Source organism: Canis lupus, chromosome 1 (genome assembly GCF_011100685.1).
Source record: "Canis lupus familiaris isolate Mischka breed German Shepherd chromosome 1, alternate assembly UU_Cfam_GSD_1.0, whole genome shotgun sequence".
Classification (NCBI taxonomy): domain Eukaryota; kingdom Metazoa; phylum Chordata; class Mammalia; order Carnivora; family Canidae; genus Canis; species Canis lupus.
This window is the reverse complement of record NC_049222.1, coordinates 73,133,783-73,277,961: the sequence shown is the minus strand read 5'-3', so window position 1 is coordinate 73,277,961 and position 144,179 is coordinate 73,133,783. Positions and strand designations below refer to the sequence as shown.

The 144,179-nt window shown below is 41.3% G+C and overlaps 2 long non-coding RNA genes across 6 annotated transcripts; both read right to left on the bottom strand.

The window, feature by feature from the left end:
- Nucleotides 1–16,343: 16,343 nt before the first annotated feature.
- On the bottom strand, nt 16,344–20,299 carry LOC119866716. Its single transcript, XR_005353144.1, has 3 exons — nt 20,068–20,299; nt 18,248–18,411; nt 16,344–17,782 (listed from the first exon to the last, which is right to left on the bottom strand). It is a non-coding gene; the product is annotated as an uncharacterized LOC119866716 (long non-coding RNA).
- Nucleotides 20,300–25,951: 5,652 nt separating this feature from the next.
- Nucleotides 25,952–66,975, bottom strand: LOC106559361. Of its 5 annotated transcripts, none has more exons than XR_005354018.1 (6): nt 66,680–66,975; nt 63,578–63,904; nt 55,121–55,222; nt 51,259–51,410; nt 34,847–35,389; nt 25,952–31,704 (listed from the first exon to the last, which is right to left on the bottom strand). It is a non-coding gene; the product is annotated as an uncharacterized LOC106559361 (long non-coding RNA). The 5 variants fall into 5 exon arrangements; XR_005354017.1 differs by having other exon boundaries at nt 51,269–51,410; nt 66,680–66,974; XR_005354022.1 differs by having other exon boundaries at nt 35,269–35,389; nt 51,269–51,410; nt 66,680–66,971.
- Between the last annotated feature and the right edge of the window lie 77,204 nt (nt 66,976–144,179).

Here is a 144,179-nt window from a genome sequence, read left to right as displayed (position 1 = left end):
TCACCCAGTAAATGCAAAAACAGTAACTCTGGGGAGTATGGTGGGCAGGGATATCAAGAGGAACTCTGCTAAGCCTAAGAACCTGCAGATTTGGGGAGTGGCAGGAAAAATAGAGCTTAACCCTCTTCCCCCTTTAACCCTTTGGAACTACAAAAACAGATTTCAAACACTGGAGCTAGAGATGGCACAAGAAACCCTTCATTCTGGAAACCATGCTGCCTCAATGACGAGAAAAGTATTAGGGACATCAAGCCAATACCTGGGGAATAGCCTGAGCAAAGAGTGATGGATCCCCAGAAGCAAAAGGAGGAATGAAGTGTCCCTCCTCCTTGACAAAACTCTCTTTTACTTTATTTTTAAATTTACTTTTAATTAATTAATTAATTTTAATTAATTTTTTATTGTTACCTTGTTCTCTAGCAGAACTGTGTTCCATCCAGTGAATATACGTTCTGCTAGCCACTTAACAAACTCAAGCTGTGGTTTAGAGCTGATAAATAATTATGTTAATTAACAGGTTGGAGGAAAAATATGATGTTATTCTTGTGGAATGCTCTGAGAAGCTGGAAACACTTAACTGCAAAAAAACGACATGTGGCGAAATAACCAATAATTTGCTGAAAAAAACTCACATCTGGTTTGCTGGCTCAAAGCAGGGGTTAATAGTTGTTTGAGGGCAGCCAGTGGTGGAGAGGGGTCCCAGGATAAACAGCCAAGGCTTCACGGCAGGAAATATGCTTGTTCATGTAGCACAAGCATTTACGTTGGCTTCTAACCAGGATGAAACGTAAAAGGAATTGTTCAGTGTGCCTCTTTCTTTCTTCTCTTTATAACCTAAAGTTCAAGAATATCTTGCTCTTATTTATACATTTGAAGATGTAAAGAGTTATTATAATTTTTAACAATAATTAAAAATTTATTTCCTCCAAATTTCCAAAAGGATGCAGCAAATGTGGTGAAAAATAGGAAAGTGAGTTTGCATTATACACACATCATTATTTACTATCACAACACAGAGGCTGATTTGATAAATACTGATCAATCATCCTCTTCATGCAAGCCAAAGATATAAGCATTATAACTAATACACAGGTGAGTAATCTGTGGTCCCAGAGCTCAAGGGGGAAAGAGCTCAGTAGAAAGAGTAAGACAAATATACAATATGTGCATAGTTACAAATCCCTGTGCCATATGTGTCATTAGAGAGAAAGAAGTAAAGTGCTATAAGAGGGTCAGAGGAAGGAAATTTCATGTAGAATTGGATGAGTCCACGAATGTCTCCTGTCAACAGTGGTATTTCAACTGAGGCATAAACAAGGATCCGAATTGCAACAGATGTTAATAAAGGCAGAATAGCATTGGAATGGAGCAAACCAGTACATCCATCCGATTCAAAGGTAGAGGCAGGGGACAGTGAGTAAACCCATTTGGCTAGAATGTAGGATCAGTGTAAAGAGTTAGGGGCAGTTACACAGAGAAAAGCCATAATCAGAGATGCCCATTGAAATACTGACCTGGCAGTGGCCCTGTGTATGACAAAGTGGAACCAAGCAAATCTGAGGACCATGACGGGGTTCACAGAGATAATCTCATGATGGTCCAGGAAATTATTACAGAGGCACGGTAGGTTGACTGGATTCACTAGATATCACCATGTAACGTGATGACTGACTGATGGGTCATGAAGGCCAAGGTAGGGGGAAGTTGGAGCTATTTTTCTAGACTCCATCTGTGGAGAGCAGCTTGAATTTCTAGGTCACTAGGAAGATATACCAGCAAGTCATTACAATTAGGATGTATGACTAGGATGTATTGTACAATTAGGATATAAATTGTATATCCTAGAAAGGGGGTACATTTAAGGGTCAAGAGAAGGAAGAGCCGTCATTACAAGGAAAGAATGAGAAGTAGCATCCTTGTATCCATGAGGCCTTCTCATTATGATCTTCATAATGTATCTCTGAAGTAGATTTTATAACCCAACTTTAACAAACAGGAAAACCTTAAAGTGTCATGAACCCCACTCAGTGCCATGCACAAGTTGGTTACAGAGTTGTGGCCCTGACAGTGTCACAGATCACCCTTGGGAGCAGAATCCAGGTCACAGACTCCAAAGAGGACAGCTTCCATAGGAAGCAGAGATGATGACAGGTACCAAATGCCACAGAGGGTTCAAAGAATAGAGGCAGGGACACTCCACTGATTCAGAAACGTACAGATGGCCTTTCAGAAAGCAATACCAGAAGAGCAGTGGAAGCAGAAATCACACTATGAGTTTTTCTAAACAGGTTGGATCAAGGAAAGCTTCTGGGAAGAGAAAGGCAGGATGGTGCAAGATGATTTTTAAAAGTCATGCAGGTTGTCAGAGGTGGGGAGAAGACACTGGAAACTAGAAGGTTATAGGCAACTTGAAGGAAAAATCCTCCCCAGAGGGAATGAAAAGATAAAACAGAACCACACTTCATGAATGAGGAAAGAGGAACTCTATTCCAAGGCAATCCACGAAAACCAAAAATGGCAAAGTTATACACATCAAAAAGAGAAAAATTAGAATTAGAGGTATTATTTTTAATCACCAAACTTGTAACATTTAAAAAAAAATAAAGGTGCTTGATGTTGCATTATTTTTTGTCTTTTGATGTGTGTAAGGGCCAAATAAGCCTTACAGAGCATAAGGGTCACTGTCCAGAGAGCTTGGTGGCCTCCATGGTGGTTAATGGAACACGGTGGGTGTTCCAAAGAAGGAAAAAATATCAACTCTCTCCCTTACTTGGCAGGTTCTTCTGAGGAAGTCAGCATGAAAAACCATCTGCTGTGCAAAATGCTGTTACAGAACATGGAACAAGAAATGGATGACATGCTCTCTGGGTGGCAAAAAGTTCTCTTAGTTTTAAAGGCAAGAGAAACATAAAGGTATGCTGTCTGTACAAATAATAGTCCCAGGTGACAGATACTGCCCTTAAAATAAAATAAACCAATGGAAGCTTCTAATTTTAAATAAAAATTGAAGAGCGTTGTTATGATTCACTGATGGAATCTTCTGATACTCCAATCCAAAGTATCTGTAAAGATGCATCCAATGAAAGAAGAAACTGTCTCACATTGAAACAGATACAGGCCACCAACCTAGAGAAGATTTCTATTACTTCCAGAACTATGGACTAGTGGGTGACTCATGCGTGGCCACCTGAAACAGACTACCCCTGACACTTGAAAAGAGAGCCTGAGACTCCGTGTGTTCCTTATTGTCAGCCCTTTTGTTGAAGGATGAGAACTTCAAGCAACTTGAGAACTCTCCTTCTGTTGCAGGAGTATCATTTTTTAAAAAAAGATTTTATTTATGTATTTGAGAGAGAGAAAGCTTGAGCATGAGTGGTGAGGGAGAGGCAGAAACAGACTCCCTGCTGAGCAGGGCACCCTATGCATGTCTTGATCCCAGGACCTTGGGATCATGACCTGAGCCGAAGGCAGATGCTTAACTGACAGAGCCACCCAGATGCCCAAGAGGTATCTTTTTCTTTTTAGATGCTTCTTTTCTCATCCTATATCTGCCTTTCTCATCAAAACAAGTGCAATTCCTAACCCCAAGACAGCCTGGCATGATGGTGGCTATGGCACAGTGCCTCCCAGGAGCTATGGGCCTATGAAGTAAAACACCAATAAAACAGACTAAGTCACAGGACATTCTGAAGAAGGGAGCTCTGTTGTGTACTTGAGCATTCCCATTTGTCAGAGAGGGGAGAGAACTCAGTTTGGCAGAACCTAACTGGGTGGCATATCGGTTGGGCCAGGAGATGCAGGTGAGAGAACATTCCCCTTAACCTGTGAATGAACAGTAAGTGGGAGCTGTGCAAGTCAACACCTCACCAACAGTGCCTGGGCCAGACCACCTTCCCTTCTTCCTAAGGTAGGAAATGGGCCAAAGGGAAGGATGGCAAATACCACAAAGCAAAGGAATTGGAATGGCTTCTAGTAGACCTCAGAAGAGCAAACATGTCCACATCCAGTGACTACAATAAAATAAGGTATTATTTTGGTTTTAAAAATTGGCAAGGAATTTTAATAAAATATTTAAAGGTGATGAGACTTTTAGAAGAGTCCATGACAAAGACATTCTCATGCACCATCAATGAAACATAAGTTGCTAGCAACTTTCAGGAAATGATCCAGGCTTACTGTCCTTCATCATTGTCACAATCTTGCTTAAACAATCAGAGGGCCTAAAATAGAAGAATGGTTAAATATTTTTATAAACGTAGCTGTAAAATTGTCTACCATAAGAATGTGCTTTGATTTATTTAATGACATGGGGAAATGGTTATGATATAACTACATTTAAAAAGCAGAATACAAACTTTTTTCATTACAATCTGACACAAATTTTTTAAAAACAAACCAAAAGCAAGTATGGCAGTAAAAAAAAATTGGAGAGGTTGTGAAAAAAAAAATGGGAGAACTCCATCTAAATGTTAACAGTGGTTGCAACTGAACATAGATTGGCTTAAGGATTATCAGCAAAGCATGGTCTGATATATTTTTGTAATAAGATACATAGATTGATAAAGAACTATGGTGCATGGTCTTATAGAGGCACCCAGAGAGGGCAGCTAGCAATGGATGTAGAGGGGATGTGTACATCTAACAGTCACACCAGCCCGGTGACAAAATTATTGGAAAATAAAGTATGTCAGAGGTAACTCTTTTCCCCATAACCAAGCCCCTAGAAACATTTAAAAATGCCAACGACCAAGGAGGCAAACTCATGCTTGACCGATATCTAGTGAATCAGTTGTGGAACAGTTTTATTAACAAAAGTCTTATAGGAAAATGATCTCATTCCAAATGATGCTCATGGACCCAAACTCTGCAGTAAGGGAAAACTACCACAACAGACAGACTTTATGGAGCTATAAGTGAACCAGTGGCACCTATGCTAGCAAAGCATATGAGATTTAAAAAAACAAACAAACAAAAACAAAAACTCCAGAGTCTGACTCAGACATCTTCCCATCCCATGCTGAAGGTGTCCTTAGACAAGTCATCAACCTTTCTAGGGTCAGGGTTCTCATCTATGAATCTATGAAATGGAGATAATAAGATTGCACAGCTCCCCTCACAGAATTATTATAAATAACAAAAGTCAAAATGCATATGAACACAGTATTCAGCAAAAAAAGTCACACTGCATTATGCTGGTAGTGACAACCGCTATACTATCTCCCAGCAATTGCACTAGATGTATATGTGTCTCTAAAATGAAGAATTTGAAAGATGATTTTTCCAAGTGAGGTTATTTTCTGAAAAACTTGACTAAAGTATGTTTTATTTATAATGCTGGTGTTGCCATTTTTCGCTTTGTTAGAACACTCAAAATATTTTTCATATTTGGACTTGATATTTGAAACATACTTTCCAAAGATAATAGCCAACTGTGGGAGTATCCACAAAATGTTGAAATCAGCATGTTTGGGAATGTATTTGGTCAGCGTTATGTGGAAGGAGAACTTCAGTTTCCTAAAATGGTTTGTTATGGACGTGCATACTTATATGTGTGCACACATACATACATGTATACCCACTGACGAATGTGCATATCACAATGAGGAACAGGGAGGATAATTCAATAAGCTGTGAAAAAGAATGGTGGCAGTGACACCCAGATTCACATCCCCTCCTGTTGATCTCTACAGGATCAGGCCAACTCTTGTAGATGTAGTTGCCCATGAGTGATTAGTTGAGGGTGCTTAAATTTATTTATAGGAGAAAAAACAAACAAACAAACAAACATGTAAGGCAACAAATAATTGATTCAAGCTGCACAAAATACAAACTGCATGTGGATAAGGAAATAACAAGCTCAAAATATGTTTAATTTTTGTAGCAGAGAAAAATAACAGATCTACCAAGAGGAAACTAGTTAAAGTTCATCCATAAAATCTAGAGAATTCTATTGGGCCATTTCGACATATGATGAGGATCTGTATTTAGATACTGAAAGATATACATGAGCTAATGCAGAGTGAAAAAAAGAAGTTGATATTTATTTAATATATACTATAATACAACTTTTATGACTATAATCTATTACATATTATTCAATATATGTACTGTCTTAGAAAAAAAATCCAAGAGGATGTACCCTAAAATACTAATGCTTGTTATTTCAAAGTGACCCAAATTAAGATGTTTTAACTTTTTAAAGCTTTTTTGGAAGGGTAGATGTTTTAGCTATTTTGCTGTAATTGTTGGAATACTTTTTAACAGTTCATATATTTTTTTAAGATTTTATTTATTTATTCATGAGAGATACACAGAGAGAGGCAGAGACACAGGCAGAGAGAGAAGCAGACTTCCTGCAGGGAGCCCGATGTGGGACTCGATCCCAGGACCCCAGGATCATGACCTGAGCTGAAGGCAGATGTTCAACCACTGACCCACCCAGACATCTATTTGAATATATTATTTTAACAACCATAAGCACATAAAAATTTTTTTTATTTTTACAAAAAGTAGGAAAACATATTGCCACCAAAAATTGCTTAAACCTAAGTGATTAAGAATTAGAAGTGGTTACTGAGAATAGGAAGGGATTAACAATTGGCCTTATCCCTGCCCATCATGAGTTCAAGTAACGTGTTGGTATCCCCATCCCTTACCTTAACCTTTGACTTTAAAAAGTTTCAGAGCTTGGGGCACCTGGGTATACTGATATTATACCAGCTAGTCAGGAAAGCCCAGGGGGAAAAGTGTTGGCCTTGACAACACTTTTTAAAGCCACAAATAAAGGTAAAGCTTGAGTGGAAAGCCAAGTCATTATTTCTACAGAATTAAAATCACTGTGGGTGAGGATATTGAGCCAACTAAAGTTGATTTATAGGAGATTTAAATCAGGACCTCTAATAGAACTAGTTTGACAAACCTATTACACCGCCTACAAGAGGTAAACAAAGATTTCATGTCAGAATAGTATTAACTATGATTTTTGTGAATAGAATGAAACCTTTTCCTTATTGTAATCCTTCCTTTAAGATAGCAACCATAGAGATCTATTACGGAATTAAAATTAATTCATATTTTTTCATTTTTGTACGTAGCCAACGACTCCTTTAAAATCCCCCTGGGCAGTTAGGTATTACTTTCTAATATAAAGTCAGCAAAGTAAGGAAGTGTTATGAATTCCAAGAAGCATTCTCTTTTGTACCACTATTTCTCTATGCCTGAGTTATGGCGATCCATGAAGAGGCTTCATTGGAAACCACAGGTTTGTGTGGTTGGAGCTAGTGTAGGTTTATAGCATAAAAGGTGTGCAGTTAGAACAATGCAAAAGGGGGGGAAAAAGCTTTTTTGCTTTCTGGGGAGAAATGGGAGACGGGAGACTTTAGATCTGGCATTTAATGCTTCTTGGTGAAAAAACACATTATTTCTTTCATCAGACCAACCAAAAAATTAGTACTGTTCAAGTCCTCCTGGGCTCTAAAAAAAATCTGAATACGTTTGCTTTTCTTCTCTGATGACACTGCTTAGTTTTTATGAGAGTGTGTTTTAAAGGGAGCTGAATATCTGTAGAGACCCTGGGATCTTTGCTGTGTGATCCGGGGGGAACTGGGAAAAGGTGGAAGGTCATGGCTGGAGGCAGTTTTGCTCCATTTGTTTTCATAATTGCCCAGAATGTTAGGAACTCTCAAGACTTAGACAAGGTGCCTGCCAGCTTTGAAAACTAAGTCTCCCTCCTTACCAGTGGCTCCCGATAGCCCCAGCCCTATTTCTTTTATAGGTAAGTTGTATTATTTCTCACCTTTTGAAATGCATCTTTACAAGACAGCCAGATGGATGGATCCAGCAAAGCCCAGCTACTGTGGATTGCCAATGCTTTTCACAATAAAAATGATGTTTCTCTCCGAGGGCTTTTATATCTGGGCTCTACATTAGGAATCTCTGGGTCTTTGAAACTGCTACTGGTACCTTACTTCTCAACTGAGAGAGGATACATATAGTGTTGACAAGGTCTCTGGAATGGAGACCTCTGGAGCTTGTACTCATTCTGGCCAGCCCACAGCACGGACTGGACTGAATTGAACAGTATCTCTCTATAAATCATATCTACCCAGGACCGTAGGATGTGACACTATTTGGAAATAGGATCTTTGCAGTTGTAATTAGTTAAAAATGAGGTTATGCTGCATCAGGGTGAGCCCTAATCTAATAATTTATCAGAAGGTCATGTGGAAACACAGATACTACAGAAGAGAACACCATATGAAGAAGAAGGCAGAGATGGGAGCAATGTGTCTACTAGTCAAGGAATGCGAAGGGTTGCTGTCAAATAGCAGAAACTAGAAGAGACAAATGGAACTGATTCTCCCTCAGAGCTTCCAGGAAGAACCAACCCTTCCCACAACTTGCTGTCAGACTTCTAGTCTCCAGAACCGTGAGAGAATAAACTTCTATTGCTCTATGCCCCCAAGTTTGTGATAATTCATTACAGCAGCCCTGGGAAATTAATACATGAGTAGCTGGAGACAATGTTCTTAAGAAATTCATAGGAATAAGATAGAACCCTTCAAAGACAGATATATCTGAAGCTTTCAAATTAGGCCTTAAGAGGATATTAAATAGATTCCTTGGGTCCTGTCAAAGTCAGATAATTTTATGTTCTTCCTCAAATAGGAACCTCACTATGAAAGGGATAATCAGAAGATAACTCTTCTATTCCCTGCTGCAGACAAGATGGCCCAGTGTGCCACAACATTAACAGCTTTGGGAAGGAACATTTATTCTGGGCATACAACCCTTGGAATAAAAAAAAAAAAATATGTTTGTGAATTTTAATGCATAACATTGTATTACAAAAACTATTAAAATAAAGATAGAAAATATTCCACAAAATCCAAAAATTATTACAGTATTACTTCCTTGAAATTTACTGTCTCATACCACCAGTCAAAAAGCTAAAAAAAAAAACAAAAAAATGACCCTTCCAGAAGTATTCAGTGTGACCTTTAAAAGCTATTACTTAAACTTAAAATACAGTTTAGCTCTATAAATCACCTACATTTCCTCTATTCAGGCACTAATTCTGGGTTAATGATAAGTGAGCTTGTGTTTCTAGCATAGACACTGACTATATATATATATATATATATATATATACACACACACACACACACACACACACACACTTTCAGATGTGAACACACTGATGTCTGGACAGCAAGATAACCACTGACTGCTTACGTTCATCTGTGTTCCAAAGTACATTAAATACTGAAAAACTTCATGGTATAAAACACTCAGAAATTCTATATAAAATAGAAAAAAAACACTTTAAAAAGGTATATGTGATTATATTCCTAAATAAAATAAAGGACCAAAAACTAAGAGTAAGATGAAAAGACAAGTGATAAGTGGAAACTAGTACATTGGTTACCCTCAGGTAGCCTCAGGTAAGACCTTGGTTTTTTTTGTTGTTGTTGTTGCTGTTGTTTTTAAGACCAAGAGTCAAGGATTTGGACCTGCCTGAATCAAAGACTCAGAACTGAGACGCTGGACTATATACTCTTTGAGTATATATATATACTATTTGAGCTGGGACTCAAAGAACCATACTTTGAGGGAAAAGGGGGATTAAAAAAAAAGAGCAAACCAGAAAAGTTGTCCTTCTTCCACTCTTGTTCAGGAGAAAAAGTCTTTTATAGGAATTTTTACACTACCACCAAGTCTAGGAAACTCTAAACCTGAAAATGAACCTGAAAAAGGGTCATCTTGGGTGCTGGCCAGGAGACTTAAAATTTAGAACACACAAGATTCCCACAAAACATGAATTCAATCCAAACATAAGAAACAGAGGCAGAATAAACATGAATCACACCATCAGAAAACACCAGATTCAGACTGCTTAGATTTTCAGGTCTCTAGAATTTTTAAAAACCAACTAAAAATATGTTTAAAATAACTAACATGAAATGATGGCATAAATATAAGAAAACAACTAGATTGAATACTATTATGAAATCAACTTGAAATCAAATCAGATAGAACTTATTGAAAGAAACGTAGAGTCTTAGACATTGAAAAGTCAGTGGACAAGAGATGAATGGATAAACAAACTGGTATCTTCCATGCAGTGGAATACTATTCAGTAGGGAAAAGAACAAACTATTGATATAAGTTACAACATAAATGAAGCCCAGAAACATTATACTAAGTAAAAGAAACCAACCACAGAGGCCACATACTATATGATTCCATTTATCTACAAGAGGCAAATCTGTAGATACATTTAGATTGGTGGATTTCCTAGGGCTGTGGGAATAGTGATTAACTCTAAATGGTCATGAGCCATTTTATGGGGAGATAGAAATGTTCTGAGAGCAGATTATGATGATGGTTGCACAACTAGGTAAATTTGCTAAAAGTCATTGACCTGTAAAGTCCTTAAAATGGTTGAATTCATGTATACAAATTATATGTTTATATTATAGCTCAATAAACTTGTTTTAAAAAATCTCAGTGGGAAGTTTGGATTAGATACTGTCAAAATTGGAATACAGATCCAAAGATATGGCACAAAGCACAGAAAAGAAAGACATGGAAAATATGATGGAGGCAAAGAATGTTGGACAGACGTACAAGAAGGTCTGATCTATATCTAGTCAGAGTTCCAAAAAGAGAGACAATCAAGAAGCAAAGAAAAAAGAGGTGAAAATATTTTCAAAGAAATGAAGGCTGAGAATAATTGAAAGGCATAAATCATAAGCTAAGTAAATAAAAAGAAACCTACACATAGATACATCGAGGTAAAGCTACAGAATCACTGGCAAAGAGAGGTTCTTAAAAGCAGTGAAAGACTTTTATAGTGGCAAAGGAGAGGAAGCAATTTCTGTCAAAGCAGATGTCACCAAAAAGGTAGGATTTAGCCTGAGCCAGGAAAGAAGGAAAGAAGGTTAAGGTTTAGATGGATGGATTAAAGGAAGGGAGGACATTCTGGCCACAGGTGTGGGAAGGAAATCCTCAGTGAAGAGATGGTGGCTAGGCTTCAAGTCCATGGAAAGAATGGTCTAGCTGAAACAATAATGTAGGAAACCGGCAGAAGACACGTTTAGGGAGGCGCGGTGGAGCTAGGTCAGGGTGCCCACTGAGAAGCTCTCTGAAGACTTGGACCTAGAAATGCACCGCAAGGAAACACGTTTCTCTGGTTGACTCATGACATCCACTTTCTCATCAAGGAGACCCTTGTTTTCGTAGCAATCAGAGAAAGTCTATGACTCCGAAACTGGAAAAGCAGTGTTCTAAAAACCGTAGTGCCTTTTCCATCGGAACCCCATGGAGTCCTGAAGTCCAAGTTCAACCTGAACCCGGCCAACACAGGAGACTCCAGGTTATAGCTGGGATACACCCGTGCTCATCAGGTGAATGAGGGGGACAGCCTCAGCCTTCCTGGTATATTTTCTCTAAACTCCTACTAATTTAATGGCCTGGGAAAAGGGTGAGTCATAAAGGTGGAAAAATATTTTGGCTGCAGCTTTAGTGAAAGGTGAAATGCGTTAACCTTGCAATGAGTCATCATCACCTCAGGCAGCTTAAAAGCAGAAGAAGAAGAAGGAGAAGAAGGAAAAAAAAAAAAAACCTTAACCAGCACGGTTTCAGATCTCTGAGAGTGTGTCTGACAGAGTGTCAGGGTTTGGTAACTTCTTGTCTGGTGTGCGTGTAGCCTGGTGTGAGATTAGTTTCTCCAGAAGAGAGTCTAAAATGCCCCACCCCCTAAACCTCAGCAGGAGCCAGCTGCAGCCCACCTGCTTCCGTGGGGCCAGTTTCACTCCACCGTGAAGGAAGTACTAGCCGCGAGTGTCAATGGAGGCCCAAACATGGACATATTTTAAAAATCAGACCTAGCCAATTAAATTCTAAAAAAGTTACATTGGCAATAAAATTATGTGGAATTTATTTCTCTGAACTGTGACTGCCAGCTCGTTCTAAGTACACCCTAACAACTCATTAGGCTTAAATATGAACAAAATTAACCATTCCTCCATTGTACAGTTTAAGAAAAATAATCACAAATCCTTTACCTGATTAGAAAAAGTGAAAACTACCTGAATATCATGTGCAGGCATCTGTTCTTGTCAAATGTTTACAAAGGAATTAACAGTCTCTGATTGACCATTGGTTGTTGGAAAAGGTTTGAAGTCCTTTGAAGCTGTATCAGTCAATAAATGCTTGTTTACTTACATCAGCATTAGGGGAAGAGCCGCGCATCGGTAAAGGCAGGCAGCAAGTACTGCACAGCCCTGGGTTTGGTGAGACACTAGCCCCTTAATAGCATGTGACCTTGGCCGGGTTACTTAGCTTTGCTGAACCTTGGGTTTCTCATAAGTAAAATAAGGGAATAGCATCTACTGCAGGGTGGGTACGAGCACAAACCGAGATGAGAGATACAGCATTTCTTCGTACTCAGTGATGCCAGGTTTCTTCTCTCTTCCCTCTCTAAAGCATTATCCCTCAAGAAACAAGCAGTTGGGCAGCTGAGTTAATTCAAGACTGCAGAAGCAGTCAGTAGAAATTGGGTGGGCAGAGGAAAAACGGGAGGCTGTTCTTGACAACAGGAAAAGCATGGGCTATTTTGAGGGAAGAAGGAGAGACAGTAGAATGAACATGTAGCTGAAGGAGCTGCTGCCTCTCCAGCTGCAATGGAAAGTCGGGTGTGGCTGGAGAAAGGAAGTCTTCGGGCATCACACTGAAGCATTTGGACTTTATGCTCTAAAGATCAAAATCTGCAAAAGGTTTTGGAGCTGGGAAAAATTTGTCTGACGCTGATGACTTGATTCTGTTCATCTCATGCTCTGTTGCCATGACTCAGTGGGACCTTTTCACCAGAACCAAGGAAGCTTCAGTACTTTCTAGAACTGCCTTCTCACTTCCCAGTGCTTGAGTCTGGTAGAGCCCATGACACATCACAACTCTATTTCACAGATAAGGAAAGTAAGACCCCTGGAGGCTATGTGACTTGCCATTGCATCAAGAACTTGAAACCTGTGTTTTCTGACCCTAAACTTCGTGCTTGCCCTATTACATGTCACTGAGACTATGAAAATTCTATGAAAATGTAATAAAATAATTAAAAAGGAGGAATGAAAAGGATGAAAATGTTAGGAAGCATACACCCTACAATGTCTGTACACCACAGGATGAAAGAAAGTTTTGGGATCATTATGTCTCCATCGTTCAATTCTCTGCCTTAAAACTTCTGTCCTAAACTGTTACTATTTGGGATCTAATTCTTGGAGATAACTAACATATCTTTAAAGAGAAGATTTCAGTAGCTTCGATTTGGTAACACAAACACACCTCTATCGAAGTGAATGGAGCATTTTAGCAAAGAAATTTCTCTACTTAGAGGACCAGCCCTGATTATTAGGGTGTTAGGACATGACTGGAAAACCATGTCAAGTACTTAAAAACTGCACTGAAATTCACAGTCCAGCAAATAGGAGCCTTGGAATGTCTGACTTGGCCAGAGCTCAGATGCCTTAACAATACAGTCAGTATTGACTGTAACAATACAGTCAGATTGCTTTGGACAGTCTTCCCAAAAGATTAGCCCACAAAGAGGGGCTTGGAGGACTTTCTGTTAAAGGACCTGGGCTTTGAGCTTCACCAATTACCTCACTCTAAACCCAAAGAGAACCCTGACAGTCAACTCCTCCTTTGGATCATTCTTCATCACCATCAAAAGAGCCTTCAAACTGCACTCATTTTCCTCCCTCCCAAGCTACACATTAATGCTTCTCAACTAATGTTGAACAGAAGCAAAACCAAAAAATGAAAACCTCTCCACCCCTGACTAATTTGGCATCAAATTCCTGTATCATCCTTAAAAATTTAGGATTAGGGGATCCCTGGGTGGCGCAGCGGTTTGGCGCCTGCCTTTGGCCCAGGGCGCGATCCTGGAGACCCGGGATCAAATCCCACATCAGGCTCCTGGTGCATGGAGCCTGCTTCTCCCTCTGCCTATGTCTCTGCCTCTCTCTCTCTCTTTCTGTGACTATCATAAATTTAAAAAAAATTTTTTAAATTAGGATTAGTTATAGGTTGCCAAATGAAATGCCAACCAAGTAACATAGCCATGCTATTGATTAGAAATGGCAAAGTCCTCACCCCTGAACTACAGGTAGGAAAAGAGTCTCTTTCATTTTTTAGAGTAATAAAAATATATTAAAAAGTATCTGCCTTACAACTTATGGTGTATTCAGATCAGCATTTGAGGGTGAGTAACATAGATTTTCAGAGTACCTCAAAAAATTGTATATTATTATTATTTCTCTCCTTGAATTTTTTCCATTTCCTGCCTTCCTATAGGAAAAAAAAATGTTCTTGAGTCAAACGGTGATAGAAAAATATCCAGAGAGATAAAGCTTAAGAGAAAACTGAACATATATGACAATGATACATCTACCTTAAACGTATTTTGAAACATAACAGATTTAAAAATAACAAAAGTGCTATCAATGATATTTAACAAGTTTTAGCCTGTTCAGTGCTTTTGTAATTATGGATTGTTTTCAAACCTTTCTTGTGAGATGGGTCAAAGATAGTCTCCTACAAGTGAACACTGTCATTTCACTCTGGGCTTAGTGTAATACCTAAGGAATTTTCTCAAACAGGGATTATTCTCCCTATAGATTCGTGAGCAGAGAGTATGTGCTGTCATTCTCCACTTCTCACCCCTTCCCATGAGCTATTCTCAGCCTTTCTCTCTGGTGGCTCAACATCTGGGCTCCCCTGCCAGGGGCATGCCTCTGACTGGGTTCTGCTTGGGTTCAGCCAACAGGGGTACTGCTGGTAGCAGGTAGGAAAAGAGGAGGGGGTTAGAGTATTTCTTCTCTGTTTCCTCCCTGTTTGGTGCTATATCTTTGGCAATATCTGCATTTCTCCATGACTATTGTCCCCACGAGAGTAGCCATCTTCTTCAGGCTTCCAGCTCTTAGGGGGCTCCAATGGCACTGTTTCCCCCAGGCTCCAGCAGTCCTGAGGGAGATGGTAATGACTTCCTGCTGTTATACATCTTTACATGTCTGGACATCTCTTGCTCATGTCTAGTCTCTCTTCTCTGCAAAGAGTGCCTTCCTGAAGTCGCTTTACCTGGACCATCCGGGTAGACTTGTATTTCCTGCTGACACCATGGCATAACGAGTGCCCTAGTTCATGCCTTTGAATGAAAAAACTATATACAAAAGCAACTCAACATCTGAAGTCCCTTTTCCACGGGACTTCATCACATGTACTGAAATACTTCTATGTGGAAGTGCTCTTGATTGTTAAAAGCACCCTGTACATTCTGCTCTTGAGCATGAGGGTTGGTCTGTGGTCAATCCACTGAGCACATGGTCAGTTTTGAGTGGCACAAGTTGATATTTGGTGAAACATCATCTTTTTTTCATAATAATAAGTCTCTTAGCACAAGGCTTTTAAACTAGAAATGCTTAGTTTACAATGTTGTCCTTCATCCATTTATTTACCAATGTTTATTAAGTATATTTAGCAATATAGTAATTACCAAATATGGGCCAGACATGCCATTAGATGAGAGGTGAAGAAAATCAAAGCCCCGATGCTTGTGGAGCTTACAGAGCAGGGGTAGAGACAGACTTCAGGCAAGTGCTCACGCAGATACTCATGATGATACATCTGTGACATGCAAAGAAAGATCATAGTGTTAAGAGCACGTGGAGGTAGGGAGGTCTGACCTGGAGAGCAAAAGGCCCAGAAAGTTTCCCTGAGGCAGAGACTCGGAAGTTGCTGAAGGCATAAAGGATGGGAAGGAAGGCAAGAAAGAAAAAATGGAAGAGTATTGACGGCAGAGAAAGTCAGGTGAAGCAAAGGATGTTGAAGGATGTCAAGGAAAAGGAGCCTAAGTGGTGAGCTCATCTTGAATTGTTCAACACGCGACTCAAAAAGCACTAAAGGGCTTTGATTAGAGTTGATTGTGTTTATGAAGGGCGATAAATCTACAAAGTGCTTTGAGTAAAAGACACTATGCCCAGAAAGCTGCTACAGTTAGAGTGAGGTTTGTCTCTCTCTTCCTGTCACCCTCTCAAGGAGCTTCAATGGTGTCACAAGACAGAAGTGATCATTCCTGGATAAAATATTCAATGCTCCTTTCTTTATAGTGCTACATGATTATCTTGCTTAACTGGCAAAGTTGCTTTACTTATTCCAAACAATTTCATTAGTGACAAATAACTATGACAATTAGGGATAAGAGAAATACTAAGACTTTGGTAATCTCTGCATGTTAAAAGACACCAGAAAAGCAAGAAACAAACTCATATACAAAAAAGGGGTGTTCACATTTTAATTTTAAACCTGTCAATTTCAGACATGTTGATGGAACTATAAGTTTACATCTCTATGATACTGAGTACACAGGATAATTGTACAATTCTATAATAAAATATGTATCTCTATTATTTATGCACTAATATACTTTATTCTGAATGAAGAACAAAATAATACAGGCTAATAATATTAGCTTACACTATTTTTTGTGTGTAGCTTACACTATTTTAGAAAATTAATACTATTTTTGATATTTGGAAGTTTCCATTTAGAATATAAAATCTTAAAGTATACAGAAACATTCCTATAAATATTTCAGGGTGAAATACTATAAGAGAGGCATATTCCACAGACCCTGCTTTCAGAAGAATCTGTCATCATTGAAAGTATTCAAAGTACTACATAGAATATGATCATTTTAGCAGTGCTTTTCCTAGTTTTTGCTGAAGCCAAATGTCTTTGGCTCAATCTTAGATGCAATGAGCAACTCTCAAAGCTTAAAGTTTGTGACACATGGCACAGTAGAGTAAAAGGACCCTTTTAATTGCCTTTCCAGTTTGCAAATTGTTTTTAAATACATTACTTTTTGAAACTGGATATTATAAGGTCTGCTTTTTCTTTCAGGGCCCGTGATTTTGAACTGCTCATTTCATTTCCATCAGTAGTATGTCATGCTGTACATTTCAGGCAGTATTATGGAACCCATTTCATCATGCATGCTTAGCAAGGTATAGAGAAGGATCTAGAATGAGATGGAGATCTCATTTCTCCCAGCCACACAGGCTATAAACTGCAGCCAGTTAAAAGTCTGTCATGCTCCAGCTACAGTTTGAGTTATTCATTATTTTCATTTCTCAAACCTACTGCCTGAAAGAAGGCTCGAAACTAATTGCAACTTTCTTTTTTCGATAAAAACAACTTGATTGCAAATCTGACTTAATAGATGCGTCTTTTGCTGCGAGATGGGACTCACGGGAAAGGCAATGTGAATGCAAGCATCTCTGCTCGAAGTGCGCTTCTGCTTCTGGTTCCAGCCTGCTGACACCTCCACAGAGGGAGGTCATTCAACCTGTAGGAGCCCCAGGCCTCCCTCCTCCTCAGCTTGTCTTAATTCTGCTTGTTTCTTGTCTGTCACCTAAAGCTCAGAGACACAGAATAGTATTGTATGTCTTTGCTGAGGCTGCCATTGAAAAGTATCACAAAGTGCGTGGCTTAAACACCAGAAATGTAGCGTCTCCCAGTTCTGGAGGCTCAGTCTGAGAGAGGAGTGTCAGCAGGGTTGCTTCCTTCTTGGCCTATGAGAAGAATCTGCCCCATGCCTCTCCCCTAGGTTCTGCTCGTTAGCTGGCAATCTTCATCATTCCTCGGTTTGCAAGGCATCACCCCATCTTTGCCTTTATTTCACATGGCATTCCCCTTGTGTGCCGTGTCTGAGTCCAAATGTCCCCTTTTTTATAAGAATATAAGTAATGTTGAATTAGAGGCCCACCCTCCTCCAGGATGACCTCATCTTAACCTCATTATTTTTCTAATAATCGCATACCCAAATAAGGGCTAAGACTTCCACATGCAAATATTCAGAGGACACAATCAACTCATAACAGGTATCCTATGTATTCTAGGGGAACATAAGTTGCAGGTTAACATATAATAAATATCCTGGAATAATAATACTAAGCAATTGACCATGGTTACTTCTGCAAATGATAGTGAGGTAGACCAGGGTGGGAGTGGAAGTCAGAAGAAATTTAGATTCACCTTCATTTTTTACAAAGAAAGGTACAAAGATTCATCTTTACAAAGATTCATCTTCATTTTTTACAAAGAAAGGTAGATTGCCTGAGCAAGTAAAAGTTAACATAAATAAATTAAGATTTTGTAGTGACTCCCAGTAGAAGTAGACTCCTATTACCTGCCACGGTATGCTCTGGAAACTTGTGAAGGGGTTTCTTGGCTGTTGCAAGGATTTGGGGTGCTTCTGGCAGTGAGTGGGAACAGATTGGGGATGCCAATTGTCCTACAATGCTGGAGTCGTGAAGAGTTGTCCTGTGTCCTGAATCATTTTCAAATGTCCTGCTAAACATTTACATATAAAAACAAAATAACTTTTTGGTATCATTTTAATAGACGGCTGAATTTTCCAAGAACGCAACCTTGGCATCAGGGTGGGGGTGGGGGGGCGGAGACTGTACTTTGTTGGGTTCAGAAATTTGCCTGAGCCTTCACCTTACTGGAAAATATGTCCCTCACAGCAGCATCACTCTCAGTATCTGAACCACTTCTAGAACACGCATAGAGTGGATTGCACTCACAGTTGTCACATTCCTGACGATTCTTCACGTGGGTATAGTCACTGACCACTTACTTCTGTCTTCATGTACTGAAGTGTGTATTAAGCTAGTACAAATTTCTTTAACTGTATTTTCCCTTCACATCAACCTTTGAGCCTTATGTGAATTTTCAAAACGTGTTCAGATAGATTACATTATTTATGAATTTCATTTCAGGGTGCTAAAGGAGATGTTACAGAAGATTTCTTATGAAAAGGGAACATTTGTTCTCATCATACTGTGCATTGCCAGGAATCATTGACAGTCCAGGGAGAAATGCAGAATACTTAAACTAAGGCTTTGAAAATGGTGGAGAGGCAATGCATTCAGGAGATATTTCAAAAGAAAGTCAAAAGGATGGCACTTGTGTACCATATTAGATAGAGAAAGATCGAGAAAGAAGGGACTGTCAAAAAATGCTTTCTAACTTGGGCTACCAGGTGGGTGATTTAAAAGTGCTGATACAAAGAGGAGGGTGGTGGATTCACCATGGGACTGCACCTCAAGGCACCTGGGGGCAAGAGGGAGAGGTCCATGGATATTAAATGGCCCACGTCTGGGTTTACTGACCAGGGGATGCCTGTACAACCAGGATTGCTGGAATCTAGGAAATGGAAAATGTGCGGAGTAAGAAGGGAAAAAACTCAGAGCAACCTGATGACACACCTCCAGAGGACATGTACAACTGAAGAAAGCCATGAAGGAGACTTCATTTTTAACCTTATCTCCCCACTGAGTTTGAAGCATCTCAAGATAAAAAGCAGTAAACACAATCGAATAACAACAGAACACAAATTCTGTGACTTATATCACTTTGGTATTCTTCCCATTGCCTAGTGCAGCACTCAGTACCCTTTGTCTTTGTCATGGCCCCTTCCTTTCCCAGAACATTCAGGAAGCAGATGGAACATTTCTACTGTGATTGGGCTCCCCACAGATGTCACAGATGCCATCTTGATCTGTGGGACACTTTCTCCCCCAGCTCACTGAATGTCTCAAGGCTCTGAGTTCTCTGACAGGTGGAGAGGAGACCCTCTTTACCTGACCATGGTCATGGCTCTGCTAAGGGGTGGATATTACACTCAGAAAATCCATTTTCCACACAGAGAGTGACTTGTCTCTTGTGAGGCAGCCTGTCTTCCTGCCCCCCAATACTGGACAAAACCATAACTAAATTTAACAGCAGAGGAAGTATCATTCCCAAATGCTGCAGCCAGCCCAAATCCAGAAGAAAAGCCACTGATTGTCCTCCTGAAGCCCGAGTTCCACACCCAGGGACACTCCCTCTTCTGGCAGTGACACTGCAACCTCAGAGGGCACTCCCTCTGGCTCTAACCCACGTTCCACTTGCCTGCCAGGACACACGACATGGGACAGGAGATCTGTCACCAAGAGCACATACCTGTGGTCACATAAACACATAAACACTTTCACTAGCAGCCACGTTCTCAGGCTCTGGCCAGGAGAGGCAGCCAACAGCCAGACAGGAGAGGCTCAGCTGAACGCTGACTACTACTCGCCATCCACCGTTCCCCCTGGCAGGAAATGGGTTCCAGATGTGTCCTCAGCTGAGCCCGTAATGGGGTCTGACTGTCATAAATGGGCCTGCTAGCCTGGGTCTCCAGCCTTTATCAATCTCCCTGGACTGTACTGAGCAAAGGGGGAGGAAGGGAAAGGAAATGTAGAAATACTCTGTTGCTGGGTACAATTTCAGCAGAAAGATGACAATGTGTTTTGAGTTTCCAGGTCCTGTTTTTGTTTTCTCTTTTGGAGATAACGTGTGTGTGTGTGTGTGTGTGTGTGTGTATGTACACACATGCGTGCTTAAAGGGGGAAAGAAACAAAGGAAATGGGGGAAGGGAAGAAAAGATCCTATTTCAGTTACAAAAAAGGTTTTGTGCACTTTAGACAAACTAAAATAACATTGTAATCCCATATCAACCCAGGAAGTGCAATAAACATAAAGATCAATACTCTACCCTCATTTCATCTTTGCTGTAAGTAGATATTTCAGAAATTGTGCACCTAACTCAAGATTACTAGAGATATTTATTAACAAGTATCTAATAACCTTCATTCTAAATTTCCATATTTCATAGAAATGTGTATCCTTAGACTCTCTATACATTGATAGCATAATTTCTTCTTTGTTCAAAAGGATAATGGCTTAAAAATCTCACTTGAGAATAGAATTTAGGCAGTCTGAAGTCAAGATAGCCTGAAAACAGTAAACAATAAATAACTTCCGGAGTTCTCCATAGACAGTTTAGACAGTTGTAGCTCGGTGCTCTACCCAAACAGCCCAGAATTGATCATTCTCCAGAATTATCCTAAGATAAGCATGTGGCTCTAGATCAGTCCCTCCAACAAGTAGCAGTTGAAGAACACGTACGCCCTGAGAGAGGCTACATTGGTGATTTGTTCGGGGCCACTGTGTACCTGGTGAATTTAAGAGTCACTGAGTGATGTTGAATGAGATACTTAACTCCTCTGGTTCTGTTTCTTCATCTGTAAAGTGAGAGATTAGACTATAGTCCATGGCAGCTCAGAGTTTGAGTTTAATTTTTAAAAGCCTCATATTTTTAAAGCAAGATTAAAACTTATCATACAGTTTATAGGGTTTGGCCCTACCATAGTTTATAATCCTAAAGATAGTGATGTTTTTTATAGAATCAGACTCCAGGCTTGCAATACCTAGCCAAATGCATGACATACTCAAAAGAAAAAGAGCCTTTTGTCCTGGAAGAGTAAGATACATCTAATGAAACAGACAGTAAGAACTATTCCAGACAGTCCCATTCACATTCTGCAGGTCAGTGGTATCTACTGAGAATCCCTCATGATTTTAACGAAAAGGGGAGTCAGTGTTCCCCGTGTCAAAGAAAAGAGATGTGCTCATAGCTCCCAATTATTCATTTCACTCTAGACACAAAGCTTCTTCCTTAAGGCTGAAGTTAATTTTAAATTTGCTTTGCACACTGGTCAACCAAAAGATTTTGTATGTGCTAGCCTCTTCCTGTAAGTTTAGAGAAGAATTTTATCATTGCTTTAAAAGCTATGATCTAATTTATCTAAACAGTGAAATCAAAGCATACTGAAAATTCAGCCATTAGTCAAATGTAAAATCATCTTTTTTAAAAACAATTCTTTTAAATGAAGAGTAAAATATAAATTCATTTCTGATTCTAAGAAATTGAAATAATATAGATGCAAATATTTACCCTAAAAACAGTACCTCCATTCCCAGTTCTTTTACTACCATGTGATGCATTTCTGTGAATTTAGCATGTATCCACTCAATTTATTCTACTTACATATGAAACTATAGTAATAAATATTTTTGTTTCAAATCAGTATTGTTTATATAAATAGAATAATTCTTTACTTTGTGGACATTTTTAATTGGCTAAAGTCTTTAGGTAGTTTCATAAGTGTTAAGTATGGATTTCTTGCATTTAAAAAACTGCTGCATAATATTCCATAGGATGGATTATGAAATTATTACCCCATTAGTGGAAATTCAAGGTTCCTTTTTTTAAAAAACTATTCCATAAAATACCACCAGGGAATAGATTTGTACATGCCTCCCTCATACACATGTGGCTTTCTCTTGATCAGATACCAATAAGTGAGATTTTTGGCTCAAAAGATACATTCAAGTTTAGAAGGTTTGGCAAAGTACCTTGCAAAAAGGCAATAGAAACTTAAATCCTGACCAGCAATATCATTTAGAGGGAGAGGTACCTTCCCCCATCAATATATAATACCTTCCCCCTTATCAATATATAATTTTATCTAATTTTGAAGTATGTTCTATTCTAACAGGTAAAAGATAAAAGCTCATTTTAATTTGCATTTCCTTCCTTAGTTGCTAGTAAAGTTGTACATTTAAATATATGTTTATTGGTAGTTCACATTTCTTCTTCTATGAATTGCCTATTCATACCTTTTGCTCCTTTTTTTATTATTATTATTTATGATAGTCACAGAGAGAGAGAAAGAGAGAGAGAGAGAGAGAGAGAGAGAGAGAAGGATCCCTGCTCCTTTTTTTTATAATCAGTTGATTACCTTCCCATCTAAATATAGTCATTCTTTATAAATTCTTTACACACGAAAGCTATTTTCTCCTCATTTGTACAGTTATTTGGCTTTGTCTATGGGTATTTGATGAAAGAAAGTTTTCCTTTCTTTTTCTTCTTTAAGCATCCCTCAAACATGTATCCAGATGTGTAGAAGCATTTGCATAATTAGCATTCTATAGGTACTCTTTTAAGTGCAATGCATTTTGTCCTTTGTTTTGTGTGTCTCAGTTCTATCTCTCTTTACTGTTTGACCCACATTAATTTCCTGCCCTGACTCCTGCCAATTCAGCTATGTGGAAGAAAAAAGAAAGACGTGGAGAGAATGGAAAAAATATATAGGGAAAAAAATACAGCAGACAAATACTACTAACTAAAAGAAAGTTGCTATAGTTATGTTAACTAGCAGACAACATACACTTTATTTTTTTTTAAAGATTTTATTTATTTATTCATGAGAGACACAGAGAGGGAGAGAGAGAGGCAGAGACACAGGCAGAGGGAGAAGCAGGCTCCATGCAAGGAGCCCGACGTGGGACTCGATCCCGGGACTCCAGGATCACGCCCTGGGCCATAGGCAGGCACTAAACCGCTGAGCCACCCAGGGATCCCGGAACAACATACACTTTAATCAACAAACATTATTAGGAATAAAGATTGTCACCACATAATGATAACTGATTTAATTCACCGATTAGGTGTTCTACATAGATCAATGGAACAGAATAGAGAATCCAGAAGTGGACCCTCAACTTTATGGTCAACTAATATTTGACAAAGAAGAAAAGACTATCCATTGGAAAAAAGTCTCTTCAATAAATGGTGCTGGGAAAATTGGACATCCACATGCAGAAGAATGAAACTAGACCACTCTCTTGCACCATACACAAAGATAAACTCAAAATGGATGAAAGACCTAAATGTGAGACAAGATTCCATCAAAATCCTAGAGGAGAACACAGGCAATACCCTTTTTTGAACTTGGCCACAGTAACTTCTTGCAAGATACATCCATGAAGGCAAAAGAAACAAAAGCAAAAATGAACTATTGGGACTTCATCAAGATAAGTTTTTGCACAGGAAAGATACAGTCAACAAAACTAAAAGACAACCTACAGAATGGGAGAAGATATTTGCAAATGACATATCAGATAAAGGGTTAGTATCCAAGATCTATAAAGAACTTATTAAACTCAACAGCCAAGAAACAAACAATCCAATCATGAAATGGGAAAAAGACATGAACAGAAATCTCACAGAGGAAGACATAGACATGGCCAACAAGCACATGAGAAGATGCTCCGCATCACTGGCCATCAGGGAAATAGAAATAAAAACCACAATGAGATACCACCTCACACCAGTGAGAATGAGGAAAATTAACAAGGCAGGAAACCACAAATGTTGGAGAGGATGCGGAGAAAGGGGAACCCTCTTGCACTGTTGGTGGGAATGTGAACTGGTGCAGCCACTCTGGAAAACTGTGTGGAGGTTCCTCAAACAGTTAAAAATAGACCTGCCCTACGACCCAGCAATTGCACTGTTGGGGATTTACCCCAAAGATACAGATGCAATGAAATGCCGGGACACCTGCACCCTGATGTTTCTAGCAGCAATGTCCACGATAGCCAAACTGTGGAAGGAGCCTCGGTGTCCATCAAAAGATGAATGGATAAATAAGATGTGGTTTATGTATACAATGGAATATTACTCAGCCATTAGAAACGACAAATACCCACCATTTTCTCCGACATGGATGGAACTAGAGAGTATTATACTGAGTGAAATAAGTCAATCGGAGAAGGACAAGCATTATATGGTCTCATTCATTTAGAGAATATAAAAAATAGTGAAAGGAATAAAGGGGAAAGGAGAAAAAATGAGTATGAAATATCAGAAAGGGAGACAGAACATGAGAGTCTCCTAACTCTGGGAAATGAACTAGGGGTGGTGGAAGGGGAGGTTGGTAGGGGTGGGGATGACTGGGTGACAGGCACTGAGGGGGGCACTTGATGGGATGAGCACTGGATGTTATTCTATATGTTGGCAAATTGAACACCAATAAAAAATAAATTTATGAAAAAAAAAGGTGTTCTAAACTTGTATGCACCCAATAACAGAGTCTTACAATACACAGAGCAAAGTTTTACTAGATTAAAAGGAAAAAAATGCTTTCTCTCGAGTTATATTTTCCTTCTTTTTCCTGGTAGCACAGAGTTTGCACAGCAGCAGCAAAGTAGAATGATGACAAGATTTGAGATATATATGTGAAAAAAAGCAAGTCTCTGAAATGTATTCTATAAATAGCATAAATCATATCCATATTTCTTGAGAGACAGTATCAATCAAAGGGATCAAACAAGATCATTTTGTTTATGGCAGACTAAAAGAATCAAAGTAAATTTAGAGAGAAGATGCTTGAAGGAACTATGAAGCTAAGCTTTCAAGGAAAATTCCTGAAAAAAAATTCTTCTAGGTTTGGCAGTTTGTGTATTTTGCATTTTAATTACAAAGTACAGTGTTTCAACACTTGGTTAGGGAATCATTCATAATTGGGACCTTCCTGACCACAGTCAGCAAACCTTCCTTCACCTCCAAGAGGTTTAGGAAATCAAAACAGAGCCTATCTGCCAGAGAGCTGTGGTCCTCATCAAATAAAACAGCCCCAGGACTGGCACAGTGGTGCACTTGTGCTTGAGAGATGACCTCGACCAGATGCTGAGACTAAAATATCTCTCAAGACTGGTTGAAAAGTGGGTAAATTCATAGTACAGAAACTGGCCTGTGTGAAAACCCTTCACTTGGAGCCAGTCTGAATGTGGCTTGTGGAAAGAAGAGAGGTTTAATTTCTATTTCTTTCCATCCCACATCATAAACACAAAAATTGCTGTTGAATATTCAGCCCATGGCTCTAGTACCTTTTTCATTCTGAAATGTGTGTGTGTGGGAGGAGAATATATATATATATCTCCTAAGGAGATAACTTTAGGAGTGTGTGTGTGTGTGTGTGTGTATATATATATATATATATATATATATATATATATATATATATTAGGTATATATACCTATACCTATATTTACCTATATTTTTAGGTATATATATATATATATATATATATATATATATATACCTAAAAATTACTCTGTACAAATATTTCTGTAAGAGGGAAAGGATCACACACATTGGAAATAAGAGTTGTGAGTTTATTTGCAAATGCTTTTATTAAAAAATGTTAATCATGTACAAAAGGAAAGTTTTCAAAATAAAATTTTGCTATTAATACTGCCATCCCACAAAATGGAAGTTCTAATAATTCCTCATTAGGTTGTTTTTCACTGCACCACTATCAAAGTTTCACAAACCTGAATGAAACACATGATAATTAAAAGAAAAGCCAGTAAAAATTGGAGAAAAGAAAGGGATAGTAAGTATACAAAGATTACAAGGCCAGAAGTCAAAGAATTTCATTCTAAGAGCTCAGGTGACCATAGAAGGGTATAGTCACACAAATTTTTAGGCATACTCATTTAGATTTTTATTAAGAGTCTTCTTTCTAGAGCATTCTAGAAAATTTCTAATCTTTCTTAATGCCTTGAGTTCACTTAAAATATCATTAAGACATCTTGAGATCTTCACTTGTGAGAAATTATGCATTAAATATCACAAAGAACAAGAAAGTAGACTTTGGAAAGGAAAACTTGCACTCCAGAAAATCATTACTTGATGCGGAGAAGAATATGCAGAAATGAGTATCAGGGCATTTGGCTGTTTGCCCAAGCTTGTCCCAGTGTGGGGACTTCTCATACTTCCCTGGGCCTTGGTGAACCTTCACTATTCTATTAGAATAATGCAGCTTGTACAGTTTTCTAGATGATCTCCATGACTCTTTCAAATATAAAACACTATGATTCTCTTGAGTTCTCATCACTCTTGACTACCTCTCTTCTCCTGAAGTTTGGGGTCAACTCACCCCAGAGAAGATCAGTCTTAAACACATACACACACATATAAAAATTTCATAATGCATGGCAAGTGACATAGTAAACACTTGTCTTGGGAGCCCCAGAGAGATATTTTCAATTAAGTATAATTGATATGCAATATTATCTTAGTTTCAGGTATTATATTATACAATATTATATTGACATACAATATTATAATAATCAACATAGTAATTCCAATATTTATATACATTACACCTGGTAAATGTAGTCACCATCAGCCACCATACAAAGTTATTACAATATTATTGATCCTATTCCCTGGACTGTACTCTTCATCCCATGATTGATTTATTTCATAACTGCAATTTTGTACCACAGATAATATGATGGTGTGGTTTACAAAATTTATTTCAAAAATGCCAAGTACTTTACAAAATTCATATCGAAATAGGGAAAAGGATGTGGCCTAATAAACAGAAAGGTACGGGTTGATAAAGGATGCCCATCAAAGGATGAAGCAACATATAATTTAGCAATTCAGACATGATTGAAAAAGGAAACTGGTCATTATTTGATGGGCACAAAATTGCTATTTCCCAAGGTCCTGAATATTCCAAATTTATTGTTTCTTACCTGTTCTCTATAGCACTTGCCATATTCCTACATTGGGGTGAATTATAATGGTTTGTTGGAAGAAGGTAAGTGCACACATACATACATACAGTTAAACAGAAATGCCTACTGTGTGATTTTACAAATGATAAAGGAGATTAAAAACCAGGGTCACTCATAATTCTAAACCCTAGAATTATGCTCTTGGAAAAATATTATTAGAAAAAATGATATGACTAATAGAGAGTAGGTCATTTAAAGCACTCAAAAGGGCAGAAAACAGGTGAATATTTGGACAAAAATGTCCATTTTCCCCTCTATTTTGTCATGCTTCATAATTTATTTATAATGTTTGGCTCAAGCAAGAGTTTGTGTTGAAACAAACCATAATTTTCTTTTAGATCAGTGTTTCTGAACTTTTATTTTTCATCATCACTGCCTAAGAAGACTTTTCCGACTCTTTTTTCCCTAATCACTCTCCAGTAAAATTATAACACCACAGATAGACTGTGTATTTGTTTACGCATATGTATATAAGTCCTTTACAGATTTTGAGTAAGATTTTCTCACCCCCTCTAAGAAACTAATTTTCACCCCTTTTGGAGATGATATTGCCCCCTTGAGAATGCATGTTTTATATTGTGGTAAAATAGGAATGCCATATAAGCTGCTGAAAGATGGCAAGATATAGATACCAATGCAGCCCTCACTTACTGAACAGTTACAGATCAGAAGAAAACATAAGAATATTTAAGCATGGCTTTCCACATGATCTCCTACTACACATTCTTACTAAAATAAATAAAAATCATAAATTCCAGATTCTGAAGCAAATCAGCAAAAGAAAACATTAAGAAAAAAAAAACAGAAAATAGAAGTGGTATTAGAGGATGAGTCCCAGAAATTCTTGGGAATCACTTTCTGAAAAAAAGATAGAGAAAGGAAAAATAGGAGGAAAAATAAAGAAGGCAGAAAATGAAAATATCATAATATCTTTGGCAGTTTTATTTACCTCAAGATTTTTAGAAGCCAACTTTTATATATGGACTTTTACATAAGGCTCCTGGAAAAAGAGGATAGAGCCCCAGTGATGGAGTCCATTCTGTGACCCATCAGTCAGTGGAAATGACATGGCAAGAAAGGAGTGCTCATATCTGGAGGAAATTGAGAGCAGATAGGGAAATAGAGACTATGAACATTCAAGAGAGATCTTTGCATTTTTACACTTAACCCTCTGCACATTTCAATGGTTGGGATGCATGAGAGAACAATAGCTCAAGAGCAATTTAAATTTTACTTGTTCATATGCAAAAATAGCACAAAACCCAAGACACTTCCAGGGATATTTCATAATTTATGTAAACATTCTAAAACAAACTTTTGAACATTAATTAAAATAATAGATGAGAACATGCATTGGCATCCTAAAATCCAAAAGAAATTCAAGGCAGGGCTGTTTACAATGATCCTGAGGTTGACCATTCTCTTCGTCCTCTTCTCCTTTCTATTTAATGACCTCTTCTTTTCTGTCACCTTTGCTGGCATGGCTCCATCTTCTGTACTCTAAAAAGGCAGCTGCTAAGGTCAATTTTTATCTTCCTGTCTCTGCTCTCTTCCATGGCAAGCCCCTGAATTCTCAGTTTATCAGCTATCATGTCTAGGCAAACCTCTCCCTAAACCATCTTTCTGGCCTTACAGAGTTTCCTGATCACCAAACATAATTGTCAACTGCCTACTAGATGTGGATTTCCTCTCAACACCCCAAAATCAAGATGAACAAAATAAAGATCATCATCATAAAACCTCCTGCTTCCTTATTTCTATTAAATAAATGTCATAGAAATGTATGATAGGTATGCCTCTTGTCCTCACCCATGTGCTCACTTGGTTATCAAGACAATTCATTCCACCTGCTGATGTTGCTCACAGCGGTTTCCTACACTAGCAGAACTTACATGTCCCACCCAGACTTTCACAATTGCATTAGCACTGGTATGCTCTAATCCCTCTCTTGGATAAATTCTATGTGCTCTTTTCAAAATCATCCTCATATCTGGCCATACCACAAAATAATTTAAATAGTTATACATTTCTAACCACTTTCAGCCAATATTGAAGCTTTCTCTCCTTTTCTTCCACACTATTGTCCCTCTAAATTCCTATTGTCCCTTGTAAGTACCAGATGGGCCCAACTAGTAGCTATCCGTTAGCATACCCTACCTCTTTCCTCAGCATCTTGTTGAAATGATTCCCTCTGTTTAACATGTTCTTCTCTTTTCTTTCAACCTCACCCAACAAAGTCTGACTTTCTGTCAAAACTAAGATAAAATTCACCTACATGTTAATGATTTTCCTGAATTTCTGCTCTGGACTTCAGAGCACAATGTCATTGTGCTTTGTCGCATTCTACATTCTATCTTTATTGATAATACAAAGCCATAGGATGTGAATATATTTGTACGTATCATCATTTTTCCTTCTTGTGCCCAAAGCGGACATCGTTAATCAACTGCAACACTCTTTCTCATTAAATCCAGACAAGGGGGATCCCTGGGTGGCGCAGCGGTTTGGCACCTGCCTTTGGCCCAGAGCGCGATCCTGGAGACCCGGGATCGAATCCCACGTCGGGCTCCCCGTGCATGAAGCCTGCTTCTCCCTCTGCCTGTCTCTGCCGCTCTCTCTCTCTCTCTCTCTCTCTGTGACTATCATAAATAAATAAAAATTAAAAAAAAAAATCCTGACAAGGTCTCAGACTCCATCTCAGCACCACATGTCAGGCAACCACTCATTAAAGTTGATACATGAACACAAGACCTGGATTATAGTAAATACCCAATAAACATTAGTTATTATCATTATTATTATTCTCTAGCATAATACTCATCACAGAAAGTAGAAGATGATCGAAGATTATTGGTTAAATGAACTGCTACTAAAATGTCAACTTGTTTACATTCTTCATCTTTGTTACTTAAATGAAGAAGACGGAAAACTTGAATTCCTTTCAAGACAGAGTTTTTCTGTCATACTGAAGAAAACTATGCTATTTCCCAAAGTAAAATGCCATAATTCCTTTCTCTAATACATGTATTGATCCCTAATTAATGCTATAAACACTCCAATTCAGAATGAGTGCCAATGTCATCAGCTCCAGGGAAATTTGAGGAAATTATTTCATCATTGAATCTTCAGGATGGCTGATGTTGTTGAGCTAGCCATGCAGCTGCATTCCAATGGAAAATCTGGGTCCTGTTTAAAGTGGACACAGGCTACAAGTACTGTATTTGTATGGATAGTTTGACTGTCTGGGCATGTCCCTAAGAGAACAGGTGAGAGAGGAATGTGCTTGTGGAAGCACATGTGGAAACATCTGCTCTTAGAGATATCATCTATTTACTCAGGATGCTTGCAAGTTTACTCTTCCCTGATTTTACGTACTGTGATTGCTGTTCACATGTTGTCTCTTGTCACCCAAAGATAATGACAATGACAATGATGATGATTATGATGCTGTTGATGATGAGGATGGAACGAATATATCTGCATAATCCTCTCTCATTTACAAATATGAGGAATGGCTGGCAGAGAAAGAAAAACATGTAGACACAGGGAAGAGGAGGAAAGCAGGGACACTTTAATTAAAAATAACAAAACTTAAAAAAAATAGTACCAAAACTTCTCATGGAAGGAAGATTCTAAGCTCCCCTGCAAGATTGGAGGCAGAAGATATACCCCATTTTTTCAGAGTCTTGTTCCAAGTTGGTTAGTGAGTCTCAGAAGAGAATGGAGGATTCTGGATTTGATGCCAGAAGTTCTAAAGTCTCAAATTTCTGGATTCAATTTTAGACCTTTTAAAACATTATTTCTCCTTCTCTGTGATGCTTTCAGGGAATGAGATACTTTGACTACCCCAAGATCCCTTAGATCACTCATTCTCCTGCAGCAATTAACTCCAACTTTGGTCATGTTTGTGTTATTTTGCTAGACTGCTTTTTTGGGAAGGGAATCATGTTTTCATGGTGATGACAGAACAGTCCAATGTGGTGTCTTTCACCCTCTTGGGGCGCCAGTCACAGTAGTGGGACAGAAGACCACCACTGATGCCACATCTGCTCTTTGTCTCCATCCGTGTGGGTTTTATCACTTGGGGAACCAATGAAGATGATCGTGTCCTACTGGCTGGGCTTGCAGTTGGGCTAAACATAAGTGCCTTTGTTATTCTCACTGACTTGCAAATTCAGATATTGATTTATTGCAGCTTCTGATCTTCAGCCCGGAAATCTAATCTTGTGAAATGCTGACTAATGTTTCCATCCCTTGAAGTCACACAATTCCTTGATCATAGAGGAAAATGGTGTAGAAATTTTTAATTGAAGCCCTTTCTGTCCTAAAAGGGTATCCTAGGAAAACAAATAAACAAAAGTAAGATTTGGCAAAAGAGCTTTTATTCAAATTTCTAAAACCATGGAGCATCTAGGTGACAGAATTGTCTGAACAGGACCCTTGGTTTGAAATAGCTCATTTTTAAAAAATCACACAACCAACATGACTAATTGCATGATTGCAGGTAACACATGCTAGCAGTATCAGAGGTCTGGCTGCAAATTGACCATCAGGAGATGCCGGGACAGTCTGGGCACCTGCTAGAAAGACACATGCAAATAAGGCAAATAAAAAAACAATGAAACAGACTCTTTAAAAGAACTGATGGGTAAACCTCATAATTTTCATAGAAGACAAAACATTTATGGCTGAGTCACAGATGCTTGAAATGGAAAGATATGCAATTTATACATAATGTATATATAGCAATTATATACATACATACAATTGAAATATGTCTTCTTTTGCCATTTTTAGGGAAAAGAGTATACAAATTGCTAATTCATTTTCAAGCTATCTAAACCCATAAGAAAGATGTACCCCTTGGGCTTCATAATCTAATGTGTTCTTTCAACTTTCTTATAAACTGGGATGTTTTAAATTACTATGAAATGATAACACTTAAAATTGTTTTTGCATCATGCAGTTATATCAAATACAATATTTCCTGAGACTGACATTCTCTTAAAAGCACATTGTGTCTTGGCATTTCCTTACAGCTCACATTTGGTGCCAGATGACATGATCACAAAACATGTCTCTTTACAATCATTTTGGTTTTGCATCCTCTGTGCAGTACCTGAGTCTGTCCTTGTATCTCTTTCTCTTTCAATGTCTCTGCTGTGTCACTAAGAAATTAAGGTAATGACAATCTCCCAAATTCTGGAAGATACTTTAGATAGTCAACAAACTGCTTTGCTTTTCCTGAGAGAGCATGAGTTCTGGACAAGAAAAATTTATCAGGCTCAGTTCTTTAATTTTTGTTTTTATTTTGTTGTTGTTGTTGTTGTTGTTGTTTTAATTTTTATTTATTTATGACTGTCACAGAGAGAGAGAGAGAGAGAGAGAGGCAGAGTCATAGGCAGAGGGAGAAGCAGGCTCCATGCACCGGGAGCCTGACGTGGGACTCGATCCCAAGGTCTCCAGGATCAGGCCCTGGACCAAAGGCAGGGTGCCAAACCGCTGCGCCACCCAGGGATCCCCCAGGCTGAGTTCTTGATGCAGATTCAGCTGTGAGAGACCTGTTGGTATGTGTTAGTGGCTCACTTTCTTCATTCCTCAGAGTAAATGTAAGGTATTTGCTTATTCTCTGAGTAACTTCTTACACCAAGAAAAAATTCCCTGAAAAAACAGGGGTGATGGACCTCAAAAACATTCTGCTAAGTGAAAGAAGCCAGATGGGAAAGACCACATATTGTATGATCCCACTTACATAAAATCTCCAGAACAGGCAAATCTGTAAAGACAGAGAGTGTATTTGCTGGAGTCTGGGGGTGGGAACAGGGATTTACTGTAAATGGACCCAAGGGATCCCTTGGGGTGATGGAAACATTTTAAAACTGGATTGTGGTGATGGTTGAACAACTCTATAAATTTACTAAAAGTAGTTGAATTATACACTTAAAACAGATGAATTTCATGGTATGTAAAAAATAGAATGGATATCTAACAAGGTAATTATCACCTTCTAACGTATGGAACATACTATATTCAGAAAACAAACAGTCACTCTGTAATTGCACACCTGCATACAAAAAAAATTCAAAGAATTTGCTTAGTTTGTTTTATATTTCAGTAAAAGCTATGAACTGAATACAGTCGTGTTGTGCTTCAACTGTACAACAATTTCTCCCACAGCCTATAGTTCACTCTATTATATTTTAAATCTATGATTTTAAGCAAAGCCTGTAATCTAGGCATTTGGGGGATTCCTGGGGAAATTCCAAGCAAATTTGTTGGAATTACCCATTTTAAACATTACCCAAGAATTACATACCTTTAATCTTTTTAGGCCATTATTGCAACTTTCTAACTGTTATAATTTTAAACTCATGGAAAACTTGCAAGAATAGTACAAAGAATTCCAAATGCCATTAGCCAGATTCACCAATTGCTTAAATTTTCCCCATTTTCTTTATCCTTCTTTCTCTGCATGTATTTCTTCAATTTTTTTCTTTTTTAAATACAAACATACTGCATGTGCATTGGAAAAATAAAATGATTTATATAAGTGTAATTTCCCCACCTCCCTAAGCATAAAACCATTATTAACAATTTCTTGAATTGTTTTCATAATGTTTTTGAGAGAGCCAAATTGGAATAATTGTCAAAATACTTGGCATATTATAAATTATATTTACAAATACACATTACTATCAAAAACAAAACAAAAAACGCATTCAATTCGATTTTCTTCTTGCTGATGAGCTGGCATTGAACTTGTACTCTCTTCCTAGTAGATTAACTTCTTTGGAAGGCAGTGTGACGGCCTGGGGTGGTCAGCCTCTGAACTGACTGATTAATGGAATGAATGAGAGAGCCAAGTGGAAAGTCCCAGCAAAGTAGATGCAAGGATCACACTTCTCTAATATGTATCATCTGATATTCAGAGAAAAGCAGAGGCACCTGTGCGCTCACAGATCCAGACAAAGGAAATGAACTGACATTGCTGTGTCTTGTAATTGTTTTTCCTGGCCATCTATTTCTAAGCCATTGGCCTCCCATCAGTGACCATGTGTACTTGGAGTCACAACAGACAAAACACAGCTGAGCCAGCACTAATCAGAGGCAGTTCGTAGAAAGAACCCCTGGCTGCAACTCTACTGACAATGGACAGAGGGAAATAAAAACTAACAGGGAATGAAAAGGAGCCATGCTAACAAAGAACATATTAGAACAACAGCCATGACAAGAAGTGCCCCCTCTTCCAATGCTTTCCTTCCTGCAGCTGCCCTAGCCCCAAATTTCTCACAAGGAACCCTTCTTGCCTCATGGAACCTCACAGGTCCTGTGCAGATGTCCAGTGGGTATGCAGACTACAGCAGTGGCTATAAATACAAGCAAACCCTTAATATGCCTGGGAAATGGCTAGAAACAACTCCTCTGAAAGAGCAAGGTCTTCCAACACTACAGGGAAGCCTGTGAGTACACATATGATACCTGTGCAGGTGTTGGATTTGGTACACAGTGGCTGTCATGGAAATTAGCCACACCATCTCGGCATTCACCTCAGTGGCTGGAGAAAGTGGATGAACAACGTTCATTGCCTGATCAACACTTGCTATGGTCAAGCAAAGAAGATAAGTCTGATTTTCTTGTCTGTAACTAGACTCAAGAAGAGAATTTCTGTCTGAGTCCACCTCAATCCTCATTGAGTATATTAAACAGACTCTCCATGGATCTGGGCAGCATCTCAGTGCTGATTCAGCTCTGGTGACTGGGTCAGCAATGGGCCTGCATCGTACCATAAGTCACCTCTCTGGTTAGACCAGAAGCAGCATTGTATGTCCATTGGGTCTTTGAACCATTGTATGTCCATTGGGTAGAGTTTGAGAATGGTTTCCTATGGAGTGCATACATACAGTTGCTCTATTATTTCTCCTAATTCTGGCCATCATGGTGCAGTGGCTAAGACCACGGACTCCAGCGCCAACTGTCCAGATTCAATTGCCAGTTCTTGGGCAACCTTGGGCAAGTCAGTTTCTGTAAAACAAGGATCGCATTGGTATCATTAATTAGTAATTATATATTAATGATACCATTATTATCATTATTCTATTTATATAATATGTTATTTTTAAAGCTTCCTTACTTCCCTAGCTCATAAAACACACTTGAAAAAATGACATCTAACGAATGGGAAAAGGCAAAATGATGTGTACTCTTCCTACATCCATTCATGCTTTCTCTACTCTCTAGAGGTCACCTGGTTTGCTATTTTAAAATGCAATGTTATCATCTCATTTCCTTGATTATTTTTTACAGTTTCCCATGGCTCTTGGGTAATTTCAAAATGTTGAACATGGCCCCAAGACCCTCCATGATCTGACCTTACCACTTCTCCTTTTTCATCTTGGGCACCTTGCCCTTGAGCCTCCCTGGCCCCATGGTAGGTTCTCAGAACCTTTACATCTGCCCTTCCCTCAGACGAGCGCTCTTTGCTTCCTACCTCTACTCCATTAGCCCCCTCTAATGCTATCTTTTCAGTTACTTTTCTGGTGCTCCAGGCAGGTTAGGGTTCCCTGCAGTCCTCTTTCATAACACTGCAAAAACTGAAATTATTTGGAAACATATCTTTTCCTCCCTACACTGTCCGTGATCTTCACTTTTGAATCTCTCATACCTACCATAGGTCTAGAACTTATTAGTTAGCTAGAAGAAGGAAATGGAAAGAAATTATACACTTGATGGTTAATATTAGGAATTTTTATATAGTAAAATTTATTAATCTTTCTCTGTTTTGTGCTCCTTACAACTTATTTAGGAAATCTTCTATCCCTAAAATAGAAACCATGGATTTACATGGAACTTATTTTTAATACAAGATGAGGTGGGGACCCATTTTTAATTTTTTTATTTATGTCTATATTTTCCCAGGACCATTTTATTGAGTGGTTCAATTTTTTCATTGATTTGCAATTCCAGCTCTGTCAAGAATAGGTTTTTCATATTTGTATAGGTCTGACTCTTGGTTCTTTAGTCCATTCCATTCATCTAATTCTGCCCCAATATCCCATTGTCTTAGTTTATATCACTTTGAAAGTCTTGGCATCTAGTAAAGTGAGTCTTTCTACCAAGATCTTCTCCATAGAGTTTAACTTGACTGTATTCATGATCATTTTCTCTTTCATATAAATTCTAAAGTCAGCTTTGTTGGAATTTTATTGGAATTGCATTGCAAAACTTGGGCAACAATTCATACAAATGTGATAGATGCCCAGAAACATGAATATGTTTTGCTTAACCATCAACATGGTATAACTTTTATTATGGATTGAATAGTGTTCCTCCAGAAAACTGTGTTGAAGTCTTAACCTCCAGTATCTCAGAATGTGACCTTAATTGAAAATAAGAAATAAGATCAGCAGATGCAATTAGTAAAGATGAGATTATGCTGGAATAATGTGGGCCCTTAAACCGGTAGGACTAGTGCCTATACAAGAATGGATGTGAAGATAAAAGAAAAGAAAGCCATGTGAAGATGAGACATCCAAGTTAGGTAGCTGCAAGCCAAGGAATTCCAAGATTGCTGGTTACCACGAGAAATGAAGAAGAGGGAAGGAAGCATTCTCACAGAAGCTCAGAAGGAGCACAGCCCTGTTGATGTCTTGATTTTGGATTCCTAGTCTCCAGAACTGTGAGAGAATAAATTTCTGTTATTTGAGGACACTCATTTGTGGCATTTGCTATGGCAATCCTGGGAAACCAATACAACTCTCCATTTAACAAATTATTCTGTAACATATTTCAATAAAGTTGTATAGTTTTCTCCATAATAGTTTTGTGCATTTTTATTACATTTATTTCTACATGATTTTTATCTTCTGCTGCTGTGTAGAACAGTAATTGACTTTTGCATGCTAATCATCTACCAAGAAAATTTAACTCCCTTATTAATTTTAAGAATTTTTTTGATTGTTTGGGAGGGGTTTCTGTGAAGACAATGATATCACCAAAAGCAATAATATATTTGTTTCCTCTTTTGCAAATCTTTAATCAATTCTTTCATGCTCTTTTAAATCAATTCTTCCATGCTACTTTCAAATCTTTCATCTACCAGGTAGTAGATCTTACCTGGTATTTTCTCAAGATCAAGATACTTAATTATTGATTCAATTTTTGAAATAATTATAGAGTAATAGAGATTTTCTACTTTTCAAATAATTACATAAAATTATATATAAATGGTTATATATAAATATATACCCACTAATTAATAATCATGATTTATTAATTAAGATGTTCAAATCTGCTATCTTAATCTGTTTTATTTTATTTGCCTGTTGATTAGCACTATAGTATGAAATGACAAATTTTTCTTTGTGTTTCTATCAATTATAACATTATATATTTTAAGTATATGGTAATTAAGACCATACTATTTAAAATTTATCCTTTGCCAATGCATAGTGACTTTAATAATAATTCTTGTCTTAAAATAATGTTTAGACTCATGTTAATATGGCTACTTTAGCTTTTTTTTTTTTTTTTTTTTTTGGTTACCATTTATTTATAACCAGTTTTCTTTTGTCTATGATTCTCATTCATTCTATGTCCTTATGTTACTAATGGAACTTCTATAGAAAGCATAGAAATGATTTTAAAAATTTCTGATAGGGACGTCTAGGTGGCTCAGCAGTTGAGCATCTGCCTTTGGCTCAGGGCTTGATCCTGGGTCCTGGAATCAAGTCCTGCATCAGGCTCCCTGTGTGGAGCCTGCTTCTCCCTCTGTCTGTGTCTCTGCCTTTTTCTCTCTCTCTGTCTCTCATGAATAAATAAATAAAATCTTAAAAAACAACTTCTGATAATCTTTGTCTTTTAACCAAAGAGTTTAGTATACTTATATTAAATGTAATTTCTGATATCTTTGGGTTTATTTTGTGGTAGACTGCATTCATCAAATACTTTGTCCATCTCTGAAGTAGTCCTTCTTTGAAGATTTCAACTTCTCACCCACCCAACTGATCTCAAAAGTGTCCATGTGGCTTGTTGGTACAATAAGGGGTAAGTGAGGTGTGTCATTCATGATTTGCCACATTTCCTTTTCCTCTGCCTCAACACCCTCAATGTTCAGGACAGAGGTTGCTCTGTGAAGCTGGAACCAGAGTTGCTGGCAGGGTGTGGCAGGGCCACACTGGACCCACAGTATGGACATAGAAAGTGAGCAAGGAACAAACGTCTATTGTTGAAGCCTAGTCCCAGCGAGATATCTGGCTGGTTTATAACCCCAGTACAAACTGGGCTACTGATTAAAGACACATTTCTTAATCTTATTTTGTACTTTTAATTTGTCCTTTATATAAAAGTTACTTTCATGATCATTGTTGTTTTGTTACTATAATTATCATGACCTGCCTAGCATTTCTTAAGATTTTTTGAGGTTGTTTTTTATCTTTATGTCCTAGTTCTCCTGCACTAGTATAGGTTTTATACACTTTGTTGCTATTCTTCTGTGGCTACTCTAAGAGTTTGAACATGGATATTAACTTTACAAAGTGTAAATATGTCAACATCTAAATAACAAGAGAAACTTGGTATGCTTTTTTTAATTTCAATTCAATTAGCCAACATATAGTACATACTTAGTTTTAGATATAGTGTTCAATAATTTATCAGTTGTGTATAACACTGATGCTCATCACATCATATGTCCTCCTTAATACCCTTCACCAAATTACCCCATCACCCCATCACTCCATCCACCTCCCCTCCAGATTGGTTTGTTTCCTAGAGTTAAAAGTCTCATGATTTTTCTCCCTCTCTGGTGACTTCCCATTCAGTTTTTCTTCCTTTACCTATGACCCTCTGCACTATTTCTAATGTTTCACATATGAGTGAAACCATATGATAATTGTCTTTCTCTGATCAACCTATTTTACTCAGCATAATATCCTCCAGTTACATCCACATCAATGTAAGTTGCTATGCCTTTTTAAAAATACATTCTCTCCTGATTTATATAGAATTATTACATATTTTAGTGTCATCTCCAACTGTTAACAATTAGACATTGTTTTAACAAATAATTTCTTAGGGGGATCCCTGGATGGCTCAGCGGTTTAGCGTCTGCCTTTGGCCCAGGGCGCGATCCTGGAGTCCCAGGATCGAGTCCCACGTCAGGCTCCCGGCATGGAGCCTGCTTCTCCCTCCTCCTGTGTCTCTGCCTCTCTCTCTCTCTCTCTCTATGTCTATCATAAATAAATAAATCTTTAAAAAAAAAACAAATGATTACTTAGATTTATTCATGTTTAACAGTTTTCCTTACTCAGTACTCCTTGCATCTCCTACCTTTTTTCTGTTCCTATTATACTGAGGGTTTTTAATCCTAAATGAGTGTTGAAGTTTGTTAAATGTTTTTTTTTTTTCTGCATTGAATGATATGGCCATATGATTTTTCTGTTTAGGCTCTTAATATAGTGGATTTCATTGATTTTTAAGTATTGAACCAAACTTGCATTCCTGGAATAAGCCCCACTTGTTTAGGGTGTTTTATTCTTTTAATATATTGCTAGATTCAATTTGCTAATATTTTATTGAGTATTTTTGCATCTATGATGCCGAGGGGTATTGGTCTATGGTTTTCTTTTTCTGTACAGTCTTTGTTTACTTTTATTATTAAGGTAGGCCAGCAACCCGAAATGAGTTAGAATATATTCTCTCTTCTGTTTTCTGGAAGAAATTAGAAAATTGTTATTTCTTTAATATTTGAATGAAACCATCTGGTCCTGAAGATTTCTTGGAAGGTTTTCAACTATGAATTCAATTTATTTAATAGTTATAAGACTACCCATATATTACCTATTATATTTTGAATGAATGTTCGTATTTCATAGTTTTTGAAGAATTTAGTATATTTCATCTAAGCTATTTATATGTGTAGTGTTGTTTGTTGTGTTGTATTATCCTTGCAACATCTAGGAAGTAATAATCTTTAAATGTGAGTATTTTCCTTTTTGCCGGCTCCAGTCAGAGTCAAGGATTAAACAGGAAGTCTTACCAACATCTCCTTCTGCTAGGCCAATTTTTTTTTTCTAGTTATCACATAAAAGATGTAGCCCTGTAGTGGTTTCTGACTGATGGAGGGTCTCATTCTTTTTGTTTTTGTCTGTTCCCTGAACATGTGGCCCTTTATAACACTGGTTAGAGAGCCCCTTTGACTAATAACTATACCAAGAGGAGACACAAGCTCACCTACCCCACGGTTCACACTTTCTTTTTGTTTCTGGCCTCTTAAGAATTATCTGATTCTTTTTCTTTTCCAGTTCAGCCATGTATTCTTCGTTTTTTTTTTTTTATTATTATTTGGTTATAAAACTCTAACCAACACTTTAAAGTATGTTATTCTTCTAAAAAAGATTTCTTCAAAATTCTAAGCCATGGGCAGCCCGCGTGGCTCAGCGGTTTAGCGCCACCCTCAGTCTGGGGCGTGATCCCAGAGACCCCGGATCAAGTCCCATGTCTGGCTCCCTGCACTGGGCCTGCTTCTCCCTCTGCCTGTGTCTCTGCCTCTCTCTCTCTCTCTCTTTCTCTCTCTGTGTCTCTATGAACAAATAAATAAAATCTTTTTTAAAAATTCTAAGCCATCAAATTTCTAGGAATAATGATGAGATAACCATTTTTGCGCTGATTTGGGGGAAAAATTAGGGGTAAAAAATATTAAATGTGATTGAGGAAAAACTGGACAGTGATGTAACGAGGAATACAATTTGGCAGTATATATTAAAATGTTTTATGATGTCTCACATTTAGATCTTTCATCCATTTTGAGTTTATCTTTGTGTATGGTGCAAGAGAATGGTCTAGTTTCATTCTTCTGCATGTGGATGTCCAATTTTCCCAGCACCATTTATTGAAGAGGCTGTCTTTCTTCCAGTGGACAGTCTTTCCTCCTTTATCGAATATTAGTTGACCATAAAGTTGAGGGTCCACTTCTGGGTTCTCTATTCTGTTCCATTGATCTATGTGTCTGTTTTTGTGCCAGTACCACACTGTCTTGATGACCACAGCTTTGTAGTACAACCTGAAATCTGGCATTGTGATGCCCCCAGATATGGTTTTCTTTTTTAAAATTCCCCTGGGGATCCCTGGGTGGCGCAGCGGTTTAGCGCCTGCCTTTGGCCCAGGGCGCGATCCTGGAGACCCGGGATCGAATCCCATATCGGGCTCCTGGTGCATGGAGCCTGCTTCTCCCTCTGCCTATGTCTCCGCCTCTCTCTCTCTTTCTCTGTGACTATCATAAATAAATAAAAATTTAAAAAAAAAAAAAATAAATAAAAAAAAAATAAAATAAAATTCCCCTGGCTATTCAGGGTCTTTTCTGATTCCACACAAATCTTAAAATAATTTGTTCTAACTCTCTGAAGAAAGTCCCTATTTTGATAGGGATTGCATTAAACATGTAAATTGCCCTGGGTAACATTGACATTTTCACAATATTAATTCTGCCAATCCACGAGCATGGAATATTTTTCCATCTCTTTGTGTCTTCCTCAATTTCTTTCAGAAGTGTTCTATAGTTTTTAGGGTATAGATCCTTTACCTCTTTGGTTCGGTTTATTCCTAGGTATCTTATGCTTTTGGGTGCAATTGTAAATGGGATTGAGTCCTTAATTTCTCTTTCTGTCTCATTGTTAGTGTATAGAAATGCCATTGATTTCTGGGCATTGATTTTGTATCCTGTCATGCTACCAAATTGCTGTATGAGTTCTAGCAATCTTGGGGTGGAGACTTTTGGGTTTTCTATGTAGAGTATCATGTCATCGGCGAAGAGGGAGAGTTTGACTTCTTCTTTGCCAATTTGAATGCCTTTAATGTCTTTTTGTTGTCTGATTGCTGAGGCTAGGACTTCCAGTACTATGTTGAATAGCAGTGGTGAGAGTGGACATCCCTGTCTTGATCCTGATCTTAGGGGAAAGGCTCCCAGTGCTTCCCCATTGAGAATGATATTTGCTGTGGGCTTTTCATAGATGGCTTTTAAGATGTTGAGATGTTGCCAACATGCACATGAGAAAATGCTCTGCATCACTTGCCATCAGGGAAATACAAATCAAAACCACAATGAGATACCACCTCACACCAGTGAGAATGGGGAAAATTAACAAGGCAGGAAACCACAAATGTTGGAGAGGATGTGGAGAAAGGGGAACCCTCCTGCACTGTTGGTGGGAATGTGAAATGGCGCAGCCACTCTGGAAAACTGTGTGGAGGTTCCTCAAAGAGTTAAAAATAGACCTGCCCTACGACCCAGCAATTGCACTGCTGGGGATTTACCCCAAAGATGCAGATGCAATGAAACGCCGGGGCACCTGCACCCCGATATTTCTAGCAGCAATGTCCACAATAGCCAAACTGTGGAAGGAGCCTCAGTGTCCATCGAAAGATGAATGGATAAAGAAGATGTGGTCTATGTATACAATGGAATATTATTCAGCCATTAGAAATGACAAATACCCACCATTTGCTTCAACGTGGATGGAACCGGAGGGTATTATGCTGAGTGAAGTAAGTCAATCGGAGAAGGACAAACAGTGTATGTTCTCATTCATTTGGGGAATATAAATAATAGTGAAAGGGAATATAAGGGAAGGGAGAAGAAATGTGTGGGAAATATCAGAAAGGGAGACAGAACATAAAGACTCCTAACTCTGGGAAACGAACTAGGGGTGGTGGAAGGGGAGGAGGGTGGGGGGTGGGGGTGATGGGTGATGGGCACTGAGGGGGGCACTTGACGGGATGAGCACTGGGTGTTATTCTGTATGTTGGTAAATTGAACACCAATAAAAAATAAATTTATTATAAAAAATGAATAAATAAAATAAATTTAAAATAAATAAAAATAAATAAAATAAATAAAAAATAAAAAACTAGTATCTCAAAAAAATAAAAAAATAAAATGTTTTATGATGTAGCAACTCCACTTTTCAGTATCTATCCCACATGAAAACACTGAAATACTTATTGAGAGTGGAAAATACTAAGTAAATTAAGACAATTTTATTGTGGAATATTCCCAATATATAACATAGACAGCTCTTAAGATTTCTTGTGATTATTAATAGAGACAGTGCAAGAAACTGCCTAGTACAGACTATGTGATCAATAAATCTTAATAAATATTATGTTTTTCGATGTTCCTTATTTCCTGCATCTTTCTGATTTACAGAAATGGTATTGGATTTATGTCAAATGGCAATCACTAAATACACTAGTTCTCTCTCTCTCTCTCTCTCTCTGTCTTTCTTCTTCCACCTCAAAAAAAAAAAAAAAGAAAAGAAAAGAAAGGAAAGAAGGAAGGACAAGAGAACAAAAGAATGAAAGAAATAATGAATGAATGAATGAATGAATGAGAAAGAAAGGAAGAAATTTACAGACCAATATCTCTGATGCACATAGAAAAATTAGTCAAAAATTCTCAATAAAATATTAGCAAAACGAATTCAATGATTAAAAGTATCAGTTACTATGATTACATGGGATTTATCCCTGAAATGCAAGGATGGTTCACATATGCAAATCAATCAATGTGGCACACAACGTTAATGGAATGAAAGATAAAAATCATATGATCATATCAATAGATGCCAAAAAATCACGTGACAAAATACAACATACTTTCGTGATAAAAACTCAACAATTGGGATCCCTGGGTGGCGCAGCAGTTTAGCGCCTGCCTTTGGCCCAGGGCGCGATCCTGGAGACCCAGGATCGAATCCCATGTCCGGCTCCTGGTGCATGGAGCCTGCTTCTCCCTCTGCCTATGTCTCTGCCTCTCTCTCTCTCTCTCTGTGTGACTATCATAAATAAATAAAAATAAAAAAAAAACTCAACAATTGGTAGAATCTCAACTCAACATAGAAGAAACATACTGCAACACAATAAAGGCTGTATATGACAAACCCACAGATAATATCATACTCAGTGGTTCAAGGTTGAAAGTTTTCCTTCTAAGATTTGGAACAAGACAAGGGTACCTACTCTTACCACCCCTACTCAACATTTACGAGAAGTCCAAGCCACAGCAATCAGGCAAGAAAAAGATAAAAAAGCATTCAAATAAGAAAATAAGAAGTGAAATTGTCTTTGTTTGCAGATGATATGTTATATAGAGAAAATCCTAGCGATCCACCAAAAAAACTGCTAGAACTAATCAACAAATTCAGTAAAGTTGCAGGATATCAAACCAACTTACAGAAAACAGTTACATTTCTATATATTAATAAAATATCTGAAAAAGAAATTTAAAAAACAGTCCCATTCACAATACTATCAAAAATAATAAAATACTGAGGAGCAACTTGAACCAAGGAAAGATATTTACACTGAAAACTACAAGAATTTGACAAAATAAGTTGAAGAAGTCACAAACAAATAGATATCTTGTGTTCATGGATCAGAAAAATGAATACTATGAAAATGTCCATTTTACTCAAAGGCATCTATAGATTCAATGTAATCCCTATTAAAATTCAAATGATATTTTTCACAGGAATAAAAAAGGCAATCTTAAAATTTGTAAGGAACAACAAAGACTCCCAAATAGCCAAAGCAATCCAGAAAAAGAAGAACAAAGTTGGAGAAAGAACAAAATCTATAGACACATAGACCAATGGAATAGAATCAAGAGCCCAGAAATAAACCCTTACTCATACTGGCAACTAATATTTGACAAAAAGCCAAGAATACTCAATAGGGAAAGAACAGTGTCTTCAAAAAAAAAAAAAAAAAAAAAAAAAAAAACTGGGTAACCACATGCAGAAGAATGAAATTAGCCCCTTATCTTATATCTTTCAAAAAAGGAACTTAAAATGGATTAAACACTTAAATTTATGACTTGAATCCATAGAACTATTAGATGAACCATAAGGAAAAGCTCCTTAACATTGGTCTTGGCAGCAATCTCCTAGATCAGACACCAAGAGTACAAATAACAGAAGCAAAAATAAGTAAGAGGAACTACATCAAACTAAAAAGGTGCTATACAAGAAAAACAAAATGAAAAGGCAACTCACCAAATGGAAGAACATATTTGCAAATTATATATCTAAAAGGAGTTAATATCCAAAATAAAGAACTCATATACTCAATAGCTAAAATAGCTAAACAAACAAATTAATTAATGGCAGAAGATCCAGATGGTTTTCCAAAGAGAACAAATGTTCAAGGGGTATACATGAAAAGGTCCTCAACAACACTCATCATCAAGGAAATGCAAATTAAATCCACATTGAGAAATCCCATCCCACCTGCTAGAATGGGTATTATCAAAAAGATAAGAAATAACAAGTGTTTGTGAAGATGTGGATAAAAGGGAAATCTTGTGCACTGTTGATGAGGATGTACACTGGTGCAGCCACTGTGGAAAACAGTATGGAGTTTCCTCAGAAAATTAAAAATGAAATTACCATATGATCCAGTAATCCCACTTCTGGGCATATACCCAAAGGAATTGAAATCAAGAGCTTGTAAGATATCTACACTCCCATGTTCACTGCAGCATTATTCATAATCACCAAGATATAGAAACAATCTAAGTGTCCAGCAATGGATGGAGGGATAAAAAAAAAAAAGACATGGTATAAATATACAATGAAAAACTGATCAACTGTGAGAAAGAAGGAAATCATGCCATGATCATAAACATGGATGGACCTTGAAGGCATTATATTGAGATTAAATCAAGAGAAAGACCTGCTGTATGATACCACTTATGTGTGGAATCTTAAATCTAATAAAGCCAAACTCACAGAAACAGCAGAATGGTGGCTACTAGGAGTTGGGAAGGGGAGATGGAGCATTGTTGATCAAAGTGCACAAACATCCAATTATAAGGTTAAGAAGTTCTAGGGATCTAATGTATAGCACAGTGATTACAGCTAATGATATTATATCATACACTTGAATGTTGCTAAGAAAGCATATTTTAAATTTCTCACCACAAAAAAGAAATTATAATTATATGAAGAGAGAGTGTTAGCTCTTTCTGGTGGTAATCAGTTTGCAACATAGAAACGTATCAAATCAACACATTGTATACCTTAAGCTTACACAATGCTAAGAGTCAATTATATCCAAATAAAGCTGGCAGGGGTAGGGGAACCGTCAAGGAATTATGGAATGCAACACAAGATGTAGCAGACACAAACTTTTATACTCTATTTTATTTATTCTCTTCATTCATTAATCAGCAAAACTGAGTATGTATAATAATGTATATACTTGTAAAAATACTGATTGAGTCAGGTATCCGACTGCACTAGTACCTTCCTTTTAATGAGAATGTTTCCTCCTTAAGTGGTCAAGCAATTAAATATCCTTAAACTTGACTGAGTTTGTAGATAGTCTCTCGTAAATGATAAGCAACTAAGACATTTTTTTTTCTTCTCTACAGAACTCATCTTTGGAACTCATCTAAGCTTATTTTGATCAAAGCCAAGGCTATAAAGGATTAGAGGGGGGGGAAACATTGGACTTTAGCTGAAACGTGAGTACAAGGGTCTCCTGATTATACCTCTTCGGGGGGGGGGGGGAGCATTAATTTCCTGGACGCCAAGTTTCCTCGTACAGTCAGAACTTGGAATTTCAACAGATTGAAGTAGATGTCCCAGTGACATATTGATAACATTCATTCTAACTCGATTTGGACGGCCACAGACTCCAAAGTGTGTGTTAGTGGAAATTTTTCCTGGTAGAATCAATAAAGCTTTAACTTTAAAGTAGTGTTTCTGTTGAGATTTCAGATCCCCTTAACAAACACTATCACCCAGACCTATTTTTTCATCCCACAGGAAATGGGATTTAATATGTTCACGGTTCCTATACTTCCTTCCAAACTCTTAATTAGCAGTCTTCATAATTGTGCATCCAAAACTAATATCACATTGTTTTCAACCTTTATCCCTGTCAAATGGGATTAGATGGAGTACCCAGAAGAGAGGAGGCTCTGCAACTATGCCTCCCCCAAAAAGAGGTTGGGAGACTTTGTATTGCTAAAACTCATGGGCCAGTTTATTCACAATAAAATCGTGAGCTACCTGGAAGAGCTGAATTCTTCATGGTTCCCCTCTCCCTCAAATACAGCATTTCAAATATGTCATTTCTGACATTCCGCCAGTATGAAAAAAGATGATTCACCAGAATGAATCAGCCTAATCAGGAAAGCCTGGTCCAGACCTGAAGAAGGTACAGGGAAGTATATAACATGAGATTTCTACCTCCACTTGTCATAATAAGCTAGAAATGTAAGCCTTAAATGGCTGGAACTGGGACATGCTCAAATGGCAAGGCTCAGAGAATAGACACAAGAATCCAGAGAAGGTAGAGGCAGTGCAAGCTGAAGTAGTATGACAAGATTTTACCAAGAGAGTGGGTGATAAGCCAGGGTTTATAGGATAAAAGGATGTAGATATATACTGGGGAGAAAGAACATGCTTAATAGGGAGATACTCAGGACCTTTTAAATGATTTCCTTCTCTTCAGCCTTGCTCCCTGCTATCTATAATTCACAATACAGTACACTTGTTGCAGCAGACACTGGGTGTGGCTCCCCAGTATCTATTACTTCTAGCCTCTGTTGAAAGAATTTATCTCAGCACAAAGGTAGCACTTACCGAAACCCAATTCTAGAAAATCAAACCGAAGAAGATGCTCCTTACTCTTTAAAGAAAATCAAAAAGCCAAGATTTCTGTCTTATTTGACACAATTAGTGAGTATGGGGCATGTTAAGAAAACTGGAGGGAATTAGCCTTAGGATGATGCCAAAAGTGTGAGTCCCTGACAAGATTGCTGAATCACTGAAGCAAACAACTTCTGTGCACTTGTGCTTATCTGACCTATTCTATTCTATTCTGTTCTGATCTGCTCTATTCCATCCTGTTTTGTTCCATTCCATTTCAGTCCCTTCATTCCATCCTATTCTACTCCTATTTTTCTTTAAAAATAAAATCAGGTTGGAATCTACTAATTGATCTCATAATTCACACATGGGTCATGACCTACGGTTTGGAAAACACTGGACCATAGCTTTCAAATGTCCAAAACATGAAAAAGTGAATATATAACTGGAGATAGACTGTAAATCAATCCTCCTCAAAAGTATCTTTTATTGTTAAAAATAGATCCAGCAATTGCATTACTAGGTATTTATCCAAAGAATACAAAAGTCCTAATTCAAAGGGAGACATGAACCTTGATGTTTATAGCAGCATTATCTATAATAGCCAAATTATGGAAACTATCCCTGTGTCTATGCACTGATGAATGGATAAAGAGGATGTGGGGGGTATACACATATATATATGTATGTATATGTACATGTATATGTGTGTGTGTGTATATATATATATATTCATATGTATAGAATAGAATATTAATCAGCCATAAAAACAAGAATGAAATCTTGATATTTACAATGACATGAATGGAGCTAGAGAGTATAAGTCAGTCAGAGAAAGACAAATACTATATGATTTCACTCATGTGTGGAATTTAAGAAACAAAACAAAACAAATGAGTAAAGGGAAAAGAGAGAGGCGAATCTAGAAACAGACTATTAACTGTACAGATGGTTACCAGAGGGGAGGTGAATGGGGTTGGGGGAGAGGTTTAAATAGGTGAAGGGATTACGCAGTGCACTTGTCTTGATGAGCACTGAATAATGTACAGAATTGCTGACTCACTGTATTATACACCTATAACTAATATTACCCTGTATGTTAACTAGCTGGAATGAGATGAAAACTTTAAAATAATCAGTAAAAACTAGATAGGGAAAAAAGTAGCTCTTATCTAGTCTCCTGTGTCAAATTAAATATTTGTATAAACATATGACACTGTATTAAGCAGTCTATATGCTACAATTTTAAAAGAAATTTTCTTTCCTACATTTCCAAGTAAAAACAGTGCTCCAAGAAGTCATGTACTGCTTCCACCCTCCAGGACTCTCTTCCTCTGTAGGAAGCACAGGCCAGGGGGACAAAGCCCAAGCTCCTGCACAAGATTGACTCAGCCTTCAGAACCAAACCCTTCCTCATGGCATCCCCAGGGGACTGGGAAACCAGAGAGTGGAATCTAAACTGAAGTTGTAAGTTTTAGGCATGGAAGTCATCTGTTGAAATCAGTATGTGGGTAATTCATAGGAGTTAGACCAATCAGGGGTTATGGAAATTTAGTTTGTCAGGGAAAGAGGGGTGGATGATTCAAAAAGACAAAACTATGGGGATAGGAAACAAAAGTTTAAAAAAAATAAAATAAAACAGCTGAATGATTACAGTGTGATCCAGGCTGGAGAGGTAGGGGCCTTGGCTAAGGCAGAGAAAGGAAACATCACAGAGGTAGCTGTTACCAGGCATTCTGGGGCACTGCTGTATGAAAGTGATTGATGAAACTAAGATAATAGGCAGGGTCATATAGGAATGTACCTCTGGAGATGGGGAAAGGCCCTCAAAGCCAAGACAATTAGGAATGAGAGGAGGATCTCAGTATGTTTAGCCTGAAGAATGGGAAGAAAAATGTCTTCAACTTTTAGGTGGCTGGATCCAATTAGCAGGTATTACAGATAGATTAATATTCAATATTAGGAAAATATTATTATTATAGTTCTTTACAACCAAACAAGTGACTATGGAAGGGACAGAGTCCTCGATCACTGAAAGTGTTCAATGTTGACACTTAGCTGGCAGAGAGTCCAATGACAAGCAAGCAGAGGGCAGCAACTGCATCTGTGTCCTGCAGCTTGGTAGAGATACCAGCATGTAGCAAATACCCAAACACCACTGGTGAAATGAAGTATGCCCAAGGTTCTTTTTCAACTAATTATTGGATTCTACAAAGTCTTGGGAGGGGACGAGAGTGTGGGAGTTCAAAGATACACTGGGGGAGAAAAAAAAAAACACTGTATGCTTTTAAACAGCACATAATTAATACATGTCTGTGGAAAACACTTTCAAATGTTTCAAGGCAAAATTTCCATGGTGCACCTACAGTGGCCCATTCCCTATCTTAGGGTATTGTCAGATGCTGTAACAAACAAGAACTAATATTTCAATGACTTGCTGCAATAAAAGTTTATTCTTGCAGTACAATGGGCCATGCAAGTGATCCTGGTAAATAAGCAACTGTCCTGTACTGGGAGATTCAGAGACCCAGGCTCCTTCCATATTAATTTTCTACCTTCCCTTAAAGCCTCAGAGTCATTTGCAAGTCAAAGGACTTGAAGGAGCTTGAATGCCAGTTTCATGGGCCAGGCTTAGACATGGCCCACTTTTGTTCATATTCCCATCCCATGGAGCACTTTCATTCTCATCTGACTATAAGGGATGCTGGAAGATCTAGTCTAGCTGGTATATAGATGGGCAGAAAATTTTGTTGTATCCATGTGTACCCTTCCTCCCACACATAGGTCACACACCATCCCTCCCATAGCTCCATCTATAGAACAACCATCTCAAAGATTGTTTTTTAAATTCATGGCCCAATCAAGTGGCTAATAATATGCTAGTAAACTCTGTGAGACCAACACAGTATTGAGAAAGCTGCCAAAGTCACATTGTTTATTTTCCAATCAAGGGAGCTCATGGGTCTGTCAGTTGGTATTTGAGATTTGAGACCAATGATTACACTTAATATTTTCAATTCTTCCTTTGAACTTTGAAATGGATGATATCTCAACCAACATCTGAGATATACATTCTGTTTTTTCAATGACTCTTATTGTCTAAAAGGTTCTTTAATACCTAGCCAATGTTTCCCTCTACTTGGCATCAAGCCAAAATCTTTTGCTCGTGTCTGTCAGTGGGCACAGCCTGCCATGCCAATAAAAAGAACAGCAAGATCAAACAAGAAAAAGGACTAATACCTTTGCATACCTGTCTCCTGCCTTTTCTGTGTAGAGTGATTGACACATTCTTGCACCATGGTATCTGAGCTCCATCTAGGACAACATCTTCAGCCTTCTTGTGAAGTCTTCTGTACAACCTGCCACTCACCCAGCACTGCATCAACTCAGGCCTGATAAGGCATTATTTTCATTACCTTCATGATCAATTATATTTTCATTACTATTTTATAAACTTTCATTAAGATTACTCTATGTCCCTTTATTCTTTGAAGTCTTTCTTCCCTTCCATTTGATCTTCCATAACAACAATTTTTGTTAAGAGTGATGTCCATCTTTCACTGAGCTACTGAATTTTTACTTTATTTTTTTATATTTTATTTATTTATTCATGAGAGACAGACAGAGAGAGAGAGAGAGAGAGAGAGAGACAGGCAGAGGGAGAAGCAGGCTCCTTGCAGGGAGCCGGATGTGGGACTCTGATCCTGGGACTCCAGGATCACAACCTGAGCTGAAGGCAGGCGCTCAACCGCTGAGCCACCCGGGTGTCCCAGCTACTTAATTTTTTTTTTAAGATTTTATTTATTTATTCATAGAGACACAGAGAGAGAAGCAGAGACACAGGCAGAGGGAGAAGCAGGCTCCATGCAGGGAGCCCGACGTGGGACTCGATCCAGGGTCTCCAGGATCACGCCCTGGGCTGCAGGCGGTGTCAAACCGCTGCGCCACCGGGGCTGCCCCCAGCTACTGAATTTTTAAATAGAAAGATTAGTTTTCTTATCTCCAAATGCCTGGTGTTGTAGTTTTTTTTAATTATTCAAGTTGTCATTTCTTTGTTTCCTTCAGCCCCCTTATTCTCAGATTTCAGCTTGTTCTCTTTCTCTGGGGTTGCCTTGTAGATTTCCTTTGCCTGTTTGTTTCTCTTCACCCTCAGGACTCAAGTCAGATTGGTGGGGAACTTTAAACTGTGGTGACCTCATGAAGTACAGATCCCCAATAGCAAAGTGACGATATACAGATCCCCAATATACAAAGTGGCTTGTATGAAGCACCAGAAGATTTCATTCCCCTTGGGATGCTCAGCAAAGAATTGTGCATTTGCCCAGAATCGAAGGAAGGCAGGAAACCAACACACCAAACATCTTCTCCCACCATTCCAGGGCCTGTGAAGTCCTTTTAGGATTATGTGCAAGAGAGGCATGACATGTATTGTAGGGGTCCTAGATCTCTGAGGACTATGGAGGGACTCTCTGAGTGGGATTACCCTCATTCAGACACTAGGCTCCTAAGAGAGGTACAAAGTCCTATACCTGCACAGCCTTCTCTGGCCCCTGGAGGACTCTGAGGGTCACACTCTTCCCATCCTGCCCAATTGCAAGCCCAGGAGCTGTGCATCTGGGACAGCTGGTAGGTGATCATAAGGAGTTAAACAAGGAGGGTACCAGAGTGCTTGCTGACAGCTAACTTCCTAGAATCTCCTCTACCAGATGTAATTTTAAGAACATTAAAATTCTTTCTGATAAAATTTCATTATTCGCTTATCTTCTTTAAAGAGAGGCATTGGATTGCAATTCAAATCTTTTAGCAGGACCCTTAAGAACCAAGAGATAATTCTTCAGTTGGCTTGAGGATTTGAGGACAAAGGCCTTTTATTCTGAAAGCTTGATTTTGTTTCAGGAATCTATGGAGCTTTCAGCTAGTCACTGATGTTTCTGCATCTCCACATCTCTGTCTTCATGGAGCTGAATGGGGAATGTTAATTGCTTGGCCAGGGCCAGTCAGGAAAAAATAGTTACAAGAATTCCAATCATCATTGTGTATGGGAATCTCATAGGGATCAATAATAATAATGCTCTCTCACATTTATTGTGCATTACTATATGCCAGACATTCTTCTAAGAAAGTATTTTCTGCAAGTAATACCTTCAAATTATCACAACTATACCAAATCCACCTTGCTGATGCAATAGCAAAGGAATAGCAAGGAATAGTGACTCAATGTTCAAAGAGGGTAGCAGGAGTCAGTGCAACCCCACAGCCCTTGCTCTTAATGGACCTACTATCTTACCTCCTTTCTCTGATGAAGCAGAGGATCCCAGACTTTAGGATCACAAAGACCCAGTAAAATGTTGAAACTGGCATATTTTGGTAGTGAATACAAGGTTGTCAAAATTTTTGTTTTCAAATACTTTCACCGAAAAGCATCTACAATCCATTCTTGCACTCTGTTAATTCCAAGAAAGTTGGAAGTAATAACCTCATAATTTTAAAAGTAAGTAAATATGAACTCTATGAAAATCTCATCAAAATATGAAAATTTGGGCAGCCCGGATGGCTCAGCAGTTTAGCGCCGCCTTCAGCCCAGTGTGTGATCCTGGAGACCCGGGATCGAATCCCACGTCGGGCTCCCTACATGGAGCCTGCTTCTCCCTCTCCCTGTGTCTCTGCCTCTCTCTCTCTCTCTCTGTCTCTCATGAATAAGTAAATAAGATCTTTTTTAAAAATTTAAAAAAATATATGAAAATTCCACCACCAACTTTCTACCCAAAGGCCCACCTTCTTTGTGATAGCATCCCATCACAGAGAAGCTTTTTTTGTTTTTGGAAACCAATTGTTGCAAGGCATGGGCAGTAGAGAGATTTGCCCCAGAAAAAATAAAAGAGGAGTCAAAGCTAGACCCAGCACTCGTGTCTCTTCTAGTTTCAAAGGTTATACCTATTAGGTGTCATCTACTTCCTTCACATCTGAACAAGATAACAAGAAGCAGCTACAGGGCTGTAATGGTGACAAATGATACCAGGGAAAAGTAAACCACAAAAAGCCTGATCATTCAGTTTTTCAGTAAAATGATTTGTGCTTAACCTCTGGAGCCAGGCTACCGAGTCTGATTTCTAGTTCCACATTTTACTAGTTTAATAACCTTGGGCAATTGTTCCAGCATCTCCAAGCCTCAATTTGCTCAGCAAAATGGGGATAATAACACCTCAAAGAGTTGTGAGGATTTAACAAGATAATACATGTAAATGCCTAAGTAAGTGAGCTCATTAAATGCCAGATTTTATCACTATCAAGCAATTACCATGTTCCAGGTATGTGCTAAGTGTTGAGAATAAATAAGATGTTACCAAAGGTGGTCACATCCATCCCCACCCCCCACCCCCGCCCAACCCATTCCTTCATGTTCTTCTGGACCATGGCTTTGCCATTCATGTCATCAAAAGGCAGATTTTATTTCCTTGAATTTGAACATCCCTGTGTCTTGCTTTGGCTGAAGTGTGGCTATGTGTGATTTCTGGGCTAGATCTTCAGAAATACTGCATCTTCCATGTTCATCCCCTAAAAGCCAGCTGCCATATAACAAGGCTCCAGCTAGACTATTAAATGGTGACACATCACTGGAGAAAGAGGGGCAGCTCAGACAGGAACTGAGACACCCTAGCAGACAGCCAGGACCAAGGCCCAGACATGTGAGGGAGGCCACAGCAGTTCCTAGAGCCCCAGCAAAGCCACGGCAGCAGCACCATGTGGAGCAGTGGCAAGCTGCACCCCTGGCCCCACCCAAATTCCTGACTCTCAGAATTGTAGGTAATTAAGTAGTTGTAGTTTTAAGGCAGTAAGTTCTGAGGTGGTTGGTGATGTAGGAATAGATAAATGAAGCAATTCTTAATGGAAGCCAGCAGAGACCCATCAGCCACTCCCAAGTCATGTGAAAAATACCATGATAGAGATGCTAGGTCTATACAACGTACTATTGGCACACAGAGAGGCAATGATTCATCTACTGGATCCACAGAGGCGAGAAACAGAAGCCCTGGCAAGCAAGAGGTAGACCATCAGGGCTGCCTGACTAGGCACAGCCATGTGGAAAATCAAAGAACCATACCTGCCCTCCAAGAAGGGCATTCCACATCCCGAGCAGGAGCTGGCAGGTCTGTACAACTGAGAAGAAACGTGTGTCCCTGTACTATCCAGGTGGACCATTGTGCTGGAAAAGACAGATACAGATTTCACTTATTTAAGTCACAGCCTGACACTGTCATTTCATACATATGTACTTTGTCTTCCCAGCAAAAGACTGTAAATTCCTCAAGAGCAGGTGTTCTCTGTACTTTGTTGTATTTCTACCCCAGGGCCCACTCTGCCTACTTCTTTCCCTAGCTTGGTGCTTTGCCTTGGTGAATGCTCAGTAAATATACAGAGATTGATGGATTGACAGTATCTCATTTTTGTGGGGCACCTGAGTGTCTCAGTGGGTTAAGCACTTGACTTTGGCTCAGATCCTGTTCTCAGGGTCCAGGGATCAAGCCCCAAGTCCAGCTTGCACTCAGTGGCTATTTTACTTGTCTTTTTCCATCTCCGTTTTGCCCCTTCCTCTGTTTTTGCTCTCTCTCTGTCTCTCTCTCGAATAAATAAATAAAATATATATTTTTTAAATTTACCAGCCCCTAGAGCCTTCCTGGACCGCCATGCTGAAGCCAGTCTGAAGACCTTACCACTAACGCCTGTAAGAATTATCCAAGCCTCTCAAAGCCCAGCTTAGTGCCTGCCACAGTGTGTGTGTTGTGTGAGTGAATGAATGAATGAATGAATGAAAAAATGAGTGAATGAATTCCAATGGCAACATATGGCCTCAGTTGCCTGGCATTTATTCACTTTTAATGTATCTAGGTATTTATGTCACAGCCAAATAGTCAAACTCATGTCAGGAAAGAGGTACAAACATCTATATTCTATATATATTCTGTATAATTTTTATAACAATAATTAACAAAAATCAAATGATTTCCATATGACAGGTAATGCTCTAGGTATCAACATATGTTTATTTCATTTCACATGCAGGGGATTTCTTTAACGATTTTTTTTTTTTAAGATTTTATTTATTTATTCATGAGAGACAAACAGAGAGAGGCAGAGACACAGGCAGAGGGAGGAAGCAAGCTCCCTGCAGGGAGCCCGATGTGGGACTCAATCCCAGGACCCTGGGATCATATCCTGAGCCAAAGGCAGATGCTCAATCACTGAGCCACCCAGGTGACCCTTAATGATGTTCTTATTATGCTGATCTATAGATGAGGAAATCTGAGGCACAGAAAGACTCAATAACCTACCCAAAATCACACAGCTAGTGAGTAGCTGAGCCAGGCAACAGCACTCCAGAGAGACTTTCCTTTACACAGCACAATAATGCTTTTCACAATGACATTTATTTAAAAATAAATAAACAAACAAACAAGAATACAAAAAACAGCAGAAGGCTCAAGTGACAAGATATGGCCACTTTTCCCCATGAAGGTTTTGTCCCAGTTCCAGCTAGGTTTCTGTTAAAGAACTGTTGTTTATCTTCTGCAAACTTCAAGAACAAAAACCAAGCCCAGAGGGAGCTTGTGAGTGGGAAGAAGTCCAGATAAGACAACAGCCGTCAAGTATCCAGCATAGTAGGCAAGGGTTATGATTATGGTTAAAGCTGTCTGAGGATTGCAATGGTCAATCAGGGCCTCCTTCCACAGAAAATGCCCTTCCTCTTAAAAGGAGCCTGCAGGCTAGGCCACGCACTTTTGGCAAGGTCCAGCACTGTTCTCAAGCACATGGGATATTGTAGGTCATGCCCATCCATAACAAGAACTCCAAGTTCCTTCCCAACTATAAAATGCTACAGATTACTTCGGAATTATGCAAGTCTAACAATTCCAGGAAAATCTATTCTAGACAGCACATAACAACTCCTCAGCCTGCTTCCAAATGATGACCAAGTGCATGGGACAGAAGTCTTCAAAACAGTTAAACTGAGTCAAGTCTTGATGGGCACTGGGTGCTATATCAACACTATAGCTGTGAGAACTACAAACACAACTCGCCTCCAAACCAGAACTCTCTTACACATTTTGTTTTTAATAAAAGAGAAAGAACCAGAGTTATTATACTGTGTTCAGTGTAAATTTTCTTTTAATGTTCTGGCACACATGAACATCTCTCCACCTCTTGTAGTATAACTGCACAGAAACAGCAAGGAGGAGAAATTGCCATTACAAAGCAGGAAGTCTGTATATCGGCAAATGTCAAAAAACTCTGATATGTTCCTCAAAGTCTTGGCTTGATTGCTCAGGGAGCCCACTTACCATTTTGTTTCAGTGAAAGCAAAATTTAAAAACAAGTATCTTTGCTGGGATTTCCAGTCTCCACCTGAGGGCAAAGGAAGCTCTAGACCCATAGGAAGGAAGACACAGACGGAGGCCCTGTAAGGTTTAAGTAAAACCCGTTTTCCACTTCTCCTCCCACCCTCCCTGTATCAAGTCCATTCTTTTTTTTTTTTTTTTTTTAATCAAGTCCATTCTGCTTGGTGTCCACCTGGCTTTGATCCAATTGGAATTCAGTGCTAAGAGCTTAAAATACAATGACAACCTTTTGTGTTCAGCTTTCCTACATAACAAAGAGAGACCATAACACCCCATTGGAAGCTTCCTGATTCAGTTCAGTGTAAACAGTTTTTCCTGGTAGGTAATGTTAATAAATCTGTGACTTCTGTCCCTCACCCCAGCACCCGTCTGGTACCTCTAGTCTCTCCAGTACTGAGCCTCAATTCTGAAAGTGGACTGGTCTTCAGGAAGGCCCTGGCTCCATCAACTATAATCTGTGTGACTATGCGCAGGTTGATTAATCTCTTGTTGCCTTCATTCCCTCTTCTATAAAATAAGGATAATTAATAGTAACAAGTCATAGTGTCATTGTAGGGAATTAAATGGGATAATGGGTGCAAAGAAAAGTAGTATAGATATAACTAGGAAACTCCAGTGTTGGGTAGCCCCAGTGGCTCAGTGGTTTGGTGCCGCCTGCAGCCTGTGGTGTGATCCTGGGGACCCGGGATTGAGTCCCACATCAGGCTCCCTGCATGGAGCCTGCTTCTCCCTCTGCCTGTGTCCCTGCCTCTTTCTCTCTGTGTCTATGAATAAATAAATAAAATCTTAAAAAAAAAAAAAAAGGAAACTCCAGTGTTAACCATGAGTAGTATTCTTTTTACTAATCACTTTTACCTCACCATTCAAATCAGACAGGATCTGTTAACCAATACTTTCACCAGTGCAGACATTCATGGACACTTACTGTGTAAACCAGTGATGTATTTTCATGTGTGACATTACATCTTTAATTGTAACATGAAAGGTTATTTTTCCAGATTGCATTCATTGAACACACATCTATTGAGAAGATGCTGTGTGCTGGGTACCATAATGTATTTCCAGTACATGGATGGGCAGAGGTGCTCAGGAAATGTTGGAGAGATGAATGAGTAAGTGAATAAATTACCCTCCCACAGATGCCCCTCTTGGATGCAGTTGCAAAGGTGGATAAGAGAGGTTTGTTCATCCCTTCATCCCTGCTCCTTCCAGACCTGGGTGCTCCCCACTCCTACCCAGAGTTACAGAGCCTCCTGGCTTCAACGTTTCTCCTGTTTCCTTGTCTGGCTTCCAACCAAGAGGTTCTGACAAAGTAGTCATTTCAACACATCCTTTGTATTACATAGTCAGGGATTATAAAGAATGCTCAAAAAGAAGGCATCTCACATGCATATGGAAAGTACCTTCGTGTTTCAGGGTCTAGGTCTTATTCTTATTTCACCCTGTATAACAGGGCCGTCTCCAAAACTTTAAGTATCAAGGTGAAAAAGGAATACTTTGTACAGAGTTGGCCTGGACAATGGTCAGGACATGGCATTTGTGCTTTTGTGCTTTGATAGGCTCTGGGAATAATCAAACTGTACTTCCATTTTTATGTCCCTGGAATGGACAACAAATGATTTTTGCTGGCCTGCCAATATTCATCTTCCCTTGTTTTGGTGATTTGAGTCATACCCCATCCTCTGTGACTTGGGAGGAGCCCTACCCCTTGCCCCTAGCCTCCAAAGTGGAGCAAATGTCACAAGCCTGGACCCTCAGTACATCCAAACCACAGAGCCACAGGGTTGGGTCAGGGAGGCACCTGACTCAAGTTGGTCTGATCGGAATGAATCCCAGGACTGGAGTAGGTGATTCCAGAAGGAAACATTATCTTCTTTCACATTTAATATGGACTGAGAGAGTACGATCTTGGAGCTTTGGAGGCACAAGATGGCACCCGGAAATGAAGCAAATACAGAAACAGACAGAACTGAACCACAGGAAAGACTGTCTTGATTTCATTTAAGTCCCAGAATCAACTCATGTTTGAAGCCAGACTTGCTCTGGATTTTTCAAATCTGTGAGTAAATAAAATCCCTAGTCCCTGTTTAAGCTTGTCAAGGATGGGTTTTTATTTACAACCCTAAGAGCCCTGTGTTATTCACAGATCTTGTCACAGTGACTACAATTTTACATTACTTATTCCTTTGCATTAATGTAGGAAATAAAGCTATAAAATTGCAAATGTGCTATCAGCCATGAACCCAAGACTTCTTCGATAACTATCATCTATCATTTTCTTTTTTTTAAAGATTCGTTTATTTATTTATTTGACACAGAGAGAGATTGAGAGACAGAGTGCACAAGTAGGCAGAATGGCAGGCAGAGGGAGAGGGAGAAGCACACTCCCTGCTGAGCAGAGAGCCTGATGTGGGGCTCAATCCCAGGACCCTGGGATCATGGCCTGAGTCAAAGGCAGATGCTTAACTGATGGAGTCACCCAGACACTCCTACAACCATCATTTTCACTTGGTTGCTAATACTAGCAATTAGGCTATAAGCACTCCAAGGATAGACCTCAAGACCACACTGAACAAAAGCAGAGAAGTTCGCCGTGAACTCTCTTAGTCTATAGCACTCCTTTTATGTGATTTGTCTTGGAGTTCTGTGGAGAACCCAGATACTGGAAGATAGCGAAAGCTTCTTGAATGTGTGGAGCTTACAATGAGCCATTTTTCTTTTGTTTGGCAAGTCTTTTGTTTCCAACAACTTTCAGAGACATCATGGACCGTAGAAGGTGAACCAGAATTCTATTCTTTGGATTCAGTTACCTCTGCTGGCTTGTCCGTGAACCAGCAATGTCTGTACCCAAAGTTGTCCAATCAGGTGGCACTTTATGAACTCATAAACCTGAGATTCTTTGATTCACTCAATCAATGCTATTTATGGAGCACCTACTGTGTTCCAGATGCTGTACAAGTTACTGAGCACTGGAGATTCAGAGATGAATGAACACATTTCCTTCAGCCAAAGAACTTAGAGTCCCTGAATCATGCAGACAATCCCTCCCCCAGCCCATAACTGTAACAGGCATGACTGATACCGTTACCGAGATGACTAAAGAGGTGGAGGCAGGAACTCAGGGTGAAGTGGTTTTTGAACAGGCATGAGCCAAGCAAATGGGGTGGAAGTGGCATGCAGAAAGGGGGAATAATATTGACAAAGGAAGGGGTGGTAGGAGAAACTCTGGGACATTCAGTGACCTGGATTTGGTACACTGAGCTTGAGTGCAAGACTGAGAGACAATACAAGAAGAAGCAAACACACCATCACAAAGGGCTCCTTCTGCCAAGTCGAGGACAGCATTTGACTGAGGATGCCTTCAGGGGCTCCCTATCTGCCACAGAATAAAATCTAGAACTCTGGAGCCCTTGAATCAGGACCAGTACATGGTTTTGCTTTTTCACATTGGAGTAGCAAAGAGAACAAAATATATGATGGGTGCAGAGTCTGAAGACACCCCCTGGCGTGGCATTTTTGTTCAAATCAGCTGCATCTCTACTTCCCTGGTAACCCTGGACCCAGGGGACGAGAGGAGCCACGGATATCCCTGTGGGAGTCCTATGCTCACCCCCCAACAAGCCATACTCAGCTTAGAATCATTTTTCATTTGGTATGAAGTCATTTTTAAAGTGTCTGCTTTTCATTAAAACGGTAACATGATAGTCCCCGCGGGGGATGCACATGAGGCCGAAGTGAGACGGCCTCTCCTTCAGACTGGGGCATTTTCTTTTATGGCTTCTCTCCCTGAGCTTTGGTGGAGCTGAGTCTTTTGTTCAGAAAACCATGCCCAAATCTCAGGCCCTGAGGTATTTGTTGCTGTTGTTGCTTTGTTTGTATACTTGTGTTTGTTTTGATAGGCATCTTTTCATAAAATGGGCCAGCTCCAAAAACATTGGCTCTTTTCCCACATGAGTATCTGTCATGGGTCAAATGTGTCCCAGGTGTGGCTCCTTCAACATTCAGTTTACACATGCTTCTCATTACACGATCCCCAAGGGCTGTGAAAACATTTTCTTGAGCCTCCCCCAAATATCCACAACTAAGAATTGGTAAACACCAATTGGAAAAGCACTATTTATTTAAAGTGTACCGTGGGCTGTCCCCCAGTCCGATGGCTCCTCAGGCTCTGTGCTGCCTCACTGCCCTCCTGTCCGCACACCCACATCCCCTCTTACCCCATCCCGTTCCTTGGCTCTCTCAACATTCCCACAGCCCCAGAAGCACCATAAGCACTAGAGAGACCTGAACAGGCAGGAGGAGCTCTCAGACTTTCTGATGCCCACGTCACAATTCTACTTTCTAGCTCATGCTTCAATTTATGCAACTGGGATGTGCTTATTTAGCCTTTAAAAAATAGGATTGCTTGATAATCCTTTAGCTCAAAGCAGTCCATAGAAAGGAAGTGACAGGATCACTAAGGGAAAAGTAGCTTTGTAGCAAAAGCATTAGGCCAAGAAACAGGAAGAGCATTTGTGAAGGCACACTTCGATATGACTTTGGGAAAGTTACTTTTCCTCTCTGTGACTCAGTTTCCCTTTTGTACATTGTGGGGTTGGGCCAGAGGGTCCCTAAGCTTCTGAAATACTATAATTGTGAAACCGTATGTTGAAATATTATGTATCTATTATACTGAATATGGGTCACTTAAAAAGTAAAATTATAAGGGTGCCTGGATGGTTCAGTCAGTTAAGCACCCAACTCTTGATTTTGGCCCAGGGTATCATCTCAGGATCGTAAAATTGAGCCTCATGTGGGGCTCCTTGCTCAACACAGAGTCTGCTTGAGATTCTTTCCCTAGGCCCCTCCCCTGGTTCATGTGCACGCACATTTGCTCATGCCCTCTCTCTCAAATAAATAAAATCTTTTAATAAAGCAAAATTGTGAATTTTATTTGACTAATAGGGTACTCTCTTTTGTGAAGCAGATAATGAGAGACCAAAATCTCACATTTGTCATCAATAAAAATAATTACCTTGCAAGCAGGAATAAAGGGAGAAAGCTTTAATCATGTATAATATGTGGAATATAAATTGAGTTTTTTTGTGTGTTTTGTAAGGAAATGAATATGAAAAGTATTTTTATAAAAGAAACACTGGACTCCAGAGGTTTGAAACCATTTTCAGCAGCAAACAGCAGCAGATACAAAGATGAAGAGAACAAAGTCACCCTTGGTCATCAGAGGCCTGGCTGAGCTTCACTGTGCCCCCTAAACCATCTTCTGATCATTTCAAGAGAGCCTCCTGGTAGAGCTACTGCTCTTGGGGACTCTGGGTCTGACCTGGGCAGGGATAGAAGAAACCTTCAGCCTCCTTCCCGGGTCAAGCTTCTCTGCAGAACAAAGAAAAAAAAGAGCTGAATATGGACACCCAGTTACAGGGACTTATATCTGACTTTCATTTGGGTCCTCACAGAAGACTGACTTTGCAGGTGATGCCAGAGAAGGTGACACAGAGATAAAAGAAGTCAGCTATTGGTTGGTAGCAATAAGATTCTAGATAAGCAACTCCCTGGACCAGGATGTCACTTGGGGGCTGAAGGGGTGGGGGTAGGATCTAGGCTTCCAAGAATTTAACCTTGGTGTCAGGGTACTGGTCCCAATAAGAAACTGGATTGCCAACTTGAAGACGCTCTCTATTTTCCACTGGCAGAGGGAACAGAGCCTGCTGAATGGAAGCTTCCCAGGGCAGGATGGGCTACAGAATCCAATGGTGATATCAGACTCTAAAGCCAAGAGGGACCGAAGAAGGGAAAATCCTCTTTGCCCATCCCGGTTTCCCCAACCTGCTGTACTCATCTTCCATCTGATTTGGACATTTGACTTGCTGACCTGTTTTGCTGTCCTGCTCTTGTCAGGGAGAATGGGCTCCCATTTAGTGGCCTGAGCTTTAATCTCCACCTTTCCCTGGCTCATCGCATGTTACAGAGCCATAACAAAGCCACCATATCCATGTTGACCCTTGGGATACAGCACTGCCTCCCTCCCCCAGCCAACACCATAACAAAAAAACATAAGATCTAGATAGGATAGAAATCTGCAGACAAAATCCCAATGCTGGATGTACTTTTTGCTTTTAGCCATTTTTTGGACATATCCAAAATCACCAAAAGAGATGTAAACCTACCTTATAAACAGTTTCCGTTAGGTATTCCCATATAAGTGCAGTGACAAGCCATCTCACACTTCTAGGAAGCTCTTGACCATTAGTCTGTTCCAAAGCGATTATTCAATACACAACCACAAACCTGCAAATAAGAGTTCTGAGTCTTAGATCCATGACTCCAAGTTCTAACACATCCTTGACCCCTGGATTGTCACACCAGCTTTTCCTATTTTGGGGTTCACATCTTTTAGAGAATCCAGATCTGTCTGCTTTAGTCATCTCAGGTGGGGAAGCATTAAAGGTCCAGAATTTTCCATGCCACATCCACATTCTGAGACTTCAAATTCACTGGAAAAAATAAAAAGATACCAACATAGAGTTAAAAAAAAAAAAAAACTGTGTTTAAATATTCCCACCAAACAAATCGATATTTTTCAAAGGAAAAAGTATGATTCAATGCAATTGGGTTACTCACATAGAAGATATGTTAGAAATATTAGCTTGTAGAGAGCAAGGTCTAGTCATGGGATTCAAAGTTACAAGTTACTCTTGTTCGATCTTTTAGACTATACATAATTTCATTTGGATATGAACTCAAAGGTTCAAACTGGAGGCCCTTAGTGGAAAGGGGTTCCTGGTTGGCATGACCTCAGTGTACCCCACCTGAAGGCGTGCTCTGTATCCATGGAGCTCACCTCTTCAAAACCAAACCCCACCTCAGCTTGTCAAACAACCCCTGCCTTGCACGCTGTGAGGTTAAAAGTGCTTGGACAAAATCCAATCCCAATGATTCACACCAGTAGAATTACCTAGTGGGAGCAACAAAGTGAAACGTATTCGATTTGATTTCTGATACATTCCTGCCCCTCTGGCCATGACTAGATTTCTGACTTACTTTTTACAAAAAGGTAGAGGTCTTTCATGGGGATGGAATGATGGATAAGGAGGAAGGGGATAAGAAAAGTCCAGGTGATGAGTGTCATTGTGGCTTCTGGACAACCAGGAGAGAGAAGCTGTTCCACCCTTCTCCAATCTTTCCAGGCCACGGGCTGGAAGCATGGAGAGATAAGGCTGCCCAAATGTCACTGAAGAAGTTAAACCCAAAGCAGTGCCAAACTCTTCCGCACACCCTGCCCAGCCTCCAGCTAGCAGCACTTGAGCATAGAATGGATGATGCTTGAGCTTCCCAGCATGGAGTCCTACATCAATGAAATCTCTCCCTTTATAAATCTTTATAATTAAGGCCCCTTCCTTCTGCCTTCCCAAGATGGGAAGAAAAAAAAACCAACAACCTTTATACTCGTTCTCCCAGGCCTCTCAGTGGCTAGGACATGGCCTTATGGCTTAAATGTGGTCAATAAGTGGCACCCACCTAGCACTGTGAATCTTGAGAGAATGACAAGCAGGCTAAGGTCCAATTTTAAGTTACCCCCAGTGGCTTCAGGGAAGTGGGCAATGGTCAGGACCTGGAGTGCAGGAGACCCCAGGGGGCAAGACGCACAGAGGCCATGGCTGTGGTGGGACTGTGGTGCTTCTTCCTCTTTCCCTCGGGAGCCTGGCTTTCCAGCCTTCCTGTCAACTGTGTGATTACCCAATACCCTTCACATAAATCTTTCTTCTGCTTAATTTAAAAGGAGTCCACTTTTGTACAAATAAAACATAAATCACATTGAAATAGGTTGATTTTCCATCCCTCTTTAGTGAACTCAAGAGTGGCCACATGTCTTGTTCGAGTGTAGGAAATGTGAGCAGAAATGACCATGTGTCACTTCTGGGAAGAAGTTTTTTTTTTTTTTTTAAGATTTTATTTATTTATTCATGACAGACACACAGAGAGAGAGAGAGAGGCAGAGACACAGGCAGAGGGAGAGGCATGCTCCATGCAGGGAGCCCGACATGGGACTCAATCCCGGGTCTCCAGGATCACACCCTGGGCTGAAGGTGGCACCAAACTGCTAGGCCACCAGGGCTGCCCTGGGAAGAAGTTTTAAGAACCAGCCTGTAGTTTGCCCTCTTTTTCTCTTGTCAATGTTTCACACTGGGGTCAGCCAACTTGTTCTGTAAAGGGCCAGAAAGTCAAATTTTGGGGCACTGTGGCCTGTACTCTACCTCTACTGCAAATACTCATTTTTGTTAGTAAAATGCAAACACAGTTATAAATAATATCCATGTTTCATATCTATGAATAATAAACAGATCTGTGAATAAACATATCTATGTTTCAATGAAATATATTTATATTCACAGAAGCAGATGGCAGACTGGATTCGGCCTACCACCTAGAGTTTTCCAACCCTGGGTGAGAGGCAGCTTTGCCAGCCTCAGCCTTTGAGAGAGGAGGTGGGGAGCAGAAACACAGCAACTCACAACACGCACATAACATGAGTGAGAAATACAACTCTGGTTTTGTAAGCCACTTAACTTTAGGGGTCACTTGTCACTGCAACATAACTCACCCTACCCCGACTGCTACAGAAGTATACACAAGTAACCTCCATGCAAGGAAACAAAAGCTAATTTTTATAGGATTTGAAGAAGTTAGAGCTACAGAGTGAGGCAAAAACTTATTCCATCTCATAGTCAAAGAGCCTTTACTTTACTTTGATTGGACTTGAAATCCACTACAGGTGCCTCTAACCCATTACCTTTATCATCACAGACAACAGTGTAGTTCTGTCTCACAAATGGACCACAGAACTAGAAGCCCATAGAACTGGATTCTAGTCTTCCATGCACCTCAGATTAGTGTTTAACTGAACCACTCCCATCCCCTTCTGGGTCTCTGTCTCTGTAGAAAACAAAGGACTGACCCAGAGGCGTCTTCCTCAAGCTCCAGAGTTCAAAGCCCCCACCCCCACCTCCACCCTCCGGAGACCAGTGTTTGCTGGATGACTGACGACAGAAGGTGCAAACATGACCCAGGTAACTACAAGCTGCTTTTGAAATAGACCCTGTAGGCTGGCACATGCGTGCTAAGCACCTGGAAATCAGGAGTGGTTTTCCAGACACACAGGAAGCAGCAGCATGAAGCCAGCAGAACAAAGCACGAGGATGGAATGTGAGGTCTGTGCCCATGCTTCTCTGCATCCCTACTGAGAACTTAACACTCTGCAGTTTACTCACTCTTGGCCTTGGGGATAAATTCCTTCATGCTCCTTGGTTGTTTCCAAAGTATGTTCTCATCTCAGATTCAGCAGAAGTAGAAGAGAATCAAGATTGAAAGCAGAAAACTCGGGCCCCTCATTTCATTCTTCCCTTTCATGCCCACACCCGGGGTGAGGACCTTCTCAACAGCACGTGCTGTACCTGGCCAGGCCCAGCATCTGGTGCCGGGAGGGTCAGAGCCTGTGAAACTGCGGCTTAATCCCCACGCCAGAGGCTTAATCCCTGAACTCTGAATCAGTCCTTGGCAGAGAGAAGGCTCTTGGCCCACTTGGAAATTTCCATCCTCTAAACTACCCCAGGCCAGTTGCCAGCTCAGCTAACCCTGGGGACGCAGGCCGAGGGCTTCTGTCTGGCCCTGCCCGGGTCTGGGGGACCTTCAGACAGGGGAAGGTGGCATCAAAGCCCTCTCCTGCTCTAAAGCTCCCTGCTGATAGCCGGCCTTACCACCTGAGATCACCACCCCTGCTCATTCCTTTATCTGTGGTAGAGGGCAGCACTCAACAGCTTAGAGAGCAGATCAAGTTCATTATTAGTTTTTGCAAATAAAGTTTTATTAGAACACAACCATGTGCGTTCATTCCTATATTATCTGCGGCGGCTTTCCTGCTACAGCGGCCGAGTTCAGATGCTGCAACCAAGACCGTATGGCCTGTAAGCTTTACATCTTTAGGAACTGGCCCTTTGAAGAAAAAATTCACTGAGCCCTGGCCTGGTATTTTCTACCAAGAGTGCTTTTGTGTTACATTAATCCACCAACAGCTTTGGAAATATTGTGAGGATAGGGACGCCTGGGTGGCTCAGAGGTTGAGCATCTGCCTTCAGCTCAGGGTATGATCCCGGGGTCCTGGGATCAAGTCCCTCATCGGGCTCCCTGGATGGAGCCCGCTTCTCCCTCTGCCTGTGTCTCTGCCTCTCTCTCTGTATCTCTTATGAATAAATAAATAAAAATTTTGTGAAAATATTTTTTTTTAAAAAGGAAATATTGCGAAGGTATTTTTCAGGATAACTAATTGAGAGTAAGACCCTAAAGATTATAGAACAAGTTGAGAGTGTGTGTGTGTGTGTGTGTGTGTGTGTGCGCGCGCATGTGGGGGACAGTTTGTGTGCATGAATTAGGGATGGAGACTGAGGAAGAAAAAATTGAAAAAAAAAAAAAACCTTGAATACCGCATAGGTTTAAGCAAAGCATTTCAGAGAGGATTCTGGGAAGTAGCAAATGGACAGTGGGAGAACTCTGGGCCCAGGGAAGAAAACAAGAAACTGTACATATTATTATTATTATGAATATTATGTTTTAAAGATTTTATTTATTTGATAGAGAGATAGCATGTGCGTGAGCAGGAGAGGGGCAGAGGGAGAAACAGACCCCTCCTGAGGAAGGAGCCTGACGCGGGGCTCATGCCCAGGACCCTGGGACCATGACTTGAGCCAAAGGCAGATGCTACCCACTGAGCCACCCAGGTGCCTGGTTAGGAGTATTATTATGAAAGCAAGGAAAATGTGGTGACCCACATACTATCCTATTTAGCTTCCTCTCCGAAAGCCTGTGAGGTATCGCAGGGCATACAAAGTCTACACTGAGGGGCCTGCATTCTGGCACGGCCTCCCTGCGGTGCCTCCCCAGGTGACCCAGTGAATGGACCTGAATTCTTTGCTTCCACTTCTGAGGCTACTGCTCTCCGCCAGGGACATTTTAGGCTAACTTCAAGATCTGCCTCAGGCTGAACATCCTTGGACCCAGGTGGGCCCTCTGACAGCCGAACGAAAAGCCTGACACCACCTGACTGGGACCCCAGCTGACACACAGCAACACGGGGCAAGGGGGCCGGTACCTGGGGGAGCCAGCCTCACGCCCCCAGCTTCCTGCCACACCTGGCACCACACCAAGCCTCCATAAAGGCCAAACACTGTTTACCTGGTGCCTCGACGTCCTTTATTTCTGACTTTGACCCAAAGCTCAAGACTTAAAGTGATAATAATACTCTAAAACATTGATGCCCAACGTTTACATACAGTATTTGAGTTAATTCTAACAATCCTATGGAACTGTTGTTGCATTCTTCATTTTTATAAATAAGAACACTGAGACTCAGAGAGGCTAAGTAACTTGGCTAAGGTCACACAGCTAACAAGACTGGGAACTAGAATGCAGGTCAGCTCCTCGCAGTGGCACACCAACCCCTCGAGGGTAACTGAGATACTGATATGAGAGTCCAGAGGAGACAGAGAGAGCCACAAAGACATTACCAGAAAAGGAGAGAGCATACACGGCCCCCCCCATGTCCCCTGTGTTAAGAGGGATGCGTCCCTGGCCACCATAACTTGGAAAAACCTGCAGCTGAAGCAGTGAACAGAAGGACAAGGAAGATCAAGTCTAGCTTTCCCCTCTGAATCCCCCAATTTTTTTCCACCTTCCTTTCTTTGCAAAATCTGTCTCCAGTTACTGATCAACAGCATTTTGGTTACTAACATAACTCTTTAGTACACGTGAACCAGGCTACAATTAAACAGGATTTATATTCAGTAAGTTTGTAAAAGTCAAAGAACCATGATTATGCTGGGGAGGGGGGGGAGTTAGGAATTACAAAGAAAAGAGATTTGAATATCAAAACCAAATGACAGCACGGAACATATTAAAACAAAATATATGACATTCCTTCTCCATTTTTCTCCTGATTCCCAGAATGTAAAGCCCATCATTTATGCATCGTGACAAAGAAAATTTTTTTAAAAGATGATTCAGAAAAAAATCTTTCAGGGTTCATTGTCATGAGGCCTAAGTAATCTATTAAATCTTACATATTAATTTTTAAAACTGGCATTCAACATCCCAATCTTTTGAATTTTCCATGTCACTTTGATTTTTCATCTCTGGCTCTAATTAATCAGAAGGCACTCCTTTTCTCCTGGAGGAAGAGATCTCTCTCGTTCTTAAGCAGCCTGGAAAGAAAGTGTGAAACCCATGTCTCGATGCCGGCTGCGCTTCTGGTGAGGCCATAAGGGTAAGTCAGAGCCACAGAGGCCACGCTGCGCTGAACGGCAGCCGAGCTGTGAGGACAGCAGGGCCCGGAAACAGCTGCGTGATTTTTTGCACTTGCTGGGAGCCGAGTGCCTTCTTCCTCTGCCCGATCCCGAGCAGCAGGGGCATCCCAGGCAATCAAAAAGAATTATAGACTAGAAAGGTTTCATCTGCCTCTTAGCCTTATTTTTCTAAACATTTTTACAATGTGAGATTCTGGCTGGCAACTCTAACAGTTTTCTCGGGTGAGTGTGTGTGAGCATGTGAGTGTGTGTGTGTGTGTGTGTGTGCATCCTCACCATGGACTCTCCCCTCTGCTGACTCCATCGACCTGCTGTGCCCCATTATCTGTGGCCTTTGTGGCTCCGAAGGTCAGCAACACTGTTCCCTGGATGAGGCCCAGGGAAGGAAGGAAGCTGAAACAGAAATGTTTTCTCAGCGAAGTGACCTGATTACACACAGAGTGACCGTTTCCAAGCCACCCCGTAACTACCCCCATCAGCTCTGGAGCGAGTCCACAAAGGCAGCAGAGGCCTCCTCCAATGGCTGTTCCTGGCTAAGCAGAAACTGGCTCCGCAGGGAGCAGGGCTGGGGGACCCGTCACCCACAGAGGGTCCTTGCGGGGGTGTGGGTGTCAGTGAGCATGGAGAGTGGGGGAACGGACACACTTTCATGTTGACAGAGGGGTTCCCCTCACCAAAGTCTGTGATGACGAGTGTGGACTCTACATCATCCACTGAGGTTTGCATCTTGGGGTGAAATAAGACCCCAAGTCCCTGTGTCTCAGGATCCTCGTCTGTAAAATGCATAACTACACAGATTGATGTCATGAAATGAGTGAGGGCCCAGAATATAACAGCAGTTATCCTTGTTATTGTCTGAGTTTCTGTGAGGCCCACAAGGCCCATACCCCTCTCCCTGTTGCCAGAACATTCTATTTCTCAAGCAAGCCAAGTTCTTCCCCCTCTGAAGATGCCTGCACTTGCCGTACTGCTGCCTGGAACACAGCTCCTGCAGCTCATGGCATGTCTGCTCCCTTCTCATCCCTCCCTGCCTGGGTAGGAACGTGATCTCCTGGGGGATCCTTGAAAGCACCAGCCGACTCCCACCCACAAATGCATTCAATAGCATCATCCTAAAAATCTGCTACCCAATAATTGTCACTACTTGAAATTACCTTGTTCACTTGTTTTAACTCATAAACTCATTATGTCAGCCCCTCCCACTTGGTGTGGCCCCCTAGTCCCAGGGTGCCCAAGACCTTCTCCATCTTAGCAGGAGGCCCAGGGAAGTAGGCCACCCTACTCCCCACTGGAAGGTCAGGGCAGTGGCCTAATTCACCTCAGCATTATGCCCGACACATAGCAAGAGCCCAAGAAACCTGTGTGGATTGAAAGAAGAAATTAGTGTTTTTCTCTTAACATTACAAATAAGTCATCCTGTCCGATCACAAGACACCCATGATTCCTCTCATTTCTAATCTACAAAGCAGAAAAAATAAAAGAAGTTACCAGAGTCATAGATTGTTTTGAACTAGAAGTTTTGTTGGAACCCTGACCTCAGGCCACTCCCCCCACCCTCTGAGAGGGCAGAATTAAGAACTGTGAACTGAGAGGTCATTGCCAAGGTCATCAGCTGGTGTATACCAGAGACAAGATCTCTCAGAGAATGATTTATCTCATGTTATGTGAACTATAAAGCAATATTTTGATGTAAGGTATTTACATTATTCTTCTACGTTTGTAATTATTTTGTCTCACCAGGAATCCAGAATCTACTAGGCTTAATTAAGGACTGGTCATTTATCAAGAACTCCTATGTTGTTTTGAATTAAAACTTTATCCCCACCCAACTTGCTAATCAATTCAAATTGTGTAAATATATTACATATGTTTGTTTTTGATGAACTCCACTTTACCACCACTTCAGGCATTTCTACCATTTGTCACAGGTGGTCTGTGAGGCCAAAGAGAAAGTAACACCGAAGGATAAAATCAGCCATGGATAAAATCTTGGGACACCCAAAGGCAACGTGGTCACAATGGAAATCTGGGTTGCTGAGAAGAACCAGAAAATAACACAGAAAGAGATACATGCCCCTCGCGAGTCTTCAGTTTTCTTGCCAGAACCCAGGTTGGCAACAGTCCTGGCTCACACAGAGTGTCTCAAGTGGGCACACGGAAAGAAGTTTATCCCTATTCATTCTCAGACCCAAATGCCATACGTGCAGATAAAAAAAATTACCTTGAACAAATTTTAACCTGATGTAGAAGATAGCACCATCTCTTGTCATTCTGGTCACCTCTAGCGTGTACTCAGAAAACACCTCAAGATTTGAAATGGAATTTCAGACTTTATCTTGTTCCAACTCAATAGCAACTCAGAGAACTATTATTCTGGTTTTGCACAAAATATCTGCAATTTATAAGGGTGTGTTTGGGGTGCACTTTGGGGCCAGAGCTAAATGGGAATAAAAGATCGATGAAGTAAGCAGACATGGAGTTACCTAGATGACATCGAAGAAATGGAGTTTGAATTTGGGTCTCTTAGTACAATTCTCTCTTTGCAGGTCTGTCTATAGACACGTGTGTCATTCACACCTAAAATAATGTGTAATACACTCGGGGGTGAAACATCCTTACGTGCATGTTGGTTCCCAACCTTCTATTATCAGTGCTGCTTTGGGGAAGAGAGAAGGAAAGAAGGCCCTCAGACCAATGTATGCTTTTTTGCAAAATGTACACCCAATGCAAATTACACAGGAAAGTTAGCTGAGGGGCATAATTTGTTACACAAATAAACAAACACTATTCGGTTCCGTCTGTGGTTATAATGCAGTTATAACGAAAATCTAAAAACAACTGTAATGCTTCTAACCATGAAATTATAAGGCAAGAAAGTGGATTTAGATAACTATAAGAGCCTTAATTGTATGTTTGTAAACTCACAGACAAAGCTTTTCCTCAATTTAGATCCAGCTCGAATGGCACATTCAAGCACAACTTATATTCCACCCTTTTTCTGCCATATGGGCCTAAGACCCCAAGCCTTAGAAAATCCCACCCTTCCAAAAGATATGAGTCGGGAGTGGAGGGGAAGGAGGAGAGAAATGCAGCTTCACTTGGCAAAGGCAGCCATAGAGACAGGATTTATTAAAGGTAGGGTCGTCCCAGGTGCACTTTCCCTGTATCTGTTCGGTTACACCCCATCAGAGAATTCCATCAGAGTTCTAGAATGTCAGAACCACAAGGCACCAGAGGCCCAATGTCCTGGTCCTACCAAATCATTTCTGCAGGCCCTACACAAAGTAGGAGCTCAAGGTCCCAGAACCTGAGGCCTGGCTTTCCTGCCCTCTCCACATCCCATCCGGCAGCATCTGGTTCCAGGGTCAGGTGGCAGGAGATGATTGACCCAGGAATCATTGAGCCAGCCCTTTTCTGTAGCTGCTGCTCCTGTCACTTCCCCTCCCCTCCTGTCTCTGCAGGATAGAACAGCTTCCCACCCTTGTTCCTCCCTCACCTACTAATTCTAACCAGGCCTGGGCCCAGGAACTGAGGAAGCAGCTGGAACGGGGCAAACGTCCTGCCTTTGGAGGGCCATGGATGCAGACCCACACAAACCAGACTGTCCCAGGGCTCTGGAGACACCAAAGCCAGGAGGAAAGAGAACTTTGAACAGGGTGCTATTTTAGGGAAGGGAAAGCTCTTTAGCTCTTTAGAGGTGACATTTGAGCAAAAATTCGAATGACAAGAAGGAAGTGAGCCAGTATCTACTGCAAGGACATTTGCAGAGAGAAGGACTGCTAAAATGGAAAGGTGCAAAATCTTAAATGAAGGTTGCACAGCTCCATAAATATACCAAAAATCATTAAAGCTCATGCTTTAAATGTGTGCATGATGGTATGTGACTTGAATCTCCATACGGCTGCTAAATAATTAACAATACATTCTTCAAATATATATTTTCACAGACCCTATTTACACTCCTTTAGGACAACATAGGGCAAATCATGTGATGAGTTAATCAGGGTCCTTCTTAACCCTTTCCCTCTTCCTTTCATTGTCCTGCTCCCCAGGGCCTTCCTAAGCAACTGGGTTAATCAATGAGCACATTCCCAGTAAGGCCATCACACCTGCTGGTATCATCTTGCACTGTTGGTGTCTTCCCCTCTCCTCCCATCCCCCCAAGATTACTGTTTAGACAAAGGCCTTTAATGGTTTAACCCATTGTCACTATTCTTGGCCACAGGGCCTAGTCTGGAAGAGACTTAAGGACACACTTAAAAGTTGGAACTGTTAAATAACTTTCTGTGGGTTTTTTTAAATTTCAACTCGTAGAAACCCACATGCCACAATTAAGAGTGTGTGGTCTAAAGGTTGGGATTTTTAAGTGCCCCAGTAGGCCAGTAGGATAGAAATGCTTAATTCAGGGCAACTTTTCTATAACCCTGAACCAAACTAGAGAGATAAGCATCTACCTTTTCTTTTCAGGCATGCATCTGCCGAAAGAGCAGAGGACAAGTATAAAGAGAAACTTTCAAAGGATTTTTCTCTTACTAGTTAGCCATACTTCCTCTGTTCTGAGTGAGACTGCAGGAACAGCCAAATATGCACAGAATACCTTCCTGTGTTAGAGGAATAATGGGCCCAGACACTGAAAACCATGTAAAATAAAAATGGAGCTGGCCAGCCTTATTGAAGACTGATTTTAATACAAATAGCACTGAATTTTAAACACTGTCCATTAAGACCCAGCCTCCCGGGGAAACCATCCTCCCCCACGGACTCCTGTGAACTACGCTGATGGAGGACAGATAACTTGCCATACATGTTGACTCAAACAAAACAATGATAATCTCTTAAATTTTGGGATATCTCACTCTGATGTGATAACCGCAAAGCAAATTTTCTCTTCTTTCAGTTTGTAGACCAGTTTCAAGTTGTTTAAGCCCAGGTTTGCTGTAAGGGAAAAGCAAATTATTTCAGTGCAAGAAAAAAATGGCAATAGCAAGTTTGTACAGCTCAGCTCACATAAAATATGAATATGGCCAAGGTTAGTAAGCCTCCAGGGGAACACTGAAGGGTGAGCTTACCACAGAAAAATGCAGGCCCCAGCTTGAAACATCCATAAAGCTAACTGAAACAAAAAAAAAAAAAAAAAAAACTACAGGTTTCTCTGAACATACTAAGAAGACTCCCAAGACAACTGGTGTCCGTCAGGACTCACATGGGCTGCGGTGGAATCTGGACAGCTGTTGGAGATGGGTTATCACCTTATTTCTTTGCTTACAAATTAAATGAGGGAGAGAGAGAACTAACATGTCAAAATCCAGAGATGAGATTTTAGTAAGAGAAAAATGCACTGGAGATAGTCACTCGAGCAACTTGGCTGCAAGCACTGATCTTGTTTTGGTGTCATTGTTTTTATTTTCATTGTTTAAATTAGAGTCTCTCATGCATGAACTGAAAAACCTAATTACTAATTATAATTCATGTTACAGCATATTCTTATTCAGGTCCATGGATGTGAGGCAAAGCTACTCAGCCAATTTTTCTCTGGGAGAGACAAGGACAAGCCCTCCCCATGACCAATCAAGGAATAATCATACATCCCAACTGAATGTAGTAATCACATCTAAGGTTATGTCTTAAGTTTTACCCCCTTTCCTTGTAGGAGAAGGAATTTAGAAGCAAGAGTTGTCTAAATTGTACTGGATAAAGGCAAAAAAGATAATTAAGAAAAAGAGTCCCCAAAGAGTTGAAATCCAGAGAGTCCAAAGAAAGATATAATGGATTTTTTAATTTCCCTTTTCCTACTTCTTTACTATAAGGTTCCCATCACTCCTCTCATTATGAGAGCTAAATGTTTTAGCTGCCAAATGATATTTGGTTCTTATCAGCCTTTTTCTTTTATATATCTGGAACCAAGGGAAACAATTTGTTTACAAGCACCAAGCAGCTAACCATGATTATCTCTTTGATAAACAACACTTGAAAAAAATGGAATTTATTTTGCTATGAAGCCTTTCTCCTACCCAAACTCTGTTCCCAGATATTACATCTTGAATCAGCTCTGGGAACTCTTTTGGAGGTCCTATCAGACCAGTGCTTCTCAACCTTTGTTTAACTAGAGTGATCATGTAATGTCTAAGCCAGGATATTTGAGGAGCAAAAGAAAGGGGTGCTATACATATTTATTCCTAAACAATAAGTGTAAGCTGGGACAGAAGTGAAAAAACCAAGCTTGCAGCCATCTTCTATTTAACTCATATCCACATAATATTTTCATTCTTAGGGTGCCTGGGTGGATCAGTCAGTTAAGCATCTGCCTTCGGCTTTGGCCATGATCTCAGGGTCTTGGGATCAAGCTGGGCTCCCTGCTTAGAGGGAGTCTGCTTCTCCCTCTTTCTCTGAACCCTATGCACCTCCACTCATGTGCTTGTTCTCTCTCTCTTAAATAAATAAATAAATAAATAAATAAATAAATAAATAAATAATCTTTTTAAAACTATTTTCTTTCTCCATTTTCTATTTATCCATGATTTTCCATCAGTCTAGGGGATCTCCTAGCCCACGAGGCTAAGGAGAGTCTAGCCTTTCTTTCTTGTAGTTTATATTGCAGAAAAATAATTATATTGAATATGTTTTCTCCCAGCAAACATTCCTCCAGAATGAAATATCAATATTTCTCCTGTGAGGGATATGTGTCCCTACTGAATTGGTTCAATTGAAAAATCTCATTGAAAACTGTGGCAGCAACCCTCTCTGAGCTCCAGCAGGCCAGTGTGCTATGGTGGAGAAAGAGGGGATCATGCAGCACCTCTGTACCTGTGAGCAAAAGATGTTCTGGGAATAAAAGGTCATGGCATGGTGCTGAGTTTAAGCAACCTCCTCATTCCAAATGCAGGGTCTGAGTCGGGTCCAGAAGAATGGAAAATACTTGAAAGTTTTCAATAAATTCAGTGTCAGTGACTGACCATCAGACAAATTCAATCACCAATGTCCTGGGCCTGGTTACTAAACTAGCCAACCAAGTCTAGTGGAAATGTAATCCAGGAGCCTACAGATGTCCTACACAATGTGGGAGGCAACTGTACTTCAACTGCTTGGTGATCAGGGAAAAGTGGGCTTTGAAAAGGGCAGATACGAAAGGTGTTTATGTGACAAGACAGGAATATCATCTCCACAGTGCAGCCTTGAGAAAGACAAAGGGTCAAAATCCAGCAGCCTTGAGAAAGATAAAAGGTCAAAATCCACCAGGTGCCATGAGATTTGTCTCGGCTGAAACTGTCACTGATAGAACAGCGAGTCACAGAACTCAGTTTTGCTAGTGTTGTACCCTGGAATGGAGTTGTCCTGGACAGAGTTCCCTTTCACAAAGAAAAAAAAAATGCTTTATGAATGGATATGCCCAAACAGTATAATAACACAGGTCACCCCACTGCATAGCTCTTCGACAAGAAACAACAAGGCTGTTGTTGCTCATTTGACTGAAATCAGTCAGCAGTGGATGCAGAGTGTCTGGTGTCCCCACAGGACACAAGATAGAAGCTCTAAGTCATTGAGTTGGAGGGGCCAGAGGCAACCTGGTAAACAGCTTCTAGTCCAGCCATTCTCTTTTTTTTTTTTTTTAATTTATTTATTCATGAGATACACAGAGAGAGGGAGAGGCAGAGACACAGGCAGAGGGAGAAGCAGGCTCCACGCAGAGAGCCCGATGTGGGACTTGATCCCGGGTCTCCAGGATCGCACCCCGGGCCAAAGGCAGGCACCAAACCACTGAGCCACCCAGGGATCCCCAGCCATTCTCTTTAATCACAGTATTGCCAAATAGAGGATCAGCCAAGGTTTGAGGACCTTTATTCTAGAATCAGCAGCTTCCAGGGCTGGGCTTGGATAACTGGGGCTAGGTAAGAATTTTACCTGAACAGCATTTCTGGAACTTACTTAATCATATGAAATTATTTATGAGAGAGCAAGAAGGAAAGAAATGAAAAGAGGTAGGACATTTGGGACTTCAGAGAGTTCCAGAACTTTTAGAGGCAATAGATGGTAGTGTGAGAAAAAAGTGTTTTCTGTCCTAAACATAACTACCAAGGCCCATGGGAAGCTTTGAAATGCTCTTAATGTGCATTTGGAACATCTCGGTGAAATGCCTCATCCTTACTTCTTAGGTTTTGGAAAGGCAGTGAGGTTGATGGCCTAGAAGCTTCTTTCTGCTGCCAATGCCCACAAATGCTTCTGAAATTTACAAGAGATCTAGTTTGGCTAATTCTATCTATTTACTTACTTATTTTTGAGCAGTATGGTGCTGTTCTTTCATCTAAAGCAAGTAAATGGACAAGAATGTGTAGTGTCCACTAACCGGGCATCTTCATCCCCCTCCATGCTGGACTCATGAATGAAGTCAAGAAGGAGAACTGCTCCTCACCACAACATTGGGTTACCAGGGCTGGAAGCTTCTGTTTCATCCTGCCTCTTCAACAACCAGTCTCCATGGGGTAAAATCAACAGGAGACTCAGGATAATGTGTGCCTTTGTCCCCAAAGGGCCACACTAATAACCTTTTGAAGGGCATTTTACATTTCTGCTCCCTGGGAGGACTTTTTAGTCTCTCAAGCCTTGCGGTCTGTTTGAACAAGAAATCATTTTACACTCCTGAATAACACATTCCTCTCCAACTATTTCTACATAACTTCCAGGATATGAAAACCACCCGAGGCTTCCAACATGGCTGCTTTCTTTCCTCTCATAAACAAACTCAGCAGTAATCATGCCAGTGTGGTCACTCTGAAGCCTTGTATTGCTTAAGATTTTACCCTTGGTCTTTTTGTTCTGCCAGACACTGATTATGACATTCTACCCCAAGTCTGGAGAGCAGGATGGCTCTCTTCTGCTGGCCTTTTGCCCAAAGCCTGTTCCTCTGTTGGCCATAAATATATGATGTCAGCCTGATGGATCCAGGCTCAGTATGGCAAGTTCAATAGTGGCCTCAAAAATATCAGATCCTAATCCCAGGAACCTGTAAATATCACCTTATAAGGAAAAAGGACTTTGTATATATTATTAAGTTCAGGATTGTGAGATGAGAAAACTATCCTGGATTATCGGGGTGGGCCCTAAATACAATCACCTGTATCCTTGTAAGAGGAAGGTGGAAAGAAATTTGACACAGACAGGGAAGGCAGAGACCACATAGACAGAGTGGAGTGATGCAGCCACAAGCCAAAGAATTGTGACAGCCACCAGGAGCTGGAGTAAAGCTGAGTTTGGACACCTGGCCCTCAGAACCATTGTTACAGCAGGCACAGGAGACTATATCACCGGTTACCTGAGTCAGACCTCTGGCACCTGCCGCTGTGAAGCCACATGTATTAGCCCCTAACTTCTGTGACGCTTTTGAGGAAGAGCTGCTGTTTTTCTGTCCTCAACTGACTCAGGAGAATTGGTTTCTCTGGTGCCATTCTGATCTGTGAAAACCAAACAAAGAAACCAAAGCCCCAAAGGGATATTCAAACATGAATGCTTAAGTTCCATGAATTCTTATGAATTTTTAAGTTGGTTCCCAGTGAAACTCCCCCTCCACCGAGCTTGTTTGTTTTATTTAAGCTGAAATGCCATACAAAATGCCTTCAAGCCACTTGATAGATGGATAAAAACGCTTTTGATTTAGCTGTGTGAATATGGCCATTTAATTTTTCTGGATTTCAACTTCTTCATCTGACACTGGAAATTATAAAATGCCTATCTCATTCAAATGATAAAAGAAACTTCCCTGGCAGTAGGATAGATCTGAAATTCATCAGTAAAGTGTTTTCCACCAGGATTAATGTTACTACCTAATTCTTTCTTCAATGCCTACAGCCCTGACTAAATCTGATGCCTTCAAGCGCACTGGGACTTTTTTCCCAGAACAATGTTGCAAAAAAAAGGGGGAGGTAGTGGTGGGGAATCTCTTAAGAGATCCAATATAAAAGAACTTTAATTAAAACCAGCTCAGGAAGCGTTATTTCAAATTAGTTTATACCATTAGTCCCAAAGGGATTTTGAATTCAGCCATGAAAACTATGTTCTAGATTAAACCTTAGCCAATAAGACTCAATTATGGAAAAAAATATATTTATTTTTATAAATCTTAAATAAGAGATGTCTTATTGAGTTTGAAATCTTAAGGAAACCAATAGGAAACCGAATTCTTTTTTATTTATTTATTTTTTGGACTTTGCATTCCATGCAACTCTGTAAAGTAAATGGCAAAAGCTTTCTAATGCTATTTCATGGTCTTAAATACACTTTAGAGCTTCAGGGTGTTTTAAAAATATCATTAACATAAGCCAGATTGAAAAAAAAAGTAGCACTTTCTGGAATCTAAATTAAATTGATTGCTGTCCAAGATTTTTTGCATTAGGAGATGCCAGGGGAGGGAAAAAAAAGACTATTACTCATTTTCTGCAGGTATTTGGAGTCTCCTACGCACCCAAGAGTGAAAAGTGCTTTGGAAACAGGCTGCATGACCTAGTGAGCACGGTTATGCCCCCGTCCTTACCAGGAGGACAAAATGGTGGGGTAGGAGATCCCCAGGCGAAGTAGCCTGCATACTAGGATGATGTGGTTGCTAACCTCTTACACAGTTCCTCCTCAGGCTTCTGCTTTGTTACCGGTAAGATGGGAGAGGCAAATCAGATGATCTAGAAAGTTCCTTCAAGCTCACACACTCCATGACTGCATGAAGACCAAGGAAAATTGAGGGTATCCAGAGGTCCATTTATTGAGTCAGCACATAGCGACAAGCATCGAAAGGGCTGGTAAAGTGATGGGCTCTGCTCTAGGTAAGACACAAAACCGAAAAGTGGGGGGAAATGCTGCATTTAGGAAGAAAAATCTCACTTCCTGAAAGAGATCTTTCCTGAAAACTCTCAGGGAACTGGTGCTGGTAGCTCCACCTGCCCCAGTCGACCCACACTCTCTGTCAGATGCCTCTTGGTTGACTTCTTCACCAATGGAACTTACTTTTCTCTTAATCTATGTTTTAGCTGATTATCTGTCCTCACTCACCAAACTTCAATCCTGTCAGAGCAGGGATCAACGTGCCCCCCCACCCCCATCCTGGCCCTGGTTGAAGTGACTGAATGGATCCACTCTGGCCTCTTAAAAATCTGTTCTCTACACTGAAACGAGAGTGCTCTTCTCAAAATGTAAATGTAGTCATATTATTTCATGGTGCAGAGCCCATCAGCAACTCTGAGGAGGAAGACTAAATCTCTGGTCCTGGCCTATAATCGGGTCCCTGTTACTCCACTGCCCTATCACACTCAGAAACTTGACCCGTCTGGTCTCCGTTCACTTCTCCTCATGCACCATGCTCATTCGCGGGAACAGGCTCCCCTAAAAGAACACGCAAACCCCATTCCCAACCGTTGCCCAGTGAACTACCTTTCATACCTCAGCTAGCTCTTGAGTCTTCCTGCATTGCTGACACATGCTTGGGCACACACAGCTGGGCCTAGAGCAGGTGACCCTTCTTCATCTGCCCAGAAAAGACCCTGCTCTCCTCCAGGGCATCTGTCTCAGTGTGCAGATGTTCACTTACTCACAGGATTATCGGTTTCATATTTCTCACCCTTACTTTGCCACAAGATTGGAGACAGCTGGGGCCAATGCTTTGGCTCACCCTGGTGTCCTCAGAGCCTAGGCAATGCCTGATACATGGTAGCCATGCCATCAGTATTTGCAGGATGAACGAATGAATGAGCGAGTGCGTGAACAGATGAATGAACAACAACTTCATATTTGGATAAAGCCAAAACCTCTGAATTGTCTTCAATAGTTTGAGAAATTGTTTTTAAAATCCAACTGTCACGGTAACGAAAGCAGACTTCCTTTCAAAACCGATCTCCTCAAACTACAAAGCTATGCTCCTTTCGGCCGATTAATCATATCAGAGACCAGCAAGGAAGGCCTCCCCGAGTTATAATCCCCCAGCACAACCGGAGCTCCCTGCTGCCCTGTCTCTTTATACTCACTCATTCCAACCAGAACGTTTTAATTTGGAGCAAATAATGAACCTCAAGAGGAAAAGGGGAAAGGGGGGTGTTGGTCATGGGGCCACGGAATTTGAGTCAGTGTCTGGTTACCATTTAGGGCCTAAAACAAAACAGCTAGAGCCAAGGAACTGGCAGTTGCAACTGCTCTTTGTTCTGTTTTTAAAAAGAAAATTCCATAAAACACAGTTCTGAGGCTCAAAGCAAAAATGTTTTCTGTGTTACACAGGATCTACCGGAAGTGTTCCTCAAAACCACTGAAAACCCAGAACAACAGGACAACTTTCGCTTTAGGAGAGAAAAGAGGGGCGCCTGGGTGGCTCAGTCGGTTGAGCATCTGCGTTTGGCTCAGGTCATGATCCCAGGATCCTGGGATCAAGCCCCACAAGGGGAATCCCTGCTCAGCAAAGAGTCTGTTTCTCCCTCTCCCTCTGCTCTCTTCCCCTGCTCTCTGTCTCTCTCTTTCTCTCAAACAAATAAATAAAATCTTTAAAAAAAAAAAAAGAAAGAAAGAAAGAAAAGAAGGAAGGAAGGAAGGAAGGAAGGAAGGAAGGAAGGAAGGAAGGAAGGAAGGAAGGAAGGAAAGGAGAGAAAAGACCCATTATGAGATCCGGATTGAGAAACTGGAGAAAGAAGTATTTTCCTCAATGGAGAGGTAATGGGTATCGCAAATGCTGATTCCCCCATATGCACAAATATTTAGGAGATAATCTTTATACCCACCAGGAAACACAAGACAGGAAATTACACAAATAGCCATTGAGGCAGAAAGCAGGTAACTGATAACAAAGAAAGCGGCAGAGGTACTGCCAGCATGAGGGGAGGAGAAATCATGAGGACAATGGAAGGAGTCAAATGGCAGAAGCTTATCCCAGGAAAGCAGAGCAGAACAGTAGCTGGAGACCCAAATGATGCTGTGGAGATAAGAGAAAAATGTAAACACAACTTGATAATTGAACAGCAGTTGCTCCAGCCAGGGAGAAAACATCCATACGTCCTGAAGAAATGTGAAATATTAGAAACCCGTAGGATGGCTCTAACCCAGATCTTATCCTGACTCACATTCCAGTCCAGAGCCAGAAAACGAACGAATAAAAATAAAATACGGTAAACTGTTTTTCTTCCATGCGTGCCCCTCTCATGGCCTCGGTGGAGGCAGACACCTGGCTGGGGCACCTGCCATCACTGGAGCATCCAGTTCACCCCACTGGGCCCCCATGTAAAAGCAGGGTGACTCCTGTCCCTCTGTGATGCATGGAGTCTTTAACATCTGCAGAGAAGCATGTGGGAAAGCAGACACTCGCAGATAGAAGACAGCTCTTCCATCAATCAGCTGTGTGACCTTGAGCCGGTGGCCCAACTCAGCCAGACTCAGTTTACTCATCTGAGAAAAAAAGGAAAAGCTGTGGAAAATAATTACCTATGGTTGAGGGAGGTCCAATAACGTGCTCAAAGGTACACAGTCGGCAGACTCAAGCCTTACCCATACCAGAGACCCTATTTTTTCCACTGTGACACAGGGCTCCCCAGGGAAACCACATTGGGTTTGAGTTCACGAAAGACAGGTATTAACACTTGGGACTAAATATGATAACAAGCCACATAAAGTCCCAGCACTTGAGAACCGTGCAGCAACTATGAACCACTGCCACGGTTGCTCTTTGTAAGTGCTTTGAGTCCAGCGTCTTGCTGAATGAGGGGGAGAAAATGAATAATAATTTCTCACAAGGTAAATTCTCTGTACTTTTTCCGAAGCCTTTCTTCTAAATATTTATTTCATGTCATGATCCGCAAGGGGTATATATTGAACAACCTCTAAGTTGCTGATCATTGGAGAGTTCACCCAGTTGGCCAAGTTCAAGAGGTACCTGAAGAAAGATCTCCTGAAAACTCAGGGGCCAGCTTGGGTAAAATATATGCTTTCTTGTTGTAAATAATCCATTGACTGTAACGATTTTCAGGTACTTGATTTCACATCTGTGAGACATATGAAATTGGTGGGGGCTGAAGTCAATGAGGAAATGAGCCTCATTTCATTTCAGTTTTTAGGGTCTCTCTACACCAAAATCCATTCTGTTTCCTGGAGAAGTACAGCTTTTTCCAGATGGAATTTCAAAGTTCTGCTACAGCTTCCAAATACTGACTGTATCCACCAGATCCATCCTGGCCCTTGTATTTGGTTTTGGATGGTAATCACCAAACCTCATCATACCACTAGGATTTCAATTTGGTTTCTTAACTGAAACCTTGTGATGGAGCTCTGCAACCCACTCTCCCCCAGTTAGTGCCAGTGGGCTTTTAAGTGGATCAACATTAGTCCTCCTGACACTCAGCCCTGAAGCCATAATTCCATTTGAAGCAAATTCAGAGAGTCAACGAACTGCATGCCGACACAGTCTTGGCACAAAGCTGATGCTCAACAAACATCTGCTGAGTGAAAGAATGAAAGACAAGATGCTAACACAGGGTAATAATCCTCCATGGCAGCAGGTACTTCACTGGGTGTCTTTTTTACAGATTCTTCTCTTTTACCCTAAAGCCTTCCTCATTTTCTAAATCAAAAAACTGAGACTGAGAAAGAAAGATATAGTAATGGGTTTAAAATTACACAGCTGTTTTACAGCTGAGTCAAGATTCAGACCCACATCTGCTTAGATGGCAAAACCCTTATTCTTTGCACCAAACTGTGTGCTTCTCTCTCCATGAAACTCCAAGTAACATGGGATTCACATGCATATAATGACAACTAAACCAAAGCAAAGAGATTTTCCCGCAGGCTAAATTAAAAAATCCTGATTTTTTTTTTTTTTTTTAAGCTAGGCCTCTTTGCTGCTGCTACATGGGATTTACAGAGAAACAGGACAGGTAGGACAAGCCCTGTCCTCAAGGTTTAAATTTAGAATTTCACCAGAACTATTATGTGTTAAAAAAAAGAAGTTTTCATGTGAAACATTCATATTTCTGTTTTATCTCTAAGTGAAGTAATCTGAAAATAGAGTATTTTATTAGTCAGGAATTGAGTTTTGCTGAAATGTAAAAGAAAACACAGGTGGCAGTGACTTAAAAGAAGTATAGAGATGAGAAATTGATGGCTGGCATGGAATTTCTACAATGTCATCAGGATGCAGGCTCCTCTATCCTTAGCACATAGTTTTCAGTCTTACAGTATCTTCGAGATCCCAACATGGCTGCTGGAGCACCAACAATTACAGTGGCCATTCCAGGCAAAAGGAGGATAGAAGGGCCAAAGGCAAAGGAGTATATGTCAGTCAAGACAAGCTCCTTTAAATTCCTTTCCCAGAAGCCCCATCCAGTGATTTCTGTTAACATCTCTTTGGCTAAAACCATATCACAAGTGAGACAGGTTAGAAAATGAACACACATAAGGTAGCTGCATTGACAACACAACAAAATGTGATTCTCGCAGTAAGAAAAAGGAGAGAATATTAGGTAAGCAACTACCACGTCTGACACAAAGCCTGAAGTAGCCCTTAGACATATGGCATTTAATGAGTGTCTTGAAACTAGATCTGCTCAGAAGGACAGGGTGGTGTGTGGAAGGCAGACTCCTCGCTTCCGTGGAGTATAACAAAGCCATGGGGGAGCCCTTGGCTTCAAATGTTGGATAATACAGAGGTTAAAAATTATTTGCCTTGGGGCCCCTGTGTGGCTCAGTTGGTTAAGTACCTGCCTTTAGCTCAGGTCATGATCCCGGAGTCCTGGGACCGAGCCCCACAGGAGCTCCCTGCTCGGTGGGGAGTCTCCTTCTCCCTCTGCCCCTCACCCTGCTCTCATGATCTCTTTCTCTCTCTCTCTCAAATAAATACAAATAAATAAATAAATCTTTTTTTTAAGTTATCTGGCTTATTTAAAAAATCTATCTAAATTAAAAGAAAACATAATTTCATCAAGGATATCAGTGAGCCATCAAATAACCTTGGCTTCAATATTTCTCAAGTATTGAACTATGAGATTTATATGTTCATTTCATATTCCCCCAGAAACCTAAAGGGAAATGTGCCTGATCTTATGGCTAAAGGTAAAGCATCCCTACCTAAGGAAGACATTACCACAGTCCAGAAAACCAGATTCCCCCCTCTTCTCCCACAGAACACATCTGGGGAAGCTGCTGGGAATGCACCCGTGCCCAAAGTAAGAGGGGCTCCGAACTGAGCACTTAGGCGACTGGCAAGAATCCTGAGCTCCTCACATTGGAATCAGTCTTACAGGTGCCCAAGGCCAGTGCCTCTGGACCCAACTTCATCTCTGTGGAGTGAAGGAGAAGGAGACAGAGGGGCCACAGAGACAGCAGATGCAGGGGCAGGGTGCGATGCTCAGGACTTCCAGCAGACGGCTCCCTTCCTGCCCCTGTGAAGGCACCCCTCTCCCAATAACACTGCTGGGGAATCCTTCCGAGACACTGCAACACATGTTTCGTTTATGTCAGTGCGCTTCTTTAAGGTTATGTGAAGGTCATATGATTAGCTGAGCAGATGCTGGCCAACACTCAGGTGATTGATGGAAATTAGAACCAGGAGAGTGTGGTACGCTCACAAAGCCACTCAGGTGTTAGTAAACCATAGAGCAAAGGCCATCTCAGGAACCCGAGCTTTCACAATCTCATCCTTGTGTTCACGTATCCATGGTTCACATCCATTCTTGACATTCTCTTTCTTCAGGCTGTGTTCACTCTTTTTTTGATTTGTGATGATGTCCCCGAAAGTGTTCATTTACCTTCTCTTCTAAAAAAAATGATAAAAAAAATAAATAAATAAAAAATAAAAAATAAATAAAAATAAAAATAAAAAAATGATACATTACAGAGCAAGTGTGGGTGGAGGAGAAATATCCAGAGAAAACCACATAACGAAGAGCATGTCAAATCTCACATTGTTCCTGTTGACACATCCTTGACGTGGGTATGCTAAGGAAATTTCAAAAGCCCGGATTATTTTTAATAAGAGAAATACACATGAACTCAAAATCCTTAGATTCCCTTTGTGTATTTGGCTATAACATTTCTTATATGTCATGAAAAGACCACAACTAGAAGGGGAAAAAAAGTCAGGGCCGAAATAACCAGAAATAACCTCTGGAAAACTGAAACCACATATGCTGAGGTACACTGAAAAGATTTTTTTTTGTCTCCTTGCGTATAAACTTACATACATACAAGACTTATAGACATCTGCAGGGCTACATTTAATCTTCAGAAGTATTCCAGTACACAACAGCCTCCTCAGTCACTGACCTCCTATTAGACCCGTCTTTCCCACGTGACTTAACCCCTACATATATGCCATCTTTGACTGATTTTACCTTTCATGCAAGTTTTCCACTCCTTTCAAGGAGTTTCCATCTATTTGAGAACACTCAAAAATGCTATTGTTCTTTTGACGTCACACACAGTCTCAGTGCAATTTTGCACATGGCAAGGAAGGTTTAGGTAGTCATTGATTTGTGTGTCACATGCAATATACTAGATGTGCATCAGCTAGAAACCAAGGGACCAATAAGTATTTCCAATGCTAATGCCCTGCACACTCCAAGTTCAGAACCAGTTGAGAGACACAGGATCAGAGAGATGAAAAAGAAAATGTGAGCTTGATTACCAATGAAGCTGTTCTAGAGGGTGTATCTTAGAAAGCCAGCCTCCATTGGCTTCCTAACACCTCCCATCAAAATTGGACAGACTCACTCACTAATTCCTGGGGCAGCTGGCTCACAGGTCTCCCACAGCATTGCTAGCCAGCAGCCCAGCAGACTGTCGAAGGCACCTTTGGGGGCAGAAAGAAATGAAAATGAGAAGACCCAGAGGAGTAAACCAAGTTTTGGCTCCTTTTCCAAATATCACTGAGCAGATAAATCTCTCCTTCTCCCATGGGGAAGAGTTAGTAAAGAACTTAAAAACATCATTCTTATCTCCTAGGGATTATAAACTCTTTTTTCTCTGAGAAGAGTAGGGCATCTTCCTGTTTAAATTTCACAGATGCTTGATTTTTTTTTCTCCCTGGATGTTAATCTACTGTCCTGTGGGGATAATTTATATTTATTATGTGCCAAACCCAACACCCAACACATAATTCAAGATAACCCTCCTCATAAATTCTATGTATAGGATTTATATACCCCAGATGGGTGGAAGTTTTGATCTTTGGAATTGAGCAGATTTTTATAATTCATGAAATGCCCTGAAATTCACATAGCTCTGTTCCTCATGTTTCGTAAGGAGGCTTCTATGTTCTAGGAGATTATGGAGCAAAGACATTGAAGTAAACGCTAAGCTTGGAGAATCCACTATAAGGACGTTGAGAAATGTTTTTGGATATATGGGATTTATTCCATAAGAATGTCCTCTCTGGCTCTTTCCAACTCAATAATATATTAAGTTTAGGAAAGGCCTGTTTTTTTAAGACTGCTTGAAAGTATCACAAATTTGTGCTGGCACACCAGGCCAGAGCACCATCAGAAAATGTATCATGATTCTTAATTCTTAGCCTTGAGTGAATGGCTTGTCTTAGACACCTTAATAAAAAGACAGGCATGATCGGAGTTTTTGATCAGAGTTTTACACACTAGAAGTACACTCATGGATGTACAGTCATGGATGTTCACAGAATGTGTTAGTAGGAGAGGTAGATAAAACTAGATGCTGGAGCAAACAACTCCTAAACCATAAGAGCTTATTTTACACAGTAAACATTTGTTTAGAGCCCCAGCCACTCTTCAGTAAGAGTCAGGGGAGGGTTCTGCTCCTCATTCAGCCATCCCAGGCTCCTCTGGTCTTCTGCTTTCACCTTTGTCTAGGTCTTTAGAATTCTTTTCACTCGGCCCAAGCATGAGGAAAGAGCATGAGGATGAGGGCTGGGATGTTTGGGTTGGTTTTGCCCTCAAAGAGCCAGGCCTAGAAATGGCACACACATGAACTTCTGCTTGGACTTCTTTGGTCAGAACTCAGCCACGTGCCACAGCTGGCTGCAAGGGGACTGGAAATAGAGTTTGCAGAGTGCCCAGGAGGGGTAGTGATCACAGCAGCTTAGGAACAGCCAGAACCAAAACAATCCAGTGACAAAAGACCACATATTGTATGATTCGATTCACATGAAACATCCAGGACAGGTTAATCTACAGAGACAGAAGTAGATTGATGGTCACTTAGGAATGGAGGGTGATACCTAAAGTATATGGAGTTTCTTTTTGAGATGATAAAATGTTTTGAAATTGACTGTGGTGATGGTTGCACGTCACATATATGTGAATATGCTAAAAACCATTTCATTGTAAATGGAGAGTTGTAGGGTATATGAATTTCATCTCAATACAACTTTAAAGGAAAAACAAGGACCAGTTGGATATATGGCAGTTCTTTGCATTAGCTTTGCAACTTTTTTTGTAAAAATCTAAGTATTCTAAGATAAAAGATTACTTTTTTAAACGATTTTTTTAACGATTTTTTTTAAAGCCAGGGCCAATCTCCAGGCAAATGAATTTTCTTCTGTAATGGCTTCCCTCCCACCCATTTCTCAGTGAAATCTGGTGGAACTGACCGCCAAGGGCTGTATACTTCAGGTCAGAAAGTTTCCCCTTTCAGAGGAGTTTTCAATCCGACTGAGGCTCAGAGTCCTATCCTGTCAAGTAAGAAAAAGGTAGTTTATTGTATTGATTCAGATATTACATCTGAAAGCCTGTGGTAATCCAGGCATCTAGTTGCCTCTTGATTTTAACATATTAATAATTTAAGCTCTTCAAAAGGAAATGGAATATTCAAAATGTAAACAACCCAATAAAATTGGTTTAAGACTTAAGTAGATACTTCACCAAAGAAGATATTCAAATGCTCAATGTTATAGAAAAAATGTTTGTGTCACCCTCCTAATTTCATATATTGAAATTTTCTGATGTGATATTACTAGAAGATGGGACAAGAGAATGTGATTGGGTCATTAGAAGGCGATTAGTTAGCACCCTTTATAAGAAGAAACACAAGAGAAGAGCCCCCTATCTCTATCTCTCTCTCTCTATCTCTATCCCTCTACTTATCTTTCTTTCTATCTCTATTCCTTCATGTCTCTTTCTTTCCAGCATGTGAAGATACAGCAAGAAAACAGCTGTCTACAAGCCAGGCACTGGTCTCTTCCCAGCCTCCACACCTCTAAAAAATAAATGTTTGTGGTAAAGCCACCCAGGCTATGGTATTCTTGTGATACCACCCAGAATGGACAAAGACACTCAATAGGCATATGAAATGGTGCTCAACTTCATTAGCTATCAAGGAAATGCAAAGCAAAATCACAGTGAGATACTTTCACACAGTCACAATAATGGCAAAATTTTTTTTTAAGATTTTATTTATTTATTTATGAGAGACACAGAGGGGGCGTGCAGAGACATAGGCAGAGGGAGAAGCAGGCTCTACGCAGGGAGCCCAATGTGGGACTTGATCCTGGGACTCCAGGATCATGCCCTGGGCCAAAGGCAGGCGCTAAACCGTTAAGCCACCCAGGCGTCCCATAATGGCTAAAATTAAAACTAACTCTTCCAAATGTTGACAAAGATGTGGAATAACTAGAACTCTCATAGGTTACTGGTGGGAGTTTAAAAGCATACAGTCACTTTGAAAACAAATTGGCATTCTCTGATAAATTTAAGTATTCACCTACCCTATGGCCTAGCAGTAACACTCCTAGGTATAGACCAAGCAAAACAAATGTATGTGTTCATAAAAAGACCTGTCCATTAATAATAATTTTATTCACAAAAAAAATTGAAAACAGCCCAGATTTCCATCAATAGAAAAATGGGTTAACCAGCTGTGGTATACATATAATTTCACTCATATGTGGAATTTGAGAAAGAAAACAGATGAACATATGGGAAGGGGGAAAAGAAATGAGAGAGGAAAACAAATCATGAGAGACTCTTAATGATAGAAAACAAACTAAAGGTTGATGGAGGGAGGTGGGTGGAGGATGGGCTAGATGGGTGATGGGTATCAAGGAGGGTACTTGTTCTGATGAGCACTGGGTGTTGTAAGTAAGTGATGAATCACTGAATTCTACTCCAGAAACCAATATCGTACTGTATATTCACTAACTAAAATTTAAATTTAAAAAAAATGACAAAAAATTACAGCATATTCATGCAGGAATACTATGAAGCAAAGAAAAAAACAAATATACTACTGATATACATAATACAGATAAATCTCAAAAATAACATGCAGAATGAAATAATGCATAAATGGAAGAACACATATGGTCCCATTTATAGGAAGTTCTTGAGCATAGAAAGCTGAACTATATGATAGATAGCAGGTCAGAGGTTTCCTGTGGTTGAGAGCCGTGAGAATAGGAACTAACTGGAAAGAAGTATAAAAGAACTTTCTAGGAGGATGAAATCATTTTATGTGGTAATCACGATGTGTACATTTGTCAAAATTCCTTGTGCTGAATACTTAGGATTTGTGCACTTACTGAATACAAAAAAGTGCAATTGGTTCTTGAACAACATGGGGGTCAAGGGCCCTGACCTCTCATGCAGTCGAAGGTCGCTATATAACTTTTGATTCCCCTCGAACTCACGACTACTAGCACACTGTTGACCAGCTAGCCTTGCCTAGCCCACACAAAGAGTGGACTAACACACAGCTGGTATGTGATATGTATTATGTGCTGTATTCTTAATAAAGTAAGCTAGAGAAAAGACAGTGTTATGAAGAAAATCATAAGACAAAATACATTCACGTTACTGTACTGTATTAATTAGAAAAAATACACATACAGGTGGAAGCAAGCGGTTCAGACTTTTGCTGTTCAATGGTCACTGATAATGTTAATATGGAAGAGAAGGAAATGGGGCCAATGGAAGGATAACAGACACTATCCCACCCTCTTGTTTGCATGTACGCTAATTGTCTGCATGTGTGTCCCACCACTGCCCTCCCGGGTACCCAGGTCCCCACGATGAAGAGCCCCTGAAAATACTCCCATCACTGTCATCTAAAGACAACTCTGCAAACCACACCCCATGTAAACACTGCAGGTCAATATATTCCATATTACAGTAAAAAAATAATAATAATCACCTCTCCTCCAGACACGTCTTGGATCACATTTTTTCCTAAGTTATATAAAGCCTATAAAAACAGGAAATAAAGCATATTGAAGACATCAGAGAAAAAAAAATATCCAAAATAGACTAACATGCAAACGAAGCCTATGAGAAAAGACAGAGGATGCATTTTTTTTTAAGTTCCAAAAATATGCCGGCCAAAACTCAGGAGAGGAGGAAATGAGAAGCCGGGGATGGAATGGCAATCAAAGGCAAGGAAAACACAGAACATTCAAAGCATTGTGCACAAGCATGGGGGCGGGGGCGGGCGGGGGTGAGGGGCCAAGTCAGTCTGCATATTAACTTACCCGGGCACCCAGCTACAACGGGAACCTCACTACTTAAGGCTCATGTCTTCTACAAGAGCAGAAATTGAATCAAAGTTAGAGGCAGAATTCCATTAAAATGCTGAGACTTAGGCTTCGGTGTCATAAAAACGATCAGCTACTTGTTAGTAAACCTTGGATTTTCTTCTAATAACTCACCGGACCTTAGTTTGCACCGTGTTCGGTTACCCCCTCTTGACGGTGTTCGCAGCCTTCAAGGTAGGAACAAATTGTGTGCACGTGCATCGTGCCTTTGTACAAATAAAATCAGTGCACTTATGACGTCTGTTTACGGATCGCACCCACGAAGGTGTCTGACTTACTGCTGTGTGTCCCCGTGGTTGTAACTTGATCTGTTTCTCTTAAATCATTTGATTTTTGCATATTTCGGGTCTACACTGTGAGGAACATAAAGGTTCATCCACATTACATCTCCTTCTTGAACTGTAAATTTTCCCAAATTGAAGCAACTCTTTCTCACCGAAGGCTTTCCCTGAGACACTATCTTTAGAGCCATCTGTGTTCCCGGCTTTGGTTTGGTTAGAAGTTACCTGTTCTTTTTACTTGTAATGTTCTTCTGTTGTTTTCTTATAGGCGCACTCGTATGCAACAGTGCTTGGCTATATTTCAGTGGCAGCGGTGACAGAGTGTTGTTGCTTGGGTTTTTTCTGGCTTCTCTTGGAATTTTGTTTTCTTCGGGAGGATGGGGTTCTTGGTACGTTCTCCTACCCTTCTGGACCAACAGCAACTCTCACGGCCCCATCCTAGATCTTGCAGCCACTCTGCCACCAGCAGCCCTCATTTAAACACCTTACTGTCTGCCTAGGACCACTATTGGCATTCCTGGTATTACTGGTCGACGGATCCTCAGCCCCACTAGGACCCACAGACAATTGAGCACACCCCTTCGTCACTGCTCACACTTTCAGGTGAGACTTCAGAGGCTGTCACTCTCAACTCTGTGCACTTGCCTGTTTGCCATCATCAGAGAAACCTGGCAAATCCAACCCGTTAAAGCTAGCACTGCTTATTCTTCACCTGCATCCATGCAGGGAAACTCAGATGAACCTGGAGCATCACTGAAATCACTTTTACCTCCATCACTGGTTTTCCCCTACATTTTCTGCCCCCTGGTTTCTCTGGAAATCTAACCGTGTGCTCCCTTACATTCCAGGAACAAAATTTCTGGCTCTCTGGTGATGGAAGCTATTTTTGCAGCAAAAGATTTGTTCTTTTTCACAACTTTTCCTCCTGCTTGGATTTATTCAACTTCCTCTCCTCACCAATCTTCTATCAAGTTATATGATGGTTAGTAACACACTAAGAACAAGCTAAATGCTTTTTCATTTTAGTGAAAGAGGATGAAATAAATACTAAGTGGGTAGGGCTGAACCAGATCATAAGGGCTGGCTGGGAGACTTGCTTTATCTCCTGTGGCCCTTTCGGTGAGTGACAGAAGCAAAGAGAAGTCAGTCTAGAGAAAGATCCAGCAAGGGCCCTGTATCTATTCCCATGTGCCAACATACTCTTATAGCAAAATTATTTTGTCCCTAGGGAAAAGAAAAAATATAACTAGGCCCCTGAAGAAAAAGAGAGCAGAAAAACATATTACCCAGCCACATTAAGAATGTTTTTTTTTCTTTTAAATGATCAGTCCCTAGAATAAACATTAAATTTAAAAGGTTTTATTATTTTACTTGGTTTCACTACCTGAAAATATATCTGCAAAATAGATCGGCTATGTCCTTTATTGCAGGCTTAATGGAATTTTGGCATCAAAAGCTTGATCCATTTTTGGTCCTTACCTTATAAAACTTCATGTCTATCATATCCCTTAATGGACATAAGAGGTCATTAAAGCTCCAGACTTTTTGCAGCCCAGGCCTGGAAAGTGACAAAGCCCATTTTTGAAATTTAGTGATGGTCAGTGTTATTAAGACAATTCCCAGGATCTAATTGGATTGAAACCCCCATTTCTGCTGATGACCTTTTTGAACCTGCTTTCATAATTCATGGTTCCTGAAGGCAGGCCCCACATCCAGTGGTCAATTTGAGCAACAAGGGGGAGAGATGATTCACCATCTTGCAGCCAAAGGAAGCTCAGTCTTCTGAGCAGTGTGGACCCAGATGGAGAAGCGGCTCCTGCAGCCCTTAGGTTCACGAAATTAGGTTTTGGTCAGATGAGTCTCCACAGAGAGAACAACCAGAACATTCTTCTCCATCACTACTGTCCTTCGGGGAGCTGGCATAAGGTAGGCGTCATCAGCATGGCTGCAGAAATGCCAAAAAATAGCTGTACAATTAAAAAGATCATTGCAGAGGCACCTGAGTGGCTCAGCAGTTGAGCATCTGCCTTTGGCTCAGGTTGTGATCCCAGGGTCCTGGGATTGAGTCCCACATCAGGCTCCACGCAGGGAGCCTACTTCTCCCTCTGCCTGTGTCTCTGCCTCTCTTCTCTCGCTCTCTCTCTGTGTGTGTGTGTGTGTGTGTGTGTGTCTCGTGAATGAATAAATAAAATTTAAAAAAATAAAAAGATCACTGCATTTGAGATGAGTTGGTAGCTTCAAGTATAGCCTTGCAGTTTATTTCCTGGACAGGGTCTGGAGGAGAGAATTGGGAATCAATACAGCATCACCAACTTTGGAGTTAGAAATGCAAGTATTTCAGCTCTGCCACTCATTTGCCATTGGCCTCAGGCAAGACACAGTGCCTCTCTGGGCTTCAGTACAATGGAGATATCAGCACTTACCATGGTTGTTCAGTGAGATCACAATAGAAAGTACATACAAAATAAATAATGTGCTAAATAAATCAGTATACTTTTTATTTTAAGATTTTATTTAATTACTTGAGAGAGAGCAAGCAAAAGAGCACCAGTCAGATGGATGGACAGAGGGAGAGGGATGAGCAGACTCCCCGCTGAGCAGGAAGCCCAACTCAGGGCTCAATCCCAGGACCCTGAGCCGAAGGTAGATGCTTAACCTACTAAGCTCCCCCAGGTGCCCCCATAAGTCAATCAGTACTCTTATGTTGCCATAGGACCTATTCCAAAGTCTGAAATTTCCAAGGACTCCAAATTTCTTATCTCTTTTTCCTATGCCACTACCTTCAACAGAGTGACAAGAATCAGGGACTTGCACACAGTAGATCTCTGGAAATACTTATTAGTTTCGTTTAATTAACTGTATCTTCAACCCTGATTAAATTCCCATTGCTGCTCTAAGGCACAACAGACTCCACAGCCCCCAGAAAAGCAGACTGATCCCAGAGCTTCCAAACTAATCTGGAGATGGGAAGTTTGGGCAGAGAGGCTCAGGAACAGAACAATAAATCAAGAGAAGCACTGTCTGGGGCTGAAATGGGGTCCAATTATTAGTATCCTGGGCACATGGATAAGGACTAGCATCATCCTGGGTGATGCCACTGCTCTAGCAAATTCCCCATGACCCATTTTAATTCAGACTTTTCAGAACCCCCTAGAAGACTTAAGAGTTCCTAAGATTATCCCAGAATTTAGGAGTGAAACGTGATCACCCCAATGGCTAGCCAGTTACTTGAAATGACCAAGACTCTTGCTGAGATTTAGGAGTAAATGGACCACCTTGAGGGAGGAATTTTTTTCACATTCTCACCTATAAAAGCAGACACATGGTATAATCACATCCACCCGTTCTGATATAATGTATTTATAACTTTGTTATTGCAAAAACCAAAGGTCATTGCTATGGAAGTCATGGTAAAGTCCAACTAAGGTCAGTTATTTCTCTTTTTCTGATGTGGTCAGCTGAGTTCAGCTTACACCGAAAACTAGAGCTTTGATGTCTTGCAAAGCCCCAATCATAGAAGGTCAGACAATTAGTGGAGATATTTAATGTTCCCATAAACCTTTTGCTCTATCGCGTAGGTTTGGAATCCAAGTGAAAATGGAAAGAAAAGCCATCCCACAGATTCTCATCAGTAACTTTATTGGCCCTGACAGTTAGCCAGTAACGCAGGCCAGGTGGACACTTCCCTCATGGGAGTTCAGGCATTGCTACATATGGTTTTCAGTGGACTGACTGCAGCCATCCCTGGGGGCTTAGCTTACAAGCATTAGAATTCACACCTGCTATTCAAAAGATCAGGAAGCAGGGCTTGCTCTCACTCTCAAAGAAGAGATTATGGAAGGGTTATGCTCCACCTTCCTCTTGAATTAAAAGTACAGCTGCATATATGAGTAAAATCATGCAGTATTTGTCTTTCTCAGTCTGACTTATTTCACTAAGCATAATACCCTTAAATGCATCTGTGTTGTCACAGATGGCAAAATCTCATCTTTTTTAATGGAAACAAAACAAATGAATAAAGAAACAAACAAAAAGTAGAATCATACCTATAAATACAGAGAACGAAATGTTAAATGAAAGGGAAAAGGAGGATGGGGAAATGGGTGAAAAAGAATAGGACATACAGGCTTCCAGTTATAAAATGAAGTTGGGGGGCACCTTACTGTTTCAATCAGTCAAGCATGTGACCCTTGATCTTGGGGTCATGGGTTCGAGCCCCACATTGGATGTAGAGATTGTTTAAAAATGAAATCTTTAAAAAAATTAAAATAAGATAAAATAAAATGAATAAGTCAGGAGAATAAAGGGGACAACATAGGAAATAGAGTCAATGATATTATAATAGTATCACCCTGGTGGTGAACATAGCATAACAGATAGAAAAGTTGTATCACTATGTCATATACCTGAAACTAAAAGCACCTAAATACATAAAGCAGACAAACAAACAAAAACAAGCTGACTCTTAAATACAGAGAATAAACTGGTGGTTGCTGGAGGGGATGTGTGTGTTGGGCAGGTAGCAATAGATGAAGGGGATTAAGAGGTGAAAATGTCCAGTTATAAAATAGATAAGTCAGAGGAATGGAAAGTACATCAGTAAGATAGTCAATAATATTATAATAATGCTGTATGGTGACAAATAGTGACTACACTTATCATGGTGAGCATTGAGTAATGTTCAGAATTGTTGAATCAATACATTTTACACCTGAAACTGAAATAAAATATAATGTGGTATGTCAATTATACTTCAAAAATAATTTTTTAAAAAAGAAAAATATAGCTCATTGGTGGTCAAATATCAGCTTGAAGATAAAGAATAGTCTTTGGCAAAGTTTACCCCAACGTGCCTTCAAATAAAGGAAAGTAGAAAAATCTAAAGTACAGCATAGAGCTAAATTTAAGCTTCTTCAAAGGACACTAAAATACAGGTAAATGTCCTTTCTTTTATTAGAACTACTTGTATCAAATAGTGGTTATGGTTTCTTAATGTCTTTACTTGCTAAAACAAAAAATTGGAGATCATTGTTATATTCATCCCTCCTCCCCCTCCACACACTTCCATTAAAAAAAAACAAAAACAAAAACAAAAACTTGCTGGTCCTTAAAATCCAGAAATGTGAAGTATCTGGAGAAAGGAAAATAGCATGGTGTCTGTGTTGTAAACTAGCTGTGAGATCTCAAGCAAACTCCTAAGACTCTATGGTCTTTAGTTTCTTCACCAGGAAATTGGGGATGAATGGAACCTGTGTACCCACCAAACGTAAAATTGCCCATGGGTTGGAGACTTGGGCAAAGTCAAGCCTTGAGGTCTCCTGTGGGTCACACACATAATAAATGGTAATTTTTTAAAGACTTTTTAATGATGGAAATCAATTAGGTAAATTTCTGATATCCATAACATTGGACAAGTCTAGTCAAGAAATTTTCGCAATATGAAAATATTAGGGACATTTTTTTTCTTTTCTTCTAACCTCCCTTTCTTCCTTCCTTCCTTTTTTCTAACAGTGCCTGTGACAGCCCCTCCTCCTCACCTCATTTTGCTATCCCTAGCTCTCTTTTGTTTTTAAAATGCCAAAAGTTTGCCAGACATTGGCACCAGAAGAAGTTTATATGTGGATGCATAGCCCTATCTTAACCTTCCTGGCTGTCCTACTCTTCCCAAATTTCACTTGGGAGCTAATGATTAATCAGCCCCCACAGCAGGGCTTATAGCATTGGCCAGTTCTCCCCTGCTGCAATCAAGAGCTCATAAATCTAACGAGGTAAAGGACAGAGGGCAGCCAACGAACCTCTTTTAGAAAGAGCTGAGAGTGTCAAGGCAAGATCTCTGGGAATATTATGGACCCAATCCTGGCCTTGGCTTTTTGTTCCAATCAACTGCTAAAGATTCATAATACAATATTGCCTTCTAAAATTGTGCTCAGCACATACCTCAGACTTTCAGCTCTTCAGATCCCAGAGCAAGAGTTCACTGTGAAGCTTAATATTCTCTGAATCTCCAACACTACAGAATCTTAAGACAGAGCCCAAGAAACAAGATGCAGTGGGTCCAAATCTTAGTTCTGCCATTTACCAGCCACTGATCAGCAATTTACTTAATCCTACTCAGGACCAGTTTCCTTACCATTAAAATGAGATTCAACAATGGTGTATCATCAAGCTTCAATGACATGATGCCAAGAAAACTTAGCACAGTATTGGGCATATAGAAGGTTTTCAAAACATGAGTTGTTAGTGGTATCTCAGGGTTTGTCTACTAAAGAAGTTGCCAAATTTTTTAGCTCAGTACCTTTATGCTTTAAAATTATGGAAGACCTCAAAGAACTTTTGCTTATAAGGGTTATGTCTATTGATACTTAGTGTATTTCATAATAAAACTTAAAAAAAAGTCTAAAACACAAAAGTACAGAGCCCATTCTCATCAGAGCAATAACATCATCATATGTCATCTAGCTTCTGGAAAACTCCACTGTGCACTCCAAGGCAAAGACAATGGAAAAAGTAAAAAACAGCTTAACATAATAGCTCTCTGTCCTTGACAGACCTCACATCACACATTGAAAATCATGGGTGTATTATATTCTTCTATTTTCAGGCATTAATATACTTTAAAATTCCCCATACTGTAGGCTGTCCTGCTCACTTAAATTTCATCAGGTGAAGAAGCCAAGTCTCCTTTTAATAAGCTATTCACAATTGGTACCAAGAGTTCTCCTTTATATTATAATCTGCATAATTAGGTCTATAATTTGTCTCATTTCTTCTAATTCTCTTCTTAACAGAAGTGGGGAATGTCTAATAACAGTAATAATTGCTACTATATACTGGGCACCGATATACCAGGCACTGTGCCAGAAGCATAAAAAACAAGTTACCTGATTCGATCCTTACAGTCACTCTACAATGTACCCATTATTATTCCAATTTTACAGTTTTTTTCTGAGGAAACAGAAAAGTTAAGCAACTTATACAAAATCATATTAGAAGTTGGTGCACTCACAAGGAATCCAGACCTCCCTGATTCTAAACAACCTCTACAATTTATTCTGCCTTCCTGGCTCACTACACAAACACTTCACAGTTGTTTTGTCTTCTTATTTTTTAAGATAAAAGGTATAGCAGTGATTGAGTAATAATCTCTTATTCGTCTTAAAACAAATTTAATTCACTATTAAATTCTCACTGCCATGTTTACAGAAATTGACAAGTTGATCTACAATTTATATGGAAATGCAATGAATTCACAACATCGAAAATGATCTTGAAAAAGAAGCTGGAGGATTTCATACTTCCCAATTTCAAAACATACTACAAAATTATAATAATCAAAACAGCATGGTAGTGGCCTAATGATAGACACAGGTCAACAGATAGAATTGAGAGACCAAAAATAAAGCTGGATTTTCAACAAAAATGCCAAGACTAATGGGGAAAAATAGTTTTCTCAATAAATGGTTCTGGGACAACTGAATATCAACTGCAAAAGAAAGAAGGTGAACCCCTACTTCACACCATATACAAAAATTAACTCACAATGAACCAAAGACTCAAATATAAAAGTTAAAACTATAACCCACCCCCCCCCAAAAAAAATATAAACTATAAAAAAACCTTAGAAGAAAACATAGGAGTAAATATTCAGGACCTTGGATTGGGCAATGGTTTCTTAGCTATGACACTGAAAGCACAAATGACAAAAAGTAGGTATTTTGAGCTTCATCAAAATTAAAAACTTTCAAGGGACTCCTAGGTGGTTTAACGACTGAGCGTCTGACTGAGCGTCTGGCTTCAGCTCAGGGTGTGATCCTGGGCTCGAGGATCAAGTTCCACATTAGGCTCCCTACGGGGAGCCTGCTTCTCTCTCTGCCTGTTTCTCTGCCTCTCTCATGAATGAATAAATAAAATCTTTTAAAAAATATTTTAAAATTTAAAAACTTTCATGTTTTAAGAGAATCCATTAAGAAAGTGAAAAGACATTCCATAGGGTGGGAGGAAATATTTGCAAATCATATGTAAGGGATTGTCCCAGAATATATAAAGAACTCTGACAGTTCAACAATAAAAAGACAAATGACTCAATTTAAAAATGCATAAAAGATGTGAGTAGACATCTTTCCAAAGAAGATATACAAAGAGCCAACAAGTACATAAAAACATGCTCAGCACCATTAGCCATCAGGGAAATACAAATCAAAACCACCTTGAAAGACCAGTCCGCACACATTAGAAGGTCTAAAATAAAAAAGAAAGACAATAACAAGTGTTGGAAAAAATGTAGAGAAATTCGAGCCCGCATACAAACTGCTAGTAGGAATATAAAATGATGCAGATACTCTGGAAAACAGGTAGTTTTTCAAAAGTCTAGGGTTTTCTGAGGACTCAGCAATTCCACTCATAGGTATAGACCCTATAGAACTGAACTCATGTTCAAGCTAAACTTGTACATGAATACTCATAGCAGTGTTATTCATAATCAAAATTGTCCCCAAATATCCATCAACTGGCAAAGTATTATATAACTTCATTTATGTATGTCCGTATTAGGCAAATCCAGAAGGACAAAAGTAGATTCATGGTTGACAGGGAGTGGGGGAAGAGTTGGATGGGGTATGTCTGCTAAAGTGTACCAGGTTTCTTTTTGAGGTGACAAAAATGTTCTGAAATTAGATAGTCATGGTTGCACAACTTTGAATATACTAAAAACTACTGAATTGTACACTGTTAAAAAGTTTTATAGTATGTGAAATATATCTCACTAAAGCTGTTATCTGAAAAATATTAAATGCTATCCTGAATTGGCTTTTATATAATTGCATTCCTTCTGTTTTTCTTGACCTTCTAATCCACCCCAGGCAGTGAATCTGGAAACAAGTTATTAATTTTATTTAGTTGAAGTAATCTGTATTGCTAAAGGCTGAAGAAATACAGTCTAAACCCAAGAAAACCATATCATAAATTAAAGCTAGAAAGTACATGTAAATAAAACCAGTAATGATTCAAGATTTCAGCTTGTGAGTGTAGGCGTTATCCAGAGGAAATGTGTTCCATGGGTGGGGAAAAAGATGGGACTGCTTTTCATGGGCAGGGTTGAATCATTTTAAGCAAAGAATAAATAAATGCCAAGCCCCCAGTGTTTGCCTTCCAGATCCTGGTTTCCCCCTGAATTCACCCACATTCTGTAAGCTCCAGGAGACATTGCTGAAGGCAGCTGATGCCCAAGAGCCAGCGCCAGAGTCCTGCCTTCTGTCAGCAACCTGGGACCTGCCGAAGAGCCACGAACCCACTAGTCTCTCGGATACCAGCTGTCCCCCAGGGCTTCCTGCTGAGGCCAGCACTCCAAGCCAGCAGTCTGGGAGCCAAACACTTCCTGACACTGGGCAGAATCGCAAAATCTGGAAAAGCTGAGCAAGTTCATTTGGGAAGGTAGAATAACAAGAGGATGAGATAAAATGAGACATTTGGAAAAATGAAGGAGGAAAAGTCAAATTGCCCAACAGGCTTTAATACTATTTCAAAGTTGACAGGTCGTAAATATTCTTGTTTTAGCCTGTGAAAAATACTGCAGATTCTTTAAACTTGTAACTTTGAAGCTAATCTTTTTAAAGCAATGGCAAGATTGAGTTTAGTGTTTGTGCAGGGGGAGGAGGGAAAGGGCAAGAAGGACGGGAGGCTGGCTGGTGGTGTTGCCTTCCTGTCTTACCATCATTCCTAAGACATAAGCAACCATATTTGCCCTAAGAACTACCAATAAAAAGGCAAGTCAGGAAATCAAAGAAGTAGTCAAAGGTTTCCAAGCCCCACCTCCAGCTTCTAAACAGTCCCAACATTCCTTATGGGAAATCATCGTGTCCCACTTTGGGAATATTGATGTTCTGACAAAATCTGAGCCTCTCGAAATGCAAATATTTTATTGTCCATGAAGAGGACATTCATTAAATTAAAGCCAAAGAGAGGAAATGGGAGGAAAAATTCATGAAGTGCAATAAGAATCAAAGAGATGAAAAAATAAATAAATAACTCAGACCAAGCACCATTTTGCTGACTTACATACAAATAATCAGAAACATACTATGCAGATTAAATCTTCCTTTGATTTTGAATAGGCAAAGTGTTCAGCAAAACTAAACCCAAAACAGCAAACATGCATGGGGTTTTGCCAGGCCTCAAAATAGCTGGAAAAATTTTAAAAGCTTAAGATTTTGTTTCTCCTAAAATATCTAGATGCCTTCAGGCTAACAATTTCCCCTGCCAACGGTGACTAATAGAAGAGAAACTGGGAAGCCAAACCTCTCTCCCTACCCAAATCTGGGTCTATTTACTGTGAAAGTTTTCACTAACCTTAGTTAAACTATTTTAACTCGTTTGTTTGCAAGTATAATACTTTTTTAAAAAGAAAGGAGCTGAGCTTCTTTTATGAACCAATACTATATAGAAGTCAATACAAAAAAGATGATGTAAGTTTCCTTCTGGATAAGAGAAGAGAAAATTGGTGAAAGATGAGAGACCATAGGAGGCTCTTTGGTCAAGATTCCACTTGCCTGTACTCCTTGAAAATCACCTCGATCTCAATCCTAACAGTTCATGCCTGAGCGTACACAATCGACCATAAAGCACATTTCTGTGACGTGCACTATTTCCTATGTGATTAACAAATAAGGGAATTATGTAAGGAGGAGTTCCATGGATTCATACGTGATTTGTCCCAGGGTGTTAAAGTCAAACACAACTGAGCCACCAAGCATACCAAGAGTGCTGACTGCTGCAAAGCCACCGAAGAATAGAACACTGTGTAAGAAGCCCACTCACTCCATGTTCTTCCTTTTTGCTCAGTTCACCATATGCCCCTTATAACAAGGGCATATTACTCTGTTCTCCCCAAGCTTTGTGCATGATACGCTTGTCTTCACAACTCAGGCTTTCCTGGACTTACATCTCCTCCGATCAAACAACTTTCATCTTTTTTTTTAAAGGTAAAGTTCCATATTTTAGTGATATTTCTATTTTTTTTTTGAAACAATGCCTTTTAAAATGTCTTAGTGTTTTTGTGATGATTGTTTGTGTTGTCTAGTTATACAGGTGCAAAGGTCAAAAGATGCCCTGTTCTGTCAAGTGCTCAATTTTGCAGAATCCAACATTCTTTAGAATACCTATATCACATGACAATACAAACTCTGTGCCAGTGAAATAGAACGATCATTTGTCTATTTATCTGAGATGGCATCTAATCTTGTTCTAGAGAATCCATGACATTTGTTGGATTGTTTAACTGGACACTTTGAGCCTTTGCATTAACCAAAGAAATCAGATTACTGGGGCACCTAGGGGGGCTCAGTCAGTTAAGTGTCCAGCTCTTGAGGTTTCAGCTCAGGTCATGATCTCAGGGTGGAGAGACAAGCCCCTCAATGTGGAGTCTCCTTGGGATTCTCCCTCTGCCTCTGCCCCTCCTCCCTGCTTACATACACTCTCACTCTCTCCACCTAAAATAAATAAATAAATCCTAAAAAGGAAGGAAGAACCCAGACTAGTGTTTTTCCTCAAGTTCATTTTATCTATTTTTATTTTTATTTATTTTGTAGTCCTAACTCAGAGCCCCATCCTACAATCCTGAGATCATGACCTCAGCTGAAATCTGAGAGTTGGAGGCTTAACTGACTGAGCCCCCCAGGCGTCCCTCCCCAAGTTCATTTGAGAGCACACATTTGGTCAGGTGAAAGAGGCAAAGCAAACAGATGAAGTGCTCAGTGTCCTTGTTTTCCAACAGGAGAACTGGCAAAGTGCTGGAAAAGAAAGGGCAGATAAGGAGCAAAGCAATGATATGTGTTGCAGGTTATCCTGGTGACTTTGGAATGTTCCTAAGTATAATGTCTAGAACTTGATAGTTTTGCATCCAAACCTCTACACTGACTCAGCTATTAAAAGGCATTGGCAAGTTTTTTCCATGAGTCCTAGTTTAGTCTGGTTCAGCCAATAATTTGGAATTCTGCCTGGCTGGGGGAGGGGGGGGAACATTGTCTCCAGCTCTCTCATTGACAACAGTCCAAAGTGGATTGGGTGTTTGCCAACAACAGTGGATCTGAGCTGAAAGGGCATCACCAAACACCCCTTGAAGACCCAGCCTGACTCCTGACTCCCCAAACACCCTTTTGTTTCAAAGCATTGCAGCTCCCCCAAGCCAGAAGGCAAGAGCTCCGTTCACTTCCAAGGAAGTTGGCAGTCTAGGGCTAGTGACAGAATTTTCTCTGAGGCATCAGTCCTTCTGCTGGAGCAAAAGTGCTGGTCTGCCCCCTATAAATGGAAATCGTGTTATGTAGCCCTCCAGGGAGTCGGTCCCTGAGGCAGCTGAAGCAGATACAGCTCTGACCAGCAAGAAGCTGCGATCTCCCAGCCAGGGAGTGACAGATACTGACACAGATATGCATCCACCTGGCATGAGCCTGGAAGTGGGTGCCTCCTTACATGTTATGCTTTAGGGACCTGGCTTGCCTCCCCTGCTGAGGGATCCACACTCTATACACATCAAAGTGATAGGCAATACATAACTCTCACAATGTTTCCCTTTCTCCAACCAAAAGTTGCTCCCAGTCATTGTTCCTCATTGCAAAAATGAGGAAACTGGGTCTTCGAGGTCACTCAATGACCAAGCAAAGGGACCAGGACAAAAAACAGGATCTAACTCCAAAGCCTGTGCTCTTCCATAGTATAGTAGGACTTTTTGTTAACTAATGGGCAAATACATGCATGTAATAGATGGATGTAAGATGCTATGCCCATTATAATAGATATATATATATATATATAAGATACTATGCCTACTATATTATATATGATATATATATATAAAACTGGTGTGCATGTGTGTGTGTGTGTGTGTATATATATATATATATATGGCAGCATATATATATATATATAGTGAGTATATATATATATATATATATATATATATAGTGAGTCAAAATAAGCTAGGATTCACCTATAGAAACAAATCCCCAAATCTTTGTGGTATGAATTATCTCTTATAGGTCAGGACCATTCTGCGGGGTAGCTGTCATCCATGTGATGACTCTGTGTCAACTCCCCAGATTGGTGGATGTTTGCATACTTGCTGAAGCAGGAAAAGAGGTTGGAGAGATGAACACCACCAATTAAAAGTCTTCTCTGGGAAGGGACACGTGTCACTCCCACTCATGTTTCACTGGCTAAGGCAAGCAAGTCACGTGGCATGTCTGACTTTGAGCAGGCAGGCATGTACAGTCTTCCTAGATGCCCAGAAGCAGAAGGGAACCAGACACTGTTGAACAGTAGAAACATCCGCCACACCACTCACCAGTGATATATGGATGGACAGTGCAGGAATTCAGAAAAGGAGGTGATAACTTGCCATCCCTACCCCCTTTGCCTTGGGTTAATAAAGTACCCCATCTTTCACAAAGCTGGCCACCCAAGGCCCACTGGTGTACATTCCACAGAGCACGGGCAGCTAGAGTGTGCAGATTATTCTGGTGGATGAGACACTCTCTGCCAAGACATGGCTTCTACCAGCCTTCCCAGGTCAGCCTCACGATGTGAATGGCCTCTGTAAGATCTTCACTCACAATCCCTCAAACAGGCCAGCAGAAGTGTGTTGAAAAACAAATTCACTGTTTCATTTCTGTTAACAATTTATCCACCTCAACCCATTATAATCATAGTGAATCTAAACCCCTCTTCTTCCCAATGCCTGCAGGGCACATGCCTGTGCTTCTTGTAACTCTCTCCAAGTATCTCCATTCAATGGGCCTACCACCAACCTCCAACCCCTGGTCCCTGCTTTCTCAATAGGAATAATTATCCAACTTCCTCACATACTCTGTAAGTTCATTATTATCACATTTATTGGTAGTTCTCCACTCCCACCAGCCCCAACTTGCTATGGAACAGAAGTTGCACAAAACCAGTAATCTTTATTTACTAGTGGATCTCAAGTGCTTGGAAGAGTCCTGGTACATAGTAGGTGATCAGTTGATATCTGTAAAATGAATAAATGTACCCAATTTACCTCATGTAAGATCTCTATTGTTAACATTTTACTATCTTGTGTAACTTTAATGTATATTCTGCTGCAGAGACAGATATTATCATTATTACAATAAAAAAACTTAATACATTTGCTATCACTTGAAAAAGCCATACTTAATGCATTTGATTATTAAGGATTTTTGCACACATCATCTTCCCTGAGTGCCAGAACAAGGCCCTGAGGTCAACTAGAGTGGTAGGCTGAATAGTAGCCCCAAAGGTATCAGGTCTCAATTTCTAGAACCTGTAAATGTTACCTTATATGGCAAAAATTTTGTAGATGTAAGTTTAAGGTCTTAAAGTCGGGACAGTACCTTGGATTTTTAGGCAGGTCCTAAATATAATCACAAGGGTTCTTAAAAGGAGGCACACACAGAAGAGAAGGTAATGTGACCTCTGAGGCAGTAACTGGGGTGATGTGACCACAAGCCAAGGAATGTCAGTCGATAACCTCCAGAACCTGGAAGAGGCAAGAGACCGCTCTCCCCCTAGAGCTTCCAGAGGGATTAAAGCCTTGCTGGCATGGTGATTTTGGCCTAACAAAACCAATTTCAGACTCCTGGCCCTTTGAACTATGGGAGAATACATTTTTGTTGTTTTGAGCTGCCAAGTGTGTGATGATTTGCTACAGCAGTACCAACAACAGCTAATATGACTCATATCCCAGAAGTTATGACTTTCATTTTCCAGATAAGGAGACTGTAGCCCAGTGAAAGAAAGCAGTTTCCCCATCATCATGAAGCTGGTTGGCATGGGGTCAGGATTAGAAACAGCAGCAGCCAGCTCCTAGATTGATCTCTGTTCCTTCACTGAAGCATCTTCAGAAAGGCTGTACAGTTGTCCTCCCTTTTCTGTGGGGTGTACATTCTGAGACCACCAGGCAATGTATCAAACCCCACATGTACACTATGTTCTTCCCATACATAATACCTAAGATAAACTTTAGTTTATAAGTTAGGCCCAGTAAGAGATTAACAACAATAACTAAATAAAATAGAACAATTATAACTACACCATCATAAAGATTATGTGATTGTGGTCTCACTCTCTCTTTCAAAGTATCCTACTGTCCTATACTCGCCCTTCTTCTTGTGATGAAGTGAGATGATAAAATGCCTCCATGATGAGATGAAGTGAGGAGAATGTGATATAGTTGCTGCCCTCCTGAAAACATGTCAGAAAGAGGATCTTCTGCTTCCAGATCAGGACCAGCCACGGGTTACTGAAACCTCAGACAGCAAAGCCACAGATAAGGGAGAACTACCATATATGACAGCAGAATTTCTTCCAGATCATCGGAAGCAACCCACCATGATTTACAACAGGAAGAGCAAACCAAAATCCTTGCAAGTCATGGGTAAAAGCAATGTGGTGGTGTGGGAATAACTTGACGGAGAAGCTTCCAGAAGAAATGCACCAGGCTGCTGCACTCTGCAAAGTGCTGTTGGGAAGGCCCTTCATGATCCTGGGCCTCAGTTTCCTCATGAGTAAGAGGAAAAATTGGGCCACCTCCTTGGGGTTTTTGTGAGGGCTGAGGGAGCCCCCCCAGGGGGTATCAGCCCTCATGCCCTCCCCTGACTGCTTCATCCTGAAGTGCCCCTTCCATCAGCTTCCAATACTGCACTTCTGCACCACATTTCTTTTCAACAAATGGCTCCACCGCTGAAATTAAGTTTGACAACTATGCACCTGCCATCGCTAAGGTCACACCTTCCAGGCTCAAATCTCTGTGGCTCTAGAACTCCACATGGAGCAGCAGCAACCAGTCCACTGTTGTTGTCTGTCCAGAGACGGGGTCCCAGCAAGCAAGACAAGATCTTCCTGGGAGTCAGAAAACATGTAAGAGGTGCTCCACCCCTGTGGTCTGTGTCCACAGCTCACGGGAGAACTGGATCCCAGCTGTGTTATCATAAAGGTGACCTGAGCCAGCCCTCATCAGTAGGTCCCTTAAGGATGTGAGGTGCTGCTCTTAGGTTGCACAGGACTATCAGAGGCCTCCTTAATGCTGGGGCAGGGGCCAGGGAGCCAGAGCTCACCCAGGCCGGGAAAGCACACCTCCTCCTGTTAGGACCTTTGAGGTCAAAGAGAATCTGTTGGCTTCCCTTTAGGTGACAGACCCTGATGCTTACATAGTCCTTCTCCCCTGTGCACTCAGACACTTGGAGAAAACATATGATTAAAAGCAATCAATGTGTTATGAAAATGAATTGAACAAACCATAATTTTATTGGCTCTGAGGCCAAGTAATAAAAAGGTAAATGTGAACAGGTGTGCCAGTTAATGTCCCTGGATAATTGATTAAGTATGGCAACCCTCGAGAATCCCCCTCTGTTCAGCTCACACAACTTAAACTGCAGAAAGTAGGAAGTGCAAAATATGCACACTTTCTAAAGCTCTCTTAAAAAAAAAAAAAAAAAAAAAAAAAAAAAAAAAAAGCTTGTTATATGGTCCCCACCTGGGCCATGATTAAGCATTCATTATTGCAGTAACAATGGCTCCATTGTTTCGTTTTTTATCCTAATAACCATATTTAAATTACAGAAATTTTTGAGAGCTATAGCCATAATGAAACTGGGGCCCAAAAAGGTTGATTGGTTTTCCCAAGGTCACAGAGGGGCAGAGCCAGAGAAGCCAAACACACAGCCCCAAATTCTCAAACCAGTAATTGCTCTAATACACATAACAAGGGGTCATTCACTACTGTCCCCACTCAGAAGGTCTTGAGCTCATTCAATTCAGTGACACAAAGAATATATGCAGCAAACCTTATTATCTGTAATAGTCTGGGTTCTCTAGGGAAACAGAACCAACAGGCTTATACACACACACACACACACACACACACACACACACACACACATATATATATATATATATATATATATATATATATACAAAGTCAGAAAGGGAAAGAGAGGTTAAGAGATTTTTAAGGAACTGGCTCATACAAAATCTGATGGGGGCAGGCCACCAGGCTGGAGCCTCAAGGAAGAATTGTAGTTCCACTCTGAAGGCCATCTTCTGGCAGAATTCCTTCTTGCCCTAGGAAAGTCCATCTTTGTTGTATTAAGGCCTTCAACTAATTAAATATGGACCACCCACAATATGGAGGATAATCTGCTTTACCAAGACCACCAATTGCAATGTTAATATCATTCAATGAACACAAGCATGAAACATCCAGAATAATGTTTGACCAAATATCTGGAAATCATGACCAGTCAAGTTGACACATAAAATTAACTACCACAATCTCTCACCAAATGTCCAAGTCTCCACCCCCTCCACTTGTTTAGGCTTAGGAGTATCCCAAGACATTATAGGAGGAGCCCAGGGGAAAAAAAAATAAAAAAATAAAAAAATAAAAAAAAAGGAGGAGCCCAGGGGGATGAGGGGCTGCCCATATGGGGTAACTAGGAAGAATTTCTGCCAAGTCATGGCAGCACTGATGCTAGGGGTCCTACAGGTGAGATGCTGGATACAGGTGAAATAATGTTGCCACCAGGATTCACGGAGCTGGGGTCAAGTAAAGGGGGTTTGGGCCTCAGTTCTCTGCAGCTCCCAGACATGCAAATTATGCACTTTATTTTGGTTATCAAGCATTGTGAAACAAACTATTTGAAATTTAATGGCTGGCCCGTATCAATAATTATTGCATATTTCTCATGATTCTCTGGTCAGGATATGGAGGATAGCTTGTCTTTGTCCCATATGATGTCTGCAGGGCTTCTTCACTCCTACATCTGGTGCCTCCATTAGAATTGCCCCAACAGCTGGAAGCTGGCTGAGCCACCTTCCTGTACATCATTCTGTTGGTTAAAGCAACTCACAATCTGACCAGCTCAGATCAGATTCAAGAAGCAGAGATGACACAAGTATGTGAATACCATGAGGCGGGGTTCATAGAGAGGCACAAAAGTGACGACAGACTCTATCGTCCATGATAGTCTTTTGCTAAGTCAATATACCCACCCAAGTCTTCCCAGGGTGAGAATTCTTATTCTTTAGGCAATAGCTCTCAGATCAGCCCCGCTCTCCTGGAACCACTCAGTAATTCCTCTTCGTCTCCCCCATCCTCTGCCCTCATTTAGCCTTAGAGATCTTGTCCAACTTCCAAAGGCATTTGTGAAAGCTCACATTTCATCTAGTTCTCTCACACTCAAGCGGATGGTCCATTAGACCTATAAACTTCCCCCAGAGCAACACTAGTTTCTTTCTTCTTGAGAGTCTACAAGATTTACTGTCCAAATTTTCCAGGACATTTGGGGCAAGAAAGATAGTGCTCTTTCCATTTTTCTAATTCAAAAACAAGGGGGGGGGGTGAACAGGAACAAATGGATCACCTTTCCATTTTCGGAGACAGTTGAGTAGAGTGACTAAGACAGCTCACTTCAGAGCCATCCTGGCACTGATTAGCTACCTCAGTAGCCTCACCTATAAATGGGAATTATGTATCCTGGGGGGGCTACGAGGAGGATTAAGTGAGTGAAGGAGGGAAAGTGCTTAGAACAAAGCACAGTAAGTGTTTGCTATGCTCACATCAACAGTTGTATCTTGTCACACATGTCATGTGTTTTCCTCAAATTCCCAGTGTGATGAGCCGGCAATTCAAGGAGATAGAATTTCCAAGATATTCATCTCAATCCCTTTTCTTGGAAAAGAAAACTCCCTCAAGATGCAAAAGCTGCTTTTCCCAGAGAAGGAATATAAGTCTGTATCAGGCTATCCCAAAAATGTCTGGGTATTGGATTCCAGAGAAAATGTATTATGGGGTGTTTTTGACAAGAATGAAAAAAATATATATATATATAACATAAATGATAGATTTTCAGACTTGCCCCAGAAATGTGTGGAAGCCGTCATGTATCCAGGGTGCAAGAGTATAAGAGAAGTGTGGTTCCCACCTCCATGGGCGGGTTCTCCCAGCCCCGCTCCCAGCTACCTTCCCAGTCACAGGCTCTGGGAGACCTGGTTCTGAGTCACCACCAGCCCCCGTCCAAACAGTTGAGGTGGGAGGATAGCTAAGGTAGGTGAAGGGAAAAACTAGCTCCACGACAGGGACTCCCAGGGACTGGGTAAACTTGAGTGAGGCCCTACCACCCCAACCCCTTCCCTGCCCAGCCCCATTCTCCTCATCCACAGACTGAGGGTTAAGCTGTTAAGACAGTGTCTTAACTTTCTCTTAAAATGCAACTCGCTAGACAGGCTTTTTTTTTTTTTTTTTTTTACATAGTCATATGTGTCTTTTCATTTATTTTTCTAGCCTCTGTGGTTTCAGGGTAACCATGCACTTTAAGAAGTCTGACCTTGCCATAGGACATGTGTCAAGTAGACAACTCCACAAGGAGTGGCCCAGGGGACCCATCAGAGGCAGTTTCTTAGACATTCTTTGCTCCTGCTTATGCTTTCTGATCCCCATTTTGTTCTTGTGTCTACATAGACTCTCCCCTGGGTGGCTTCTCTCAGATCCCCAATTCCTTTGGAACTTACTGATGGATGTGGGTTCTCTAGTTGTGATTCTCTGCATTCTGTGGCTAAACCGCCACCTTCTCTGGATCTGGCCAAGCCCTGCCCCCTACCAGTCTCCTAGGTTCCCATGGCTCAAAACCCCTCTGTGGCCACTCGGCCCTTCCTGAGGTGAAATTAAACAGATAAAAGAAAAGTTCACTTTCTGTGCACCATCCAGCCAGATGGCCAAGCAGTTGACTAAAGCTCCAAGACTGCCTTTCTTACTCTGAACTGAAATGAAGCCCGTGAGAGAATCCAAAAAAGACTTATAGGGCAGCCTGGATGGCTCAGTGGTTTAGCGCTGCCTTCAGCCCAGGGCCTGATCCTGGAGACCCGGGATCGAGTCCCATGTTGGGCTCCCTGCATGGAACCTACCTCTCCCTCTGCCTGTGTCTCTGCCTCTCTCTCTCCTCTCTGTGTATTCTCATGAACAAATAAATAAAATCTTTAAAAAAAAAAAAAAAAGACTTCTACACAAACAACTGATACCTAAAATGACATCGTAAATGGCAAATGTCATTTCTACTTCAAAGATTAAGACTCCATTTAATTATGGAAATCAATTAATTTCTGCTTTATAAATGAATCACAAACATTGGTTTTATTCCTAAGTAAAAGTTAATGAGTTTCATAGCAATCTTTTTACAGAACCAAGAAGAGATGACTCACAAGGATAATAAAACAGGGCTCTCACACTACCCTTGGCAAAGCAGATAGTCTCCATAAGTTAATTTTTCTGAATCACCATGTGTTTTATTTTGTTTTGTTTTGTTTTGCCAAGAAAATAATCTGAAAGTGAACACAGCTACGGGTCATGAGCTTCTTCAAGGACCACAAGCTTATCTCTCAGGCTCCATATTAGATATTTTTCCTCAGAAGAGTCTCTAAGAGACTCTTTTCCTCTCTTTGGGGTTATAAATGATTCATTTACTTTTTTCATCTTTAATATTTTGTGTGTCAAACATAGTATGGCTGAAATCATTTGAAGTCAGGAAAAATTGGCTTAGTTTTCTTAACTTTCTGGATTTCTCTGTGAGATCTCTTTTATCACCAGGCAAATTAGGGTTCACATATCATCACGGCCAAGATAATATGGCAATGTCAGGGTATTCAAAACAGCTATGAAAACAGGAATAAAAGAGAAGAGGGAAAACTTTTAAAGACAGTCCAGGAAGATGAGGCACTTCAAAGATATTAACAAAATATGGAGAAGACAAAACCATAACAAAGTTCGATTTTGTTCAACACAGCATGTTTTTCACCCAAACTGTTTCTGATGCCTGATTCCCTTCATGTGAGTCAAATCCTTCTGCTACTATTCCCAACATCATTATCCGTGAGAATTTTTGACAGAATTTTTGCTATTAAAGCCTATTTAAATCAAGTTCATCTTCATCTCTTTTCTTGTGTCTGTGCTATAGTCACGCGATTGTATAGAGGACTAATTTGTGTACTTTGACTTTTCTCTCTTTGTCTCAAGTGAAAACCCTTCTAATTCTGATCACTGGAACACCTGCCTGGGCTACCTTATGTCATGATCTCTCTCTCACACTTCCTGCTTTGTTGACTCATTCATTCAGCCAAGGCTAGTGGGCTCTGCTATCGAAAGGCAGCATAGGAAGTATGAGAGCCAGACTGGCTGCTTCTTGGTAGCTTTGTGACCTTAGGACATTCACCTACCTCCCTGCACTTCTGTGTCCCAGCTATGAAATATGGATGGTGATAACTATTCCCAACTTTACAGGAGCCTTGTGAGGTTAAATGAGTCAGGACTCATGATAGACTCAGCACATAGCAAGCCCTCTATCAACATTATCTATTGCTATTGCTACCAGCAACTAACTTGTAGGTGGTGCTTGATATTTCTGAAGGGAATGCAAAGAGAAAGAACAAAGGGGAGATGTGCCACCTTCCCTTGGGAGATGTGCCACCAGCTGAGTTCAACAAATTCATGCTTTAAATCAATGCAGCTAAATGTTTGTATTGCCTCTTTGAATATGCTTCTGTCTGATTAGTACAAAATTATGGTGTATTTGGAAATCTGGAGACCTCGCACATAAGTAATTTTATCTTTAGACCTTGATGGGGATGCCTGAACACCAGTTCCAGGTCTCATCTCTATCTTTGTTAGGGAAATGGCTCCTCTCAGTGGACTCACTGAGTAATTACACATACTCCCCTTGCATTTAAGAACAAGAGTCCTGCTTGGGGTGATATCAATAGCTAAAGCCGTTTAATAGCATTGAATTAAACGGTGTTTAAATTTATCTTCTCAAAGATTTATTTCACCAACCCAAACCCATTACAATCTCACATCATCACTATGTTCTATCAGAAAAAAAGAATCAGTGTTGAGCGGGACCAACAAAAGGCAAAGTCGTATTTCCATTTAATTAAAATGACATCCCTTCACCAAAAGGTGTTTACAGGCAACAAAGTGGTTTACACATTTGTTTAATTCTAATAATGCTTTAAATGTCATTTGGGGTCTTTCAAGAAGCATCTGAGTTCTGGTCGGACTGGTCTACCAAGTGCTTGAAAGTCAGAAGCAGCAATGGAAAAACCAGCTGTTATACTTTTCCAGAATCCAAAACAGGTCTGGAAATTATCTTGATTTTCCATATTTGAGTTGGCATTTCATAAAGTATTTGCAGGGTCTGCCAATTGCCGGCTCTGTGAGCTATGTAATCAAAACATAATCTCTAGATCCTCTTGTCTTCTTTTGTGATATTTGGAGATTGGACTAGATACCTTTATACTTCTGGAACTAAATAGAAATGAGTGGATTTTTTAAATGTATATCAGTCGACATACACTTTCATGGAACTCAGTCATGGGCCAGATGATGATGGTGGTGGTGGTACCTAGCACAGTACTTACTGTGTGTCAGTCATTGTGTTCTGTGCATAGCACAAATCAGTCATCTTACCCCCACCGTAACTCTTTACAGTATGCTCTTATTACTCTCACTTTACAGATAAGAAACAGTCACAGTATTTCACAATTTCCTAGAGTGCCCATGGCTAGTAAGTCACTGAGCTATCTGCCTGACTCTCTTTACTAATCTAAGCTGGTAATAGGTATCCAAGTCGCATCCATTTCAACCTCCTGAATATACAGCTAAATCCCTAGCTGACTTTCACTGCAACAAACCAACCCTTATACTAGGATCTCTGCTAGGACCAACTTTGTTGGAACCCCAAAGCTAAAGCCCAGTAAAGTAAATCCCTACTCTCCTCCGTGCAGCATTTACGGTGTGTCATTTAAGCCCCTAGGTCTCAATTATGAGTACTCTCTCCACAAGCCCTCCACACATCTCCTACCCTGGTAGATAGGAAGACTTCGAAGCAGCCCCATTAGCCAAAGAGATCAGCCCATGCAGACACTGCTTCATACACACATACACACACACATACACACACACACACACACACACACACACCCTGCCCCGCCCCACCCCATCCCCACCAAGGACAAGGAATCTCTTCAAAGTGATCAGAGTGAGGTAGGGAAACAGAACACCAGGAGAGTCTGGTCTGGCTGCTGGGTCTAAGGAGATCACCCTTCTAGAGGCCAAACTGCAGGGCAGTTAGTCCTGAGGAACAAAGGGGAAGGTTCATCCACTGGCCTCTGTGTCCCAGTGCCAAAGGTGTGCCCCTGTGGGCATAGACTCTATACACACACACACACACACACACACACACACACACGAGCAGAGTCTGCAGTCCTGGGCTGGAGGAAGGGAGTAAAGACAGGAGGGAGACCCGTGCGAAGTCACTGGCAGATCTCACAGAGCTGGTCACCGTGGCAATCACCAGAAAAACAGGTCAGGCCAACAGGCTCTAAACTGTGCATATGTAAATGGTATCTGAGTCTCCCCAACCCAGTACCTCCACTCCCTGGCATATCTTGGTACAAAGAAATCGCACATGTCCACAAGGACACATGCTAAAATTTTATTGTTGCATCATTGTGTAACAGCAAAGAAAAAGTCAAAGGAGAAGCAGAAGCAGGAGACTACCTAAAATCCTGAACATCCGCCGATATGAAAATGGATTATTAGTGTCTGTTATAATCAGAAAATAAACATGCAACAGTAAAAGTCAGTGAGTACTGCAAGTATCAACATGCGCAATCTTATAAGAATTAGCATCAATGAAAGATTAGCAGATTAGCAATGAAAGACTAGATATAAGAACAAAATGTAAAAATGAATTGCATTTCCCTGTAACATCACCAAATGGTTAAAAGTATAATTTCCCAGAAGACATACTTATAAAGCAACAGAAATAATTTCCATGTTTGCTCACCTGTTATAGTTCTGGCTGTCAATAGATACTGTCTAAAAATGACCAACCCAGAAATAAACATGGACATTTGTATTTCACACGAAGATAAACACCCAAATTAAAATATATATAATTAAGAAAAATAGTAGATAAATGAGAGAGGAGAAGAGGATATAGTGTAAGTCAATAACAAAAATTTTATTCTTCATGACAGGATTCTCAGAATGGGATCCCAGACAAAAGCATCGTCATCACCTGGGAACTTGCTAGAAATTAAAATCCTCAGCCCCCATCCCAAACCTGCTAAATCAGACCCTCAAGAGGTTTCCAATACACTCTAAAATTTGGGAACAACTGCTTTCTGATGATGGCAACCACCAGAAGATCTGCCGCCAGAAACTGTTGTCTATGGAGAGTGGCGTTTGGTTTTTGAAGGATGTGGGGCTTAGGTAGAGATTTTGTTTTTAACTTTACATCATTCCAGATGGTTTGAGTTGTTATAGCATGTTAATCTTTTTAAAGAAGAAAATGGAATACTACTCAGCCATCAAAAAAATGAAATCTTGCCATTTCAATGAAGTGGATGGAACTAGAGGACATTATGCCAAGCGAAATAAGTCAGAGAAAGACAATCATCATATGCTCTCACTCATATATGGAATTTAAGAAACAAAACAAAGGATCATAGGGAAAGAGAGAAAAAAATAAAACAAGATGAAATAAAAGAAGAGGGAGACAAACCATAAGAGACTCTTAACCATAGGAAACAAACTCAGGGTGACTAGAGGGGAGGGGGTGAGGGGATGGGGTAACTGGGTGATGGGCAATAAGGAGGGCATGTTATGTGATGAGCACTGGGTGTTAATAACACTGATGAATCCCTGACATCTACCTCTGAAACTAATAATACATCATATGTTAATAAATTGAACTTAAGTAAATCTAAAAAATAAAAAGATATTTAAATTTTTTTAATTAAAAAAATGAAGAAGAAGAGGAGGGAGGAGGAAGAGGAGAGGGTAGAGGACAAGGGGAAGGGGATGGGGAGGAAGAGGAGGAGAAGGACATGAAGAAGAGGAAGGAGGAGAAGACACACACCAACATGGAATAAGTGTGGTTTAGGGACAGCTTTACTCTTCATGGTCATTCCATTCCCCCCATCAGGATCAGCCAGAGAATTTGCAACAATTTACAAAAATTATGTTTATCAGAAAAGAACACTGTGGTGACATTTAATATTGTTGATCAGTGCTAAATTATGACTTTGATTCATGCCTCAATCCCTATTTTTCTAACTTTTTTTCCAAAGATCACAGTCCAACAGAAGGAAATGTCACATTTTTTTACCCTGGTAAATTTTTTACCCTAAGTAGATAGTAAAATACCAATTGTCTGAATGGGAAGTATTAATATACCTTTACTATACAGAATGAATCAGAAGAAAAAATGATCAGGGGGCTCCAGAAATGTGAGGTCTCTCTCCTCCCCAAGAGAAAAGCACTGTCTGATTCAATGTGATTCCTTGCTACAAGAGGTGATCATTACTCACTTGCTTTGCTTATTTCCCAAGGCGAGCTGACCCACATGCCCTCCAGCCTCTCCAGCCACTCCAGCCACTCCAGGGTATGCAAGCCACTTCTCCACTGAGTGGCTGAATTTATTTTCCTCCCTTTCAATCTGGGCAGGCCTCTTGCTCCAATTGCTTAAATGTCCAGAAGCGAATTTCGAACCCAGACCATCAGCTAGCAGTTTGTACCTCCTTCCTCTTCGAATGCTCTTTCTTGGAACTCAAGCACCGGATTTTGAGGACATCTGTGCAGCTACATGCTGAGGCCCATATGGAAGAGAACGGAAGGCCTTGGTCAACAGGCCTAACGAGCTCCCAGCCAACAGCCAGTGCCAGACATGTGAGTGAGCCATCCTGGAGCTTCCCTTCCTGCCTAGCCCGCAGAGGACCTCAGTCCTAGCTGCCATCTCTGGGAGCAGGCCTGCCCAGCTGAGTCCATTTGACACTCAGAATTCTGAGAGATAGCTAACTCGATATTGTTTTAAGCCACTAAGTTTTAAGGCTTATTTGGTTTAGAGTTTATTCTGCAAGAATAAAAAAAAAAAAAAAAACAGAAACAGAATCTGGGGTATTGTTGTAACAGAAATCAAAAATATGTAGCCTTGGCTTTGGGATTGAGTGGCAGGCAAGAGCCAGACGGCCCTCCAAGAAAACATTGATGGAAACTGAAAGAAGTGAGAGAGGAAATTGCTACTGGAGACTGAAGAAAAGACAATCTGTGTCCAAGTTTGGCACCACTCTGAAATTTGGGCCACCTTGTCTGCAGCAATGGGTACAATGGGTAACCAACAAACATGCACACCTGGCTATAGAGATTTCCAGACAGAATGTTCAAAGGAACTACTAGTTTCTTTTAGTAGCCTCTGAGAAAATCTGAGGAAAGGAACCGATGAGTCCCTCAAAACAGGACAGTTCAGTTTAAGAGCAGAGTTTAGAAAACACACAGAGAACCCCCAGGCCCAAGAAGAGGTCGTCAAGGAAGATTGGCCTTTAGGTAAAGATTAAGTTAGGTTTCTGCAAGTAAAATGTGGTCTCAGAGTCAAAGTCAAGCCAAGAACACAGCTGTAAGACCCTTCTAAGTCCACAGAAAGAGGTGAGACGTTGTCTCAAGACCTTCTCAGCCAGACAATAGGCCTTCTAGAATCATGACGGACTTTGCCCACAGCATCCTGACTGTCATTCCAGGGTTTAGAGGTGCCTGTCTCAAAACAGTGATGGGCTAGGGAGTTTGGCTAATGGAGAAAATTTCATAATTTGATACATAGGAAACCTACAACGGTTTTTTATAGAGGAATTATACTAATTTGTACTAAAGGGAATAACAGCTCAAAATGAGATTTCTGGGTGCCTAACCTCTTACTGTGGAGAAGAAGGCTGAGAAAGCTACTTGTTTGCAAACATTTCTAATGGAAAAGAAAGGACAGATTCAATCAGTCAAATCAAGAGTCATAGAGAACGATTCCCTAGGAGGAGTGGTTTTTAATAAATGTTTAAAAAAAACACAACCACCTGTCAACATATACACGGCTGGGTTTCAGAATTACTATAGACTAGTGACAGCTATATTCCTGCTGCTGTATTTGCTGCAGTTACACTGTCCACTTCTCACACTGTAAGTTGGGGGTGTGGTGTGTAGGGCAGGAACCGCACCAGTGAGGCTGTACCCAAGGACCCCCATGTATACCTGAACCAGGTTTTGATAATGCGATCCTGGACTGTGACCTAATACCTTAAAACTAAGTGGAGGTAGGAAGGAGGAGGTGAGTATATTTTGCACATGGAAGGGATGCAAGTTGTAGTGGTCAGAGAGCAGGCAGGGTACGTCATGTCCAAAGATGGAGGCTTCTTGCACATGTATGCCTTTCACAATTTAATAGTAGAGTTTACGTCTCTCCTCTGAAATCTGGGCTGGCCCCATGAGGACTTTGCCACACAGAATGTGGTGAAAGTTTCTTATCATACCCCAGAGGCCTTAATAGGACCAGCAACTTCTCTTTCCTTCCTCCCAAACACTGCCTGGGACTGAGCTCCCATGCTGGGAGGAAGCCCAAGCTGTATTTATGAAGAGGGTCACATATGAAAACTAAGGAGCCAGTCGGCAGCCAGTGTCAACTGCCAGATCTATGAATGAGCCATTTTGGACATTTCAGTACAACCAAGCACCCAAATGACTATAGCCTCAGCCCAAATCATGTGGACTAGAAGTTCTTTCTTTTTTTTTTTTTTTTTAAAGATTTTATTTATTTATTCATGAGAGATACACACACACAGGGAGAGAGAGAGAGAGAGAGAGAGGCAGAGACACAGGCAGAGGGAGAAGCAGGCTCCATGCAGGGAGCCTGATGTGGGACTTGATCCTGGGTCTCCAGGATCACGCCCTGGACTGAAGGTGGCACTTAAACCGCTGAGCCACCGGGGCTGCCCACTAGAAGTTCTTTCAATTGAGTTCAGTCACTCATAGGGTTGGGAAAGACAACAAAATCTATTTATTTGTTTGTTTGTTTGTTTATTATTTTACAATCAGGTATGTGTTTTCCCTTTTTTAAACTGAAGTATAATTAGCATATGCTACACTAGTTTCATAGCCTATTGATTCAACAATTCTATACACTCCTCAGGGCTTACCACGATAATTGTAGTGACTTATTTTATTTTATACCTGGAAGTTTATACCTCTTAATCCCTTTAATCTATTTCATCCCCCACCCACCACCCCTCTAGCAACCATTGCTTTGTTCTCTATGTTTAAGAGTCTCTTTCCTCCTTCTTTTCTTTCTTTCCTTCTTTTGTTCTTCCCTTCTTTATTTCTTTTTCTCATTTTCTTATTTTGTCTTGTTTTCTAGATACCACATATAAGTGAAATCACCTGGTATTTGTCTTTCTCTGTCTGACCCATTTCACTTAGCATGATACCCTCTAACTCCATCCATGTTGTTGCAGATAACAAAACCTAATTTGTTATGGCTGAATAATATTCCATGGACTATATATACCACATTTCCTCATCCATTTGTCCATCAGTGGACAAAGGTTGTTGCTTCCATATCTTGGCTATTGTAAACAATGACACAATAAACACAGGGATGCGTATATCTTTTTGAAATCATTGTTGTTTTAAGTCACTAAGTTTTAAGGTGGTTTGTCACTCAGCACTAAATAACTGAAACACAAATTTGGGGCAGGTCTCCAACAATTGAGCAGTTGTGTACATTTGATCCCAAAGAGTACCATTTTAAGCTCATTTGCATCTCATAATTGTAATTCTTCCTCAGATATAATTACAAATTATCTAAATCATGCTTGCAGGAGAATCAGGAAGAAAAATATCCTAATTTCATCAACCACTGATTTACCCACATCAATGTGATTCACATGCCAGTCTTTTAATGCTTCTCCAGATAAGAGACAAACAAAAATCAAAGCCCAAAGTTGAAACAGTCAAATAGAAACCAATACGTATTTGTTGAGGTCCTAATTCCTACAGCAGGAGACACTTTGCTTGGTGCTAAACACAGAATTCTTGACCTTAGGCTCTAACGATACATAGAGAGTGGGCCAGGTTTCAGGCACAGGGGCACAGCCTAGCCACCACATTCCCTCGCCCTCATACACTAACTAAACACCCACCCTGGGTGCCCACTGGCTAATACGTGGTGACTGCTGACTAATGGCCAGGAACATTTGCTAGAGCTGTGGTGTTGATTGCACAGGGGACCTGAGAGCCCAGACCCCTCCTGGGGTATCTCTCCTGCTAGGATTCTGAAGAGGTGGGTGCAGAGGGAGTGCTCTACAGTCTGCAGTTCTGTGCCCTGGAGTCCTCCCTGCTCACCAGCCTACTGTCACTCTCCTGATCTTGGACCTTGGCCCACACTGTTCGCGATCACCTCCAGACCTCACCTCCAGACCAACCTTCATGCCCCAAGGCCCAGTTTCCACACCCCTGCCTCTCTTCTCCAGGGACCTGGCCTCTGTCAAGCTTCCATCCAGCCTCCAAGGAAAGGTCTCATTGCCCTGTTATTTAGTTGCTAGTGATATTGTCTTTTCCTTCATGGCCTGTCCTCCATTGGAGTCCCAGCACTCCGGGGGTGAGTCTGCTGACTCAGAGGGAGCTATGCAAGGGGCTACCCTGCCCTTCAGGTAGGTACAGCCTACTCAGAATGAGACCCTCTCCCCTCTCTTCCCTCCTTCTCCCGGGGCTCCTTCCGGTACCTGCTGTTTTTCAGAGCCTTCAGGGCTATCTGGAATTGCCCTCTGTGCTTAGTGGCATCTTTATCATCTGTTCCTTCTCGTGCTCCACTGAAATGAGGGAGATCGTGGGGGGCTGTTTGTTATCACGCACCTCCAATGTACCGTCTGACACATAAGAGGTGTTGAACAAATAAATGTTAATGAATTAATACTAATTCCTCCCTAGTAATGACTTTTCATTTGGTTGTTTTATCCTACGACCACCAGAGGGCTCTGCGTGTCTGAAATCCAATGTTGTGAAAAGCCTCTGCTCTTGCCCACAAAGTAAATCAAGGGAAGTATCAGGAATTTTCATGTCCCTTAACATGCTGGCATTCCTAGAGCATTCCTTGAGCAAGCAGAAGACTGCTGTGTCCGGGACATGCAGAGGACCCCGGGGGACAGTGGGAGCATCAGCTCTGATGTAGCCTGATGGTGGATCTTCATTACACTTCATTACACTCAAACAGGTCACTGACAGGCAAGCCCTGGCTGCTAAATGCCAAACTGAACGTTCCAGAATAGGACAGACCTTAAATTTCAGCCCCGATTCTTCAGCAGGAATGGTCTCAGAACCACAAAGACCCAATCCCAGAACAAGTGAATTAAGTTCTCCAAGTCTGAAGCTGGAATATGCCCATCAAATGCTTGCCAAGTAATTCTGATTCTCATTGCAGGTTAAGAACCACAGACCTAAAGAAATACAAAGGAAAGAGAGGCTGACTCTTTAGGGAAAGTTTCACGGATGAGAAGGGATTTGAACTGGTCCTGGAAGGGTGAACTAAATCTAAGTAGCAGAAAAAAGAAATGGATGTTCAGAGTGGGGTCGTGGCAAGGGACAGAGCATGTCAGGCTGACATAGCAGTTTGTCTGCCTACAACCTATCTACCAAAGGGTGGTGGGAGCTGCATCTGCGGGGTAAAAGTATGCCCTATTATAAGGGACCTTGAAAGTTTCCATCTGTCTCTCCTAGGGAACCCTGAAGGTTTTTGAAGGGAAGACATAATAAAGATATATTTGTTTAGAAAGAGTTAATACTGCTTCCGTGTGGGGACTGGCCTGTCAAGAAGACTGGCTTTGCAGACTCACCCTCTCTGCCATGGGAAACTGGATCCCTGTTAAAATACACCAGCATCTCCTACTCTCCTTGCTCTTCATCTGCCTGAGGAGACTGTCAATGCAAAATCGAATATCAACAGATCTGAGTTTGGTCTAGTCGGGAGAGAAGCATTAAGAAGTAATACTGATGCCTGTACTTCGCTTTCCAAGTTTCTGTCCAAACTGGGAGGTTTGCATTTTTAGAATGAATAACAACAGTGGCCTGAAGACAATGTTTTATTGAAAGACATCGGTGTGCTTTTCATTTTTTTGAAAGATTTTATTTATTTATTCATGAGAGACACAGAGACAGAGGCAGAGACACAGGCAGAGGGAGAAGCAGGCTCCATGCAGGGAGCCCGACGTGGGACTTGATCCCCCGGGGTCTCCAGGATCAGGCCCTGAGCCAAAGGCAGCCGCTCAACCGCTGAGCCACCCAGGTGGTCCTCAATGTGCTTTTCAATTTGCATTTCCCAATATATTCTGTCTCCCCATTCTGCCAGAAGCATCCATTTGCCTCTGAGAGGAATCAGTATAATTACGTCAAAAAATGCACACAAAGAGTTAATTTTGGACTTTGATGACAAAAATCGTATTTTCGAGTCCCTAGAAATATGATACTTTTGACAATTCTGTGAATGGCTCAGTGAGGCTTGGGAAAACTGGTTCTACAGGTTCGCCTAAAGTCCTAGAAAGAGAATCCAAGTCACAGGATAAAAAATGTGATGGAAGGTAAGTTCCTGTAATGCAGAAGGCAGAAGAACCTTTTTCTCCCCTTGAAGGAGTGTGGAAAGAAAGGGATTAGAAACAGAGAGAGGGGGTCGGTTGCCAGTGTTATCAACATCTTCTCTCCACTCCCACTTCCAGGTCCATAGATGTGGGCCCCTGACAACTCCCAAGCAGGTCTTTAGGGATCAGTCATCGGTGTGGCACCACTTCCAACATGGTGGAATAGATAGCCTGAGTGCTACTGCCGAAGATCCAGAAGATTCCTGAGCAGAAAGATCCAGAAGTTATGAGAGTACCCCTGTTAGCCAAAGGGGCAGGGGGGGCCGTGGGGTCTGTGGAGCACAGTGATTCATGACGCATCCCCAACATGGTACCCAGAAAGCCAGAAAGGGCAAGCTGCCCCTGGCAGATTCCATGTAGATGCCCCGAGAATGGCCCGACTCATCTACAGCCAGAAGACCTTGGGCCAGTGCCCGGGGGCCTGAGTTCTCCTTCCTCACCTCTGCCAGTTCCTGTCAGTTTTCTCATATAGCCAGTTGTCATCTAGGGCGCAGCAGAGAGAAGAAATCTGAAATATGGAACTAGTAGGAAAACAGGGGCTCCCCTGTCTTTCTCCCACCTGCAACACGTGGGGCCTTGTAAGGAGATGCAGATGCTTCCTATGAACTGCAAAACCTGGATTTTCTCGATATATTTCATAATAGTGCATAAGTGTCCATACTCCTCACACCTCGTTTTTCCTATTATAGAATATTTTGTGAAATGTTTTTCTAATGGAAACTAAGTAGTGGTCATCGCACTCAGGTCGTAGAACCAGAAAGTCCAAAGTCACACTGACACATTGAGAGTGTACCAACTTTCCAGATGAATCCATCCTTGGGAGGCCTGGGTGGCTCAGTGGTTGGGCATCTGTGTTTGGCTCAGGGTGTGATCTCCGGGTCCTGGGATCGAGTCCCACATCGGGTTCCCTGCAGGGAGCCTGCTTCTCCCTCTGCCTGTGTCTCTGCCTCTCTCTGTGTCTCTCATGAAAAAATAGTCTTAAAAAAAAAAAAAAAAAAGGAATCCATGCTTGACCTCCAAATTGTAAATACAGTTGTCAACCGCAAGGTGGCCCTAGAAGCAACAAAATGCAGCCTCCAGACTGACCCTGTCTCTAAATGGGGTTGATCTGAGCTGTTTTTGTTTTCCCATTTATGAGCAATTAATTGAGTAGGGGGGGGGGAAAGGAAGAATGAAGGATTGTGCTAACAAAGTGATCCGTGTCTTCGGTGTTCGTGTCCATCAAATAGAGCGGAACCCGCAGGTCCCGTGGGAGGCAACACAGCACACCTTGGCTGTTTCAGACCCCAAGCACCTCACATGACTCGTGAGGATTTCTGCCAATTTTTTAAACAAGGGAAACATTAGGGACAGTAAAGGAAAAGGCCCCAAAAGACGAGCAATTGTGCAAATAGGGTTTTTTTTTTTAAAAAAGAAAAAAAAAAAAAACAGGCTTCAGCCAACACAGAATTCCAGATTGCCAGATTTCTTGATTGTGGCTTTTAATCAAAACCCAGCCAGCTGCCTGTATTTAACGTTAATTGTTAAGTTCCAAGTCTCAGCCAATCATGCTACTTCTGAGCTGGCAGTGCCACAAGGACAACAAAAATATGAAGCTGTCCCTGACCCAGTTTAGGGAGGGGGAGGGGTGGGGGTGGGGGTGGGGGAGGGGGACCCGTTCTGGGATCGGGTCAGCCCTCCCGCGAAGGCCGCGTCTCTGGCTCTAACAGCAAAACAACATCTGTGCCGGGAAAGTGGCCCCGCACCTCCCAGAGCAGATAGTGTGTTTACTACCCCGAACCCCCCTCCCTTTCTCCCCCCTCCCCCCCCATGAAGAGCCGCCTTAGCACTTCAAAGAGATGAGGATTTTGTTTGTGGTCAGCCAGAGGGGTGCCCCCACCCCCGGAACCTTCTGGGCCTGTACTGTCCTCCCCTATTCGCTGAGAACCTTTTCATGTGCCGGTGGCTTCTCTCTTCTGAGCCCTTTGTGCGATTTGGAGTTTCTTTCTCGTCCCAGCCACAAAGAGCTTCCTCTCCTTTTCTTTTTTTCCCTCAGGGGAGAGATACCTTAGCTGCTTTCCCGGATCTGGAATGCAAAGAATGTCGCTTCGTTTGAGTGAATGGAGAATTCTTGGTGAAAAGACACAACCCCCCTCTCTCTGCCTCTCTCCTTCCATCTTTCCTCTCAGAAACCATAAATAACACACAAAATGGAGGTCTCCCTGCCAGTATCTGCAAACACAGTTTCTGTTGCAAAACAGTATCTGCAAACCAGCTGGTCTCTAGAATCACCCGGGCACAGACCTGGAGGTGCAGCGCCTCCCTCCAGAGCGCGGACTCCCACCACCAATCTGACTTTGGGCCTGACCTTGAGCTCGGGGTCCAGGTGGCACCAGGAATTGGTCACCGCGCATAGCAACAAGTTCCCCTCTCTCCAATCATTTACATGGAGACGGCAGCTAATATTCAAATCCATGCAAGCAAGCCCACGGTTGATTAAATTAGATCTCTTCTCCAGCTTGATTTGCATAACTTGCAATAATCAGGACAGGAAGCGAGAACATAATTGAAAGGAGAAAATATACCCTTGCAGCTACTTGGAATTCGGTGGAGTTGAACTAAGCTGCTAAGTTCTGAGGGTCGTGAAGGCGGAACTGGCCAAGTCGAACCTTCGTTTCAAAATATTGAGGTGAGTGGAGAACACCTTTGAGTAACAACAAGAAAAATTTTAAGAGAAAAGTGTTGAGCTAGTGGTCCAGAAAGTTTGCTCACGTTTTATGGGCCTAGTAGAAGGGGTCTCTGCACACTCTGTTCTGACCTGGCCCTTGGAAAGAAAATAATTCAGCCAGCATTTTCTTTATTTTGTTGCACAGATTTCCCCCAAGATCCTCCCAGTGGCTACACCCAAACTCCAGTTTTCTTCCTTTATGGCTTAGGTACGAAGCCCTCACTCCCACCCCCTGCCCACATTACCTTTATATATAAGAACAAAACCTGAAAGAAAAAAACCACCGTGCCCTGTGCGGGTGGGAACCCCACTGGCGAGCAGTGCATCTGACAGATGCTGCACACTCCCTCCTTAATTTTCTTAATTCCACCTTTCCTTTGCTGTCCCCATCACCTAGGGCCTGAAAGCAGAAACGCAAAAAGCAAAGGGGTCCAGCAACAATGACACGGATCCCTGGAACTGCCCCCCTCCATTAATTCCCATCCATTTCTCAGAAGCAGGGGCAGCAGCAGGCCGAGCCAGGGACCCCCAACGAGGCAGAAGCAGAGGGCACTGCAGTTGGGGACAGTCTGAGAGACAGCGTCCCCCTCAGAAGCTCTTCGCACAGGCCACGGACAATGTCACAAAATGTTAGCCCATGGCAAATCTCAGCGCCCCCACCAGCTTGTGTAGGTCTCCTCATCGAGGGGACACTTCCCTCTGGCACAGAATTTCTGGAAGAATGTGTGGAATGCATTTCTTTAGGACAAATGCCCGTGATCTGCTGTTGAAATCAACGCGCACAGATACCAACCAAAAATCAAAGTGAAGATGTTTGAGGGCAGCCCAGTTGGCTCAGCAGTTTAGCACTGCCTTCAGCCCAGGACTTGATCCTGAAGACCGGGGATCGAGTCCCACGTCGGGCTCCCTGCATAGAGCCTGCTTCTCCCTCTGCCTGTGTCTCTGCCTCTGTGTGTGTGTGTGTCTCTAATGAATAAATAAATAAAATCTAAAAAAATAAAAATAAAATAAAATCTTAAAAAGAAGAAGAAGAAGAAGAAGAAGAAGAAGAAGAAGAAGAAGAAGAAGAAGGAAGAAGAAGGAAGAAGAAGGAAGAAGAAGGAAGAAGAAAGAAGAAGAAGAAGTTGTTTCAGTGTCCCTGCAGACAAGGGCTTTGTAACCACATGGGGTAAGGGCTTGCTGTCACTGCTTCCCCAGGACCGGGGACCTGACTCGGGCTCCAGTGCGTCCCAGGAGCCAGGGAGCACAGCTGCCCCACTCCCCAGGCGGGAACAAGGAGGCAGGCCAAGGGAAGCCACCTGCCCAAGGGCGCCCCTAACCCAGGGGAGCGGGAGCGATGCCCGCCCAGCCAGTCTAGTTACACAATCTCCACTCTTAACAGTGTCGTGCTGCCTTTCTGAAGGGCATGATTAATTATTCTGGATATTGAGAAACTGTTTAACAGCCAAGGGGAGAAAACAGTTCAGAGATAGTTGTTTAGGGCAGCCCAGGTGGCTCAGCAGTTTAGCGCAGCCTTCGACCCAGGGCGTGATCCTGGAGGCCCCGGGATCGAGTCCCACGTCAGGCTCCCTGCATCGAGCCTGCTACTCCCTCTGCCTGTGTCTCTGCCTCTCTCTCTCTCTGTCTCTCATGAATAAATAAATATAAAATCTTTAAAAAGAGAGAGAGAGAGAGAGAGTTGTTTAATTCCCAACATTTGCCCTACCTTGGCCTTTCTTTGTTTCGTCTCAATTCAACTTCCAAAGCTGAAGTCAGAATATGATGAGCTTCCTTCAAGGAACTTCTAGAAAGTTCTATCCTTTGCCTCACTGCAAATTTTAAGGGGCTCGAGGGGGAAATTCCGAGCATCCTAGAATAAACCAAGCAGCTGAAGCAGAGAACCAGGAGAACCCTCTAATAAGCAAGTGTGAAGTGGGTATGGCAGGCCCTGGTGCTGCTCCAGGAGCATGCTGAGTCCTATTTTTCAACTCGAAGAGCAGGGACGCATTAGGGTTGGTACAAATGGTAGAGAGCCTTGCTGGATACCTGTGAAACAGAGTCACTTCCCCCTCAGGGGCTGGCAGGGACTTGGGAGCAACCAGATGCCCAGAGAGGAGGAAAACCAGGCAAGCCCTGGCAAGCAGTGGTCACAAAGACCCTTCCTGGCTCCTGGGAACTTCACAACCATTTCCCAGCCTCCCTTGCAGCTCAGCTCAGCATCCTCTAACTAAGCTGTAGCCACTTCCAGGCTGTCCCTTAGGAAATCCTTTCAGCATTTTCCTCTCAAGTCTGAACACCTTGGGGATCACACACTCCAGATGGTGTAGCTACAAAGGGAGGAGGCGGACTGACCCATATGAGGATGTGTGCAAAAAAACAGTAAATACGTATTATGCTAAAGCCACTGGAACTTCAGGATTAATTTGTTACAGGACCATAACCTAATCTACCCTACCCTAATCCTCCATCCAGTCCTGACTAGTGTAGGGCAAACTAATTACCTGCAGGGTTATTGGAAATCGAGATTCCTAGGATCCACTCCCTGAGATTCTGGTGGACTCCACAGACTTGGATGAAGGAACGGGGAAGGGGACTGACTGTGTTTGGGGCAGGCAACCCAGGGCACGGTGTGTCTGCTATAAAAGGGAATAAAGAATGTCAAGAAAAATATCTAAAGAAGCTGCAAGATTTTTGTGACAGTTTGGGTGAGGCATTTGTTTAAAAAAAAAAGAAAAGTAGAGTCAAGACTTCCAACTTGAGAGGCTGAAAAAATAATGGGAGAATGAGAGTCTTCAGGGTTCATTTTAGAGAGAAAGATGAATTTGATTTCAAGATGCTGGAGGCCCAAGTGAAGTCTGTGCAGTTGGAAATGCAGAGCAGGCACACAGGTGAAGGCAGGTGTGCAGGTGAGCTGCCCCCCAGGAGTGAGCACATAGGAAAAGGGCAGGAGGTGATGACCTGGGTGCGGAGGATGCTCACAGGATGCTGAGAAGGCGCAGACAAGAGCAGGCATGAGATCATTGGAAGAGTAACAAGGCCAACACATGTAAGCAGGAGCCCAAGGGCAGTGGGAGGTGAGGAGGAAGGTGCAGAGAACACAGCTGGTCCCCTACAGGCCACCAGGGACACAGCTCAGGCCTTCCAGGCACCCCACCACCACCACCTATGGTCCCCAGATGTTGTCTTTCTCCTGCTCCTCCTCACCCACACTTTGGCCCAGGTTCCTGCTCTTTCTCCTCTACTGACCTTATCAGTGCCTTTCTCAGCACTATCCCTGCCTGAACACAGCCTCCTGCCCACAATGTCTTCTCCCTGCCTGCCCTCCCCCTGAACAAAAGCCCAGAACAAGCCTACCTGCCTTCCCTGAACCTTTGGTGGCCCTCAATGGAGCAGTTTCCTCCTTTGTCCCTTCTCTCCTCCACAGCCCATTGCTGATCCAGTGGTTTCCAGTATAGGGAATCACCATCTTCATCCAGTAAAGGTCTCAGAGTCACTGAGGACTGGCCTGTCGGGAGACCTCATCCGGTGCTCCTAGGAGCAGGTGTCCTCGGGTCTGGAGCCCCGGACCACCGCCAGGGGGGTAAGGCTCCTTTTCAGTTTCTCAAGCTGCCTTAGGTAACACAGGAGCCGTGGCTCCCACAAGAATTGTCCTTCGAGCCACATTCGGTTGTGGGAGATTCGATGCCTGAACTGCTTTGAACTGGTGTAGACTCGCCAGGTCCCCTCCCAAACCCGAGACAGGGCTCTAATGCCGCTGCTCCCATCATGCTTCTCTGTGCTCCCCCTTCTAGATCGTCGCCCTCATCCTCCCATCACACGTCTGCCCATCTGTCCTGGCGGATTACGGGGGATGGCGGGGAGGGGTGACTATCAGAGCCTCGGGGCACCAGCCCCTCTCAGACTCAGGGAGCTGCCCCTCGTCCATTGGCTGCCAACTTTGGGCAAGGGAGTGTCATGTGGGACCCGCGACCTGTAGCCCCCGCTGCAACCTGTGGGACACAGCCGCACCTCCGGTGGTCATGGTCTGTCCCCTCTGCCTACCTGCTACGTCCTCCTCCTCCGGCCCGCGGATCTCTGAGCACAGGACCCCAGAGGGCTCAGGTGGCAGCCTAAGCTTACAGTTCAGTGAGAATCTTGTCTCTGTGTCTCCGACAGACGTCTCCCCTTTGGGACAGTCGCGTCCAACCCAGCAGGGCTCGGGGGCAGCGTGGGCAATGCAGGCTTTCCCCGTGCGCCAGGGGGCGGCAGGAAGTCAGGAGCGGCTTCTCCTCCCTGGTTCGTGGGACTGGTCGGCTTCTCATGGGAGACACAGAATTGTGGAAGGTCTTTGGTTCAAAGTGTGTAGGGCAGCCAGAGCTCCTCGCAAAGCATGCAGAAGCTGGGGCTGCAGCTCCCGGACTCTCCCAGACCTCGACCACCCCAACGACTTTGGGGTGCTGGGCCTGTGATATCACCAGTGGATCCCATTGTCCTGTCATGGGCCTGCTCCTGCATCTTCATATGTCAAGTGGGTCTCCTGGTTTGAAACATTGTTATATCTGACCCTGTGCCGGTGGATAAGCCTCTGGAATAGTGGCCCTGGTTCTTCCAGCAGGGCTAGTCACTTCTGCAGGCTCGGAGGGTTTGGGGGAATGTATATGTTCAAGATTTTCAGGAGCATAAACCTAGTCATCCCATCCGGTGTCAGGATCCCATTCTCTCCCACGGGAGCCCTGACCCTGGCAGAGCTGAGCTGCCTTGTTGGAGTTTAGCTTCTTTGGAGCTCAGGATTCTGATCTTGAATCCTGGACCTGAGGGGTGCCTGCCTGCCTGGCTCAGTCGGAAGGGCATGCCACTCTCGATCTTGAGGTCGTGAGTTCGAGCCCCATAGTGGGGGTAGAGTTTATGTTAAAAAAATAATTAATTAGGGATGCCTGGGTGGCTCAGCTGTTGAGCCTTTGCCTTCAATTTGGGGTATGATCCCGGAGTCCTGAGATAGAGTCCCACATCAGGCTCCCCAGAGGGAGCCTGCTTCTCCCTCTGCCTCTCTCTCATTCTCTCTCGTGAGTGGATGAATAAAATCTTTAAAAAATAATAATAATAAAATCCTTTCTTTTATTAAAACACACACATACACACACACACACACACACACACACAATCCTAGGCCAGAGCCTGGGCTCCCACTGCCTTCCAGCTATAGGAGATGAAACCTCTTTAATAAAGTCCCAAGGTGGCCTCTGATTGTCACACTTGGCCTTTTCTCATAGTTTTCTAGAGTTTCAATAGAATCTGGCCATTGCCGTCCAAGGCCATTGTTGCTATTATCTCCTCCTTCCATTCAGACTCCTGATCTGTCACACAAGCTCCTTCCCTTCCCTGCTACCCCAGCTCACCCCAGGTGGGAGTCTTACAGCTAGACAGCTACCCTGTGCCCAGGCCTATCTGTATCATCCCTGCAGTCAGTGATGAAACGCTCGTGCTCGGCTGGATGGCTGGATCTCGTGCCAATACAATAATCCACCGTATCACCCTCTCTTGGCCACACTAGAACCAACTGCCACAAGTTAGGCTCTCTCAGACGCTGACTCTGAAACAGAATTTAGTGCTTAGGACCCATAGGACAGAGAGTCCCCACAGATTGGCCCTTATGAAAGGACTGGAAAGAAGAGGAGGACCTGTGCCAGCCCCCAAGGCCTCAGCCACCCCCGTGGGGATCCTGGAGTGCAAGATGCCCATTACAGTGGTCCTTGCATTGGAAGGTGCTTGTAAAGAATGTGGTTGGCCTTTGTACCCTGTTCCTGGGAGTCAGCCTCTAAACCCTTGGAATTTCCCCAGTGATTAGAATGCCTTTGTTATTCACATGAGCCCCCCCACACACACACACACACCTGACTTATGCTAATGAGGCCGCTATGGATGAGGGCTGCTCACACCAGAAAGATCAACCAGGTGATTGGAGAGTTGGGGCTTTGAGCCACTGAATCAGTCTGACCTTCAGAGGAGTCGATGAGGCCTGGAGATTAAGTCACAAGGCCAATGATTGGATCAATTGTGCCTCCATAGTGAATCCCTGATAAAAATGACAGACATCAAAGCTGGGGTGAGCCTCGCTAGTTGGGTCTGTGTCTTGTCACTCACTGATGTGCTGCAGAATAACAAGTCCTGAGGACAAGGAAGCTTCACCAATGGGATGCTTTTAGACTTTGCCCTATTTTGTCTCTCCCAGTAGCTGACCTTGATTTGCATTATTCTTGCTGCTATCATAAAGCTATAGTAGATATACAGCTTTCCTAAGTTCTGTGAGTTGTTCTAACATATTATCAAACCTGAGGGGTTGCGGGGGGAGGGGGGAATCCTCCAAATTTATAGCCAGTTGGTCAGAAGTCAAGGTGGTCTGGGGACCTCCAAACTTGTGGTTCATGTCTGAACGAGAGCAGCCTTGTGGGAAAACAGATCCTTCACCTCTGAAGGCTGGCTCGACTCTAGTTAGTTGGTGTCAGAGTCATTGTAGGCTGGGACAGCTTTACATCCCTGTCACCACCACCTGTGATGTGGCCCATCTCCTGGGCAAGGTAGCTCTGCAGCAAAGGCAGACCCAGAGGAACTGGGAGCTGAGTACTGTCTGCTGACAGCACAAGCAGCAGGTCCTCCCTTGAACGGGGATGTGGGTGGCACATCTCCAGGTGCCAGACATCCCTCCATGTATGCTCCAGTTGCTCTGACTTCCAGAATGTCACCCCATAACAAAGGTTAAAAAACAAAAATTCATCTGAGTAAATGTGAAGATCTAGTTAGCATTATCAAGCGATTCATGAATCCAGCAGCATCCCATCTAGCAAGTAGGGGGGAATTTAGAATTGACCAAAATGGAAGGTTTTGATGTGAAGGAGAATAGTGCAAGAAGAAAAAGGAAAGAAAGGATTGCTTCAGACAAAGTCACCTTCCTTGAAGGGCCGGGGTCTTATTAGGTGGATTTGGGAATAGAGAGGACCCATGTGACAGCTTACCTCACTGGTGTTGATCAGAAAATTCCTAACTGACAGGGTAAGACTTACATTTCTAGGGGAGGTTGGAATGGCGGTTAGGTTAGGTATTTTACCCCAGTTTGATGACTTGGCTTAACTGAGGCCATTTGAGACCTACAGTTGTTTTGTTTTGTTTTGGTTTGTTTGTTTGGTTTTTTAGGATTTTATTTATTTATCCATGAGAGACGCACAGAGAGAGAGGGGCAGAGAAGCAGGCTCCATGCAGGGAGCCCGATATGGGACTCGATCCTGAGTCTCCAGGATCACGCCCTGGACTGAAGGCGGCTCTAAACTGCTGAGCCACCCGGGCTGCCCAAGGCCTACAGTTTTCTTTATGACACAAGGGAAACTGATATTTTGTCCTGGGTTCCCAGGAAGTAGCCAGCTTTGATTCCATTCCTGATTGTGTGACAAATAACTTTATCCATTTCTGGCAAACACAATACCCCCTGCCCCTGGGGGCTTCTGTCCTCCCCAGGGCCTGGTAGGGCTTCTTCAGCATCTCCTGGCTTCATCTCCCATGAGTACAGGGTGAAGACAATGAGATCACCCACTTGACTCCAAGTCCCAGGTCTGGGGCAGATAACAGAGGAACATTTTCTTCTTCCAAGCTAAGCCATGGGAGGGCTGAACTGACCCCAAATTGCACAGATGGAATTTTAAGTGCACAAAACACTGAAGCACCTGGCCAGAAAGCAAGATTTAACTGCATCTTGCACCAGTCTAGCAAGGATGATGGGAATGAATGAGTGGATGTCTCTGCAAGATGGAGGTCTGTCCATGCTTGTGCCTGCGAAGCACAGCTCCTTGGAAGGCATCTATGGAGAGTCTATCGTGCTGAGGCAGCTGACACAGAACATGGGAGCGACGCCTAACTTGAACTTTGAAGTCAACTCCTCACGGCCCACCCAAACCCGAGAGAGGGGCTCTGACCTTCTCCACCTTGACCTGCTCTATGTATCCAGGACCCACTCTCCAAGTGGGGAAAATGGAAGCTGGGATTTGACATGTAGGTTAAGTCAATGAAGGCTGAAGAAAGGCTCAGACCCAGATGTGAGTTGTGAACACTGTCCAAGTGACATCCCCACCGGAAGCCAGGGCCCAGGGGGAGTGTGATGGTGCCGTTCTACTGCACGGGTGCTCTCAGCTGCTGCTTAATTCCCGTTTGGGCCCTGACGCTGGCAGCAAACGGCACTGGCTCCAGGCGAGGCTGGTGGCCTGCGAGTGCTGACGGCGCTCCTCCATCGGGGTCTGCTAGGGACCCACGCTCTCACCCAGAACATTGCAAACCTCTCTTCCTTCTCCTTTCCTCTCTTTCTCCACATTCCCTGGGCCTGGGAAGATATTTTCTAGGGGAAAGAAAGAAAACAAAGCTTTACCTCATGTTAGTTGCATTGCCCCAAATGTATTGTGTTGCCTAAGATGCACATTTTAATTTTTTATGTTACTTTTCTGAAGAGCCTACTCTTCTGAAACTTAAAAGCCATGAGGAAAGAAGATCCCAGTTTCCTCACTGGCTCTGCCTCTCCTTTTCTTGTAGTGAGAAGTAGAAGCACCCTGGCAGGCGGAAGGAGGGGGCTGCTGGCCTTTCTGCCACACCAGAGACAGTGGCTCTGGGCAGCACCCCAAGAAAACCCGGGGCCTAGTCACCAGCCTCAGAAAGGGACAAGTGCACTTTCTCCTCTCCTCAGCTGGACACCATTGAATCTCTTCTTTAACATTAAAAATCAATAGTGGAAGTGTACCTTCCATTTCATTCTTTGGCTGAGACTGTTCTCAGTCTGAGCTAAATTCAAATCCCAGCTCTATTCTCAACTTCAGTGCATCTGCTTTAAGTTCTATAAATCCGTGTCTTCTACATAATGGAGGTACCAGTACCTGCTACTGAGAGCCAGTGCAAACAATAAATGCAGTGCTGGCTCCCTTTCTCCCACACTTACAGGACAGGACACATGGGTTGTCCTGTCAGACCAATGATTCCCTCTTAAATTAACCACTCACCAACTGCTGCCCCATTTTACTCTCGAACAATGGCATCCACCCACACCATCAGCCCTCTCAGGGCAAACTCAAACAAGAGCAAAGCTCACAAACCAAAAAATAGCTCCTGATCCTTTTCCAAACTTAAAAAAATTACAGGCTGCCTCCCCACTCCAGCATGTCCCCAGGCTGCGCATAATACATTCCTTCTCCTGGCCCTGCCTCCCACTCTCCCACTGCTAGCCCCGCCCCTGCCTCTTCCCAGGTCCTTGCTCAAGGTGTTCCCATTCTCTCTAGATTGTGGCACGTGTGCACTGGGAGCACAGAATGTGCTCCTTTGTTCCATGCTAAGTGCGGGACACTGTGGAGAACTTCTTACATTTACAAAACCCAGAGGAATCCAGAAAGAACTATAGGATCCCGGTTGCATGGGAAGTCTTATGCATTTATTTTTCTTCCAGCTTCTCTCTTATCCTGGTGCATTTTTAGAAGGTAGATACCTCGGGGCTCTAGAGGCTGCCTGGAAAAGCAGATATAGGTATTTCAGGGCAAAGAAAGGGCATCTCTCAATATCTACCACCAGATGTTTCCTCCACATTCCCTGCTAAGTAATTCCAGGACCCTTGTTGTATTATTTTCCACTTATTGTCACCAGATTACATCAAGGTAGTTGAGCAGTTTATCTCTATCAGGGTGGGTGTACTGGCCCATTCATGTCAGCATCCCTTACCCACTGTACAGTGCCTGGCAAACAAAACACTGTGGGTGGCAATAAGCCATGGTATGACTTACCACAGCACACTGTACTTAGAAGGGTCACATATGGACCAGCAGTGGCTGAGCTCAGTTGGTAGGGATACTGGTGTTTCTCTCCAGCTGGGAGCAGCTTTAAGTGGCCCGATTTGAGAAGTGAATTTTGTGCTTTGGCATTTGAAAGGAGAGGGAAAGTCTCCAAGAAGAAAAGCAGAGAAGAAAAGGGAATAGCACAGCCTATTAAACATGGGAGAACCACATCCTCACGAAAAGGACACCGTCCAGGTAGTCGGAAGATCAACTTGAATACGCCTGCCTGAGACTTCTTGGGAGGATCAAAATTGCTCCATCTCAGAAGAATGGAGCTTGAGTCTTTTATTTGTCAGAGGTGTTGATCCAGATCTTCTGCTTCCAAAGTTCAGTGGTCTCCACTTCCTAGGACGGATTTTAGTGTTTGGTCACTGTATCCGTTTCCTAGGCCTGCCAGATCAAAGTCACAAACCGGGTGGCTTAACCAACAGAAATTTATTTTCTCACAGTTCTGGAAGCTAAAAGTCCAAGATCAAGGTGTTGGCAGGTTTGATTTCTTCTGAGACCTCTCTCCTTGGTTTGATGAGAGGTAGCTGTCTTTTCCTTGTACTCACGTGATCTTCCCCGATATGTGCCTAAGTCCAAATTTCCTCTCCTTATAAGGACTCCAGTTATATTAAATTACTGCCCACCATAATGGCTTCACTTTTTTAATCTTAATTACCACCCTACAGGCCTCATCTCCAAATACAGTCATATTCTAGGTACCGACATTTAGAACTCCAACATACAAGTGGGTGGGGCGGGGGGGGGCACAGTTCAGCCAGTGTTGCCATGACCACTATATGGGCCACTATACGTGTTCTTTCAAGGTTCTAGCAATCAACTTGCATCAAAAGTGAGCCCTTGGCTATTACCAGGAATCCCTATTTTAACAAACCGACAGGACCTAATGAGGACATCCCACTACATAAACGTGAATCTCTTTACTTAGGAACAGAGTGATTATCCAGGTATACTCTACTAATGTGCTCACAATTAAAGATCAAACTTCTGCCACCGAGAACATGAACATTCTCAATTACAAAAAAGCTATACATTGCACATGATCAAAGTTTAGATCCACTCAGCATCTTCTTAAACCAACTAAATAGAGATAACTCTGTTTTACAGGATAATATCCAGTCGGTCAATACACATGTGAAAAGGTGATCAGTCTCATTAACCATCAGATAAATACAGATGAAAAATCTAATAACAAAGCACCGCCTATTTGCCAAATGGTTTAAAATTTTTAAAAATAATAATAGCAAGTGAATGGATGCAGAACAACTGGAATTCTCACATATAGCTGATGAGAGCATATATTGATACAACCACTACAGAAAACCGCTAATGGCTCCTACACTGCGCATACCCATATGCTGTAACCTAGGAATCTACTCCTAGACATATACCTGGCATATCATATTATGTGCCCACAAAACAGACGTATTGTAATATTCACAGTAGCACTATTCACAATTTCCAAAAACTAGAAATAACCCAAGTGTCCAGCGATAATACACTAAATACTTAACTTGAGCATACTCATATAATGGAATACTATATAGCAATGAGAATGAAAGAGTTACTACTACATTCAACAACACAGATAAATCTGACATTTAGACTCTAGCTTGAAAGATGTCACACACAAAAGATTATATATTGTATTATTCTGTTTATATAAAGTTAGACAAAACTAACTGATAGTTTACCTTTGGGTTTAAGAACTCCGAAGGGTCTAAAGTTATGTTCTATTTGTGAAATTGGGTGGTGGTTAAACAGATGTGTTCACTTAATGAAAATACACCAAGCAGATCTTATGATTTGTGTACTCTTTCAGACATATTATAATTCTTTCTTTTAAAATATTTTATTTATTTATTCATGAGAGACAGAGAGAGAGAGAGGCAGAGACACAGGTGGAGGGAGAACCAGGCTCCCTGTGGCGAGCCTGATGCAGGGCTCGATCCCTGATCCCAGGATCATGACCTGAGCCAAAGGCAGACACTCAACTGCTGAGCCACCCAGGTGTCCCAACATATTAAAATTCAATAAAAATTTTATCACTCCTACCCTCAAAGAAAAAAAAGGAGAGTCAAAACTTTGAAATAAGGCTCTATAATGAGCATCAAGTCCACCTGATGAGAAAACAATTAAACAAAACAATGATCCCAATGAAAGATAGATTAAACAGACAATGAGAATCTTGCTTAGATGACCAAACAGTAGAAAACTACAAGTTTTTTCTTTGTTCAGAATCCGTGCATGCATGAACTGATTAAAGAGAGAGAGAGAGAGAGAGTGCGTGTGTGTGTGTGTGTGTGTGTGTGTGTATTGTTTGCTTATTGACTCAATGAACTCAATGGTTTTGAATGACCAAAAGGAGTCCTGCTCCAATCTCAGTGGGGGTCAATCTTCTGAAAGTGCTGGAGTCAACCCTGTTTGTCAGGGCTGCTTGGACCCCATTGAAGAGCAGACTTTTAGGATGATATCTCTCCTAAGACTCTCCCTAATGTTTGGTGAATTACAACCAACATTAATTTCCAGAAGAGAATCAAGTGGTTTTTCTGAAATCTAAAAGAGTCACTGATGAACTTTTTCTTCCTGCTATTTGATCTAAGTTGGCTTTGTCATGCAGACACACATGGACCCAAGCACAGATGTGCCTATCTGTAACATCAGCTGACACATGCAGACAGCTGTTAGAGGAGCACACCTCCTTTCACTTTGTTAGACTGAATTCTTGGTTTAGCCCAACTATTGAATCCAGGTGATACTCCCTAATTGGCAAATGTAATGGTTAATTTTATGTGTCAACTTGAATAGACTATGATGTATCTAGATATTTGGTTAAGCATTTCTGGTGTGTCTGTGAGGTGTTTCTGGGTGAGGTTACCATTTGAATCAGTAGACAGAGTAAAGCAGACTGTCCAACCTAGGGTGAGTGGGCCTCATCCAATCAGTTGAAGGCCTGAATAGAATAAAAAGCTAAATAATAATTCTTTCCTCCTTTATTCGTGCGGGTTCTTTCGTGTGGGCTTTATTAGGCCGGACGGTCGGTTTGGGGGGATGGAGGGTAGGAGGGAGCTGGGAGGGAGTGAGGGGGGGTGGAGGGCTGGGCGATGGTTGGGGATGGGTAGCGTCTTGGGGTTTCTTCTGTTTCTTATTTGCTGTCTGTTTCGTCTTTTTCTTTCTTTCTTTCTTTCTTTTCTCTTTCCTTCCTTCCATACTTTCTTTCCTTCCTTCTTTCCTCCTTTTCTTCCTTCCATTCTTCTCTCTCTCTTCCCTCTCTATCTTCTCTCTCCCTCCCTCCCTCTGTCTGAATGTCCTCAAGCTGAGACATCAATCTCCTCTGACTTTAGACTCAGACTCAGTCTGGAACTAACACTATTGGCTTTCCTGCTTCTTCTGGACCCCTACCTCTCCTCATAGTTCTCCACCTTGCCAACTGCAGATTCTTGGACTTCTAGGCCTCCTTAAAAATATGAGCCAATTCCTTATAAGAATATGTATATTCAGTATGTATCAAAATACATAGGCTGTTTCTCTGGGGAACCCAGACTAATACAGATTTTGATACCAACAGCAGTTCTAGAGGAACAGAATTTTAAGGATGGGTTTCTAAATTGGTTCTGGGGTTTCTGGAAATGGCTCTAAACTGATTAGATTTTAAAATTCCAATAGTAAAGATAAAATATCTCCACTACATACTTTTCGTCAACCACTTATAAGACTGGATGATAGTGTACATTACTTTGAACCTTTTTGGAAACCTAACAAAGATAATGCAGTTGGCTGGTTGCTCCTAATGTTGCTAGACAGAGTAGAAAAAGAAAGGGATGAGCTCAAGGGTTGTACTTCCAAGGTAGAGCACCACATAAATGACCAGAAAGCTTCCACATATGCCCTCCAGGAGACCCTTATCCCCCACATTGCACAGCTGAGATTGCCTGAAATTGAATGCAGTATCTCATCTAGTGAGTGAGTAAATCACAATGGAGGCTGATTCCCCCACATGGTGTCTACTATCTGGAAAGCAAAGAGGACAGCTGGATAGAAAGCTTTCATACCTTCAATGAATACATAAATAACCATGAACAGAATGTTGTTAGAAACATCAGATGGAAATGAGGAATGTGCTAGTGGACACTGAAGGAAAAGCCATCCTTACTTTAACGTGATGAAGAATTTGGCTCAAGTTCTAGTGTGCTATGGAAGGTAGAACTTGTGACTGATAAAACTGGATATTTAGCCCAGGATATTTCTAGGCAAAGTGTTGAAGGAGAAACTTGATTCCTCCTGACTGCTTATAGTAAAATGAGAGAAGGGAGGAATGAAAAGGAATTTTTTAAGCAAAAAGAAGCTAGAACTTAGATTTCAAAAACCCTCAGCCTGTCCACATTGCAAAAAAATGAGCAGGTGTATTTGGAAGAGAACACCAAGGCTATGACAGGACTAAGACTCAAAATAGATTATGGGGTTATATGAGCAGAGACACTGCCAGTTTGGGCTGAAGGGGATGGGATGGGCAAAATGAAGAAAGGCTCAGACTTCTTACATTTTATGGGGTTGGGCCATGGAGCTAGTCAGCAGGGCACATACACTGCTCTTCAAGACAAGACTCTGAGATCACTAAGGCTTCCTCCTTGGTTTCAGGCAAGTCGGAAGGGGGACATTGCTTTGGCTTCAGATAGTAGTCATCCAGACTTTGGGTGAAGAAGCCTTGGGGATAGAGCCACCCAGAGCTTTGGAGAGAGGACCTCCACCCAAAGTTGTGGAGGTGGGACTGCTGCCCCAGGGGGCCTGCAAGGCAGCATCAAACCAAAGAGAGTTATTCTTGAGCCTTAAGATCTAATGGGATTCTCCTTGCTATATTTTGGGCTTGCTTGGGGACTATCACTCCTTCCTTCTTTCCTATTTCTCCCTTTTGGAATGGGAAAGTCTGCCTTATGCCTGCCCCATCATTGTATTTTGGAAGCAGGTAACTCCTCAGGTTTCACAGATTTACAACTCGAAAAGAATTTTGCCTCAGGTTGAATTAGATCTCATCTTGAGTCTTATCCATAGCTGATTGAGATGATATTTAGATGAGACTTTGGACTTTCACACTTTCAAGTTGATGCTGCAATAAATTAAGGCTTTTGAACCTGTTGGAATAGAATGACTGTAGTTTGCATGTGAGAAGGTCATAAATCTGGAGGGATCAGGGGGGAATGATATAGACTGTTTGTTTCTCTCTAAAATTCATATGTTGGAGGTCTTAACTCCAATGTAATGGAGTTACATTTGAAGGTGGGGACTTTGGGAGATAATTGGTTTTTTTTTTTTAATTTTTAAAAGATTTTATTTATTTGAGAGAGAAAGAACAAAAGAGAGAGCACAAGCTGGGGAAAGAACACAAGTGGGGGTTGGAAGGTTGGTGGTGGTGGGGGTATGTGAAGAAGCAGGCTCCCTGCCGAGCAGGGAGCCCATGCAGGGCTTGATCCCAGAATCCTGGGATGGTGACCTGAGCTGAAAGCAGACACTTAACCAACTTAGCCACGCAGGCACCCAGAAAATTAGGTTTAAATGAAGTCATGACAGTGGGGACCCCAAGATGGGGATAGTATCCTTACAAGAAGAAGAAGAGGAAGAGAGACCAGAGTTTCTCTGTTTTTCTCTCCCCTCTGTGAGGACACAGTGAGAAGACTATTCTATTGCTCAAACCACCCAGTTTATGGTATCTTGCTATGGTAGCTCCAGTGACGAATACAATGTATAAGCAATAAGATGTTCATCAGCCATTTAAGCAATTTTTTCCCCATTTTATTGGGCTCTTTATTTAATGATTGGCTTGCACTTCCTTGAGGGACTATGTGATAGCCAGCCTCTAGGCCAGCAGCACACTTGTACATATGCGCTGTAACTCATGCATTGATTGTGTGATTCAAATAAGCTCAAGTTTTAGAGGTGAAACCATTTACATTCTCACTATAGATTGTTTTTTTAATCTGGCTGAACCTTCAGGGTGCTTTTTATTTTGTGAAATTAAAAATCTGTCTTTCTAAGAAAGCCAAATACAATAGAGAGCCTAATAGGGAGCTCTAGGGCATCTGCTACTGCTGAAATCTATCGCAATAAATTTTTAGTATTGGCTTAATTATTTAAATAACTAGGGTATGCTAAAAGGAAAATGTTTTTTTTTTTTTTTTAATGTAATGTAGGAAATGAAATAAGTCAACCAAATGCCATATCGATCTTTGCTGAAATAGCAAAGCCTTTAGGGAGTTAAGTGCAACTTTGTAATTTCCTCAAGGCAAAAAATCCCAGTGTGACAGATCAAACTGTGTCCCCTACAGTGTATTACCAGAAAAAGAGATAAACACCCAATTTTTTTCCATATGGTTTGTGGAAAGAAAATATTTGCAGCAATGAATGTCCTTTCTCTTGGTTTCAGCTTCCATAATCATAAATACTTTAATCATCTCTAGATCTTCAAAGAAAAGGCCACCAGTGCTAAGTATACAAGACATCTATCAGTTTGTGTTTCAAGTTTCAAGATCCTTATTTAACAATACCTGAAGGCTGTCAGCTTCCCAGAAGAGCAGATCAAAATGATGAACAAATGAAGCATGGCAGAAAAGCCTTCACTGGGGGAAGCAGAGGAGTTTGTGGAGGAAGGGGAGACAAAAGTGAAGTGGTCTATCTCTCAGAGTCAAGTTATCAACATGTACAAGACAATGATGGAATTATCTAGGTCAGTTTTACAATCACTAAAATCTTTTAATTCATTTAACAATAATAATTGAGACCTATCAAAAAAAATAAAAAATAAAATAAAATAAAATAAAATAAAATAAAATAAAATAAAAATAATTGAGACCTATCAAGTATTAGGCACTGTTATAGGCTTTGAAGATATGATGGGAACACAGAAGGGTCTGTCAAAAGGCAAACACAATAGTAATATCCATTTACATGGGTCACATTTTTCTTTTTTTAGTTTCGATGTGAATTGCAACATTAAAAAAAAATTCCATGCCCAAAACTCAATCTGTAAATGATCATATTCATATACATTCATTCAAAAAATACTTTCAGTGCCAATTCTATTTAGGACTTCGGAGTGTTTTTTTTAAAAAAACTCATTGCTTAAAATCTAGATGCTCTAAAATTAAGTGTTTCTGAAATTTACCATGATCTTTTTTTATGTATTCCTTAAGAAAAAAAAGCACTTTCATTTTTATCACTGTTTCTATCAATGATCATATTGCCATGACTGCTTGGCAGTCATGTTTCAGATTTATTTGTTCCCTGATAATTTTCAAAGATACAACCAATTTCTTTTTTTTTTTTTTTTTTAGGTTTTATGTATTTATTCATGAGACTCACAGAGAGAGAGGCAGAGACACAGGCAAAGGGAGAAGCAGGCTTCCTGCGGGGAGCCTGATGTAGGACTCGATCCCAGGACCCCGGGATCATGACCTGAGCCAAAGGCAGACGCTCAAAGGCTGAGCCACCCAGGGGTCCCAAGATATAACCAATTCTGATAACATTTGTTGCAGTACCAAATCACGTCAAGATTTATATTATCACCCCTTCCTATTGAAAT